General features: G+C 40.3%; 6 protein-coding genes and 1 pseudogene across 15 annotated transcripts; 3 read left to right on the top strand and 4 right to left on the bottom strand.

Annotated features, from left to right (window-relative positions):
* Positions 1-3,397: 3,397 nt before the first annotated feature.
* ptp4a1 (protein tyrosine phosphatase 4A1) lies at positions 3,398-8,016 on the bottom strand. The gene is made up of 5 exons (XM_026171921.2): positions 7,318-8,016; positions 6,560-6,652; positions 6,075-6,205; positions 5,379-5,453; positions 3,398-4,322 (listed from the first exon to the last, which is right to left on the bottom strand). The coding sequence occupies exons 1-5, from the start codon at positions 7,420-7,422 to the stop codon at positions 4,205-4,207; spliced, it is 522 nt and encodes a 173-aa protein (XP_026027706.1). The 5' UTR covers positions 7,423-8,016; the 3' UTR covers positions 3,398-4,204.
* A 7,114-nt stretch (positions 8,017-15,130) lies between these two features.
* lgsn (lengsin, lens protein with glutamine synthetase domain) lies at positions 15,131-21,682 on the top strand. Its single transcript, XM_026171922.2, has 4 exons — positions 15,131-15,489; positions 15,726-16,410; positions 17,057-17,223; positions 20,307-21,682. The coding sequence occupies exons 1-4, from the start codon at positions 15,448-15,450 to the stop codon at positions 21,498-21,500; spliced, it is 2,088 nt and encodes a 695-aa protein (XP_026027707.1). The 5' UTR covers positions 15,131-15,447; the 3' UTR covers positions 21,501-21,682.
* Positions 21,683-26,052: 4,370 nt separating this feature from the next.
* LOC113024671 (uncharacterized) lies at positions 26,053-37,007 on the bottom strand. The gene is made up of 5 exons (XM_026171927.2): positions 36,871-37,007; positions 35,906-36,390; positions 32,813-32,977; positions 29,051-29,175; positions 26,053-28,257 (listed from the first exon to the last, which is right to left on the bottom strand). The coding sequence occupies exons 2-5, from the start codon at positions 36,338-36,340 to the stop codon at positions 26,196-26,198; spliced, it is 2,787 nt and encodes a 928-aa protein (XP_026027712.2). The 5' UTR covers positions 36,341-36,390; positions 36,871-37,007; the 3' UTR covers positions 26,053-26,195.
* Positions 37,008-37,276: 269 nt separating this feature from the next.
* Positions 37,277-85,584, bottom strand: myom2a (myomesin 2a). Of its 9 annotated transcripts, none has more exons than XM_080303243.1 (38): positions 85,434-85,584; positions 72,750-72,888; positions 62,644-62,736; positions 62,130-62,265; positions 61,430-61,584; positions 61,181-61,273; positions 58,651-58,739; positions 58,534-58,572; positions 57,521-57,685; positions 57,255-57,416; positions 55,809-55,950; positions 54,850-55,049; positions 54,714-54,767; positions 52,898-53,025; positions 51,703-51,886; positions 51,400-51,417; positions 48,801-48,975; positions 47,947-48,068; positions 47,146-47,333; positions 46,869-46,995; positions 46,373-46,551; positions 46,156-46,270; positions 45,380-45,539; positions 44,663-44,769; positions 44,478-44,522; positions 44,255-44,391; positions 42,443-42,587; positions 42,231-42,290; positions 42,040-42,107; positions 41,779-41,892; positions 41,626-41,713; positions 41,483-41,521; positions 40,748-40,853; positions 40,068-40,231; positions 39,875-39,911; positions 39,764-39,786; positions 39,311-39,366; positions 37,277-38,616 (listed from the first exon to the last, which is right to left on the bottom strand). In XM_080303243.1, exons 2-38 carry the CDS (start codon positions 72,884-72,886, stop codon positions 38,110-38,112), a joined length of 4,557 nt encoding a protein of 1,518 aa, XP_080159369.1. In that variant the 5' UTR covers positions 72,887-72,888; positions 85,434-85,584; the 3' UTR covers positions 37,277-38,109. The 9 variants fall into 9 exon arrangements, with proteins under 9 accessions (XP_080159369.1, XP_026027711.1, XP_080159371.1 ...); XM_026171926.2 differs by lacking the exons at positions 72,750-72,888; positions 85,434-85,584 and adding exons at positions 63,945-64,073; positions 64,945-65,057; XM_080303245.1 differs by lacking the exon at positions 72,750-72,888 and having other exon boundaries at positions 85,434-85,573.
* LOC113024672 (hexokinase-1-like) lies at positions 75,691-87,781 on the top strand (annotated as a pseudogene). The gene is made up of 16 exons (XR_013909565.1): positions 75,691-75,867; positions 76,805-76,924; positions 77,253-77,348; positions 77,455-77,554; positions 78,000-78,183; positions 78,562-78,717; positions 78,809-79,042; positions 79,395-79,699; positions 80,724-80,872; positions 81,177-81,296; positions 81,527-81,622; positions 83,369-83,468; positions 83,764-83,882; positions 84,109-84,264; positions 85,524-85,757; positions 86,549-87,781. The product of XR_013909565.1 is annotated as a hexokinase-1-like (transcript).
* Positions 87,782-90,711: 2,930 nt separating this feature from the next.
* On the top strand, positions 90,712-99,262 carry zbtb45 (zinc finger and BTB domain containing 45). Its single transcript, XM_026171932.2, has 6 exons — positions 90,712-90,965; positions 92,101-93,450; positions 93,823-93,957; positions 96,282-96,422; positions 98,104-98,377; positions 98,718-99,262. The coding sequence occupies exons 2-6, from the start codon at positions 92,392-92,394 to the stop codon at positions 99,134-99,136; spliced, it is 2,028 nt and encodes a 675-aa protein (XP_026027717.1). The 5' UTR covers positions 90,712-90,965; positions 92,101-92,391; the 3' UTR covers positions 99,137-99,262.
* An 8,194-nt stretch (positions 99,263-107,456) lies between these two features.
* dla (deltaA) lies at positions 107,457-113,739 on the bottom strand. Its single transcript, XM_026171934.2, has 11 exons — positions 113,202-113,739; positions 112,754-113,056; positions 112,419-112,479; positions 112,068-112,325; positions 111,086-111,146; positions 110,851-110,981; positions 110,096-110,265; positions 109,625-109,841; positions 108,763-109,531; positions 108,565-108,673; positions 107,457-108,456 (listed from the first exon to the last, which is right to left on the bottom strand). The coding sequence occupies exons 1-11, from the start codon at positions 113,268-113,270 to the stop codon at positions 108,451-108,453; spliced, it is 2,154 nt and encodes a 717-aa protein (XP_026027719.1). The 5' UTR covers positions 113,271-113,739; the 3' UTR covers positions 107,457-108,450.
* Positions 113,740-122,600: the final 8,861 nt, after the last annotated feature.

Consider the following 122,600-nt stretch of genomic DNA (forward strand, 5'->3'; position numbering starts at 1 on the left):
AACAAGCAGAAGAGATTTGTTTGGGACGAAAAACACAAGGAGTGGACATTAGACCAGTGGAAATTTGTGCTTTGGTCTGATGAGTCCAATTTGAGATCTTTGGTCGACCTGCCATGTCTTTGTGCGATGCAGAAAAGGTGAATGGATGGTCTCTACATGCATGGTTCTCACTGTGAAGCATGGCTGAGGAGGTGTGATGGTGACACTGTTGGGGATTTATTCAAACTGAAGGCACAATGAACCAGGGGCCTGTTCTTCGTACCTCGCTAAGTAAGTTAGCTGGATTAGATTGTTGACGATTTCGCGTGATCCTGGATCGTTCGGTTCCCCGAAGCCCATCCGGGACTTGCTGTCATAGCAACAGAGCCGTAAGCGTAAACCTGCTGGGGAGCAGGTTTACTTTATGTAAACAGGATTAGATCGCGGCCACGCAGGTATGCCCGCGTCATTCATACGAAAGCAACAGCGATATTCCACCACTGTTTCACCATAAATAAATAACATCAATGTAACTAAAGACAATGCAGCACCTGATCCATTTATTGATTTCACACAGGTCATTTCCTAAAAAAGGGAAATGTACTATTAACATTCTATTACATGTATGTGATTATTACAGATTTAATTCATATTTCAGAGTAGTAATTGTAAATTACTTCGTGTAATCAAGATGAGAGACCACGGCTATAAAAGCGAAGGTGGATTTGGGAAGTCTGTCGCAGCCATGTCCTGTCCGTATACGCGAGCCACCCATTGCGGAAGGTGCAAGATTGATAAGGAGAGTCCTCAGAATTCAGCGTATATTGCGGGACAGACAGGATCCTTTAGCTCAGCGCGACAGTGTGCTCATAGAGAGATATCGATTTTCCCGTGAGGGTATTATTTACTTAACCAACTTGTTGACGAGGGGGTGCAGGACCACCACCTGTCTTTTGTTGCTCTGCCCTTTTCTTGGTTGCTGTTATAAACAAACAGATTATTCCAGGGTCTCTTTCCGAGAGACTAAAAGCAATATAAGTGATAAATATTACCATTCTGTAGAATATTCTTATATTTCACTTTTACCTGTTCCCATGTTCTAGTGGGTCCTGTCGTGGCTCTAATGTGACAGAGGATAAAATATAACATATTATAATATAATGTAATATAATATTGGATAATATAGTGTAATATAATAAATCTACCCTACCGCCTACTGGTGTTGGCCAGAGGGGCCGATGGCGCGATATGGCAGCCTGGCTTCTGTCAGTCTGCCCCAGGGCAGCTGTGGCTACAACTGTAGCTGCCTCCACCAGTGTGTGAATGTGAGAGTGACTGAATAGTGGCATTGTAAAGCGCTTTGGGTGCCTTGAAAAGCGCTATATCAATCCACTCCATTATTATTGTTATTATTAAATTACTTACGAGTTTAATTTGTCAGCAACTTCCTGCCAGCCCTCGCTCCTTGCTTTTGCAGCCTTTGCAGTGTTCCCTTGCGTTCTGATTAAACTCTGAAACTCCTGAAATCCCTCACTCAAGAGTTCTTGCTCTGCTGCCGAAAAATACCGAGCCGAGCGCGCTCCGTCGACATTTTCGCCGACCAATCAGAGGGTTGCCGATCAATGTTTCTACTATCGATGCGTAGCCCCTTTTACGACACCCAGTGATGTCACATTACTGCGTCCAGCTGTACTAATCGTCAACAGCAGGTGTGTTCGGGGAACCGGATTAGCGCGTTCACGGTTAGCGCGATGGTTTGGTCTTGGATGTTTCATTTGATCTTGGATGTAGTAAGCGACGTACGAAGCACAGGGCCCAGCATGGCTACCACAACATCCTGCAGCGACATCCCATCCAATCCTGTTTGTGTTTAGTTTGACCATCATTTATTTTTCATCAGGACAATGACCCCAAACACACCGCCAGGCTGTGTAAGGGAGGGAGAAGGAGAGTGATGGTGTGCTGTGTCAGATGGCCTGGTCTCCACAGTCACCTGACCTAAACCCAATCCAGATGATTTTGGAAGAAATGGACGCAGAGTGAAGGCAAAAGGGCCAACAAATGCTCAGCATCTCTGGGAACTCCTTCAAGACTGTTGGAAAACCATTTCAGGTGATGACCTCATGAAGCTCATCGAGAGAATGCCAAGAGTGTGCAAAGCAGTAATCAAAGCAAAAGGTGGCTATTTTGAAGACTCTATAATATAAAGATGTTCATCACACCAATATGAATCAAAGTTTCCACTGAATGTTTTTAGCATCTTGTTTGACCTGTGTCAGAATTAGGGCAGGTAAGGTCTAACCTGGTAATAGTAAGGTATAATTAACAAAGTGGCCAGTGTAAATAGTTTCCACGGATCTTTGGCAGATATTTCTACAACTTGACTGGAATCCACCTGTGGTAAATTCAGTTGATTGGATATGAGGTCTGATTTGACAAATACGGTCCCATTGTTGGCAGTGCATGTCAGAGCCTAAACCAAGACATAAAGTCCAAAGCATTGTCTGTAAATCTGAGAGACAGGATTGCATTGTGGTTCAGATATTGGGAAGGATACCGAAAAATTCCTGAAGCACTGAAGGTCCAAATGAGCACGATGGCCTCCATCGACAGTAAATGGAAGAAGTTTGAACCAACAGGACTCATCTTGGAGCCAGTCACCCAGTGTTACGGCCCTAGCAGGGCGTTGAATTAATCATGGGACTGAATGTTTTATTTCAAAGACTATAGAAACTGAAACAAATGTAACTGTCAACTCATATTGGGCCACAAATTAGCTCAATTTTAGTCTTTGCAATGATTAAAATGTAAACTGGTTTACTGGACTATTGGTGATGTAAATGCTAAAAATACAGGTATTTTACGATGAAAGGTTTGAGAAAAAGCCGCTATTCAACCAAACAGCTAAATCTACCAGTGTGTGAATGCGAGTGAATGAATAGTGGAATTGTAAAGCGCTTTGGGTGCCTTGAAAAGCGCTATATAAATCCAATCCATTATTATTATCATTTTTCAAGAAAGTCTTTTAGCGCTACATCTGCAACATTTTTTTTTATTAAGAAGTATTTATCAGTCCTATTTTGCTCAAACCCCTCCTGCATTTTTCTTCTCTTGAGAAAATGGGGAGAAAAGACCAACATCTTTTTTCAGTGTATCATTTAATGTACTCTCAAGTTGGTGAACAGGTAAAACTTTTTTGCTCACTGTACTAAATCACACATCCATTGATAGTATAAATAGCCAACCTAATAATAATAGTACACATTTTCAAATACATAAAATCATCAAGTATCCAAGTCTTAAGTTATGGACATCAAATAAAAAGGCATACAAAATATTGCAGATGTTGGAAGTCCAGTTTGAAGCGCACACACACACACAAACAAAACTAAACAAAAATAAACCAAAAAAGGAAAAATGAAAAAGATCACATTTTTATTTTAACATGGCAGTTAATAAGTAAACAGAAGGTCTGATAAAGACTAAAAAGTTCCTAGACTTTCAATTGACAAATATTGCAACAGTTAAGCATTTATAATAAAAAATAGTTACTGAAAGGGCATAAGTGTGTGTAAGACTTCCTGCACAAGACAAAGGCAACAGTTTAGGGTTTTTTTTGTTCCAAGTAGAAAAATGAAACACCTTTTCCAAATGCCAACAGGAGCCGACTCCTGTTCGATTGCCTTTGTTCCACTTCCGATTGTAAGGCATTTATGGATGATCCATCTGATTTGAAGAAAGGCATACCTCTTTCTAGTCAGTCTTGAAACTGAATCCTAAAATTGAACAGGGTACACATAATTGTTCACATCAAGAAAACATTTCTTTAACCTATTTTCTTTTCTTTTCTTTTTTTTTAACACATTTTCAGGCAATGTGAATGCACGGGCCAATCAAAATCTTTGGGATGCATTTTCAGAAAACAGTTAATCCAACATCTTACAATGATACACGACTCTTCCTATTTTTTTTTCTGGGCACATGAAGAAAAAACTCTGTTCACACAACTCTTGTTTTTCATTTTTTTTTACATTTAATTTTGAAACTAGAAAGGGAGGGGGAATTTCATTTACCAAGCATGGTTTTCCAAATTAAAATACAACACAATGAAGAAAAAGAAAAAAAAAAAAAAGGAAGCCTGCCAGGTTATAAGCTAGCAAGGTTTAATGAAACTCTGTGTTGGAGGGTAGGTTGGGGAGAGGTTGGTGTGGCTCAATGTTTGGCTCTATTGGATGCAGCAGTTATTGCGATGGCCGTTAGAATCTTTGAAACGCAGGCGCATCTTTGGACGATATTTCTCCAGGTAGATCAGCTGCTTGCTGTTGAATGCTCCTCTGCGCTTCCTGAAAGCAAGTGTAGAAATTAATTAGCTCATGACTGCCGATTTTTTTGTAAATCCATAATATATATTGCTACCATGGATATTGTAATATATTAAACATGCCCAAAGTTTAAATAATTCATGTCAGTGTGCATATAAGCAGTCTAACCCCTGTGAGTCAAACGCTCAGCTTTTGTGAACCCTACTTACAGGCTTTTCTATGATGGCTTTGTCTGATGTTAGAGAGGAAAGCTCAGCCACAGATCTGTGACTGTAAGAAAAGAAGCTCCACCCACTAACTGTTCTAACCTTCTGGGTGTGAGGGGCAACCAATCAGATGATTGGTTAAAGGGAAACGGAAAGGAATTAAAATGCTGTATTAAGGACCAGTACTCTGAATAACAAGGTACTGTGATAGAGTGCAAGAATATAAATGCTGGGTTGGAAAAGAGCAAAGTGGTTGTACTATTACATTTACAGAAATAGTCAACTAACTCTGTTCTATATGAAGATTCATGGCAATATGTATGATTTTTACATTCAGCATGATAACGATTCTTTGGCTTGTTGAGGATTTTAAAAGAAACTTTAAAAAATTCAAGTCCTATTATTAACTGTTAATTTAAAAAGAAAAAAATGGATTTTATCCGTATTAATAATATTTAATCAATAATATAACACCACTTTCTATGACAGCCTCAAATTGCTGAGCTTGCCCTCATTTTATTGATTAGTCTTTGGAAAAAAAAGCTGACTGCCAAGTGCTCTATAAATATTTCAAGGGATGACACATACTTTAAAGCACACCTACTGAATCATCCTTTATCTCACTCTCTGACATCTCTGCTATTTATAGATATGACTCAGGCCTCCCTGCTTTACGTATCAAAGTATCAGGTTACTGCAAGACAAAAATCAAGGATTTTCTCAAAGTTAATGCCAAAGTCTGTCCACCAGAGAGCCTTACAAATGTAATTAACTATCAGATATTTTAATGGTTTTATAATAAAAAACCTCAACTCATCCAAAAAAAAAAGTAGCTTCTTTAATCATTTCCTGCCAAATGATTTTTACTTACTGTCGAATGAACTGGACAGCATCTTCATACTTCATCCCACATTCAATCAAAGCGAGTGCCACCAGAACAGGAGCTCTGTGAAAAAGAAAGGGAACAGACAGTACCAGGAATGTTAGTTAAAACTAACATGCAAAATAGTGTTTTGCTCCAATTACAAAAACAAAACAAACAAACATTGCTTCCTCATAGATCAGATTAAAGCAAACAGGACAGAGACAGGACCTGGCAGGTTGTCTGTACTAAGGAAGCACACACTTGGGACAAAATGTGGGTGATACTGTGAGTCACGTACAGCAGGATCAAAGAAAATGCAAATGACTGCGTCTTTGCTTAAGATCTTCTTGGTTTGTTTTTCAAACCACAACTGATAACAAGGATGTTATTCCTATATGATAGTTTTCACTATGATAGCTCAGGTTGTAGTTCTGCAGTTATCCTTTGGATTGGTGGATTAATCATTTAAAAGTCAGATAATGGGGGAAACGTTATTTAATGGATTCAAACAGTTTTGTTAGAGAAAATCCCCTAAAATAAAAGCTTATGTACAATATAAAAACAATATGAAAACAGGGATCATCAAATAACTGTTTTAGCACCGACTGCTTCTGTATCAGAATACAAACAGAAGCAAGAGCCACATTTCACTATCATACGTAAAATATAACAACTTGAATCTTTGTGTCAGTGACTGCTTACCTCCCCAGCCCTGCTACACAGTGCACAGCAATGCAGCAGCCGGGCTCCTCCCTGAACTTCAGCTTCAGCAGGTTCAGCCAATCATCCACGATCTGATTGGAGGGAGGAGCTCCATCGTCGAATGGCCAATCCTGCAGAAAGAAGAGAGAAGAAAAAAGGAAATGATGTCAGTGGCCTCCGTTCCTTGGAAACCAAAACAAAAGAAGCGAGAAGGCTGAGCTGCGGGGAAAGAAAAATGTTGTTGCAGCAGCAAGGACACCCGTGGAGCTTGTCTTCCTGCACAATCTGAACCTTCGCTTGGAGGGAACCCCCCCCCCCAAACCTAAATCTGTTACACAATAAAAACCAGAATAAAAAAAAAACAAAACAATAGCCTGGTATACTGGGGGGGAAAACCCAGAGCAATGTAAAAAAAAAAAAAAAAACTACATTTGTTTTGGTTTGAAACATTAGGAGTCATGATGAAGTCAGAAGTGTGAACTCACCAGAACCTGGATTCCCTCTTTCACCACCAGGGTGGCATCATAGGTGGCCTCACAGACTCTCACAACCGTGGTGACTCCATATTTTTTCAACTCCTGTAATCACATGTCACAGGATTTATGAGCGAAAGAGGCAAACAAGACTGTTAAAGCTACCTCAGGATACTAAGGTTGGACGACACGTTAAAATTCCAACAAAAAGAAGTGAAAATGAATTTGCTGATGTATGCAAACACTAGCTCATGTCAGTTAGTGATATTCTTCATATCATCAGTTTTTAGATCATTCGCTTGACTAAAGAGTTGATAAGTTAAGCTAGATAGCTTCGCCCATGACTATTTTAGTGACATCCCACTGCCTTTGGTTGACATAAGCGGCTAATCTGTTCTTGTGTGTATTTCCCTTTTAAAGGAAAGAGGTACTGTCTGGTAGCTCTTTTGTAATGTGCAATTTCTTGAAGTCTGTGAAAAAAAGCCAACTGTTAAAGGAATCAATTGATTTTAGTCACCAATTTTGTCCGATTGCCCAACCCTCTAAAGCACACTGACAGTAATACACCTACATACGTCAATTCCTGTAATCTAAAACGATTCTGTAGTCATTGCGTTCATTGGCTGAAACATTTCCAGGAAAGATTTTAAACTGCGGTCGTTTCCAAAATATTTCTCAACATGTAATCACCGGTTACATGCTTCTCCAATGTGGGCTTAGAGTAATATACACTCTGTAATATGTAAACACTTGACCACAATTTGGCTCACCTCTATGAACTTGTTCAGGGTGGCGTTGGTGGGATTGTGGGTAATGAGGAACCGCATGTTTTTGTAGGTAATCTCCACAGGGGCTGGTCTGTTCATTCGAGCCATCGTGACAATGCGGGAAAAAAATGTATAACAAAACTAAAATGTCTTCCACAGAGTAAACACTAATGTAAACAGTTAAACTCGGAGGGAATGTCAAACAAATGTCCAACAAGTTTTGAGGAACTCCGAAAGAAAAAAATCCTCCAGTCTTCTTCGAGGTTGGCAAGGCTAAGTGTCAAAATAAAATAAAAATAATCCCGCCAAAAAGAACAGTAACAGGCAAATTTGGGAAGTTGGCAGCTGGGAAGGGCGGACAATTGGAGAAGTAACTCAAACCCTCTCCTTTGGAATAAAACAAAAGAAAAGGAAGAAAAAAAAAAACCAAGGTTGGTTCCACCTTGATTCTGGCCAGGCGGAAGCCGACGAGGGCAGTGTGCAGCAGGTGGAGTTACCCCATCCAGGCCGAGTTATCGCTGGTTCTGGGAGGAGTCCCGGTCCTGCCAACTTTCCGGGGTCCCTCCTGTGGCTCAAGTGCGTCGGATCGATGGCGAGTTTGGCTGTTCACTCATCTGCATAGGCAGCGTGCTGAGCCTGGCAGTAGTCCCCACTGCCCTTCAGAAACTCCATAAATGTGTGACCCAGAACACCACAGAACTGCTGCAGGACACAGAGGGGGGCAGGAGGGAAGAAAAGCTTAATTTTTTTATTTTTTTTAAACACCTTTAAAGAACACAAAAAGCACAGGCAACTGTTCTCAGTGTAGTTCAATTCATTTGCCAAAAAGAAACTTTTACTGAGAAACTGTTTTTATTCACATTCTATATGGAAACTGTGCCTCTTTTCTTTTTTCCTAAGCACAATAATCATGAAATGGAAAATCTGATATTGTGACAACTCTAATCCCAAACACATATCCATAAGCCCCTAGTCAAACATACCACTCCATCAGAGTAAAAGACAAAGGGATTAGATCATAGAGGAAGCACAGGGCCAAAGTATAGACAAAGCAGCCGTGAAACAAGTGAGGGATTTTCAGTAAAGTCATGAGCCATTCATTTTTAAAAGAATAAAACAAATTTCCTCATTTGAATTTTAGAATTACCTTCAGACAACAGCACAGAGTCTGGCTAGAAACACAGATTTAGGGTGTAATGACAGTAATCGAATCCCACAGTATAATTTTCTTTATATTAGCTACCCTGAAACAGGCAGTTAAACCGCAGCCTTTCTGAGCTACTCTTTTTTATTTTTTTTTAATTATGCCAAGTTTCACACTCAAGTATGTCAACAGCCACATTAACATTGTTTGGAGACTAAATACACTAGAGTGTCTGGGGTTTGATTCCCATGCAGAGAAAGTGGTGTTTCAGATAACGCAATGATTAACACAGCAGAGCAGACTGTACCTCCCAGTACATAAAATCACAGTGCAGTGCTGCCGCTGTACAGCAGAAATAAATATATAACGTGTCATTTCTGACATCCAGGTCGTATCTGTGTGCGCAGGCTGAGCTCACCGTGGGGCCTTCAGCGGGGCTTTAACATACACGCTGTTATGATCGTCAGAAATGTGACTCACAAATGCTTTCTCTGCCATTTCCTCCCTAATGCTTCTGCCCTTTACTCCTCACAGAAGCTCGATACCCGAGCGCTGGCTTACTGGAAAGGTTTTCTTCATCTTATTGTCGAAATAGTAAAATCTAAGCCGGTCAAGCATGCTTTGTTAATCTGCTATTTTCCGGCCGAAAAGCAGCATTTACTTAGAAATATTACCAAGCACTTAAAAGCCACTGCCTGACTGAAAGGACAGTGATTTGTAAATATAAGAGAGACGTGAAGCAAAGCAGAAGTGGCTTAAATAGCAGACATGTCTCTGCATTGCATTACAAGGCTGTAAAGTGTCCTTTGTGTGAGGATAGACCGGGCGCCATCATATAACATTAGAGGCCTATAGGCGCCGTCGGGAGCTGTGACAGACTGCACAGTGCTCTGAGGTGACAAAAAGACGCCCGACCCAGACACCGTGCACGTAGCCAGTCTCGCAAACCACTAACAACACGTCATTTACGTGTTTCGTTTATTTCAAATAAATATGCGTCGATTTTAGACGGCAAAAACTCCGAGAGCCGGGACCAGCCCGAGCTGCGCATCCGTCAGCCGCTTCCTAATCGTGACGATCATCATGCAGCTCTAAGATTGCACTCAAATAACATGGCCAAATCCATGTTCTGTGAATTTTCGTTACAGTTAAATGAGAAAGGCAACGCTAGGCAATAGCACTGTGGAAATATTGAACTGGGTTTTTATCGAGCAGGCCGTGATTTCATCGAAGCAACGTGAAGGCCAGCTGGTAACAGTTCACCGTAACGTACTGATTTACCAGAGGAGCCTAGGAGACGAAACCGAGAAACAAAATGGCAGCCACGAAAAACAGGTTACTTACTGGGATATGCTTACTCATTGAAGATTGTAGCTTAATCATACAGCCGGTCCCTAGAAAAAGGTAAAACTATGAAACGGTTTTCCACCATAAAGTCCTGTGCTGTTTCTCCGAGCGGAGCCGAAGTCTCCTGATCTGCCGGGAAAGAGTTAGAGAGAGAGAGCGCGCGAGAGCCCGAGATACTAACGTCATTTCCTGTCAGGACTTTCACTATAAAACACTGTTCAGTATTAAATATACACCTTTAGTTGTAAGTTATGTACCTTTAGTTTTTACTAAAGGTTTCTGGTAGCTGAATTAAATGTATAATTTTGTAGAACTATACACTATGTGAGCATACAACAAAAATATTCAAAATCTTAAATAATGAAATGTTTAAAACGTCCCAATGTGTAAATGTCTTGATGAATGCTCACGCATCATGTCCCATTCACTTGTTTACAGAGCTTTATTTCGAAGCTAAACCGAACTTCCTTAACCCTTTGTCTTTCTTTCCTTTTGCCTTTAGCTTGACTGGTCTCGTGAAACCCCACCCTGAAAATGTGTAGTGTTATGTCCAGACATCTCTCTGTCTTCAGGCTGCAAAGGTCAGTTGGTGACTGTGGCCTAATTCGTCCTTCACTTCCAGAAAATACACAAGGACAGAGGAGGCCAGAAATCACGACACCATAGAATTATACATGTGTGGTTCTTTTCACTTCATGTGAACAGACCTTTGTGTAGATACATTTCATAACTTGAAATGGAAAGGAAAATTCCCAAATAATTTCTGAGTTTTAAAGCTTTTTTACTGTGCTTTGAATCACAAATGGGATAACACCATGGTGCAGTGGTTAGCTCTTCTGGCTCACAATAAGAAGGTCCTGGGTTCAAATCAACCATCATATTTACAGGGTGGTAGAACAGGTCATCTACTAATTGGAAGGTTGTTGGTTTGATCTCTGGCTGCTCCAGTCTGCTACTATTCCAGATACTAGGCAAGATATCGAACCCTGAGTAGCTCACTATGTGTGACTGTGTATAAATCTTAGATAGAAAAGGGGCAGCAAGGTGGGACCGTGGATAGCACAGTTTCTTCACAGCAAAGAAATTCTTGGTTTTCAATCCAACATCTGGCCAGGGCCTTTTTCTGTGGAGTTTGCATGTTCTCCCCGTGTCCGTGTAGGTTCTCATTGGGTACTCTGCCTTCCTCCCACAATCTCGAGACATGCAGTCAGAGGGGTTAGGTTAACTGTGGATTCTAAATTGTCCGTAAAAATTAATATGAGTGCTGATGGATGTCTGTCTCTCTGTGTTATCCCTGCATCGGTGCACCCTGCCTCTTGCCTTATGGCAGCTGTATTAAATGTTCTGTTAAGTTAAATCTATGTGATAGTCTACAGGAACATCTATTACAAGCATGGGTTAAAAGTTCCAAAATCAAATGGAACACTCAGCAAGGATGCACAAAAAAAACCCCAAAACACAATAGCTCAGATCCTGTGGGAGTTCAACGTGCAAAGAAACAGCCACTGCTGACAACAACATAACCAATACGTTATAATGGCCTACACGGAGAAGGTATTTGACTACATCCCTCAAAGTGCCCTGGTGGGAAGTCCTTCTGGAGCATGGGATACTACTTATTCAATATAATTATATTATTGCTTTAAAAATGGTTTAAAATATGAAGGACTTTTTTTTAAATTTTTTTAATAAAATGATCAAGGAAAAATAAATTGAGAATTAAATGTATTGTAGATTCACCACCGTCCAACCTTGTCATATTGATCAAATATGCTTTGTATTCACATGTCTTCACATGCCTATTAAAATTCAAATGCCTGTATTCACATGCAAAGTTTGATCTGTCTACATAGATGTAAACCACATGATTTTCTTCTCTTTTTTCTTTACTCTTGATTTGCATGCATCTGTACAAAAGCTTTGATCAAAGTAGTTATTTCTTAATCTTTTATAAATTCCCTGTTTAAGAACAAAAGCCAGATCATTAACATGTGCATTAAACTTAATGCTGAGAGGATGTGAAGCTGATCTCTAGAGCCACTGAGTCATACTATTTGATGAGTAATTCTTAAGTCATCAGGATCTAATTCTGAGTCATCAGAATCGAGTAAGAGGAGCACCAGAATGACTGAATAACTACAACAGGTACAATAATCCCGACTAAACATATACTGAACAAACCTTCTTTTAAGATGGTTTATGAAATTGGTTAAAAAGTAATTTATTATTGATTTACCGTTATAGTATATATCTTATTTTAGGTAACTTTAGTTTTGACTTATTTTTCAGCAAGTAAATTAAAAGACTGATTAACTATACATGATATGGATTCCCGTTAATTACTTGAATAAACTGGAAGCTGCCAGCAATATGTCAGTATTTAGCATGTTCTGAAAACAAAACACATAATGTACATGAAGGATCAAACTGTTAGTAATAAGCAAATAATAATATTTAAATGGGAAAGAAAATGCATATTTTCTCTTTAGTTAGTACCAAATTACATATTTTTGTCCTTTGAAATTGTCGAGAAGTTCCTTGTAAAAAATGGAACCTTTCTAGCCTTTAAGCCATTGAATAGGGTCATTCATGACTCCAGCAGTATACGTGCTGCTGTGTCATTTTAATTGTAAAAATATTTTCCATCATACATTTTTCAATCCACTTATACAACCTTTCAGACTTTAAAAAGAAATTGGCTTATTAGTATAGTAAGAATAATAGAAGGTTCTACCCCTGGAAATATGTGTGTCTGTTTGTGTTTAATATTATAAGCTTTGCTTTGATTGCAAATTTCCACTTCTAATCATTATACTACATTGTGATGTGTCACAGTGAACCATGGCTAACATTGTTTTAAACAGAAGTGTGCAGGTAACAAAAAATAGAAAAACAGTTGAAAAAATCCTGATCATGATGACTTCATCGTAGCCCAGCATTGATTAAGGTATCATCGAGTCACTCGTTCATCAATATTTTGTGGTAAAATACATACTGCACTCAAACATACCTTAAGTTTTAAAATGAATTCTTATAAAGATTATTGAAAAAAGTAACATACATGAATTATCAAAATTAATGTAGATTTTTTAAATCAAATTTGTGATTTTCAATTAACAAATTTTAGCATAATTAATGATAACAATAGCCTCTGACAGTAAACACATGTCTATGCTTGTACTACCACTAGACCTCAGTGCAGCGTTCGATACTGTTGAGCACAATAACCTATTACAGCGATCAGAGCATGCTGTAGGTATTACAAGTACTGCTCTACAGTGGTTTGTATCATATCTATCTAAGTTGTTGATGTAAATGGAGAGTCCTCTTCACACAGAAGATTAATTATGGGGTTCCACAGGGTTCTGTGCAGCATAAAGAAACAAACAAACAGACAGAAAAAAAACAAAAACAAAAAAACACCCCCCCCCCTCCCCCCCCAAAAAAAAGCCACATATGTGGGAAGAGTTCCAGAAAGGAAGAAACAAAGAATAGGGTATATATGACATATATGAATATGTCATGGGTCTAGACAGGACCGGATCTGTGATGTACCCCATTTTTAGATAACCGCACTGAAGTACAGTTTTTCAGCAACGCTGAGCTGCCCGACTCTGAGCTTAGGCAGTATCATCAGAAGACATAGCATACATTTTCACTGCTATGTAAATAACACCCAACTTTATTTATCAATGAAGCTAGACAATACACACCAATTACTTAAACTGCAGGAATGTCTTAAAGACATAAAGACCTGGATGACCGCTAACTTTCTGCTCCTTAATTCAGATAAAACTGAGGTTATTGTACTCGGCCCTGAAAATCTTAGAAATATCGTATCTAAGCAGATTCTTACTCTGGATGGCATTACCTTGGCCTCCAGTAATGCTGTGAGGAACCTTGGAGTCATGTTTGACCAGGATATGTCCTTCAATGCACATATTAAACAAATATGTAAGACTGCGTTCTTCCATTTTCGCAACATCTCTAAAGTTAGAAATATCCTGTCTCTTAGTGACGCTGAAAAACTAGTTCATGCATTTATTACTTCCAGGCTGGACGACTGTAATTCATTATTATCAGGATGTCCAAAAAACTCACTGAAAAGACAGGGACTAGAAAGAGAGAGCAGATTTCTCCTGTTTTGGCTTCCCTTCATTGGCTTCCTGTTAAATCCAGAATTGAATTCATAATCCTGCTCCTCACATACAAGGTCTTAAATAATTATATCCCATCTTATCTTAATGTCCTTGTAGTACCGTATCACCCTATTAGAGCACTTCGCTCTCGCTCTGCGGGCCTACTTGTTGTTGCTAGAGTATTTAAAAGTAGAATGGGAGGCAGAGCCTTCAGTTTTCAGGCCCCTCTTCTGTGGAACCAGCTTCCAGTTTGGATTCAGGAGACAGACACTATCTCTACTTTCAAGATTAGGCTTAAAACTTTCCTTTTTGCTAAAGCATATAGTTAGGGCAGGACCAGGTGACCCTGAATCCTCCCTTAGTTATGCTGCAATAGACGTAGGCTGCTGGGGATTCCCATGATGCATTGAGTTTTTCCTTTCCAGTCACCTTTCTCACTCACTGTGTGTTAATAGATCTCTCTACATTGAATCATACTTGTTATTAATCTCTGTCTCTCTTCCACAGCCTGTCTTTTGTCCTGTCTTCCTTCTCTCTCCCAACCGGTCACAGCAGATGGCCCCGCCCCTTCCTGAGCCTGGTTTCTTCCTGTTAAAAGGGAGTTTTTCCTTCCTGCTGTTGCCAAAGAGCTAAAAAATATGTTGCTATTTTTTTGTTTCAGACTCCACATGAACTTTTTACTGTTATAAAAATAATAATAATGTAAATGTAAATGACAAAAAATAAAAATACTTAATATAGGCGCAGTTTTGACTACCCGCTGTTTGGAATGATAGGTTAACTTATATTGAAAGGATAAAAAACAGCTGTTTAAAGACAAGATTTTTGTCATAAAAGGTGGAATGGAAAATAAGAAGGATTGTTTTGTGATTCACTGAAAACCCCCAGAATGCATAGTAGCCAACTGATTCACATGTTTTTATCTGCTTTAGTAAGCTGAAATTAATGGCTGTAATGATTTAGGCTTATGGTTTATTTTTAAATTATAATTTAGTACCACTTTTACAATTGTTTTAATAGTACACTTAGATATTGTGGCACCGCATTTAAATATAAAACACATTAGAAAGTGGCACCATTTATTATTGAGTAATTAAGAAAATTATGTTGCTGGTGTCACGCTGCCCTGTAGCAGTTCTTAAATGCTTAGACTGTCAGTATCAGCTGCTATTGTCTGCTCTTTATAATTGTGTGGAATAAATACTTTTGCTCCCATATCTTTCTGGAAACACACACAGAACTGCTGAGCTCTGCAGTTTTACTGTGCGGTGACACAAAAGCGCCACTGAATTGGTCTCGGAAACAACCAATGAGCTCAAAGCAGCAGTGCTTCAGTGTCCACCAGTGGCCGGCTGATGTCAGTTTCCAGCTGGATTCTCGTGGCTGTTTTGTGGGGCAGAAAGAATTTTCTAATCCGTCATCATTGTACCAATTGTCTATAAAAATTAATGTGCGAGTGAAGCTCTTTCACAGGGGGGGCTATCAATATCCAAATCCCAGTACATGAGTACAAAAAACGAAATGAATGACTCTGAAGATTTCAAGGTAACAACTTGACATTTACATTTTGGATTTGAATTTAATTGAGCAATGTCCATTGGTAGGGTTTTCATATGTATTACTTCACTTTTTTTAAAAATACCTGGAGGATTGTATTTTTAATTTAGAAGTCTTTCAATATGATTTCAGATTTGATTGCTTACACTTCTTGGTAATCATTTTCATGCATAACTTGACCTTCTCTTACCATTATTCTGACAGAGCCATTGTTTGTTTTCCAGGAAGGCCAAAATAGAAGCAACGACCAAATAGATGGCACCGGGATGAGTCTAGGCAGCAAGAAAGGAGTCAGGGTGACTGGGAAGTATGTGCCTCCGATGGATTGGAATAGCAGAGGAGGTGGCCCATCCATCATCCATGGTCCCGTCGGTACACCAGTAACTCCCAACACTCCCACAGTTATCTCCATTGGCCCTCTGCCTCACCAGCCCCCAGAGCAAGTTAATGATCCCTCTGTGGATGAAGCTGACGCTGGGGACGACTGGACCACAGAGGCATCATGTCAAACCAGGTTGTCCTATGATAAAATGGGTGTTCCAAGGCAGACCATGGAAGAGCTGAAGACCATCCTGAGGGTCAGTCCCCTGCTCAGTATCCGGGAAAGACATGAGGGGAAACCAGGGAGTCCCTACACGTATCTCCACGGAAGCAGCACTAGTGGTGGAGGGACGGATGGACGGCAGGATGATGGAAACTCTCACAGGGTGTTCAGCACCTTCAAACCACACTCTGATGCTTCCAGAAGGGGGCCCAGATCCAGAGATAGCACATCTATTCAGCTGCCTTCCACCATGGATTCATCCAGCTCGTTCAGGTTCAGTGCCAACACAAATAGGCAGCCTGAAGTCAGGACCCACACATATGTGAGTGGTGGCTCCTGGGGAGAGACTGGCGGTTCTCATACAGGTTGGTGAAGTTTGATTAGATTTAGTTACACTGTTCATGATAGAAAGGAAGAAATATTTTATGTTGAAAAAGTATATATTTGGCAAATAATTAGACTTGGAATGATACCTTTCTGCTCACGGAAAACGATTAGAAATTACTGGCTCATAAAAGCTGAATACTGAATATTTCTCATTGTCTTGAATATAAAAAATGGACACATTTTTGTTTTTGGAAAATTCATATGATTTAAAACCTTCTTAAAGGTAATTTAATCAAAATAAACAAATTAGTGTTGTAATAAACTCTCATTATTCTACATTTAAAAGAATCTGGGACAACAATATATGAGGTCTAGCTTAAGGATTTTTTTGGTGGGATTTGGCTTTCTCTGCTCATAGTATTACATTCAGTGACTAACAGTGAGGTGTTTTAAGCTGTAATATCCACTTGACTGTGCTGCCTGTGGACAAACTGTTTGAAACTTATCTTAAACCAGATAATTGTTTCTTGTCTAGGGTGGTCCTGATGATGCTACTTGAACTTGATTATGAAATCTCTGACTTAAAAAACAACATGTTTTTTTTCTTTCAAAAGTGTGACACTTTATATTTAAAATGAAAGATTCTCAAATGTTTTCGCAAATATTTCAAACTGTTTCCCACAGATAACGGAAAAGACACTATTGAGATCTCTGGGAACCAGAGGTTCATTGCAGCCATGGAGCAAATTAAACAACAAATAGCACGTGACAATATCAACTTCGTCCGCTTTGAAGCCACTGACCTCCATGGGGTGTCAAGGTCCAAGACAGTACCTGTCCGCTTCTTCCATGTAATGCACATCTATCTATCTATCTATCTATCTATCTATCTATCTATCTATTAGGGGTGCAACGATACACAAAATTCACGGTTCGGTTTGGTTCGATACTTTGGTGTCACGGTTCGATATTTTTTCGATACAAAAAAATGTTCATGCCTTTTTAATTTGTCATTTATTAAAATTATAAATATATATTTTAACTCAAAAGTACAGTTTTTAAATTTAACCCTAACCCTTGTGCGCGTTTTTTATTTTGACAGTGAATGCACACTTGCGGACCACTTATGTGCAGCCCTGGTTATTTAGCTCGTCATATTGCAGCCACAGAAATTCTTTTGTCCATGAAACCATAAAGCTGCACTTTCTTTTTGCCTTATAGTCTCATTTGTCATAACTTCTCCGTTTTGTGGTAAGCTTTTCTTTGGCTGTCACTTCTTCACCCCGACCTGTCTTATTTGGCTCAGCAGAACTAAAATATATATATACTGCTACTTTTACACACGGACTCACATAAGCTCAGCGATTCTCTGTGCGATCAACCTCTCACATGTTTAAGCTGTGGGAGATTTCACTTGTCATGTTTGCATAGTAAGCTAACGATTAATAAGACGATGTCAGAGGAATTGGTGCACAAATTATCATCACTCACAGATCAGTGCTGTCATTGCAAAGTGAAAGCAAAAAAACAAGCGCAAATTCAAACGCGATTTCAATATGTCACATATTGACAGTGGCTCACCGATGCCAATGACATAATTACCCAGCTACATTTCTGAAAGAATGCAAAAGCATTGACATATATTTTTCCTACAATAGCCCGACGGGCAGGGCAGAGAGATTTTTGTAGCCCGACTGGAAAGATCGCTAGCTCTGGGACGTCGGGCTAGCGATTTTGCAAGCCCTGTATCTGATTGAGGAATCACTCATCTTGGAAAAGAGAGTTTATTACAGAGAAATGTCTCTTTCCAAAATAAAAGCTATACTATCCGCTTCTTCTGGGCTATATTCTCAGCAGCATAAGGAGAATCATGTGCTAACAGCTGTCTAAATGACTCGGCTAAAGTTAGTAGCATGCTTGTTGTTTTTGTCTTTGCACTAGGATGATGTCAGCGTAAATGTGCAGTCATATTCGTTGTGTTCCCACTAGTGCTTTCAGGTTAATCTCGTTGAAATGACCTTAACGCCACAACAGGCAAATCTCCGTTAACGAGCTACCGCCGATCGCCCCGTGCATGGGGCTAGACAGCCAACACGTTAACGAGCTAACTGCGCTAACACACTAGTTCACACCAATGTAATTGAGCATTGCATGGCACATCCAACATACTGTTTTACTTTAGTCCATGACTCGCTTACCTTCAGGGTCATACGTCACATGAAAACCAAAATAATTCCAAACGCCAGATCTGAATGAGGGTGGGGGAGGTCCATCTTGCAAGGAGAGCTTAACTTCTGTCTCGCTAGCTTGCCCTGCGCTCTTCCTCCTGACCAGTGTTGGTCAAGTTACTTAAAAAAAGTAATCGGTAACTAATTACTGATTACTCCCCCAAAAAAGTAATCCTGTTACTTTACTGATTACTTATTTTCAAAAGTAATTAATTACTTAGTTACTTAGTTACTTAGTTACTTTTTAAAAACACGATTTACAACCTGAAGAGGTGATAAAGTGATAGATCTTTCAGCCCAATTCTACTTTTTCTACATAATCCATCATACAAAATGTAATCAAATGGAAAAGTCTCTTTTTTTAACTTGTTTTATCAGTTTTAATCTTTTAACTTTATGCATCAAGCAAAACATTTAATTATATGCAACATTCTCTGACTTGAATAAATTAGTTTAACATTTAAACCTATTTTCTACACATTCCAGCACATAAAATAAAATATTTTTTGTGTTTACACTCAGTCTTTCAAATAGATGCAAGTAAAACACAGCAGAAAATAAATACAGTCAAAGACTCAGCGGTCCTTTTGCTCTATTTTCACCTGTAAAGCAGGAGCAGGGTAGGCGGAGGGTTACCCTGGTGCAGGTGTGCTGCGGTCAGTTGAAGAATCCGCGCGAGTGTCTCTGTGAGTTTCCCATCACGTCGTAGCTACTCGGTGCTTGCTCGGAAGTTTAGGGGTTTTTTTCGCTGTAAAAAGAAGTTTTCTTCCCACGCACGATGAACGCTAATGTTTTTGTCACTTTTTATGGAATCAAACTCAAAGTAAGGTCAGTACTTCCACACTTTAAACGCTGCACGCTCATACTCTCTCCCGCACTCGATATATTATCCATTGTTGATCTGCACACAGCTGCTGTCACCAACGTCGCACTTGCTTACGTCACTGTCATGAGACATTCTCGCAAAAAAAATCACGGTTTTAGTAACGCAGTAACGCAGCGTTCCTACGGGAAAGTAACGGTAATCTAATTACTGATTTTGCAATAGTAATCCCTTACTTTACTCGTTACTTGAAAAAAGTAATCAGATTACAGTAACGCGTTACAAGTAACGCGTTACAAGTAACGCGTTACTGCCCATCTCTGCTCCTGACTATGCTGTCTGTGTTGAGCGCTCAGTGGATCTGCGCTCGACAGTGCAGCCTAGGCGGAGTAGTCGAACGCAGATTCACTGAGCGCTCAACACAGACAGCATCGTCAGAAGGAAAGTTGATAAAATAAATTACAAATGTTGTATTGTTCGATACATATGCGTACCGAACCGAAAGCACTGTATCGAAAGGTTCAATATCGATACGAATATCGTTGCACCCCTACTATCTATCTATCTATCTATCTATCTATAAGGGCAGGGATAGCTCAGTAGGTAAAGTGGTCGCCCCATGATCGGAAGGTCGGCGGTTCGAATCCACTTAACAGCTACCCTGAGGTACCCCTGAGCAAGGTACCGTCCCTACACACTGCTCCCCGGGCGCCTGCTTAGTGGGCTGCCCACTGCTTCACTGAGTGAATGGGTCAAATGCAGAGAAAAACAAGTAATTTCCCCATGGGGATCAATAAAGTATCCATTATTATTATTATTATTATCTATCTATCCCTTCTAACGAAAGGTGAGAAGTGCTTTAATGCATATGTTTCACTCACAGGAGAAAGCAGTATATGGGGTACCAATGCCAAGAAGCTATTTGGAGCTAACCCTGAGCCCACAAAGCAATGAAGTGGACCATGCAAACACTGCCAATTTCAGTAGTGATGTCCTTCTGATCCCTGACCTTTCGACTTTTAGGGTCCTACCCTGGGCTGAACAAACAGCACGGGTCATATGCGACCCATGCACCGTGACCGGAAGCCCCCTTCGCACTTCGCCTCGCCTCATTGCCAAGCAGCTTCTCGGTCAGCTCCAAAGCCTGGGTTTCTCCCTGCACTCATCCTTCACCTATGAATGTTGTGTACTAGGAGCGCCGGACCGGATTGGACCAAAGACACTCCTGTTTCCTGCCACAACCCTGCTCAGCAACCATGACCTGCCTTTCTTCCAGCAGCTAGTGGACAGCATGTACTGCATGGGGGCTGACATAGACAGCATTGCTTCTGCAAGTGGCCCTGGGCAGATGGAGATCAACCTGAGGCCAGAGTTTGGTATTGCTGCCGCTGATAGCGCCTTCACCTTCCGCACCGGCATCAAAGAAATGGCTCGCAAACACAGCTACATTGCCAGCTTTTTTACTGACGATGGTCTATACAATGCTGGGGTGCTCTCTCATAGCCTGTGGGATGCTAATGGGCGACGGAGTCTTTTCCACAGTGGAGAGAAAGCAGGCGAGATGTCTGAGATTGGTAGAAAATGGTTGGCAGGCCTCCTGACCCACTCTGCTGCCCTGAGCTGTTTGATGTCACCTGGCCTGGGTTGCAGAAGTCACATTGCCAAAACCATCAAAGACCCCAAGCGGTTGCTGTATGCCACTTGTGGCAGCAATGATAACAGCAGCTCCTTCAACATCAAGTGTCACGGCGGGAGGGAGACGCACATTGACAACAAGCTGGGCTCAGCCATGGCCAACCCTTACATTGTTCTTGCAGCTACAGTGGCTGCAGGACTGGATGGTATCAGAAGAAACCTGAATGTTGAAAGCAGTCTTAACAAAGCCCCTATCCAACAGAAAGAGTTCACCATTCCAGTAAAGCTTGACGAAGCTCTGGAGGCGCTGGGGGAGGATCATGTCATCCGCAGTGCCCTTGGGGAGCCGTTTATTCAGTATTTCATTGCCATGAAGAAGTTTGAGATTGAGACCCAGGAAATGGATGATGAGAGGAACAAGTGCTTTGAGTATTTCATATAGAAACCCTGAATTTACTTTATACAAAACACACCTCCTCCTGCCAAACAACTAAAAGCATGTGAATCAGCTGCTTGAATATACACGATTTTATTTTATACAATGTTATACATTATTATTAGACACACTCTAGATATTTTAGAAGATATTACTTCAAAATAAAGGCATTAAACCCCCCAAATAAACAGCAGTATTGTGCTATTTTTTTGTTGAGTTATTTTGTTGTTGTATGCACACAGCAAAACACTGTTCTGGTTGTTAATGCCAAGAACAATGCAGTCTGCTCTTACTCTGAATGGTGTGAATATAATGGCATAGTAGCACTAAACCTTGGTAATCATTCCAAACCTAAACTCCAGACCTAGGGATAGGTTTAGGGTTTAGTAATAATGTCAATTGTTTTTAGTGCATATTAGTTAGAAGGATTTGATCTTGAACACAGGGTCAAGTATAGGGTCATTGCCAAAACATTGCCATGTTCACTGTAGAAAGCTAAAGTTCTCTCCATTGTGCATCCATTTATATTTATGCCTCACTTACTTTGGCACATTATTTTTGAAGCTCTTAGCACTGAAGTTGCAGTTCTTTAAACTGCTCATACATGTAGCAGTAGACCATCGGTTAAATGCAAAGGTTGCTCACCCCAGTGTGTGTGTCAGAAACATTGTGTAAATGAAAGTCAACAAAGTCAAAAGTTGTCTTAACATTGTGTAAAACCAAACTATTTTGTCTGGCTGACAGTAGGTGTAGAAATGCTTTAATGACAGCGAAGTGGTGGTGAAGACAACTGACTACTACTGTCTGTCAAAGTAACTAATTATAGATCATCTGACATATAACAGGTAGGTATTGGTTAATTGGTTAAGTCACGCCCAAGTAAATACTGGACTAGATCATTAATGATGAGGATGGGGGGGAGGAGACATAATCCCCACCTGTCTCAAAATAACACATGCGTGATTGGTTAATTTGAATTTTTTTTCTGTTTCCTGTCTTGTATTTATGCAATTTTCTACAATGTTTTACTATGACCCTGATGAAGGCCACAAGCCGAAGCGCGTTGGTCAATTATTAAAGTTGTTCATCTTCCCTTAAGTGTTGCTGGAGTTCCTGCATTGTGAATTCTATCATCCTCTCCATGCACCTTGGAAGTAGGTGAAGTTGTGTCAGACATTTTTGCTGAAAGTAACTAATTATCAAATGCTGATTTCAAGGGCAGAAAGTTTTACATTCTAATCTGTAAAGCAAAAGTGGGATTTAATTTACATGAATTGAAAGGAAAAATGCACGTTTCCTTCAGTGGTCACACAGTCAAGCACAGTAACCAGAAAACTAACAAATTACTTCAATGTGCATGCACATTATCCATACCCGAAGTATCAAACCAAAACAGTCCTATTATCTGCAATATAATGCTACAGTGCTAGCAATAGCACAGAAGGGCTGAGTCATTGTCTATTTGGTCACAGATTTTCTCTGACCTCCCACCTGATGTCCTCTTACAAGGTAACATAAGAAAAGCTACCGTGCATGCTACATCCATCCTTTGCACTTTTATGCACCTTCATGCATTCTGTTGTCTTCCCTTTATTTACTGCCACACATCCTCTCTGCCCTGCATATTTCACAGGCTACAAAATGTTTGTATGAGCAGTTCCTCCGTGTTAATGTTGTGTTATAGATTTATTTTTGATCCACCAGTGCTCAGGCTTTAAAAATATGCTTTACAACATACATATTCAAAGTTTATTGTGCATAGAAAGATTAGAGAGATTTTGAATTTCTAAAGATTTTCTTTGACATGTGACAAATATTACACATGAAATTAAAGTATATTTTAGAGAATTAAACTATTTAACTGATAATGTGTTTTAATGACAAAGACATGTGCAGCAAGCAGAGTCCTTTGCCCATCTGTGCTAAAACATTTGCAAAACAAGAATTAGAAATGCTTTATTTTGTGCAGAAGAACCAAAAAGTAATGAAGAATTTCAGATTATTTTGACAAATTCAGCTATTATTTAGGAGTGCAGCCCAAGCAGTTGAGAAAATTGCAACAATTTAGTTTTCTGGTGTGTAATAAGCATGTTACCGTCTTGGGGTCCCTAGCTTGGCTGCAATTTGATATTCTTATTTTTTCTGTGGCCTCAGTGTGAATCAGCTGCTCAGCTAAATCTTTGACTTAATAAAAGCCACCACTCATTATTGTCTTGCAAAGTTATGACATCATCATTATCATCAAACATAGCTACCCATAGCTACAGTTATGGTCTTATTTCATGGCATGTAAGATATGCAGGCTGAATGTTGTGCACAGGACCAAAATGTAGACTCTCAGGTAGACAGCGGTGAATTTGAAGTGAACTGTTTATTGTTTTTTGCAATAATACAAAAGGTAAATCATAAATCCAGAAGGGAAACACTGAAAACTATAAACTGCTGAAACCTAAACAAATACACTAGAGCTACTATCACTGGGGTTGAAGCGAATAGGCACACTGACAAAGGACGCACAGAGACAGCAGAAGATGAGGCAAGGAAGCAAAAGTAAAAGCAAAGCATAAGGAACAAGCAGCTCACAAAATAAAGCAGGAAGCAAAAACCTAACACGTTATAAAGAACAACACCAAGATGGTGATCTGTAGAGGGAGCTTATAAAGTAGGCATGTAACTGTGTCTCTGCTTAACCTAAAAAGCTTTGTAGAACTGATGTGAAGAAGAGTAACACTGATGACTATGCAGCAGATATCTTCCACAGAGACTTAGAAAGCAGTTTAGTGTTCACAGACACTTTATGATAAAATATCTGATAGAAGTCCAGTGTGAATGCTTTCATATTTGGAACATAGTTGCTAAATTCATCAAAATACACTGAGAAAATGTACAGCATCGTCCATATTTAAAAAAAAATTATATATCAATATGCTTCATGAATGATACATTATATGATACATTAAATGATAAGGCATATGACATATTTTTGGTGTTTTTTTGTGACACATTGCACAAAAAAACCACCAAATCCACCAACGCTTTGCTCCACAATTTCAGTCTTCATACACCATATGGACAAAAGTAGCTAGTGAGCTATCTACACATTACACCTACAGGAGCTGGTTATCAATAGAAACCCACACCATAGAGCTCCTGGCATGCAGTTTTAGTACTGATGTTAATCAACTGTAGAGTAGAGAGTCAGCAGAACATTAGCGCTGTGGGTATGGCTGACAATGACTTCCACTTTGCCATAATAACACTTACAGTTCATCGCAGAATATCTAGGAGGGGATACAGTTCACAGACATGTTGTTTGTGAAGGCAGACTGTATGACAGTGTGTTTGATTTTATACACCTGTAACAATGGGACTGAAAACACATAGATTCAAGACTTTTGTCTATATAAGAAGTATCCATCCATTCACTTCCGCTTATCCTTTTTCAGGGTCGCGGGGGGCGCTGGAGCCTATCCCAGCTGTCATAGGGCGAGAGGCGGGGTACATCCTGGACAGGTCGCCAGTCTGTCGCAGGGCCAACACACAGAGACAGACAACCATTCGCACTCACAGTCACACCTAGTGGCAATTTGGATTATCCAGTTAACCTATCCCCACAAGTTGCATGTCTTTAGACGGTGGGAGGAAACTAGAGTACCCGGAGGGAACCCACGCAAACACGGGGAGAACATGCAAACTCCACACGGAAAGACCCCGGTCTGATGTTGGAATTGAACTCAGGACCTTCTTGCTGTGCTGCAACAGTGCTAACCACCGTGCTGCCTATATAAGAAGCAAAAAAACCAAATATGTTTATTAATTGAACACTTTTCAGTAATTTCCAGCAGCTCTGAACATTTTCAGAGAATGAACTGGTTCTTATATAGCACTTTTTTACACTACTGAAGATCTCAAAGTGCTTTTATACAACACGTCTCATTCACACAAGCACTTTTTTCTACTGTAATTCACACACATTCATCCTCCCGTGAATCCATCGTAGAGCAACTTAGGGGTGAGTATTTTGCCTAAGGATACTTTGACACACGGCTCAAACCACCACCCTTTCAGCTAGTGGATGACCTGCTCTGCCTCCTGAGCTACATCCACCCTTTGTTTCAGTACTGTTTCTGAAACAAGAAGAAATATATTCAGTGGCAGATGAATGTATGCATTACTGTATTAGAGTAAACCAGTGTATGTTTGTTTAGAAAACCTCAGGTACAGGTTATAACAGTGGGCCTTACTGGTGTGGGTTTTTTTAAACGTAGATATTTCACAACAATACTGAACAACAACAGAGGTGTTGGTGTTGTCATAGCATAAAAGATGCTCTCATCAGTCTGATCCTTTAGGTAAACTAAAAGAATAAACATATTTTGCATAAGACATACCGTATCATTATAATTTAGCTTACTGAATCAAACATTGCTGAATGTCCTGAAGTGCTACTGTCAGATTCTCCCTGGTTGCCTTAACTCCTCCTCCCCAGTAAGATCCATCTCAGACTTTAACTGCAAATACCGATTTATCAAGCCTTGTTACTGGCATCAGTGGCGATTTAAAAAAAAAATGTGGAGCATACTGCTGCGGTGTAAAGAAACCGTTTGTCTAGGCATGGAAAACAGCTGCATAAACAAAACATGTAATATGCTTAAACTTTGCCTTCATTTCTGACCATGTTGGCCTTCTTCTGTGCCTTCGCTACTTGTTCTTGTTTATTAGATTTCCAACTCGCTGCATGAATCGCTCCAGTTTGTTATCAGTGCTGCTCTGTGTCTGATTCACTGAACGGGCAGACTCGCGCCTTTGCAAAGAAGAGATTCTCTCTTTGTCTGACGAATATGAATTTGCCTTCTTCTTTGACTTATCCAGACGTAGATTTTCGTTGCTAAGCAAAAACTCATACCGACTGTAGGCTTTGTCTTTTGGTCTCTGATATAAAGTCTCTCTTTCGTCACCCACAGTGCCCTTTGAGTCTTGCTCTGCTGCAAGGGCCATCTTCTTTTTGCTCAAACGCTGAGGAGAAAATCTTGACAGTGGAGATTTAGTCTTTTCTATCTCTGATGGACTAGTAAGGGAGCTCTGCAAACTGGGCATGCTCAGTGACTGGCTTTTTGTTGTGTGCACTGCATCAGGTGCCAGGGAATGGGCAGCCTTCAGTGGCTGGCTTACTCCTGAGGTCCTTCTTTGGAGAGACTTATTTTCATTTTTGGAAGTTTTCTTTTCATCTGATGTAGGCACTTTCATTTTCATAGAATGTTTTCTCTGTAGCGCTGCATCTTCTGGCTGTGCTTCCCCTTTTTCTGTGTGACTGCCCTTATCTTCCACTCCCCGCTGAGGTCCTGTAGATGGATTGAAGACTTCCAGAGAAGTTTCAACTTCATTAGAAATGGATTTCTTTCCTTGCCTTGAATCACCTGAGCCTGTGCTTTTGGCCACCCTATAATGCTTTCCTGTGGCTTGATCCTGAATTTCTTTTTCTGGAGATTTTACAGAGTTCTTAGGAACAACCTCCTCATCTTTGCAAATCTCACGTCTGACTTTAAGTGCTGGGTCTAAGTGAGTGTGGGAACTGTCTTTTTCTTCAGGGACCTCGGTCAAAGATTCCATTGCTCTCGGATGCTGAATGCTAACACTGCTGGACTGTAAATGAGAAGGCTTGAGTGGTGCATCACTCATTTTCTGGTCTAAATCAGCAGCTGATCTTGTCTTGGATAGAGGCTCACGCCAATCATATGTCTGCATTGTTTTTCCATCTGAAACCACATCATGGTGAGAGGCAGAACGATGTCCATCAGTGAGCACTGGCTCTCTTTTGTTACCTCGCTTCTTGAGCTCCCTGTTTTCCTGGCTGCAGCTTTCTTGTGCTGCTAGCTCCGATTCTGTGATACTCTGCCTTACATCCAGGCCTCTTAATGAAGACATCAGTTTGGATGTTTCTGCATTCAGATACATGGACCTCAAAGACTCGTGGCTTTGCCTGAAATTGTTATAGTCCTGCAAACTGAACCTTTTTTGCCGTGTTTCTTCCATTCTGGACTTAATATCTCTCGACCTGCTGTGAATGAGCTGTGACTGATAATCATTTAAGCCTGTGTGACTGCTATATGGAGATGTCACAGGTGAGATCGCATCACATGACGCACCTGGATGCATCTCATTCTCATTAAGATAAGAATCAATCTTCCAGCGGTGGAGTGATGTTTCTGAGTTGAATGGTATTAGGTACTGGTCCGCACCGTAACGTGTCTGGTGCCGGAGGTGATGGTGCGACATCCGGTTTGGTAGAAGCACCTCCCCACCTCCCCTCGGTTTAGATCCACTTCTCCCAGGGACTCCAATGTCTTTAGTTCCCATCCTTAGCCGAGTCATGGAGTTTACCTTTTGCAGCTCGCCTCCATAACTGTGTCCTTTCACTAGGTTCCCCATTTTAGTATAGTCATACTGATGGAGCCTATCCTGGACACTCAAGCCTCTGGTCATTGTGCCAGAATTGTTGAACCTGTTGTCCTGAACACTTCTCACCACGTGCATCACCCTGGATCTCCTGTGAATCATATTAAGAGAAAGCTGGCTGGAGTTTGGGCTCTCCAGAGCCAAAGTATCTTTAAGGTACAGAACAGGTGGCCTCCCGTTAAGCAAGACTGAAGAAGTTGTGGAGCAAGCATAGAGTCTTCTGAACTCTTCATCATAAGTGGAAACCAGTTGGCCTGTGACAACCAGGACCATACTGAGGTTGATTTTCTCAAAAGTCCATGTGTAGCTGAAAAAGAAATTGAAGAACCAGTACAAATCATAATGATGCACAAATTTTTAAACAGTATTAATAATAAAGTCATGCATATCTTCATTATCTAAATTTTAATGTGCTTAATCCACAACTGAAACATAACAGTGGAAATAAGGGCCAACCAGGAAACACATCCAACACAACAAAAGCTATAGTAGCAGAGCATAGGACTAAAGTTTAAATCATATGATGTTTGAACTTGGCAAATTCAGCAGAAAGTTTATGTGTTTCTGGTGCCTGCAACTGCCCACAGGCCACTGCATTTATTAAGTGTTCTTCTTACCTCAGCTCTGTGTGTTCTCAAACAGATAAACTAGTTTTGCTGACTTGGAAGATTTGTTAAGTTTGTCTTAGAACTTGCTCTGGGGTTTGTCTTTTTTTAAAACTTTTTTTTCTCTCTTATTTTTACTGTTTCAGTAGTGAAAGTTTCAAATAATGTAACTAATCTCCGTGAGCCACGAGCTCAGGCTGCAGACTGCTCTAAACACATACTTGCTCGATATGATAAAAGTGAGACAGAATCTTCCTAATATGGCTATTTGACCCGCCAGAAGAAAGCCGGTCTAAGTGGTGAAGGAAGGCAGCTAATCATATTTTTTTCTTCCTAATTCACCAATTTTTATTTTTAAAAATACCAGAGTAGCACAGTGAGTTTACATGAAATTGCTTTAAGGTTTACTTAAAGTTAGCAAAGCTGCCAAGTAGAGCTAGGCCAGGCCTCTATTTCAATTTAATCACAGAATACTTTTGAACAGCACTGACTCACCTGTATGTTCCATACATAACTGTCCTGCAGTCCACAAGTATAAACTTCTGTTCCAAACCTCCATGAAACTTAAACCCCGAGCGACACTGATACTCTGGCCCCTGAACCGTCCGAACACAAAGATTCTGATGGAAAAATAAAAATGAGAATTAAGGCCAAAAATAAATCAATTTCATTTCACCTACAAGTAATATATGTAATGCTTATTTGAGAATGCATTAAGCAATCTCTATTTGTAAAATGCATTATCATGCAATGATAGAAGAACCTACTTCTGGCTTATTCACAACAGATCAAAACAGTGGGAAGCTCCATGTGTTTAATTTCAGAGTTTTTATACCAGATGCTCATCGTAATGCAATACCAAAGGGATTTATGTCTTCATCTTTGATAAAACCAGTGATCTTTTCCTTTTTTGGTGAATGTGTAAACATCATGATACAGTAAAAAGAAGAACAAATGGAACTCTGCTGACCTCCAGTGACATCCTCACTGGCTGCAAAACTAGCCAAGGAGGCTTAATCAGGTCAAACGATACAGTGACAAAACATTTCCTTGTTCCTGATTTCTTATTTATTTATTTAGTTTTGCAAAGACAAAAGGAAATACAAAACACAGCTTTTAAATCATGATTTCACTTATTAGTGCACAAAAGGCTACCCAAATCTGGAAAAGTAATTCCCCCCTAAATCTTATCTGCAAGAATGAAAGCTACTGTGGATACTGCCTGTGGCTACAAGTTGCAGAAAGTCACTTTCCCACCAAAGATTACTCCAAGTATTCTCAGGCCAGACATCATCTGGTGGTCCACCGTGCAGAAGTGCCTGTACACTGTGGAGATAATGGTACTATGGGAGGCAGCATATACAATTCAAAAGGCTCAATTATGCAGACATAGTTGCCAAAACAAAATGATGTAGCTGATGCAACCAGGTTTCTCAAAAGCATGAGCATCCAAGTACATGCGTGGGTCTATCAGTGACCAGTGAACAAGGGTGGCTACCTGATGACCCTGACAACAATAAGAATAAGAATAAATTTACTGATCCTTCTGTTGCTGCCTCCCCAGTGTTCAGAGATGTTCAGCATGAGGTAGGTTTTGTGACACCAGTGGCTGAAGGTTTTTACGAGATCCCTGTGTTCGGATTCCTGTCTGCAGTTTTAAGCAAGTTTGTCTTGGTGTAGAATCAGCTGTTCCAAGGTTTTCATGATGTGCATTATAAGGGCCACTGGTCTAAAGTCATTTAGTTCAGCAAGACGTTTTATTTTTGGTACCGGAAAAATAAAGGATGTTTTCCACAGTCCTGGCAGTAGACTCAGATTAAAAATCCTGTGGAGAGGTTGACACAGTTGGGCAACACAATTCTTGAGCAGCCTTGGACACACACCATCTGGGCTATCATAGTCTTCCTAACTCCAATCTCACCCCTGTCTGTGACAGACGAGCATGAAGGCACAGGTGTGAGAGGGGAAGTAGCTGCTGTATTAGAAATGAAAGGAGAAGGGGGAGCTTGTGCAGGAGCAGACGGAGTTACAGTGAAGGAGAAGCAGTGGGAGTGAGTGTGACCATAAAGTTGAAGGACTAAAGAACTGCTTGAGTGCATCAGCTCTTTCCACATCACCCATAAGTGGCTGTCTTTTCTTTTTGTTTTTGTTTCTTTTTAGTATTCATTCCTTTTCACACCTCACAGATGTTGCTGTATTCTAGCTTCCTTTCTATCTTCTTTATCTACTACATTTCTGCTGTGTTCAGTCACTTCTTCAGCTCATGTTGCATCTGTTTGAGCCATTCTTTGTCACCACCTCTAAAAGCTACCTTTTTCTGGTTGATGATTGCTTTTATGTCATTTGTAATCCAGGGTTTGTTAACGGGGCACAGTCTCTGTAAGTCATGACTGATGTCTGTCAATATTTCTTCAACTGTTCTCATCTGCTTCCAGCAGAACATTCAAATCTGTGCATTCAAAGCAGATAAAGGTTGTACCCCTCCCTCCTGACCACAGGACACCAGTGCTGATTATCAGGGATTCTAACATCAAGTCTTACGAGCTTAACTGCAAGGAGATTTTCAGGTTAACACTGTTTTATAGTTGATAGTACAATCTTTGAACATGCATTGTTTTTCAAAGACATTACACAAGAAACAGGAATGTGATTTTGCCAGTTTAAAAATAATTCATGCATGTGCTGGACATACTTCCTTCTAAAAGAATTACATAGAAGTAATTCAGCTTTTGTGTTATTGATTGTGTTAGTTTTGTTTTGGGCTAACAAGTTTGGCAACTTACATTAGCTAGTTTGTTAACAGGAATATGATGCAAGCCTGTTTCCAAAAAAGGAGTGCTTTGATTATCATTTCAGTAAGAAGTACATAATTTGAACTCTTTACTTAAATGAAAAGTGCACAAAGGCACCACATTAAATGTTGCAAGTAAATCTAATATTCGTTCATTTTGATTTATCTGAATGTAACTTCTTTACCGTGTGAAAGAACTATGTGCCACATCTTTTAAAAACTAAATGATTCCCAGGTCTCACTGCTCAACACATCAGGGCCTTCAACACTCAAAAATGAAATTTAAAAACTCAAACCGAGAGCATGAAACATGAGTTCAGGGTTGTTTCAGTCATCAGGTGCAAACAGCCTAAATCTTAACTTAATTGAAACACTCCCCCCCCCCCCCAGTTTCCATTACTACTACCTTTACACAAACACATGAAAGCACGCACACCCTTTGTCAAACTCTACATGATCAAACCTGTGTGAGTTTTCCTCAGGCTGTTTTTTTGATGTTGCTAATGGCTAGGCACGCTGCAAAGAGGTCGTGAAGCCATCACTGCGTTCAGAGCTGATGACTCTTTGTTTAGACTGTGGAAACATCATCTAATGCTGTTTAACAGGAAAATCCAGCCACACTGACAGATCTGTCCTGCGGTTGCTGCAGTTGTGTGAAAATGGCAGGTAGAGACACAGCAGGGAAATGTTGGTAAATGACTGTATTTCCATCAGGGTGCGGAGAAAATGTCAAACGTAATATTTTAAATGCTCTTTTGCCAACAGAAGAAAGGTTGTGAAGCCTCATGGGAAGCTCTGGGGGAATGCAAATGTTAGACTATGTCAGATGATGTTTAACAGGTCAACAGGCATGTGTGGGCCCAATTATGGCTTTGAGTAGCAAATGTCTCCATACATGTCTACATATCTGTGTACCCCCCACCCCTCACACACACACACACACCCATCCCCCCCCACACACACACATACACACACTCACTGCCGAACTGACTATGACTTAGAGCGCCAAGGGTTAAATAAATGCCCAGCTCTAAGATGACTCTACCTGTCTTAGTTTGGTATGTGGCTGTTGTTCACTATCAGCCACTGTGCTACTAAAGCCACCACACAATGGAGTTGACAGTTTTCAAATATTTTGCAAGATAAACATTGTTTAAAATGCTAACGTGTATACTATGCACGGGAACAGGAAAATTACATTTGGCAAGAAGTGCAGAAGAGCATGTTTACCAGAAGCCCCTTTTTATATCAGGAAAAGTGGAAAACATAAGAATAGGCCTGTTGTGTCTCCACTGTGAAATCCAGATAATCACATAGGTCTAGTGGAAGATAATACATTTTTTTTTCCTGATGATTTTTATTTTTTGCAGTTCATGGCCTCAACAAGTACAATAATGGTGATAAAACATACTCATCTGATACTGTCGCCCTTTAAACCTTGTATTTCAAGGTGCCGTGTTTCTCACCTTGAGCTCTTGAATATTAATCTCCATGTCGTGTGCCATTTTGAGGAAGCTCTTGACATGGGAATCATCCAGAAGGATGTAGACCACCACTCCCCTCTGTGTCGCATTGATGAGTTCTTTGAAAATGTCGCCATCAGTGAAGACATCCATTACAATGGCAATAAGCTGGAAGCACATTAGACGTGGAAATGTTTTCAATTTTGAGAAAATACAAATTAAGTCAAAAAATGTATGAGTAGTCAACATCAGGACTTGTATAGTAGAGATGACTTTCCACACAAAATTAACTGTATCATTGTGCAAAACACCTTCTTAACTTGAAATAATCTTTTATGCAACACAAATAATGTCATTACTTCTGATGCATGCAAAGAGAAGTAACTGCCAACTGTATATATGCAGTTATGTGAAAAAAAAAATCTTTTATTTTTAGAGTTTATGTACTGGGCCATAATAAAAAAAAAATCATCTGGTCCTTAGCAGGTCTTAGAATTAGGCAAATGCAACCTCGTGTTGGTTAATCTGTGACATTTTGCACAGTTTCATTATTTATTTAACAAAAATTAAGCTACAATGCAGAAGCAGTATCTAAAGTATAAGAATGCGGACTAATTTGTTTTACATCCTTTTTGCTTCCATAGAAATGTGGAGGATAATTAACAGGTTTTGTTACTATAAGGTCATCAGCAAATGTGAGTACCTCTATAACAGCAGATGTTTTAACAGTTTGCTGTTTTGGCGCATTGAGGGGGTGAGAACACAATCCCGGGGAGGAAAGACATCAGCAATGATCTTACAAAAACAACTGTTGCTCCCCATCAATCTGGGTGGGTTATGAAGCATTTCTAAACAACTGGAATTTCATCACTATACAGTCAGAAACAGTATTCAAGTGGAAAAAAGTCGCCAGTGTTGTAGTGCACATCCTAGCAAATTTAATTTAAGTAAGACTGTTTAATGCTCAGAGAAACTTCAAACTTCATAATAGTACAGTTAGAAAAAGACTAAATAAACACAAAATGTTTGAGAGGATCCAGGAGGAAACCTCTTCTCTCCAATAAGCACATGGCAGCATAGTTTAAGTTTGCAAGGTTGCATCTGAACAAACCAAAAGACTTCGGGAACAATGTCCGCTGGACAGACAAGACCAAAGTGAAGATGTTTGGACATAATACACAGGACCACACATTTGGTGAAAACCAGACACCTCATACCAGCTGTCAAGCAGGAAAGGTGATGATTTTGTGGCAAAAGGGGAAACTACATAGTTTGTATCTCACTGACATGACCAAATGTTTAACAGTAAGAAGACAACAAGCCCAAAGAATTAGAATTAAAAGCAAGTGTACTTTCTTTGTCAGGTGACCGTGAATGAGTAAAGCTTCGTGAGCAGACTCACTTTTTAGATTGTGATTTACTGAGCACCTTTGCTTGTGATATTTTTTGTTGTTATGAATTCTGTAAATTAGACAAGTGGTTTGCTAAAGAGGAAAGACAGATTTTTTTTTAATCAAATATCAGACAAAGTTTTACCTGTTTCAACATAACTGTTGCCTACGTCATTTCATGATATATATTTATGTATAGGTACTTTTATTTTGAAATTAGTTAGATTTCACCTTTAATGTGTAGCATCTAAATTTGTTCTGCCAGTTATTATGTGGTAGAACAAAAAAGGTCACTTTCACAGTTACGGCAAGTAGAATGATTTATTTTTTGTGTCAGCATTTTATATATCAGTGCTTTCATATGAATTTAAACAAGTATTTAAACATGTACTTGATCACAGGAAAACTATTTTTTAAAGAGTGGTCTGTTCAATTGTTGGTTTGCAGTTGGTTTAATTAGTTTTTCTGTAATCAGTTTAAGGCCAACCAATCCAGCCATAGCTATCTGATCCTACTGTGGTATTTTGCTACAATGTTGACTACAAGAATTAATGTTAATGTTTCACAGTGATACTTTTTCCATCTCATTTGACTGATCTTTTAACTAATTTGAAAGCAACAGTATCCTTACTGTTGTATCTCATCATTTTTTTTTGTAGATCCTGTGATTCAGTAAAATCTTCAGATGTTTGCAGTCTTTATTGGAGCAGTTTTTCCTACACTGCATACATGTGCACAGAAAAAAGCTCTTCTCTTTACTCATTACTATATTTACTTATTTCTAAATTATAATAAGCACTTTTTAAATGACTTAAAGGTAATCCTTAAGTTTAATATTATAGGTTTAAATAAAAAGGAAAATTCCAGGAAGTGTGAGGTAAAAAAGCAAAAAACAGCGTGTCTGTTTGTGACCTCCACGGGATCCTACAAGATCATCTCATTAAAAGACAGCGATGTGAAGACTAGATTAAACATACAGCAACAAATTGCGAAAGCAGTGCAACAGCACTCATTTTCTACTCTTTCTACAGGAGATAACTGCACAGGAAGTACAAGATGAATTTGCTTCATGAAGCAGGTTCCTGGGGAAAAAATAGGAAATGGAAAACTGCAGTGACTTGCTGCTCTAATATAATATTACTAATATTTCTAGTCATGAAATGCATTTTAAGCATAAATACAAATTTCTACCAGGTTGACATCACTGTTACCGCTTCATGATAGCTACAGCTTTAAAGAACATTGCTGCAACAATGTTTCTGTGAATGTTGAATTGCTAAATACTTTTTCTCTGAAACCTGCCAAAGTTAGTGCAGCCTACATGAATTCAGACTGGCCACTCGCCTGCCTCACACGTCACAAAGCAAAAAGCTGCACAGTAATGAGTGACTTCCATCGTGTACATTTTCATGATAACAAAAGTTCAGTTGCCATAGTAGTTAACTGCTTCAAACATTTGAACTGGTGTAGTCAGCTGATTGTGTGGGTTAATGTATGTTTAGCCCTTCCCTGCAGTCTCCTGTGTATGCAGAGAACTATGCAGAGGTGTTTATATGCCTACGCAAAACTACACCTTTCACTAGGAATTTGTACTATTGATAAACTATTGTCCTTGTTGATTCCTCCACCTGATAGATGAGGCGTTATTTTCTGGCACTGGCCCAGGAGCATTTCTTTTGTTTATATCGCAGTGCTGAGGCCTCACCTTCTGCGCAGCCTGAATCTGCTTCCGAACCACCTCTTTAATTGTTGGTGTGTTCTGTCTGGGTGGGTGAAACAGCAGGCTAATGCTGGTCTCTACACCCTCCAGCGCAACCCCTGGCCAGCCCAAATCCAAGTCTGGCACCTCCTCTTCCGACTCAATTGGGAAATAGGTGGAGGGTCTGACCTCGTCTGTGCTGCGTCTTCCCTCTGAATCATCTTCCACAACCGGTAACTCTGCATTTTCCAAAATGAACACAGTCTCTTCCTCTGAAAGGAAGTGGTTGATCTGCTCAGCTCGAAGGAACTCTTCATAGGCTTCTTTGCCGCCACATAGTAGGGCATAAATGGCTAGACGATAGGATTCTTTATAGTGCGGCTGAATGTAATCTGAACAGTCCTCTTCAAGTGAAGACAGGCATGACAGATTGGACTCCATGGATGCGAGAACCCCTCTGAGTCTCTGTGTGCAGCAGACTTCTTCTTTACCTTAAATGTGACACACACTATGCTGTTACAGGGTTCACTGAGTTAAACTTGCATTTTGGAGCTGAATGTCAAAAAAGAGATAATTAGGAAAAAAAATATTATGTGTATGACTTTAACATTTTTATCTGCATTGCTGAGTTGTAATATGTAATCTTTAACTAATCATTAAACATGAACAGGACAAACATGAGACAACTGTCAACATACAATTTTTACATAACACTACAGAGCTTTGGAACAAACATTTTATTTTCAGTGCATTTAGTTGTTGTCTTAAAGAAACTTAGACATGCAGATAATTTTATTACCATGGTGTCATACGAGAAATGTTTCTCCTCTAAGCTCTTAGGAAACCAAAAAGGTACATGTGGTTCAGCACAAACACATAAACAATATGAGGCATGTGCTTACTTCTTCAGTAACTACTGTAAATTGTCAGGAATTCAACACACTTTCAGCAACATATACAAAGAGACTTACTTCATAACTGGCCAAAAAGAATCCTGGTCTTCCTGATTAATCAGAGGCGAGAAACTTTAAACCAGCTTAAAAAGTTAAAACCTTCTGTCGGTCCTGGTGTCGGTACTCTCTCCAGCATAAGCCGGTAAGTGCTAAAGGTGTGGATTCGCGAACTCTGTACAAACGAATAGCCTGTTGTACCTGCTCTGTTTGCTCGGCTGACAGCTACAGTAACAAACCCCACCCACCTCAGCTCACCTGGCTTTCAGAGGCAGGTTGGCTTGTCTCCCAAGTTGTCATGCAGTCCCTTGGAGTCTGGCTGCAAGTGCACATTTTTACTTTTGGCTTCATTAACTGTAGCCGAAGGATTTGAGTTACGTCTTCTAGGGTGAGGTGTAGCAGTGACTACTGACAAAGACAACAAAAGTAGGTTGAGAAGTAAAGTTTATTGCCATCACAAAGCACTGGGGAGGAAGACATAATGTGTCACAGACAGAAGAGCCTCTCAGGTACAGAGACAAGGGCTGTGAATGTTTTTGTTCACAGACAAACTAACCCTGGGAGAAGAATGGCTGGAGCACAAACACAGTAACCTGGTATTTGCATTTTCACCCAGGTACTAACATTACCCCACATCTGTACCTGCTGACTCCCAGCTCATCCACTTTGATACTGGTGTATTACAACTTGGATCTTATTTTTGTAGGTTTTGATATTATTTGCTTTGTTTTGTATAATATCACACTCTTTGACATAAGTGCTAAATGTAGGGAAACACAGTAACAGAGAAGATTAAGATTAAAGCACTGAAACTGGAGCTTAAACCTAAAATATTTACTAATTTCTTTAATTTTGTCCTCTAAAACTCTGCTTATCTCTTTGTAAGACAGTTCACTGACTTACTTTTTTGTGTCACTAATACCCAAGTTGTAATAGAGCATAAATATCCTTTGACATCCACAATTTGTTGCAGGCATTTCACTGACATTGCATAGTGGAAGGTGCAGCCTTTAAAACTTTGTAATGAATATACACGGACATTTTATGTTTCTCAGTGTTTTTCTTGTGTTAAAAGGAACCACTTTAAAGACATATGATGGCCCATACATGACTGTGAGGTGTAGTCCAGAGTAAGCAGCAGTTTTTGAAGTGGGACTTTGACGTTATCTAAATCTAAATAAACTTTAAAGTAAGAGCTCATTGTTTCACACTAATGCTTATAAATCAGTGTTGCTAACAGCGAACATTAACCCCCACATTCTACTTCCTGGGTGGAGTTGGAGACTTCATGAATCTGGGTGGGGTTGGAGACTTAACACTGCGTGGTGGAGTAGGAGACTTCGGGGTAGGGGTTGGAGACTTGGAGATTGGGGTGGAGGCTGGAGTTGGGCTCTTCATGGATGGCGCTGGGGTCTGGGTTTTAGAAGGGGTGGGGGTTGGGGTCTTGGAAGGGGGAGCTGGGGACTTTGGCAGCACAGGCGTGGTGGCGGCTGCTTTGGCCTGCCCCAGTTTGGGCTCAGGGATCTTCTCTCCGTGCCTGTAGACGCTGACAGTGATTTCCACAAACTCACCACCATACTTGTTCCGTACATTGATGCTGTACTTTCCGGAGTCTTCGGGGGTGACTTTGTTAATGACGAGGCTGGCAAACTTGCCACCGTCAAACATGACCCTGGTGTGCTCAGTGGAAGCGACTTCCTGCTCGTTCTTGAACCAGGTGACCTCAGGAGTAGGCTCGCCCCACACGGTGCAGGTGAGGCTCAGGGACTAGAAAGGACCAACAGTCAACTCAAATCAAAATATATTCACAGAATACGATTCATATTTTAGGTTTGTTACATTCTTACACAAAGATTTATTTATTCATGTGTTTATTAAACTAATGAAAATTGTTGTAATCACTTGACATAATGAGGTCAGACATTATAGTATTTATTTATTATTAACTCTGACCCACAATTTGAAGTTGAAGTTGGCATTTCTTTTTAAACATTTTTAGAATGAACCTTAAACTGCAGACTAAATATGAATTGAGGCATGACATCTGAACAAAAGCCATCCAAAGAAGTGTTTTGTCAATACTGTTATCAATACTGTACGCAGCAGTACATCTCAGACTATGGTGTAACACAGGGGTGGGCAACTCCAGGCTTCCTGGGCTGGTGTCCCTGCAGGTTTTAGATGTGTCATTGAACCAACACAGCTGATTCAAATGGCTAAATTAGCTCCTCAACATGTCCTGAAGTTCTCCAGGTAAAGAACTAATCATGTGATTCAGGTGTGAGATCTAAAACCTGCAGGACACCGGCCCTCGAGGCCTGAACTTGCCCACCCCTCTTTTCACTCTCTGTGTTTATCCACCACTCTGCATTTAATCATTACTCAAGCATCATCTTCCACAACGTGTCTTTTCTCCCTCTGTGAAAAGAGACGTTGATTGCCGAGTTTGGAAAATGTTTACCTTCTCCTCCATAATGGTGACCACATCAGGTAGACCACCAACCACTCTACCACGGTCTGAACAGAAAAAGAAAAAGTCACTTTTCACTCCCAGACTTAGAAATCAAAGATCTTAAAACTACAGCAATCTGTCTTTTTACATTTATTGTGTAGTGTTGTTATTGTGCACTAGTAGATCAAGTCTGAGATGTTCAGGGGGAGGAAGAGGAAGAATGAGTAAGACATTCATTTCTACTTTGCCTTTAAAATAAAATACCTTGCCCACAAATTCCTGTGAAAATTTTCAGAATGCTTAAAGAGCTGTCGAGGGCACTTGTGATTATCAATTTTTTGTCCTTGTAAGATGTGCGCATAGTATAAACAGCTTAAAAAATAATTAACCAATGTACCTTTATTGAAAGATACATGAGGAATCTCTCTCAAACTGTCTCAATACAAGTTGTGAAATACTCACTCTTCTCAGCGAAGGCAGCCGCCCTAAAAGACGAAGAGGAAATTCGATTTGATTAAAATTTGACATGATTAAAACCGCATGTCTACAAACTTGTAACATCAAAACACTTACTTAAGTCTTAGGTACTCCTCATAGGCATCTGTATATGCTACAAAACAAATGATTACAATGGAGTCAATTTTTCAAAGACAAAAGGTTTCACATCTTAGAAACTCCAAAATAAATAGACAAATAAATAAGACAATCACAGCAAAAGAGAAAAACTGTAATGAAAACAAATGGTGGCACAGATGGAGGTTTTTACCTTGTCCAGAGAGGTCAAAAGTCCGGGTGTGGGTCTTGACGCCATCTGAGATCTCCATGGAGTAATGACCCTTCTCCTTATCGGACGGATCGCAGATCTGCATCCAGGCCATCTCAGCTGTACCGCCAATCCTCATCTTCTCAGAGGAGGCAATCTTATTCTCCCTGCGGGTTTACATCATGGATCTCAAAACTTCGTTATTAATTCATACAGAGTGAAAAAACAAACACAGACATTTCGTAGGCTGCTTTCAAATGTGAGATATAGTGACTCTAAGGCATAATGTCTGTGTGCTTTTACACCCCTTTAAAAACTAGCAGTGCTTCTCTACAATATTAAACACTCCTGATCAAAGTTGGACACAAACAAACCCCACAAGTGACACATTTGCATGACATCTCCTTTTGCTAACTGAGCCACCCACAGAACTACTCAAAACATCTGTGTTTGAAGTGTTTCATAGAAAATTTGTTTCAAAAGATGTTATGATTCAATGCTGTCTCACATGCAGCAGCCTGGGTAAGCTCACAGACTGCCTATAAGTGTCTGTGAATAATGAACTTTTGTTCCATATAAACAGTAAAACAAAATATCTCAAAAAGTAAAATAGCTAAACCTTAAAATGATAAACTAAAAAGAGATATTTGAATAATCTAAAATATTTAAATTCACGACTGTACTTGTGCTTCCAGATGGTTTTCATCTCCTCTGTATAGTAGTTCATGTAGCACTGCAGTCTGATGCCCTCTGGAGTACACTGCAACACCAGCTCAGAAGCAGATGCACCTAAAGACAACCACCATGAAACGCACAGGCACCAACAATAGGGAAATGACTTCAGAATGTCATCACAGCCTCGTCTCTTAGCCAAAGCAGACTTAATGTAAATTTGTGTATTTAGAGAAAAGCTGGGGTTCTCAGAATTGTTTCCAGGTTAACATGTACACGTACTTTATCCTTCTGAACCAGTTTCCAGCTCTGTCAGCATCAAACTGCAGCAGTACTGTTGCAGCTGACTTTGGTGCAGCTTTTCCACTGGACTTTTCTTAAGAAAGGCACTTCTAGTATATGTATATATATATATATATATATATATATATATATATATATATATATATATATATATATATATATATATATGTATATATATATATACATATATACATACATATATACATACATATATATACACATATACATACATATATATACACATATACATACATATATATACACATATACATACATATATATATGTATGTATATGTATATATATATATATATATATATATATATATATATATATATATATATATATATATATATACATACACATATACATACATACACTGGCCTATGCAGCAAAGATATTTTAACAGTTTGAGATGCTGTGTAAGTTAGCTGATCCAACCTACCAGCGATCTGGGCGATGGCATTGATGATGTCATCAAACACTGGAAATCAAAGTGGGAAAAACGACACAATGAATACGGTACAGAAACCTAATATGACAATACCAAGAGCTAATAGCTGACCCATCACAACACTAAAAATTTACCTTTGCCTGAAATGTCAAACACAGATGTGTCCTTTCCTCTGTCGTCACTGAGTACTGCCTTGTAAACACCATGATCTTTTCTGGAGAACTGAATAAAAACAAGGTTATTTTATATTACATTATATTTTTCAGTGTGGATTGTGCAGATGTTACCAGTGGGAGGGGAAGAGCACAGGATCCAGACATGACATTGGGGGGAGTATCTGGAACAATCTCCTCATCGTCTTTGTACCAGTGTAAAGTTGACTCCTTCTTCACATTAGCCACCTGACAAGTACAAAGATTAAAGGATTTTGTTTTTACAAGAAAGCAAAGCAATAAGAAGTGAAACAGAATCAATGAACATGTGGAAAGCACATCTGACATGTGGTTCAGAGTTACAGGAAATCCTACATAATTACGTGGTTTTGTTACCTTGCAGACGAGCATAACAGTACAATCCTCGGTGACAGTAAAATATAGATACTCAGAGAAATGTGGGCCTACAAGGACAAGAACAAAGAACCACATGAATGACATAAATTAAGGCCGCACACATCTCTAAATCCATTATTTTACTCAAACTTGCTTACTACTTGTGCCAAAGTCATCAAAAATATTCATACCTTGCTTCCTAATGTGCTCTTTCCTCTGAAACTCAGCCTCCTTCAGAGCAGCCTTGAACACTGAATGAGTAAAAAACAGACACAGATGAAATGCTCGCTGTGCTGCCCTTTTGGTTGGTGCAATCAGAGAAACAGAGGTTTTTATAAGTTTCCAAAGTAGTATTCCAACACGAGTTATATGGACTTCTATGTGAGAGATGGAAAACTCTCACCATCTCCGACCAGGACCAGGGAGCTCTGGGTTTTGGCCTTGCCATCATGGATCTGAACAGTATATGTGCCCTCATTGGCTCTGGTGAAATGATCCACTGTCATCTGGATGATTCCAGTGGCCACATCGTGACTGATCTTCTGTCCCTAAGAGGAATAAAATGATGAAAATATTAAACTATGAGAATTTCAATGTGTTTAAATACTTTTGCCACTCATTTGTAAAAAAGAAAAGACTACTTTACAGTATCTGTTCTGCTTTTAAGAAACTAGAATAATATAATAAAAGATTTGTAAAGTTTCCTTGTCTTTGTTCAAGTTACATATGGGTTCCTTTACATATTTAGCTAAACTTTACTTTTCTTAGTAGTCATATTATCATGTGGAAACATTTTATTTTGAATGAAACTAAAGAATAAAAATGAAGTGAGCCTGAGCTGACTGCTTGGCAAGAATGATGTTTGTGTGTTTGTCTGGTTGGGTTTTTCTGACTGAATGCTGTTTGAGATCATATCAGTTCAAGAATGATGTGAACCAAAGCTGGGAAAAAGGAGAACAAGAAATGCAGGAAGTTTTACTCTTAAGTCCTCAACTTCATATTTATGTCATGTAATGGAATGTGTAGAATGAAAGTCCAAAAGGCAAACTTCAGATGTAGACTCGATGAAACAAAAGGCCAGCTGCTGATTTAGCTGATGAAATCCAACTTAGATGCAAACTGAAGTTAAATAATACAAGATGCAAAGTAACTAAATCCAGGAAACCAGAAGAAACATTCCAGGAAACAGAAAGGGAAATATGACATGACAAGTAAACACACCCAAACTAAGGCTTTAAATACACACAGGGCGGCTGTAGCTCATGAACAGGTCATCCACTAATCGATCCGTGGCCGTTCTAGTCTTCATGCCAAAGATGTGGAACCTTGAGCTGCTCTCGATGCGTGAATTGTGAATGTCAGAGAAAAAGCACTTAGATGTAGTGCGTGTTTAAATGTGTGTGTGTGAATAGGTGAATTAGACATGCTGTAGAAAGCGTTTCGAGTCCTCGGGTACAATAGAAATGCCCTATATAAGAACCATTTACCAGTTACATGCAGACACAGAGGGCAATCAGGGATGAGTGAAAACACCTGGGTAACAGAAAACAGCTGAAACCAATCAAAGACAATAATACAGGGGAAGTGAAACAAAATACAACACGAGACATAAATGACTATCAAAATAAAACAAAATAAAACACCCAAACAGAGAACACCTAACAGAGGAGACAACTTGACCAGATACACACAGACACTGGGAAGGCTAAAGGCTACACAAAGTGTCAGAAACATAAAAAATATTAAAGATTAACAGAAACCATATTACAAAGATAGTAAGAACTTAAGACTAAACATGGAGACATTACTAAAAGAATAAAATCATGAAAGTGATAAACTAAACTCTAAATAATCAAACTCAAACAACTAAAATCAAAATAGAGGATGCTTAATGACTAATAAGAATTCAATGTCCTAAAAGCAAGAGTTCAAAATATCTCGATGCGTGGGAATGTTCAATCATTCAGGTAAGAAAATCCCCAAAAGTTGATTCTGTTCATCTGCATGTAGCATTTTTGATGGGAGAAAGGACAGTGGGATGACTGACGAAACGCTTCTCCCACTGAGAACGCTACGTCCAGATGAACAGAATCAAGAATTCAAAATGTGTGATTGTATTTTTCTATTAGGACTGAAGAGACACAGAAGAGAAGACATACAACTCACTCATAATTAGATTTCACACTCACTCATTTCTGAAAGGTCGACACCTTACCTCCCCACTCGTGACTTCTTTGTCATTGACAATGAATCTATAGGACACAGATGGTGAAAGTTTGACTGCCTGCAACCAGAATCGCACGTGTCCTTTCTCCAGAACCTCATAGTTCAGACCATGTTTCAGAGGAACAACTGAAAAAGAAAAAGACATTTAAAAATTAAATTAGTAAGAAACAAACTGGATGTAAATGGGTTTGATGGGGAGGCACAACACTCACTCGGATGTCTGATGGCATAGCTGAGCTCCAACATAGTGTTCAGGGCTGCGGGAAAGATTCAAGAAAACAAATATACTCATAAAGAAACAATTCGGAGCGAGAAGAACTAAGGGGCTCTGAATTATGAAATCTGATGTTTTTATGACTGCTTTTGACATATAGAGCAACTTGTAGACATGACTGACCATCCTCAGTGAGAGTATGGCTGGCAGAGACTCCATCTGTGTCAGTGACGATGACAGAGTATTTGCCCAAATCATCTTTATCAGGGTTAGTGAAAGTAAGTCTGGACCTGTGAAATAAAGGTAAGATCCATTACAGTCAGGACATTTAAAGCAGTTTTCAACTGGGATTCAACAGGGTGTCAAACAAAAATTCTTTCACAAGTCACTTAATTCTTACTATAAATTTAATTTCCATTCAAATTTGCTGTTATTTAAAACAGTGGGTTTGTTACAGTGTCATGTTACATATCCTAATGGTATAGTCCTCACTATTTCCTCATACTCTTATTAAAAATATTCTGGTACATTTTGGTCAGTCAAACTTTTTTTTACTTTAAACTTAAATCAGTAAATTCCCATTAAATGCTAAGGCAATACAATCACCTGTGACTTTTTGGCCAGAAAAAAATGCAAAAAAGTGGCCAATAATGAGCTTTTTTAGAAAACACTTGAATGAACTATTAGCTTTTTGAATGGAAACATAAAAACTTGATCCGGCTGTGTTTCATGTTTTCATTTTGAGTTCACCGAAGCAAGATGACAAAGCAAACTAGTTCAGGCCCCGAGGGAGAAGCTCATTGTTTGCGCTGGTGTATTTACTGAATGATTCATTAGATTCGTCCCGCTGTCACAAACGAAGGACACAGAACAAAGTCAAAGCTCAAAGATCAAGCTTACGTTCTGCCTTTAGTTGTGACAGCCACTCTGGGACAGTCACTGATGAGTTTGTAGTTCTTCGACCACACAAACTTGGACGTCTCGCAGATTTCACAGGCCTCAAGAGACAGGAAGACATCTCCAGTCTCCTCATCCACACCAGCCACAATCTCCTTTGTGCCTGCAAATTACACGTGAAACTCTCCAGTGAGTAATAACAAAAATAAAATACTCGCTGTCATAAATAATCAGATAATAGTCAGATAATCTGTGTGGTTTTAATTCTAAACTTAGTGTCATAAATTAAACTGATAATCATGATATGAACAAATTCAATTTGCATTGCAGTAATTTGCATGTGTTTGCAGGGAGAAGTGATCAAAGATATTCACCTTCCAAAGTGTGTACACATCTTTTCAATGATATGTCAAATATTACAAAGTAAGGAAGAAAGCATTACTATGTGTCTGTAGAAATGAAAAAAGTAAACTACATGAAAGCACTACAGCCTCTATGTTTAGACTGTGTGAGAGAAATTCCCAAAATACTGTGATACCACACATAAGTTTTCATTTGTATATGAAATTTGATATCTCTAGTGAATGCTAAAGTTCTCTACTTAAAAATGCTTAACTGTAATTATCAGTGATTTTGTGTTTTATGTCTGCTCATACGATGTCTAAGTATTTTAATAAAAGACAATTATCATGCTGTCGTCTCACATGTCTCTGAATGTTTTGCCAATATAAAGGATAAAGTGCAGAGCTGGCTGCACACGTTCAGTTTGTTTTCATCACCTGGAATAGCTTTAGCACAGACCGGCTCTGACAACTGGGAAGGTTTTCCAACACCGTGTGCATTGACAGCACGGACTCTGAACACATAGCTTTCACCTTCCTCCAGTCCAGTCACCTACGAAAACCAGGGAAATATCATCACATGGAGAGTGTGACTTGGGTGTGGAAAGAGGGTTGGCCATTTGTTGGAATATGCATGATGCACCAGATTTGCTACCTGCAGGTAACGGTGGCTCACAGCTTCCTGATTCACAGTGACGAACTCTGATGAGCCCTTCTTAGCCATGTCCACAAAGTATCCAGTGACAGCACTTGCTCCAGTATAAATGGGAGCCCTCCACAGGATGACCAGAGAGTGGCTTCTGACCTCACTGAAGCTCAAGTCATAGGCTGGGCCTTGAATTTACAGAAACATCATCAGTTCCAGAAAGAACACACGACGCACGAGCTGTAGTTGAACTGGAGTCAACGCAACTTAACTGACATTTTTATCAGTTAAGTTTTTTATTTTTATTTTTTGGGCTGGAATTCAAATGTTTTTTTTTTAACCTTTAATACATTTTAAAAGCCTTGGATGCTCATTTTATTGATACATTTGCAGGAGTTCAACAGGCATTTTGGTGAATTTGCCTCTGTCAAAACAACAGCTGCCATACTCACTGTGAGATGCAGAGATAACTCTACAGAATAAAGTCACATGGACAATCCTGTACCTGGCTCTTCCATGGTCCAAGCTTCACATTTCATTGGAACGCTGGCAGCAGATGGTAGACCAACACCAGCCATGTTACCAGCAGTGACCCTGAACTCGTAAAAAGTTCCCTCCTTCAGATTTTCCACCTAAAATAACGTGTGGCACAATCATCAAATGAATGAATAAAGTAGTAATAATAAAGTGAGTAAATGTAAATTAATCAAATTTAGCTTTATCAAGTACAAGAAAAGAAAACTTTAAGAAAGAAAATCTTAATCTTGTGTCTGATTACTCACAGTGCACATTCTTTCTGTGACAGCGTTTAGGTTGACCTCCTTCCAGACTAAAGTGTCAGCGTCCCGCTTATCAATGTAGTAAGCGTTAACCTTGGAGCCACCACAGTGTTTGGGACTCTTCCAGGCCACAGTTATGGAGGAACCATCAGAACTCAGCATGGTGATCCCAAAGGGAGAGCTGGGAGTTGCTAAATTACAAAGTTTCACATTTAATGAAGCTTCATATTTAAACTTTGTATGACATCATCTTACATAACGTCTTTCAAAGTTCAACATTTTTTAATCAATCTAGGAAACGATGACTGTGATCGGCTGCATGTGAGCCTGTCATGCACTTTCTCACACTTCACTGAGCAGCCTGCAAAGTTTTATCGTAAAGTTTTCAACTCTTGTGCTGAGTAACTGTCAGACTTTGAAGTGTGAAGTGTTTTGTAGAGTCCTGTTAAAAATACGTCTCTGTGTGATCAAAACACAATAATGTAAAGTGAAAGGTGGATAAAGAGAAAGCTGTGGGTAAGTAAGGGGGGGACAAAAGTAAACACAGCTATTGAATACATACCATACTCAGCCCCCTTGCCTGCACAGAATAATGAAATGAATCACACTGAGCATCACGTTGGTTCAAGGACTCTGGTAATCTTAAGAAACACCATTTCTCTTAAATTATACATTCTCCAATGTATTCCTCTATTTTTTCAAAGAAATGTACATTTCTTTGAAAAAAATGACAGTTTCAAAGAGCGTTTTAACTTTTCAGAGGCAGCATATAAATCGCAATCATGAACTTGATAATACTCTTACCGAGTGCAGGCTCCACAGCAATGGGAGAGGACTCCTGTGACTCCTCACTGAGGCCAAAGAGGTTGACAGCTTGGACACGGAACACATAGGTCTCCCCTGGGATCAGGCCGTGCACCACAAACCTGAGGCACGCACACACTCATTTTTTAAATCAAATACATATAAAACCTCTTGAAGTCTTTCCTCTTGTTTCTATATATTTCTTTTTTTAAATATTATTTTGGGGGGGGGGGGGGGGGGCATTTGTCTTTATTGAACAGTGACAGTGAAAGATGGACAGGAAAGTGGGGAGAGAGTGAGAGAGGGGAAGACACACGGCAAAGGGCCACAGCTCGGACTCAAAGCTCGCTCGCTTCTTCTGGTCACAGGGCGTGTGGTCACCTGCTCACCTATTGAGCTAAACCAGTGCCCACATCGGATATTTCTATGTACATATTGTTATTCTGGCTAAACTATTTTTTGTGAGCTCCACTCACAAAAGCCATCGTGAGTTTATCTTCAGATTTGAGAAAGTCAGCTGATATTGGGAATACTGCAGAATAAAGTATAAAACAAGCTAGAAAATTGTTGAAATCATCATCATTTATCCATGACTCCACAACCTGCCTTTGCCTTATATTAAACCTGACACATTGCTCAGGGACTCTCAGACTGAGCTCTCTGTGTGCTGTGGAGTTACTGCACTCCTGTGTAACACTCCTCTAGAGGAGACACTTTATTTATATTCATTAAATTCTTTTTTTCCTTCTTGTTCAAAAGGCTGAGAAGCAAAAACTCGTGTTTTGCCAAACTGGTGTCATTTGAAACATCTGAATCACAGTAAGACCATCGTGTAACATTTTTGTCCCTCTTACCTGGTATGTTTGAAGGGTTTATGGTTGCATGCAAACCACTCCTTGGCTCCAACGACACGGCCGTCGATGTAATATCCCATGAGGTGTTTCAGGTGTTTGGGGGCCTCCCACTGCACAAACACAGATGACTTGGTGTTCCTAGTAGCAACAACATGGCCAGGAGCAGAGGGGACGCCTGTGCGGCAAAGAAAAAACATATATCAGAATCAGAATCAGAATACTTTATTGATCCCTGGGGGAAATTATTTTTTGTTACAGTGCTCCATTATAAACCAACATTAAGACAAGACAGACAATACGCTAACTAAGAATAGTACAATATATACATATATATACATACATACATAAGTCACTCATAAATAAATAGCTGGAAAAGAAACATGTGTAGTTGTAGCAGCAAACTGTGTTAAGTGGATGCGTTGTACAGGGAGATGGCCACAGGCAGGAAAGATTTCCTGTGTCGTTCAGTGGTGCTTTTCGGTAATCTCAGTCTCTCACTGAACGTGCTCCTGTGACTGACCAGCATGTCATGGAGTGGGTGGGAGGTGTTATCCAACATTGTCTTTATCTTGGACAGCATTCGCCTCTCCGACACCACCTTGAGGGAGTCCAGCTCCATCCCCACAAGATTGCTGGCCTTACGGATTAGTTTATAGAGTCTGTTGGCATCTGCGACCCTCAGCCTGCTCCCCCAGCATGCAACAGCATAGAGGATCGCACTGGCCACAACAGACTCGTAGAAAATCCTCAGCATTTTCTGGCAGATGTTGAAGGACCTCAGTCGCCTCAAAAAATAGAGACGACTCTGGCCCTTCCTGCAAAGTGCTGTGGTGTTTTTAGCCCAGTCCAGTTTATTGTCAATGTGTACTCCAAGGTATTTATAGTCCTCCACAATGTCAACACTGACCCCCTGGATTGAAACAGGGGTCAAGTGTTTCCTGGTCTTCCTGAAGTCCACGATCAGTTCCTTGGTCTTTGCCACATTGAGCTGCAGATGATTCTGCTCACACCATGTGACAAAGGAGTCGACCACAGCCCGGTACTCTGTCTCATCATCCCTGCTGATGCATCCAACCACCGCAGAGTCATCAGAAAACTTCTGAAGATGGCAGGTCTCTGTGCAGTGGCTGAAGTCTGTGGTGTAGAGGGTGAAGAGGAAGGGGGAGAGGACAGTCCCCTGTGGTGCCCCTGTGTTGCTGATCACCTTGTCAGACACACACTGTGGGAGACGTACATATTGTGGTCTTCCTGTCAGGTAATCAACAATCCAGGACACCAGAGAAGCATCCACCTGCATCACTGCTAACTTATCACCCAGGAGGGTCGGCCTGATGGTGTTGAAAGCACTGGAAAAGTCAAAAAACATGACCCTCACAGTGCTCGCCGGCTGGTCCAGATGGGTGTAGACACGATTGAGCAGGTAGATGATGGCGTCCTCAGTTCCGAGACGAGGCTGATAAGCGAACTGAAGGGGATCCAGATGTGGTCTTACTATGGGTCGCAGCTGGTCCAGGATGAGCCTTTCCAGGGTCTTCATGATGTGGGAGGTCAATGCCACGGGCCTATAATCCTGGGGGCCACTGGGACGTGGCGTCTTTGGTACAGGGACGAGGCATGATGTCTTCCACATCACTGGGACCCTCTGCAGACTCAGACTCAGCATAAACAGTTTATGAAAGACTCCACACAGCTGGGGGGCACAGGTCTTGAGGACGAGGGGACTCACTCCGTCTGGTCCAGCAGACTTGCCTGAGTGAAGTCTCCTCATTTGCATCTCAACCTGGTATTGAGTGAAGGTGATGGGTGGGGGAGGGGTGTCAGGAATCTCACAGGAGGCAACAGCGCCATGTGAAGAGAGAGGCTGGCACAGTGGTGTGGCTCTAGATTCCAGGCTATATACATGTAATATTAATTAATTACCAAAAGTATACAAAGCTGAAAGTGTTAAAGTGGAAAAAAGGACAAGGACAGAATGATTCCACAACTGATGACCTCAGACATCAAACCAGTTGTAAATATTTTTTTCTGTATTAAAGAACATTTTATTCAAATGACTAATTAATGTATCAGTTACTAACAATTTACTTTCTTACAGAACAGAAATCATGACAATTAGCTGTAAATAATACTCACTGAAGCTTTGACTTCCACCTACTTGTCTGCAGGTTACAGCTACAGCACGTTACTGCTACTCAAAAAACATGCATGCATTCGATATTTGTGCTGTGTTCTGTGTTCCTGTATATTGTGTGCACAAACACAGTGATTAAACACAGCACAGAGGACTTGTTTTTCAGTTCCCATGGAATGGCTTTGCCATGCCTTTTTGCAGAACAGGATGTTTAAGCAGAACACTGTGACAGAGGAGCGTTTCTGGGATTTAATTTGAATTTAGGCACGAGAGCCCAGAATAATCCCATTTTGCTTTATCAACTTCTCGTTACCCTGTAATATAACAGCTTACTAAGCCATCCCCAAGTGCTCCAGTTCATCACTTATAGTGAGAACAAACACACACAGAGCAGAGAGTGAAAGAGTGAACTTACAGCAGTGTGAAAAAAGTGCTTTTAAAGTGTGTTTGATATTTTTCTGTACATACCAATTGGAAGTTCAGTACCTGCAAAACACAGTCAATCACTTTTGAAATAAACTGTATTTGGGCTTTTCATGCATTTGTTTTTGTGGACACATTTACATGTATGCACTAAAACACTTTGCTTAAGGTAGACAAACACAAAAAAAGTTGTTTTAGTGACCTTCCCATCTGGACCTTTAATATCTATAATTCTAATAAATTACAAAATTTGACGATTCAGCATTTCTTCACAGGTTTTTGTGTGCATTGTGCTTTGCTGGATATATAATCATGTGTCTTTAAGTCTGCACTGATCCTGGCTCTTACCATCTTCATCAACCTTTTGGATGGGCTCAGAGGGCGCAGAGGCCTCGCTGGAGCCATACATGTTGACCGAATACACTCGGAACTGGTACTTTTGCCCGTCTTGCAAATCAAAAACTGGGTAACGAGGGGAGTGCAGTTTGACTGTTGTGTTGATCCGCTGCCAGTCTCCAGTGCCTGCTAAGCACTGTGTGGGAAAGTCAGGGAGGGGGGCAAATGAGAAGGTATAGCCATATGTGTTGTGGCACAGACAAAAAGAGCAGCTTTTATACTGTGTTTTACAAAGTTAAATCTCACTTTTGTTAAATTAATTAAATAATTTAAGATATAAGAATCATAAATAACAAAGTGTATGTTTGTGTGTGCCAAAAGGGTTAAAAATAAAATCAATCTTTGTGTGAATTCTGCTATTGACATGTAACTGAACCGGGGGCAATGCTAACACTGTTATTCAAGCTAAACCTGATGAAAACATTCTCTCACTTTTTCGGGAAATATAATAAACATATTGTGTAAATGTCAACATTTTTAGCAAGACTGTTTACAACTTGACTGGCTTGCTTAATGTGTGGCATTAAAAATACTATAAAAAGCACAATACATCAGATACAATATGTAATAAACAAGATTTCAGACTATCATCAACTTGAAATCTAGCATCTCAATATATAGCTACTATCACACAAATTTATATTACATTTGAACTTCTTGTATAAGCATTCACTATGGCTACTATATGAATTTGTTTGCAATATATTATAAGCTCACAGCTATGTTTACATCCTTGCGATTATATGCATTAAAACATGTCATGTGACTCTACACTGGTTGCAGTAAATCCATTGTTCCATATTTACACTGGGTAGCAAAACCCTGTTTAAACCCACGGAAGCTTCTCTAAAGATGAGATCAAAAGTTCAAAAATGTATCAAACTGAAATCTGGAGATATGCTAGTGTAGAGTTCTCTGTGTGAAATAAAAAAAAAACAAAGAAAAGAAAAAAAACATGTAGTTTGGGGTATTGAAGTTTCACGCAACCCAAACGTAATACAGCTTCGTTTGTGTGTAGTGCTGCCATTTAAGTAAAACTTGAGAGGACATTTAAATGTGACTGTCTTGTTTATCCCTCAGCTACAGTACCAAGGTTAAATCGGCTAAACTGAGAGCAACTGATGGGCAAAAGTGAAGCAGCACACACCTTCTCGATGACGTACCACAGTGGAGCTCGTCCACGGGGGCTAGGAGGCTTCCAGCTCAGCACAACATATGATTTGAAAATTTCGGATGCATGCACATCTGTGGGTTCACCTGGAATAGTTACGTAGCCTAGATTGGGAGTGAACAGTGTTGAGGCATAACATACACAGAACAGCAGCCACTGCAGAAGTCCCACATTATTCACTTTTTGTACTCAGGTTTTTATCTGTGGCTACAATGTAGCTTGCCATGTGTGTGAATGTACACACATGGGTGGATGACTGAATGTAGTGTAAAGCTGGGCGATCGTGGCTCAAGAGTTGGGAGTTCGCCTTGTAATCGGAAGGTTGCTAGTTCGAGCCCCGGCTTGGACAGTCTTGGTCGTTGTGTCCTTGGGCAAGACACTTCACCCGTTGCCTACTGGTGGTGGTCAGAGGTGGTGGCGCCAGTGTCTGGCAGCCTCGCCTCTGTCAGTGCGCTACAGGGTGGTTGTGGCTATAATGTAGCTTGAAATCACCAGTGTGTGTGGATGACTGGATGTGTAAAGTGCTTTGGGGTCCTTAGGGACTAGTAAAGCGCTATATAAATACAGGCCATTTACCATTTAAAGTGACTTTTACAATGCTTCTAATGTTACTGTTGAGCTTGCTTTCAAAGGCAGAGAGGAGATTAAATATTCACCACTATATGGACTTCAATAACGCATTTTCATAGAATTGTACTTATAAGTGATGAAAACAAACACAACTAAGTCCTGCCTTTTTCTCGCTTGTTAAATTCTAAAAGTGCTGATCAGCAGGACAATAACATTGGTGGAATTTTATTAAAGATTAAATAATTATTTTTGGTAGCATTCAACAATAATTACATATCCAAATGCTACACTAGAGCTGCCACAGCCTCGTATGTGGTTTGGTGGCTCAATGCTCACAAAACACACAATATTTTAGTTTTGTTTAACTACAAGTTTCATATACAGCAGTTAGCCATTAGATAAACCAGAACATGGATAAAAACCCCTGATATCATATTTCAGATTTTAAAAAAATAGAAATATGAACTAAAAGGACGTATCAAAGTTAAAGTTAACAGTGAAATGTGGGACTTCTACAATAGCCTTGATTGTGATATTATACAAATATGTAATATTTTTGATATTTTCTATTAGTTTCTAAAATTAGTTTTCATCTGTTATAAGTTTTTGTTAAAGTAGTATATTATATTAAGTGGACACAATTTAAAGAGAAAACTGTTTCAGTTAAAGTGTGAATGGAAAAAGTTCGATTAGATCAAAGACAGCACCACAAAAGTTAAGCTGGGAAGGCTCTGGAAAACAGTTTTCCCTGTGTTGTTTAAAAAAAACCTTATGAGAAAATGACAGATTAGTTCTAAGATCCGCATTAAAATGTTTTTCCTTCTCATGTTTCCTTCGTTGAAAAAGATACGAATGTAAAGGTCAGAATTCAAACGCCACACCTTAAGATGAAAACATATTCCTGTAATAGTGACTAATTTAATCATGCAGCACTCATTTGTTACTGGAATAATGATCATGTCCAATAAACAGGTATAAATGGAAAGAAAATTCACTGATAGTGGAACAGAAAACAGAACAGAACAGCAAACAAACATCAGTGAGAGTTTGATCAGGGAAGATGCCTTTTTAAGCAAACATCCCCATAAAATGTAAAATGTTCTCATGATGGTGCTGCTGGGGTTGAGTGACAGATGTTAGTATTTAGTGAGATTGTGAGGTGGTGGCTTAAAGATAGGGGAAACAAAAACTGTGAAACCAGACGAGTGTGTAACCACTATACCTTCCAGGTCATCATCCTTTATCACTATGTCGTATTTTCCTTCAATTTTAATCACTGTTGCAGGAAATGACAACAGATCGGTCAGAAAACGCTGGCATCCTGCTGTCCTGTATTTTGTATTTACCTTCATCTGTACCTTGCAGTCTCTCACTCTCTGCAGCGTCCAGGGCCGTCACTTTGTCTGACTTGCGTGAGGGCCTGCTGATGCCACTGCTGTTCACGGCTCTGACCCGGAAGTAGTAGGAGTGGCCAACCCTTAAGCCATGTACTGGGTATTTGCAGATCTTCACTGGGGCGTCGTTGCACTGCACCCAAGTGTCAGTGCCAGCTTCACACCTTTACAGCAAATAAACTCTCCATTATCATGAAATTAATATCTTTTTATAAGAAAGTACTTCACATGACATTTTATATTTGTTATGAGGCAATTTTGACAAGCTGAGAAGTTAAAGTATCCTAATAAACTGGTGAGAAGGGCTGCACTTGCAAGTATTTTTGTTTAAAGAAAACTGCAGTCCAGACCTTTCACCAGTTGAAAACATTTGGTGCATCATGAAATGAAAAAGATGACATAGAAGATCATACAGCAGGCAAAAATAGGGCAAAACTGATCTCCCAACCCTCCGCTGTAACCATCTGGTTGTTAAAAGAAGAGGGGATGTAGTCAGCTGTAAACATGGCTCTGCACCAACGTTTTTTTCAAAGATGTGTTGCTGCCATCAAATCGAAAATAAGGTATATTGTTTTTCTTAAAATGGTTCATTTTCCCACTTTAAACATCTGTTTAAAATATAAACATATGTTATTAAATACATTTTCAATGTTCCACTGTTAATAAAATACGCGTTCATGAGATTTGCAAATCCCACAAGTCTTATATGCACTTTATGTAACCATGAAAATAAGCAAATCATATCTGGCATTTGGTGTGAAAAGATACATTTAATTTAGAAAATCTTCTAAGGAGTGCAGCTCTAATAACTATGACTCACTTCCTTGGCATTAAGTGCAGTATAATTCCACTGTATTCATGTCAGTGTGCCAACTGTGGTCTATTTAAAGAGAGCTGGAAGCCTTCTCAAGATTAAAACTGACCGATCCACAAAGTATCCAGTGATGGGTGCCTCGTTGACAGTGTTTGGGGGTTTCCAGGCAACTAGGACATAGTCCGAATTGATGTCATAGGCCTTTACGCTCATTGGTGCGCCGGGGGCTCCGGGTGCAGAGGGAGCAGCATCTAGGGAATAAAGAAACACGGGTATGTTGGGGAGGAAGAATGGAAGACGAATGGTGATAGACACAACTATTATGGCTCCACCGCTTATTTGCATACTATGCCTAATGTGTGGTAACAGGAAATAAGGAGTCAATAACACCTGTTTTAAATCTATGTACTGCTGTGAGTATAGAAAAGATTAGGAACTCTTAATTTAATTGCTAACTAATAAAACATTTCATTTTGCCAACCAAGCTTTCACTTGCTCAAGATACAAGACACATCATTTACCACATTTACCACCATTTGCATAGTGTAGTTATTTTTCTTTGTTAGGGGCATATAAACCTGCGTCTCATCTGCATAGCAACGGAGAGGCTTCTAAAAGTACAGCCAAGGGGCAGAAGATAAAAGCAGAGGTCCAAGTATTGATCTCTGTGGTACCCCACATGAGACCAGAGCTGAGGACTTACACAAAATGTTCTCTCAGCCAGGTAAGACCTAAACCATGCAGAGCATTCCCCTAAAAATCTTTAGCCAGGAGGATGGCATTAACAACCCTAGGCAAAACAGATTCTGTGCCAAGCAGAGATTTAAAACCAGACTGAAAAGTCTCAAGGTCACTATTTTCATCTAAAAAGGTTTTTTAGCTGACTATAAGCAATTTTCTCCAGAACTTCAGAGAAAAAGAAAAGCTTGTAAATAGCCCTAAAATTTGATAAAATACTGTAGCATGCTTAAAAGGTTTGGGAAAAATACCAGATGAGAAACTGGTATCGAGGACAGATGGAGAGATGGAAGAGTAGAAATGACCTCTTTAAATAATCAAGGTGGAACAACATCAGCAGGGAAACCTGTGGGCTTCAGATGACCAACAACCTCATACAATAAAAAGAAAGTTACAGGCTCAAACTGGCCAAAAGCAGCAGAGCAAGGAACAGTGACTGAGGTGTCAAGAGCAGACGTGGTGATATCTGAGCCCTGGCATTATTCACCTGTTCCACAAAGAAATTCTCACCTCAGAGGAAGGTTCAACAGTGTTACGTATTTTCATTTTTAACCAACTTATCTTCATTTTTTTCTTTTATCTATTATTACACTACACATAATCAGACTATCATATATATTAACCAGATTATAGTTGGGTATTTTAAGTAAGGTAAGTTATAAGTGGTAAGTTTAAAGTTTCTAAGGTTTGTGCTATTCTATCTCTTTTGCTCATTCATGGCTTTTTAAAATTTTTTCCATTGCTCTATTTATTCTAAACAGCGATTTCTGATTTGTTCTTTCAAAGTCGATCACGTGGTGTTAGGACTGTGTCCTACCTGAGACAAACAGGTAGGCGCTATGCTCAGCAGTGCCGTCCTTTGTGAAGATCCGAAGCGTGTAGAGGCCCTCATCATCCTTGGCCAGGTGAGGCAGCGTGAGAGAGGCAGCACCTCCACCCACTGACATCTCCACCAGTTTACTTGGTTTCAGCAGTTTATCTTTTAGAATACAAGATAGAGGACATAATGAGAAGTGACCAAACTCCACAGTCAACCGACAGTGCCACACACAAACATAATGAAAGAATGAAAGAAGGTCTGACCATCTCTGTACCACTGGGCAATGGGTGGTATGTTGGGGAGATCGGGGACCACCACCATTGTACACACCAGTCTGATGGAGTTGCCCTCCACACCAAAAGACACTGGGAACCGGTCAAGCAGGCTGACATCCAGCTTACTGGCATGGATCTCAGTCAGATGAGGCACTGGAGGACAAGATTTGCAACATTATTAGCAATCAGATAATAATCGTATTTTGTGGATATGTGGAGAGAACATGTTTGCAATATCAGAATGATAATGTAGAACCACAATGGATTTATGAACATAAATCTGACATTTTTTCAATATAACTATATGGTCTTGTCATTCAAAAGCATCAAAATTCAGTATACGTGTCCAGGAGCCAAAATGAGGTCTGAGATTTGCTATCTTAGACGTCAATGATTTTAAGGAAATTTTGTGACACTGTCCCTTGCTTTGGCAACCACAGGCTGTGATTTCCACAAAGTGATGTGTGATGAGTGTTTCACTTTAAACGTGGACTTGGTTTAAGAGCTTTCAAGTACAATCAGCACATCCAGTAACATTAAGAAAGTAGAAACAATTTGTAGTCACAGTTATTTCTCTGGAACTTTTAAAAAATGTGTCCATAAGGAGTGAACAGCATGAGTTTTTTCATTTCAACAATGTATACAATAAATCTTAAATAAGGTAATCCAGCTTAATTAGTTTTGACAAAGGAGATGTCTGGTGTTTTTAGTCTAAATGAAATCTTGTGGAGGTTAGTATTTTCTGGACTGCTCATTATTTAAATCCCAACATGTACATAAATGTTTCGATCGCTTGCTGCTCATCTAAAGACAGATCTGTGTTTTGTTTTTCTTCAGAGGGAGTCACGGGACAGGAACAGCTTGCTATCAGTTTCCACTTCTTATCAGGCCTCTCATTGCTTGCTGCTATTTGAAGTGTCATGATTCCATGAGCTTGTGTCTGGGCGTGACACCTCAATCCCCACACTCCCCAGTCTTACTAACTCCCTTTATGCTCTCACCTAAACCAAGATGGCAGGACTCTCCGGCTCCAGCTGGTCCTGTGAAGAAAAGACGTTTATGTTTACAGAGAAAGACATGGGAGGTGAGCAATGTCTTTAAGAAAGAGGGAGACTTACTCTTCACAATAATTTTAGCTTTGCTGGTAGCTGTGCCATGCTGGTTGGTTGCCACAGCACTGTACTCAGCAGTATCACTCACAACACACCTACAAGGTCAGCCAGAGTAGGAAGAAGTCACTGATTGCAGTATATCAACATTTATATTTGATTTGATGCCATTTGGTTTGAAGAACATGTATTATTTAGGTTAATAGAAGGTAAAATGCAAGCAATTGTGTTGAGACTCAAGAAGAGTCTGAGGTTTAGAATAGAAGGAAGAAATTTGACCTTCAGCCTGAGCTGAACTATTTTAAAAGATCCATTTTCCCAGCTGTGTTGGACATAGATGCATCCTTCTTGTCACTTGGTGCTTTTTGCATAAAGAATGTGAAAATGACTGATTCTGAAGAAGTTTGGCAAATAAACTACGATGTTCTCAGTGACCTTCAATGCTACGACGGTCCAGAGATATTCCAATTCTCAGAGAGAGGGAGGGACAGAGAGAAGCGGAGCGCAGTCAGAGGAATTCATGGCTCGAATGACGCAAAGGTCAGCACTCCAACATGAACAGCTGAGGGGTCTTGAAGATGACGAAAAGAAGCAGGCTGCAGCCTCACCCTCAATTTAGCAATCTCCCCTCTAACTCTCCAGCTGACTGTCAGATAATGTCAAGATATCGATATAATGTGCTAACAAAATAAAAGTCCTGTAAGTGTAAACATCTACGCTGAGCATGAGTGACAGACGTTCAGTCTTTCCAAGTTTGTTTCTATGCTGCTTTCCTTTCAGTTTGAAGGCTGGTTATAATACAACAACTAGAAAAATTGCTTGACTATATAAAAATATTGTCTTTTCAACAAACCTCATAAAACATATTTACACTAAACCTTTAATGGGACATTTTTTTAATTTAAAATGAAAAAAAGTTTACAAAACCCCCAAAACATATATAGTCCATGCAGGGAGCAATTTCAGTTTGCGCTGTTGGAAGAAAAACTAATACACAATCCAGAAGAAATCCTGAAAGCTGGAGCTGGAAGCCTTTTTGTTGCTTAAATGCTAGAAATTTTCACTCAGCTGATAAATTCATTAAAGTCTTAAACAACCCTCACTTCTTTATATTTTGGTGGGAGAATCGGAAGCAGATGCAGAGATTTATAGAAACATGTAAACATACAGGGAAATACCGCACACGAGGCAAAATGGTTGAACTGCAGCCTCAAACGATAACAGAGCCTCCATCATGCTTTATAGACAGCTATAGACTCTCACTGATGATCATTTGAACCAAAAATGTCCTATTCGGATTCATTGGCCAATCAGAGCAGGTTATACTGATTTTCGTTCCAGTTCTTGTGCAGTTTAGTACACCACCTCAGCCTTTTCTCCCTATTTCACTTCCTTTCGAATGGCTTCTTGGCAGCCACCATTCATCTTAGACCATTTAGGCTGAGGCTTTGTTGAATAGTAGAGCCAGATCTCTCAGGTCCTGTGTCACATTTTTAATTGATTTTTACTGAGCGTCACTTTCAGATAATCTTCAACTGCTGTAGATGTTTTGTAATGTCAGCCATTTCTTTTGTCCTCCACTTGTCTACTTTTCCCAGATTTTTTAAGGACATATTGCCAACCATGCAGCAATATGACAACAGTTAATAGCTCTTTGGGCATCTTGTTGGTGCAATTTATCTGTTATGTGTAGACACATAGTGTTAGGTGTTAGGTGATGCTTTTTTGTGCTTGAATGATTTGTAGGTCAGTGTTAAGCAGAACAACAAACAAACAAAAAATTGTGAGCTTAAAGTCACGTATGACTGAAAATGAGTGAGAGCTTGGAGAAGAAAGAAAGTCTGACTCTGTAAACTATAAAGAATATAAAGTGGCTGAAGACATTTGCACAGTACTGTATAATATATTCAAGACTGTATTATATCACTTCCTGTTGCCCTAACATTAGTTTAGGCATCTTAGTCTGAGGAAACAATATATTGGCTTTTACCTTATTACTGTACATTTACAGTCTTATTCTATAGTCTACAGAATAACTACATTTTAACAATTTTACATTTTTTATTTAAATCATTTTTATATGTTATTGATGATACACTTCACTGTTACAGTTTAATGCTGACCGCCACATGCACAAAAAGATGACAATGACGACAGTAACTAGTAACTAGCACGCTTGGTTACTACCACACTGTGGCTCAAAACAGTGTCGGAGGATTCTGAGATATAAAACGGACAATCGACCTCCACCTGGAAAAAGTTAGCTCACTGATACTGGAAGTCTTTACTAAATTTGTATGAATATTTCAGAGATGCTAATGCATTACCAACACATATCAGTAATTAATAACTTCATTTTAATTCATAACTTAATTTTACTAAAACATTTTACTTCTCTAATTTACTGAACAACATGACTTTTTTCTTTTTACCTCATTTCAGGTAAAAAGAAAATCAAAGGCTGCAGCATCCATGTTATAAAACTCAGTTTAATGAAATCATTTATGTCTAACTGCTGAGAGTTGTAGATAATACATACCTGCTAACAATCAAACTATGGACTCCATATTTATTCTCAATCTTGTACTTTCCTGGGGTACTCAGTGGATCTACTGGCACTCCATCTTTATACCTGCCAATGAATCTGAATCAGTTTCACACTACAGTGATATTCTACAGTCCTAAAATATTTCAATAGTGTAATAAATCAGAAAAGCTTATAATGGTATTACCATAAAGCTTGAGTCAAATTTAAAAACCCGCTTGTGTGTGATGGCAGTATACTGACCATTTGACGATGGGCCTCGGATTTCCTTCGACGGTGCAGAACAGCTTGACAGGAGTCTTCTCCCACACAGTATGCGGCCGTAAGGCCACCAAGAAGTCTGGCAATTTGGGGATTTCCTCCAACAGATCCACTCTCTTTCTCATCATCCCCTTAACCTGGAGAGAGTCAACTGCATCAAGTTAATCTATTTATGAAAATGACATTTTTATGCATTATCTCTATAGGGCAGAGATTACATAAGCACTTTAGTGCAACATGTTATCTTTGTCAACAATTCTTAGCTAACAGCAAATCTGAAACCTGACAAAACCAATGAAGGAACATGAGGCCAGCAGATGTTAGTGATCATATTGTTAAAACTCCTAAAAAGTTGGTTTATTCCTGAGACTGATTTGACCAACAGTTCACTGATGCAATGTCAATAAGACCATTGGGCTCAGATTTCATAGAAATGTACAGCTGAGTATCTACAGTGAATGATTTAGATTACATTTAGAGACTCTAGATCTGCTGTTTTGCTGTACTCATGATTACAAATTGATATAATTTTAATAGTGATTGTAACAGAGACAGATACATTAAAGCGTACACACAACATTTCCACAGACTTTTAAACTTGGTCCACATATATGCGATAAAACACCAGAAAAACAAAGGAACTATAGTGTCACCTTGATTTGTTTAGCGGATGGTTACTAACCTCTTTCTGAATTTCAAGACTTTCCACTTGGGCCTTAGTAGCGATCCTCATCCTATGAAGCTCCTCCTGAATAACAGCCAGTCCTTTCCCAACATTTTTGCTTACTCTCTGGTACTCCTCAGTCTCCTCAGCAGTCCTAACAATGCATACATCAGATTAATCTTTGACTAAGATTGACTTTAGCATCATTGTTAGCTATACGCTTGTTACATATTTACCTACAAGCTGAACTGTTACCCTAAAATAATTGTATGATACAACCTGAAACCGTTGCATTGAGCATATCAAGCATAACACAGGATAAAACTAACCTTGAGGGCAGGGAGTCAGTGTTATGAGTCTATAGGATTGTAGCAGTAAGACTGTGCAATTGTTTCATAATTTAAACGGTAATCATTGAATAATTAACAAGTTATACTAAAGAAATGTGCTGTGGTTACAGGGGTCAGCCAGTAGAAAATGTAGTTGCATGTTACCTTGCGACTGAAATAGCTGTGAGCCAGAGCAGACTCACCTCTGCCGGAACACCGGCACGGTATAGGCTTGTTCTGCCATAGCCTCCGTGGCCTGGGCCTGTGCCTGGCTCACCGATTTAGAGCTTGATTTGCTGTTGAGGAAAACACATCATTAAAAATCAGAAAGCAAGTTCTCTGCATAAAAAAAATTCTCAGGTTTTAATTTAGCAGCTAAGCTGAGTTTGTCTTCTGAACATATACATACATAAAAACACAAACACTCGCAGTAAAAAATAACTAACAGTTACAAACATGCGGTTACAAGATTTCCCAGCATATCTGCCTGATGTATTGTATACGCCACAGAGGGATTAAATCTGTTTATGTACTTTGTCTTTTTCTCAAAATTAGCTGGGGTTAAGAAAATTGATTGATGGATATTATTCTCTACATGCATACCACAACCACTATTGTGAAAAATCTGACAGTGGCTAGTGTCATTTGCACAACAAACTATGATTTTATCCAGAAAATTATTTTTACAAAATAACCAGAAAATTGACATTCTGTGTATAAAGACTAACCACCACTTTGAGAGAAACTTCTTCAGTACTAACACAACTGTGTATAGTTAGTAGCCTCAGATGTAGGTCAGGTTCAAGTGGTGACATTAGTCATCTGCCATTAGACAGCTGCAGTTTCCAGATCCCTGGGAGATCAGAACTTGGCTCGTAGGGGCTCAGTTTATTACCTCACCACTAGTGACGAAAAAGCCAATCTTCAGCATGTATAATATCATGTTAAGTATGACTATACTGCACAGCACAGCTGTAAGGGCCAGAAAACCTTTTTAAAAAGCATGCTATAGCAACAAAGACAAATGCATACATGTCTTTCATTGGCCTGAACTATAAGATCTGTTGGCAGAAGCTGCAGAGCAACAGAAGCAATAGCACTTCCTGAAATACCGACTTGGGTTCTGCTCTCAGAGATTCTGGAGCTCACATAGACAAAGAGCTTTAGAATCACTGGTGATACATTGAGGTTTTACAAAGAAACGAACTGAAGCTATAATAAAGAGGCATGAAAATATATTCCTGTGGAAAACGATAAACAGAACTAACATCTGGGTATTCAGTCAGTTAGCATGTACCACTCTGTGACTGACTGATTTGTTCATGAAAATCAGAATTTGCAGAACTTTGAATTTGAATTGACAATTAAACTGCCAGCTAGGAAGCAGACACACCCACTACCGCAGCTGCTCCTCAGCAACACCCCTGTGTGTGTTTTTTGTTCTACGTCGCAAAGCAGCAAGAGCTGTGCTACTCAAAGCAGCAGGTAAATGTCACTGTCATACCTTTCTGTGTGCTGCTTGGAAACATGTTTAGTGTGATGATAAGCATAATCAGTTTTGACTTGGCTCACATGCTTCTTCTTATACCAAGGTATGACTTTGGAAGCCATGACTGGAACACTTCAAGGAGTCCTGGCCAAGAGTACCAGTGGGAGGGGGAGACCAAACATGTGTTAGCCATGTTAGAAATGTCAATACAAGTATTTACTTTACCACCACTGTTACTGCAATCATTCTGTGATGTAAGTTTAAAGTATTAGATGCGCTGTCATCTCTGAAATCAACCGTGTGCAAAGGTTAACAGGTGCAGTTTCTGCTGTTCTGTTGTAGAATTTATACAACACATGAGAAAAATACCCACACCCGAATCTCTAATAGACCTAAACAATGTTTAAAGGCAAACATTTATGAGACAGCATGGCAGTTCCAACTTTTTACTCGAGCTCAGCACTTCAACTGCTTCCTCTAACAGCCTCACACAGCTCAGCTATGAATAGCTTTCACCAGTCTGCCTATTCCATTAACGGAGAAATGAAGGAAACAGTGTCATTACCAGAAGAGCACAGTCCTCACACTATTTAATTAAAACGATTGCGCAGGAAATCAGAGTGATCAGACTGTACAGGAACAAGACTTAGATCTAAGCCAGCTGTCATATCCACACTCTGCTGCAGGCTAATTGTGCTTCCGTTCTGTATAAATAATTATTTCAGCACAATATCGTCCTTTTTTGGCTGACGCAAATTAAGAAAAGAGGGTCAGCAACCTCTTAATACCCTGATATGAAAGGAAGTACAGCTCAGGGAGATTACAGACTGCTGCTTCATTTTCCCCCACACAGGAGACAGATTATCTGCTGCCATTTATTTATGCAACACATTTCACCTGCCCCAGGATTGGCAGCAGATAAGTCCTCTTCCTAATGTGAAGCTCATTTTGAAAAAAGTTATTTCTAAAATAAAATTAGCACACCAGCTAGCGAATATTAACAAAAGAGACTTACCCCAAGAAATTTAAACAGCGCAAAGAGGTGGCAGACCAGCCTGATGCCGCTTGGGAAGCACTCGCTGATGGCAACAAAAATATTACCCTCTCACTGGAGGAATGCTGTTCCCCTTCCACCCCATGTATGGATGCACTTAAAACTATATATAGCATTTACCCCCAAATTTCCTTCTCATTCTGCACTTTGTAGATGAAGAGTGTGCACCTGTACCACAAGGTTTAATGAATTATTCTGGAGGCAAGTTTTATCCCCTTTCTTTATAATATGGGAAACGTTTTTTATATTTATATATATATATATATATATATATATATATTTTTTTTTTTTTTTTTTTTTTTTTAATGGAATATTAAAGATGAGAAAGAGTTGGAACAGTGAAACAGTAAATGGTGACAGAGTTTAGAAATTGTTCCACACAAAGTTTCATTTTTGAAAATCAGAAAAATAAATCTGAAATACCAGAGTGCCTCTCTTCTTATTATTGTCGGTAAGTCTAACATTTTTTCTAAAAGTATGAGGTATGAAGGATCTCCCCTTTAACCATCAAAAATATTGATCTGTGCAAGAGTCAGGAAGAAGTTTTCAGTCATTTCTGGCAGATCCTGACACTCAAAGCATTATGAGACCTTTTTAGGTTTCTCGAGACAGCTTGTCCTCCTTGGCTCAACACTTGCAGGCAACAGTCAAGCTATTTTTAACAGCAAGTCCTCGGTTACAGTGATACCTCTACTTCTTACTGTACACGAGCCACTGCAGCTATTTTTATTCAAACAAGTCTATTATAAATAACAGAATATACATGGAAATATCTTATAAAACAGACTTAATGGCAGTCGAGATCACAGTGAACTAAAAAGAGATATAAAGTCTTTAATTTTTCCCCTTTGACCTGTAGTTGTTAAAATGTTACTGATTTTATGTTTAAAATATTTTCACTGACATCTTTGCTCACTTTTACAATACAGTATATAGCAGTATATTCTTTAAAAAAAGACATTGTAACAGACATCATCTCATTTAATTAAAACCCGCAGATAAGAAATCAGAACAATGCAGAGAAAAAAGATGTAACTTCTAGAAACAATGACTATATAGGAAATACTGAGCTTAGCAATTGTCCTGAAGAACTGACTCAAAAAAGTCACCCATCTCCCACCTTTACTCAAAGACAACAGTTACGCTACGATCAATTCATACATGCAAACCGAAACAAAGGCTGTGTGATTGATCATTCTTGATGTTACACGGGAAAAAAGGTCAAACACCAACAAAGGAGAAGGTTTGCATAAGGTTCCTCAGAGAAACTCATTCAGAACTTTCTCCAAGCATGACATCTGAGCGCACTACACCCTTAGACAAAAAACGGCTCATACAGATGCTGTACAACTGCTCCTAAAGGACACTCTTTTGAGGATGTTCACATTTTGGACTGAGAAGACGGATGGTTTGAAAGAAAAGTAAAGGAGACCATCTCTGTCCGCTGTGAACAACCATCTTTGGACAGAGGTGATGGCTTACAACACCAGCTATCAACTGCCTACAATGTAGTCTTGAGATCCCTTCCCAGTACCTCAATAGGTCACATGATGGGTTGGGAAAAGGTTTCACAGAGGTTTCACCCTTAACCCCCCGGTTACAATAAAGACCTCAATAATCATGTCCACACTTTAGCTCATGCAATGACTCATATGATCAATAGTAGGTCAGTGACTCTCAGGACCACCTCCTATGCCTGCGTCTCTCCACAAGTCCCGTTGCCTTTCTTTTTCTTAAGACTACCATTATCTGGATGACTGAGACCCTCCACAGAACAGAGTGCGATCAAATCATTAGACTGTACCTCTCTTAACAAGTACCAGTCATGTTAAGAGAGGTGAGTGATCCATAATTTACAAAACAATCCATACATCTAAATTGGCTTTCAGATGCTATGATTTTCATTGGGTGTGACCAGGAGGGACAGAATTAGATAGAGTACATCTTTCCCAAACCGGTCATGGCAGATGGCCCCGCCCCTCCCTGAGCCTGGTTCTGCCTGAGGTTTCTTCCTGTTAAAAGGGAGTTTTTCCTTCCCACTGTCACCAAAGACCTTGCTCATAGGGGGTCATTGCTGGGTTTTTCCTTGTATGTATTATTGTAGGGTCCACCTTTACAATATAAAGCACCTTGAGGCAACTGTTGTTGTGTTTTGGCGCTGTATAAATAAAACTGAATTGAATTGTGCAGAAGAAGGACAGTAAAATTACTGGACAAAGGATGTTGAACATAGAGCACAGGGGAAGTTCATGGATTTAGTGAAGGAGGGCATGCTTGTCCTACTTTGTTGATGTGACCAAGGAGGATGCTGGGATCTAGTGAGATGGAGCCAGAAATCCACAACGGTGAAGACATGGGCTCAGTTTGGTGTGACTCTCTGTTCAATGCTGCCACCTGATGTCCATCTGCAACAATATCTTTTCACACTCATACTTTCAGCCTTCAAAACAGTATTACAATGTGATTTGAGGCAGCACACCAAAACTTTCAGCCTTAAGAACTGAATAAAGTGCAAAAGACTAAAGATAAAGCTGATGAAAATATGATGAGTTCAGGAATTACAGTTTTCAGGGTTTTCTTTACTATATACTGTAATGTATATAGACTATATTTTTATATATTATATATTTTTTGCAGGTACTTCTCCTCAGCTCTTTTTTGCCACCTTTAAATTCCTAGGAACACATCTCTGAAGATCTTTAGTGGTCAGTTAACAACATCTGTGGTGAAAAAGGCTCGGCAGTGCCTCTACTTTTGGAGGGTTTTAAAGATGAATAAACTGGAGGACAAGCTGCTGGTGACCTTCTACTGCTCTACACTCGAGTCTGGACTGTCATGCACCATTAGTGTGTGATAGTGTGTGGCCCGCCGGCTTTACAGTGGCTGACAAAGAAAGACTGCAGAGGGTGATAAGGTCAGCTGAAAAGACCACAGGATGTTCTTTACCCTCTCTGGATGAGATTGAAAGTACTTCATGTCTCACCAGAGCAAAACTCATTTTCAGAGGCCACTTACCCTCCTGCCCAGTATAACCGCCAGCCTGTACAGTATGACTTAGTATAAGTAATGCCCTAACTTATTATCCCTGTGACCTGGAAGGAGAAGCAGAAGAAAATGGATAGATGGATGGATCTCCATCTGAACTAGTGAAAGTTACATGCAGAATGATAGTGTGCTTTCAACCAAAGTGTAGTTTAGTTCAAGTTTAACCTTTTGTAATAAAGATTAAGGCTACAAAGATCATCATCATCAAGTAAAACCTAACTAACACTGACTATATGCACTAAATGTGAGAGACATTTTTGTGTGTTTGTTTTCTTTTGCACAATTGCAGTAACAGTTCTCTTTATCTGTTTCATTGTCTTTGACTTTAGGTCTCCTGTTGGATTCCAGTCTCGTTCCCCTCTCTGGCCCCACTACATAGCATGTTTGTACTGGGAGTAAAAGAGATTATTGGAGCATGATAATGTGACAAGCATGAAGTTCAGACATTTGAGATGCCTCATGTCTGCAGAATATTTAGACTACATAAGTGCCAATAGATTCAATGACTTTATGATGCATGAAGGCTGCAGAGATTTTATTTATTTATTTTGCTTTTATTTGATGAGAATTTATAATAAACTAAACACCTCTAGAAATTTCAGTATATGTGGTCTTGGTCCCAGTAGATGTTCGAACTTGGTTCCAAGCAGGACATCTTACCAAGAAAAAAAGAGGACAATTGCAAATACCTTGGATTACATCAAGTCTCTTCTATTTATATCTCTTTTTAAACATGCCAACGTGAAAAACATGCTAACCTTCACTGTAACACCACAATCTGGCCAGTTTGCTCCTTGATATGCAGGGAATAGTCAAATCTATTTCTATAACAGATTTACTGAGGACATTTAAGCTTCCCAAAGGATATTCCTCTGACAGACAGGAATCTTGTGTGCCTTTACAAACAACAAGCACATATATACTGCAGCAGATTGAAAATGGATTCGTGGATGAATGATGAACTCTCAACTTCAGTAACAGCAAAGTTTAAGTATACCGATAAACATATCAAGCATAACATATTAAAAGGGTCGCGTGTTGAGGAAAATACTTAAATGAGAAAAAATGAGTCCTTAATATTCAAATAAACATGTGGTTACATAAAGAAACTGTAAACAATTTAAAAAAAAGAAGTCCTGCTTAAGCATGCGTTACTTCATTATAAAGAGCACAACATTTAGGTCACCAGGAAAGGTCACCCTGAAGCAGCCATGACACCAGCCGGATAGTCTTCCTCAGAGGGGAGTGAATGAATATTAAGCCCTCCCCCTTTTTCCTCTCTCCTTTCTGAGCTTCTGTTTCACAGTGGGGAAAGGCGGCACCGGGAAACCATTCTTTAGGTTGCAGGCTGCTAAAGATGGAACACAAGAGGAGGGGGACTGTGTGTAGACTAGAGGAAAATCAAAGAGGGAAGTCCTAAATCACAATGGTTAAGGGGGGGGGGGGGGGGGGGATATAATAAAGACGTCACAAGCTTTAGGCGTCACTGAGTCAGGAGACATGGTTCATTTTACGCAGAGCGTGGTGACGTAATAGAGCCACAGGGGGCAGAGGAGCTGTCCCTGACTATGTATAGCAATGCTGAAGCCTCATCAGCAGTCAAAGAGGGGTGGGGGCTCGAAACATGTGCTGGCTATAGCTAAAGACACATTTTAAGCCCATGTAAGAATAGATTTAAAAAAAATATATAAAACACATTTTAAAAATATCAATTAATGTGACTGCAACCTGGAAACAAATGTTTTTACTTCTTGTCTTTGGATGAGTCGTCCTGACTTTTTATATTCTTTGTTACTTTTTGTTTTTAGTTGTTGTTTTTTAATTAAAAACGCTGATTCGTGGATTTATAGGTACATAATGTGTGCAGGTTGCCTTCCATTAAGAAATGTCCTCTCAAGGTCAGGAATGACACTTAGCTTTAAAGCTATATCTCTAGCTTCTGTGTTGCAGTGGGTGGGGTGTGTGCTGCAGAGATAAGAAGCCATCAGTCACAAGTCTGACTCTCCAATGGTGCTGCTGCATGTGTGGAGCTATGAGAAGATGCTTGGATGTTGCAGCATGAATGTGATGTACTTCAGGCTGCAGTTGGTGCTCAGTGTATTGCAGTAGTGACATCATCATGTGGCTGCCCTGCCTCTCTGCACGTCCACCTCCTGTAGCCGTGGAAACATGGAGACGTGCAAACTCGGGGAAGTCTATGGAGGAGAGTGGCCAGTTATCGTGCGTAAGCCGCTTCCTCATTCAGCTCACAACTCCCGTGCCCCCACTCCCATTTGCACTCCCCTGTTGCCCCCTCCTCCAATTTGCTCCCCACTCTTTCCTTTGCTTCCATGTCCTGGGTTCAGCCAATGGGAGTGCTCAGTGGGGGCAGGGCAAAACAGAACCACCATTCCTGTGCCGAGCTGTTACATCTCCTCAGAGCTAACAGGGAGCTAGCAGCTCAGAGGGAGGAGGCACGGCCAAACCCAGCCTGTGTGTGTGTTTGTGTGTGTATGTGTGTGTGCCTGTCGCAGACTAGCAGGCAGGGCCGCTGCTGCACATTTGTTTCACCAGACTTTTTCCTTTTAACCTTGCCTTGACACAGTGCTCAGGCAAGGCCTGCTTTTGCTTCTACTTCAGGATAAAGCGGGATCAGCGTGAGGGGAAACTGAACAATCTTCTTTTCCCTTCTTCTTCACTGTCAAACCACCTCGTAGTAAGTGACAGCTCCCGAAGGACACGCAGACAGGATGATAGCGGCTCAGCTTCTGGCCTACTACTTCACCGAGTTGAAGGATGATCAACTCAAAAAGGTGAGCGACAGCAGCTTTAAACTGTTATGGTGGTCCTTTTATATTAGACTTCAGAGCTTTGTTATATCACAGCAGCCTAGCGTGTACCCACAGACACCGGCGAACAGTGGCTGCATGCTGGGATCGAATCTTTGGGGTTTATCGTGTTGGGAGAAGAGGATGCACCATTTGGGAGTTACGGGAGGAGAAAGCCAGCATGGTGTTTAATATTGATATGGTGCATTTTCAGTTTGTTAGCAGTATTTGACACAGATGTCCTTGAGCAGGGCTGTGGTCATTGATCGTGGTGAAAGCTCCATCACTGAGCTTTTACGGAGCACTGGTTGCTATGGCATCTGAAGCAGACAGGTGTCTATGAGGGGTTGTTGGCAAAAGTCAAGATCTCCAAGATCCACGATTTTGTCCCCGACTGTCAGTGTCTTTCTTTTCCCAGTCATTCATTTTTACTGTTTCACAGATGTTCTATCCCATTGCACTGTTGCCTTCTTAATTTCATTCCTCTTTTAGTCCATCGTGAAAACACATTTCAATTTTTTAGCAGCTCATAGACGTTGCCATCAGTGAAATCTGAGCCTGATTACAGCTTCTAGCTGCCCATATAAACGGACTCTGTGTTCACAGCGAATTCGTGACTGAACAAACTGGTAAGATATCCCCAGGGAATAGGGGATACGGGTGAGGGCAGTCAGTGTAAGTGGGGGTGGGGTCAAATACTCATGACGTCATGTGTGATATCACAGTGCAGTAGCAACACGTGCCACTGCTGAAGTAGGTTACTGGAACTACTGGGGTAAAAACAATCCTTGAAAGGATGAAAGCTCTTAAACCATGCACATCCTGCAGGGGACACCGACACTGTAACCATATCAAGATAAGGAGTCAAATTTAGTGGCAGCTAGATTTACTATCTGTTATCCAAGTGTTGTAGTAGCGGGGTAGCCTTAGTGTGTAGACCTTTGGTCTTACTAGTATTCTTTGATTAAGCATCAAAGGATCAGGCAAACAAACAAAATTTAATTTAAATCCGTAAGAATTCTGAAAAAGTTTGATACAAAAACATGACAAAAGAAGGCATCACACAGATGCAGTTAAATAACATAAGAAAGAGACTGATAATAGATGCCATATTATAAGTGTCAGGAAAACTAAGAGTGAATAACTATACGAATTAACTGCATTTACATACAACATTAAGAAGATTGGCCATGAAAAAAATCAATATGTTATTTTATAAAGTATATATAGACAAACATTAAAGTTACTGTATTTTAAAAAAAGTTACAGACATGTTTCATTACTCTTGTAGACAAACTCTACAAATCAGGTGACATTTTGGAGAGGCTAATATTAATAATGTGACAGAGTAGCTTGATGGGTAACAAATGTGTGGACTGTCTCGTGGCACAGAGCAGGTTTCAGGCGTGTGGGGTGCCCCATGGCATGCACTGTGATTATATAACAATAACAAAAACTGTCCTCTGTAAATCCTCCCAACAAACATTTCATTCATTAGATGTGTTAACTGTGATGTAACCATATAATGTAGCTATTATTAAAAAATGTTTTGTTGATAATTTAATTGTATCAAAATGTTATGCTGACTAGTACATGGATTCAAGTGTCCAACTTCAGGCTCTTTGCCACAATTAGAGGTACTCCCTGTTTATTGATTTTTGCCCATGTCCTAGAACTCCTGCCATGCCGTTAACTAATTCAAATGACACAAACCCATTATAAAATCCATCCCAGGAAACCCCCATTGTTGTGTTTAAACCACGACAATACTAGTAGGCAGTGTTTACATGTGTTTAATTCATGTTAATTGATATGTGCTCAGGTTGCAAAATATTAGTGTCTCACAGATGTTTAGCAAGCATAAAACGTCCCTAACAACTTCTCTGTGCACCTATTCTTCAGATCGATAAGTACCTGTACTCCATGCGGTTCTCCGATGAGACGCTTAAGGACATCATGAACAGGTTCCGCAGGGAAATGGAGAATGGGCTTGAACGTGACACCAACCCCACTGCCACCGTGAAGATGCTGCCCACGTTCGTCAGGTCCATTCCTGATGGATCAGGTAGAGTGTGTATTAAGAGTCTCACAGAAATCACAGATTATTGAGAAAAGTGCTCTGATCAGCTCAAAAATATTCTCCTTAATTGTGTAAGTGCCCAACAGTGCCCCCAAATGCCCAAAGTCATTGGCAGTTCACTTAATGAGGTCAAACACATGGGTTTAAGCCTTTAAAGCTTAAAAATGCTTAAAAATTTGTAAAAATATTTTAACAATATAAAAAATATCACAAAGCTCAAAAATAATTCTGCATTTTAGAAGTCAAAATGGTTCAAATATAAAGGAGCATTTCCACTATTATGCAGAAGAAGCAGCATCATTAATACCTCCTATTCACACACTGATGACAAAATTTCATCCATACTCGTTGAAGGATGTATTTGTTTCTGTCTGACTGTAAAGAATGTGCTGATGTTAAAATTGTCACATAAGCCTCTTTGTGTTTGTGCTCTGGGTTCAAGCTAAATAGATTACTATTGTTTTAGGCCTGAGGCCAAACAGTCCACACAGCCTCATCACTCAGTGTAACGTACAAGCAGAAGAAAACCTCATAATGTTACATTTAACTTACCTGAAACAGAATCCTCATAGGCTCGTCTAATCCAATCATATCTTTGTGTCAAATATTTTTCTTTACTAGTCTGAGGACTGGCCTGTAACCAGCAAAAGGCCTTTAGTAAGACCATGCAACTAGTTTAAGATGTTACTTTTCTTATATTTTGGGGCTATACTGATAAAATAATAGAGGAACAGAATGTATATTCAGGATACTTTGACAGTCAGATTATTACAGATGATAAAAGATCATTTACTGGGAAACAAACCTCAAAAAGTAGAATTGATGACTAAATATTTGAATGTCTTTCTGCTGTTTTTGGTTTTATTCTTGTATTCAAGTCGAAAAATGAGAAACAAAAATGCAGAAATATACTTCAAGTATATCTTAGTTTTCCTGCAGACTGATGTCCGAACAAGGCAGCCGGACATTCCTGCCTTCTCGCACTATATATAGCCTAGGGTTTCAACATGAGGTGACAGGGATGAAGCAAAGTGCGAAGTTGAAGCTATGGTGATGGCAAAAAAAAAAAATAAATAAACATTTTAAATCCATATAATGACAGTAGTGACAAACATGTTGGCAAGGTTGGTTGTCATGATAAGAGGGATAAGTGAAAATTAATCCCATTCCTCTGTCTTGACTTTTTTCTCTGGAAAGAAAATTCACAAATGAACAGCTCAGACTGTAAGTTTTACTGTGTAATAAGATTATACTTGGTGTAAAAGCTAATGAGAGATACAAATGTAGACAGACCAGCTTAGGGTCTTCATCCTAAATCTCACGGATTCTGTTTTCACTATCTTTTATTACTAAAACACATTTATGGAAATGGAATAATTAAAAGGTATTTTAGAATCAAATGGCAGATAGAATCAAATAGAATCAAATCTCTCGAAAATAATAATAATTTAAAAACTGTAAACCATATTATGTTTCTTTTTTTTTGCCAGTACTACAGACACCAGCCATGCCACAGATAAAGCCTTCTTTTATCAGTGATTAGATTACAACACTAGTTTTGACGAGCTTAGTTAAGAATTTTTGCATTAATTAAACGAAACAGCATCAGGACATTTGCATGCTAGCACTGAGAATATACAACGACATGGGTTATAAAACAGCAAATGCTCTGCGGCAAATCACTAACACTTGTATGTCCAGCCCAGACACACATCTCATTCCAGTCAGGTCAAGAGGATTAATAGCTCAAGGCAGCAAACATTACAGTCATGGCACGACTGAACAGTGTTTTGTTGGAGGGCAGCTGAACTTCTTTACTTAAAGGTTACAACTCTGATTCCAGCAATAGTAAATTTACATCCACATGTTCTGTTCTTATCCAGTGTCAGATTTCAAGAAGAATAAATTTATGTAATTACCTGTAATATTGCACATATAGGTCTGTGTATTCATTTCAGAACAAACTTCACATTTTTTAATCAGAGGGGCTATTTGTTGACATTATGCTTTTCTTTTCTTTTCTTTTCTTTTCTTTCCTTTCTTTTTTTTATTTTATTCGGTGGGTTTCTTTATATATTTGATTCTAAGGACAGGCAGCATTCCAACCATAAGTAGGGAGTAAGGAAAATAAACCTGAGGATATGTTCCTCGTGTCTTTGTTGAGAAATGTTGATATAGATCTTTGTACTTTTGGCCAAGAGGGGAGTATTATTCCAAACATTGTCTTTTGTTGATGCTACTACTAACAGCATGTGCTTTGTGGTGGATGCCTGTAAAGCTCCTTTTCTCTTTTAGTGACATGCCAAGCTTGGGAATACTGATGGCCTTAGAGAGAATTAGCAGTGACAGCTTTAATAAAGTATCAAACATTCATTAATTTCTAATCTGCCCTAAATTAAAATTAGGATATTATATTACATTTCTTAAAAAAGAAACACATTTTCACTCCCTTTGCTTGTAAAAACTGTCAAAAAACAAAATGCAAAACATAAATCTACCCAAAACGCACATTTGACCCTGGTAGCCCTAAGTGCAGTCTTTGGGCCACCTATGAGTTGACTTCTGGTATTCAGGTATGATCCAAAATATACATAATATGGGGAAAATCTTCTGTTTTTTGTTGTGTGTGTGTGTGTGTGTGTGTGTGTGTGTGTGTGTGTGTGTGTGTGTGTGTGTGTGTGTGTGTGTGGGTTGGAATACACCAGGGGGAGGACTAGTTGCAACTGTCTGTCATGAATTGCAATTGAAAAAAAATCACAAAACTCAAAAAGATTAATGTGTGACCACACTCTCAACCTGACAGAAAAGGGGGACTTCATAGCTCTGGACCTTGGAGGGTCGAACTTTCGGATCCTGCGTGTCAAAGTGACACAAGACAAGAAGCAACCAGTTCAGATGGAGAGCCAGATCTATGAGACCCCTGATGACATTACCCATGGGAGTGGGGCACAGGTAACCAAAAATATATTTCTACCATTTTTAAATGTACTAAACATTCTTGTTGTATTCTTCTTATTGAGCCATTCCTCTGTGAAAACATAGCTAAGAAGCAATCAGACATGTTGTTCTCATGCTGTAATCCTTGTCACACCGATGTATCGTAATCACACTTAATTAAGAATATTCAACATTACTGTCTACACACCACACAAAGCAGTTATATGAAGGCCGACTCAACATTCAGTTTGTGTAAAATGATCTTTGTGACACTTGGGAATAATAAGAGCAACGTCAGAACCTACACTGGCCTACACAGGACAGACAGCTGGCGGCCGTGTTGTAACATGATAACCAAAACATGAATGACTGTCTGCGGCGGTGTGATTGGTTTAGGCCATGACTTACACAGACAGAACAAGACAGATGCTGTTTAGTGAAATGCTGAACGGACAGCTGGTCAGAAGAAATGTAATGTGATATATCACAGGTTTGTTAACAAAGACGTACATTTAGATTGTGACTTATTGTATAATATACAACTCTGTAAACAGTCTTCATTGGTGTGATTTTTTTTAAAAACAATTTCATGCAAGTATACAATTAATCCAATGACTAAAAAGAAAAAAGAAAAAAAAATAGTTTAAAAACATGCTAAGTCACAAGTCATGTCAATATGGGTAGATATCAGCTATCTTTCCAGGATCTCATGATGATTTCTAAAATATGCATGGTTTACAGAAAGGCTTTTAACTGTCTGCAGAATCCTTTATGTTCTTTACATATTTGTTGAAGCATTTTCTAAGTAAAGTTTCAGGGATATTTATGTAAACTGGAAATTGTACTTTAAGGATGCATTAACTTAAAATGATAAAGAAAATGTTACATTTGCGCCAAAATGTAGTTACATCACCTTGAAATTCTTAAAAATGTCTTTTTTGTGTGTCTGCAGCTCTTTGACCATGTTGCAGATTGCCTCGGTGACTTCATGGAGAAACAAAAAATCAAGGATAAAAAACTTCCTGTGGGATTCACGTTCTCTTTCCCATGTGCCCAAACCAAACTAGATGAGGTAAACACTTCCAGTTTAAAGGATAACTGTACCACTCACTGTGCTCATTAAACACGTCATCACTACAATCTCAACATGTGTGGCTTGTTTCTTTTGTTAATAGTTTTAGATCAATAGCTCAATAAAGCCCATAGAATGTAACAGTGTAAATTCAGCAATGCATTATATTTTATTGTATGTATTGTATTTATATTAAAGTATCATATTATTGTGTTAATATATTATAGATAATGTGTTTGGCGATACCGTGACTGAAATAGCGATGGACATATATTTGAGATTGTCTTTGCCCGTCTTATAGTAAATTAAAGTTAGTCTTGTTTTTCAGGCTGTCTTACTAACATGGACAAAGAAGTTTAAAGCCAGTGGTGTAGAAGGCATGGACGTTGTGAAGCTTCTAAACAAAGCTATCAAGAAACGAGGGGTAGGTTTTTGTCTGTGGATTTCATTTGCAAACATGGATAAGACATCTGCCAGGTGGCTCTTTTTTTCCATTTTGTTTTGAGTTAAACATAACCTTGTTTTCCCAGGACTACCAAGCAGACATCATGGCAGTGGTGAATGACACCACTGGCACTATGATGACTTGTGGATTTGACGATCAGCGCTGTGAAGTGGGAATCATTATAGGTAAAAACGGATTTTTACCACTGCATTAGGCAAATACAAATGCCTGAGCCAATGACACTTTTAAAGTAGGGGGAAAAATATCTTGCATTTCACATGATTTGATATGCCCCTTTTAAACAAATAGATCCTTTCCCCAGGCTTTGGAAAAGGTATTTAGCACCTTAAAGCCAACAGGTTTTAGTAACCAAGTGTACTTTATCAGTACTTCAAACCATCCCAGGATGTTGAGAATACATTTTTATATTAAAGTTCTAACCCAGAAGGGCAAAAATCAAGCAAAAATAATGTCTCTCGTCCAAGCTTGGGCAAAAATCACACGAGGTCCTGAGCACTGTACAGAAGCGTGTACACAGTTCTACATGTGGGGGCGCCAAATAAGCTAAATAGCACACTGCATTCTGCTTTGAAGTGAAATAAGAGTTATGTCAGTTGTGCATCCTTTCAGGAACGGGAACAAATGCCTGCTACATGGAGGAACTGCGTCACATTGACCTGGTGGAAGGAGATGAAGGCCGGATGTGCATCAACACTGAATGGGGTGCTTTTGGGGATAATGGGTCCCTAGAGGACATCCGCACAGAGTTTGACCGTGAGATTGACAGAGGATCGATCAACCCAGGAAAACAGTTGTAAGATTCCTTTCTTCTTTTTTTTAAACTAAAGAAGGTTTTGAAAGTTTAAATATCTTTCAGTAAGTTTACTTACTGTAGACTACGATAAGTACAATGCAAGTTAGTTTTTTAAGTTGTGCAGCCAAACAGTAAACGAACTGCATATAATACACAAAAGTATACCAGTATGCTTAACTTCTTTGGGACTAGTTCTCTTTGTTGTTACACATTGTGAAGTTACTGTACACACACCACTATAGATAAAATATAGCTTTGTCCCTTAAGATTACAGTTGAAAAAAAGCATTCTAGTCTGCAGTGGACTGTAATTTAGATGAATAGAAATTGTAGCTGTGATACCTTATATGAAAACACTGTTGTGTTTCTTTCTGATTAGGTTTGAAAAGATGGCCAGTGGCATGTACATGGGAGAACTGGTACGTCTCATCCTGGTCAAGATGGCCAAAGAGGGGCTGCTGTTTGAGGGACGAATAACCCCCGAGCTCCTGACGAGAGGAAAGATTGAGACGAAACATGTATCTGCAATTGAAAAGTGAGACATGAAGGAATAAAATAGTTTTTCCACTTCCATTTTTCAACAGAAGAGTTAAGACCTTTTTAATGTACAATACTTGTAATTTTAGGACTAAGGAAGGACTGAAGAAGTGCATGGAAATCCTGACAAGGCTTGGAGTGGAGCCCTCAGATGAAGACTGTCTGGCTGTGCAGCACGTGTGCACCATCGTATCCTTCCGCTCAGCTAATCTAATATCTGCAACTCTGGGAGCCATTCTTTGTCGCCTAAAAGAGAATAAAGGAGTTGTGCGGCTTCGTACCACTGTCGGCATTGATGGATCCCTGTACAAGATGCACCCTCAGTGAGTAGGCCATAAAATGGGGACTAAAGGGCGCTTTCCAGAGACGCACATTTAGTTTGGATATTATGCACTCCAAAAAGACCTATGCAGCATAGAAAGGATGTACGCCAGATAATTCTTTGAGTGGCTTCAGATTCAGTCCTAAATGAAAAACTCCAGGTTTTGGTCTGTGTGGAAGTTCAGATCTGCTGCATTGTGAATTCCTAAAATCCTAAGTCACAGTTATCCTGTAATTGTGTAGTGTTTTATATATTTCTGCAGCCTGAATACATAATTCTGATGAAAAATAGATTTTGACACATTCTAATACTCACTTGAAGACTCACGAGGAATTCTTTTGCTCTCTGAACAGATATGCCCGTCGTCTGCACAAAACTGTGCGTCGCTTAGTCCCAGACTCAGATGTCCGTTTCCTGCTGTCCGAAAGCGGGAGTGGGAAAGGAGCGGCCATGGTGACAGCAGTGGCATACCGTTTAACTGAGCAGGCGCGCCACATTCAGCAGACTTTGGCAGAATTCCGGTTGAGCAAAAATCAGTTGTTAGAGGTAAAGAAAAGGATGAAGGTGGAGATTGAAAGAGGCCTGAAGAAGGACAGCCACAAGGACGCTACAGTCAAAATGTTGCCCACCTTTGTTCGAAGCACACCGGACGGAACAGGTAATTAAAATGAGACATACATAGATTCGTTTTTTTGTTAGCTCAGGTCCAAGTCAATCATTCACGCCTGTCTATGTCATATATGAAGGCCAAAGGAAAGTAATGCAGATGGAAATATCAATATCCTTTGATACTAAAGTGTTTCGTGTGGTCTATAGTGAAACCATGTGTTATACTCAGGAGTGTATTACCTGTAATAAGGCCACCATTGCATCAGGTAAAATTATTACGTGCTTATAAAATACAATATCAGTGTTTGGTGAAACAAACAGTTGCATTATTTACCACAATAAAAACAGCATTATCAATAATTAAAGCGAGTCTTTATGTCATCTCAAAGTAACTACTAAACTACATAATGTATCATGAAACAATCAGTCACTATATGTTTGGTTTTTGGTAATAATGAAAGCAGCGCTTGTGCTAACACAAAAAGCTTGAGTAAAGTTCATGGCACAAGGAGTCAAACAACAGGCTTCAGATATTTAAAAACCCAACAGCTGGACATGTTTACCCAGCACAAGCACTGCTTTTAGTGTATGAGGTGGACTTTATGGATCTGCATGAAAGGATTTTCACAATCCAATAACCAGTAACAGTACAAATGGTCAGTTTATGCTGACTGAAGACACAGCTGACGTTTCCTAGATCTATGTGTTTCTTTCAAAAGGTTTTCTGAAAATAGGTGAATTACCAGACACAGAAGCACACACGAGTAAACGTTGGCCTCACCTTGATAAACTAGCACTACTTATCTGTGATGCCTAATGGCAATTAATACATGAAGGTTAACATTTAGACAAATACTTTAAGATTTAAAAGCCAATAATTCTGTGCCTTATATTTTGTCCCTAATTCTCTGTACCTGGCAGTCAAATATAATTGCTATTTTCAAGTTTTTTAACCATAGAGAGAACAATATTTATTCTAAATTATAACCAGTACAACAGATAAAACTTATTCAGTGGTTGTAGAAATATGTTTTGTGCCTTCTCATGCTCATTTCTTTGGCTTTTTTTAACAGAAAATGGTGATTTCCTTGCTCTGGACCTTGGCGGAACGAACTTCCGCGTGCTTCTGGTCAAGATTCGCAGTGGGAAAAGACGATCAGTGGAGATGCATAACAAAATCTATGCCATTCCCATAGAAGTCATGCAGGGCACAGGGGAAGAGGTACCGATCAGTTTTGCGTATTTGTTGCAGGAAACAGGAACAATAATCATGTTTAAATAATTCTCAGTCTTTAAAAACTGCTTATTCCATGAAAACAGATTAAACATTTATAGACATTTATAGCAATTTCTTCTCTTTTCCATCTTAATTTCTAGCTACAACAAAATCCATTTGAAACATGCAACTATCCAAATCCAAACCTGCATTGGTGCCATAAAGAATCTTTGTAACTCACATGAAAAAAAAAACACCAAAAGCCATTAGCAGTCCTGACCTTTTCTTTCTATATGATGTCTCTTTCCAGCTTTTTGATCACATTGTGCACTGCATCTCTGATTTCCTGGACTACATGGGAATGAAAAGTGCTCGACTCCCACTGGGTTTCACTTTTTCGTTCCCCTGCCATCAGACCAGCCTGGATGCAGTATGTTCCCTTTTTCCTCAAAGCAAAAACTTTACGTTGCTTTCAATCCAGCTACAACCAAATTACCAAGAAGGCAAAGCATAATGTACAATGTAACGTACACATGTAATGGACACATACTTGGTTAATAAGTCGTTTTTCTGTCATGTTTAGAGAATTGTGAAATGTTATTCAGTCAAATTAAACATTATTATAATTTAAATCATTACTTATTGTTTTGTTATCTTCAGGGCATCCTTGTAACATGGACCAAAGGCTTCAAGGCCACAGACTGTGAGGGTGAAGATGTAGTGGAGCTTCTTCGGGAAGCAATCAAAAGGAAAGAGGTAATCACAGACCAGTTTGGTCACAACAACACGAACACTAGTTAATCCACTGGATTTGACAGAAAGCCCAAAGATGCCATTATTGTGAAAAGTTTGCTACTAAAAAATATGCATCATTTAGTCAAAATATACCCTAAAAGACATAAAACCTAAAATACCCTAAAACCAGTAAAATGGTTTCATTCAGTATTGTTAAAATGATCCCAAATTTAATAGACATAAGTGTATATTTTATACCTCTGACTGCTGCTTGGTTATTGTTACAAAGAACAGCAAAACAATAAGATAAGATAAGATAAGATAACCTTTATTAGTCCCACACGTGGGAAATTTGTTTTGTCACAGCAGTCTTTGCATGGGATATTTGGTGAGATAAAAAAGGCTTTGTGTAAGCTGCACCTTTGCATCCTGTATAATGTAGGCACAGTTTGTCCCTCATATTGTTGCTTCTTTAACCCTCGGATGGTCATAGTCAAAAAAGGGTCCCTTTTTTGACTATGACCATCCGAGGGTTAAAAGTGCTGTCCAGGTTCTGACTGACAGCACTCTGAGCAAATAAATGCTTGCCTTCAATGAGCCCCTCAAAGCAGTGTCTTTTAAATAATGAAATTCAGCTATTTTAGAGCTTAACTGTTTTTTTTTTATATTCACTTATCTACCCACTATTTAGAGAACTTTTGTTATTTTGGTCGTTTAAAATCTCATAATTTAAACTTTGTTTCATAAAAACATTACAGAATAAGGAAGGGAAAGAATCTGGATATGTAACCTAACAGACCACCTCATTAAAAACCTTATAGTAAATCCTTAGTAGTAAAGAAGATTGCACATCATATATTCACTCACCATCCACGTCACATGACCACATAGCTGCTAATCCCAGCATACAGGCATCTTTGCTGTGAACTGCAATTTTGCAGTTTCAGCATAAACGCACTTAACCCCACCTCGTACTGTATAAACCTACAACAGAACAACAAATATGACTAATTACTCTCTCTAATAAATTACATTTTTATGAATACAGTTGAGTGTCACTGTTATATCTAGAAAATTCCTAATATCCACATGTTGCCACTTTTCGGTTTCACATATTAATTTTATTTTTTTAGATGGAGAATCCAGTAAGTATTAACCAAAGGTAAATCATTAACTAACAGGTAAAGCGGTACGAGCCTGGACCTGTTTACTGTCCTTATAGCATGCAATAACACCCAGAAGACATGCAGCTAAGAGCAGAGGTCTGGCAGAGCTCCTGAACCTTACAGCTCTTTGAAACTGCTTGTGTAGTTTGTTGTTTCGCCTGTCTAGGAGTGTGGGTTAACCGCATTGTGCTCAGTGTGGCATTTAAGATGTTGCCAGGTGTGATATTGATTCATCTGTCAAAACAACCATCCAGCAATGTTTAGTGAAAAACATGGACTTAACGCTGCTTTAACATCATCTTGGAAAAGTCTTAAGCAACAGCAGCTACCTGCTTTTCTTTAGACTGCAGGGAAAAAAATCTATATGGCTATTAATATAAGTAACCGGATGTAAACACTTCAGTATCATGAGTATGTGAATTAAAAATGTAATGAATATATTCTGGGCATTCTGGACACAACTGATTTTTTGCACGACAGATTTTTTTAATTGAAATTTGTCTATAACATGGAAAGCATACACAAGTTCTTACTGCATTATGCGTGCATGTAATATTGTTGTACTTTGATGTGTAAACAATAATTCTTGTGATGTTTGTAGGAGTTTGAGCTGGATGTGGTAGCCATAGTGAATGACACAGTGGGGACGATGATGACCTGTGCATATGAGGAGCCCACATGTGAGGTGGGACTGATCGCAGGTGAGTGACACACAACCTATAACAAAAATATTTTTTCTACAATTATCTTGCAAGGTATGAAAGATGTAAGTAAATATTCATACAACAAAATGATATGTTTATGTATTTATTTTATTAAGCAAAACTACTTTTGTGTTATTTTGCACCTTAGCCCAATACTAATCTACAGTTAGAAAAGAAATTTGGTAGTTCTTTTTAGATGTAACAGCCCTGGCTGTGTATACACTCAGGAACGGGCAGCAATGCTTGTTATATGGAAGAAATGAAGAACATTGAGATAGTGCCGGGTACCGAGGGTCGGATGTGTGTCAATATGGAGTGGGGGGCATTTGGAGACAATGGCTGTCTGGATGACATCAGGACAACATACGACCAGGCAGTGGATGAGAACTCACTCAACGAAGGCAAACAAAGGTTAGGATGCAGCTAGTACCCAACTATTTCACAAATAACAAAATAGCAACACCTGCCACAGTGCTATACTCTCCCCTCAACATCTTGGCCTGTTCAGCAATACTGGATCAAAGAGCAAACAGAAAAATATATTTAAAGGGAAAAAAAGAAAACAAATGGTATCTCTAGTTAAGAGAGCATCTTTACAGCTTACTGACACAGCTGTGTTAATTCTTTTGCATCACAGATATGAGAAGATGTGCAGTGGAATGTATCTTGGTGAGATTGTACGGCAGATTTTGATTGATCTGACCAAGCGTGGCTTCCTGTTCCGGGGACAAATCTCAGAGACACTTAAGACCAGGGGCATCTTTGAGACAAAGTTTCTGTCACAGATAGAAAGGTGGGTGAATCATTTCACACTAACATTATTTTTTTTTGCAATTATTGGTTAGGGCTGTTTTAATGCTATCAAACAATCATTATATACAAACTGTTTATCCAGGAGCAGACATTACAGAATTGTGGTGTCTAAAAAATAGTCTGTCCTATTTAAAGGTAAAATTCACCCCAACTATGTTTTTGAGCATTCAATTCAAACACAACATTCAATTTCTTCAATTAGAAGATAAAGAGCACATAAGTTGTGGTTACAGTCTTCAACCACTGCCGGTTTGGACTGATTTTCAACATTAGAGGGATCAGTTGCTTAAATAAAAAAAGATCAGTTTCTTCTCTCATAGAACTGTTACTGAATGCAGCCACCTGTTATGCTCTAGGTGATCTATGCTATGACATGGATATTCTGACAAATGTGTAAAGTTTACAAAGTTGCGCACAGATGTCAAGCCAGGAGACAGAAAAGTGAGTTCGGTACATTTACATTTACCACTCTTATCAAACATCACAAGTTAATTCAAATAAAAGTTTAGCACCAGAAGTATTTTGCATTTAATAACTACAAAAGTATAAAATGTAATTATATAACTTATATAACTTTACACAGAACACTGTTTGCTTTATACACCTCCTAGCAGGCATAGGCTCCACTGACTTTTACAGAATATTATATATTATCTATCTTGTGAATTTAGAAGATCAGAATATCAGATAAAGCTAATAGCACATAAGAAGTAGTCTATAATACACCTCAGACAAAAAATGCACTTAGTTTGTACTTAGTTTTTTAGCTACAATATTATTGTGTGGGACAGTTTTTAATGTTCTGCCCCTACAGAATACCTGCATAACCATACAGAGGTTAAAAAAGTAATTTGTCTGATGCAGACTAATTTTCATACTGTAGCGAAATAAATGAAAACGGAAGTTAAGAAGAAAATGGTGAATACCAGAAAGCTAGAAAGAGTTAATAGTACTGTGAAGTATCTGTGTTTATATAAAGCCTGCGGCTTAAACATGCAAAATGCTGGGAAATTAATAGTATACCAGCATGAAAACATGGGATTAAGCTGAAGTATTCAGCAAAAAGCAGTTTTTAATGAGTCACCACACCTAGGAATGATGAAGGAAGGGGGATGTGAGCACTTGAGCTTATGTGCTGTTTAAGCCTACCTTAGTCTCTGGGAACAGCTGTGAGGTATCCAATGACTCTCCTGCTGTTGGCTGACCTCTGACTCTCCCCCCTCCCACCTCTCTCCACAGCGATCGTCTGGCCTTGCTGCAGGTCAGAGCGATCCTGCAGCAGCTGGGGCTCGACAGCACCTGTGATGACAGTATTATCGTCAAGGAGGTGTGCGGCACAGTGTCCCGCCGAGCAGCTCAACTGTGCGGAGCTGGAATGGCTGCAGTGGTGGACAAGATCCGTGAGAACAGAAGACTGGACCACCTGGATGTTACAGTGGGTGTGGATGGCACACTCTACAAGCTGCACCCACAGTAAGAGCTGGGATAGGAACACAATAGAGGGCATGTTTGTGTGAAAGGAGACCCGTTCATTTTAAAATGTTACTGTATTTCATCAGTCTGCAAAGAATTACCCAAGATTACCAAACTCACTGGCCTTACAGTAGCACTGAATTATTTATTCAGTCACTAGGATGGAAAAACATTCAAAAAGTGCTGAAGGACCTATAGTCAACAAATATACTGGTCTTTTTTGACATTAAATAATGCATGTTAGACATTGAAAAGATAAAGCAAATTGTACGTTTGCAGATGTCCAGAATAAAAACAGCAGAAACTGTAATAAACATATTACAACCCATAAATAGCCAAGTATTAGTATGTTATAAATCAACTAAATGTACAATCTGTCTACATCTCTTAGCCTTAAAACACTTTGATCTGCTACCACTTGTGATCCTTTGTGAGGACAAATTACAACTATACCAGTTTTTTATATAAAAGATAATTTTCTGAAAAAGTACCTCAAGGCTAACATCTTCATTTGGTTGTTTGTCGAGGGGACTACTGATGGACTCTTGTAACTGGGGTTACAAATTAGGAGATAACTGCACCAATAAAAATCCAGAGGACCTCTTTTACCTCCAAGTCCACACCCTCTCGATAGGCCCGAATGAACCTCCTCACACAACTCTGTGCTGCTTCTAGTTGTAAAGTTTGAATAATATGTATGTCTGTCACCTATGCTGGAAAGCAACTGTCATTTCAAGTTCAGTAGCAAGCTGCCTCATAACCACAGTTTCCTCTTGCTCTCTTTTCTTCAGTTTTTCTCGGATCTTCCAACAAACTGTGAAGGAACTCGCCCCCAAATGTGATGTCAACTTCCTGCTGTCTGAGGACGGCAGCGGTAAGGGAGCTGCCCTCATCACTGCTGTGGGCTGCCGCCAGAGGGAGCTGGATGCCCAGCAACACTGAGCAGCTCTGTCCCAATTGTCCACAAGAACTACCTGCTGCTCCACCATGACCTTCACGCACCGCACAGCCTACATCCATTTCCCCTTGGCAGCCGTGACTCCACCTGTGCCCAACTTGGTCCACCTACAGCCAGAGAGATATACTGCATGCAGAGAATTAAAACTCAGTATCTAAATATTTATTTATACTGCACCAGATGGTTTATTATTTCCGTGTTTGTACATTTTCCTCAATAGCTTGTCAATAACCTGACAAATCTAAACTCCCTTAGGTGTGCAATATTTGTGTACTACTAGTTTTATTTTTATATGAAGCCAGATATATAATTGTATTTATATAGCTCGGGCCAATTTGAATCCCAGAGGTCATCAAGATTTTTGCACCATAGACACAAGTAAATGTCTGCACTTTTTATATGAAAGTTACAGCAGCAACACGTCAATGTAACTTCCCATATGAAGGACCTTCTTGAAGCTGAATGAAGCCGATTGTTTTTACAGGCTCCTTTGGTTGAGAAAAACCAGTTCCAAAAGGGCTCGTTGCAAAGGTTTGAATGCAAGAGTCACGGCTGTTAAAATCTCCCTCATTTTGTGTGCTACATGCTCACACAACGTGTTTGTCTACTAACCCCTTTCTGTGTAACTGTCAGTGTAATTCACATATTCAAATATTCCTGCATCACCATACCATTATTCCTCAAGAGTGGACAAGGTAGAAAAATCCCCAGAGAAGTATTAGCCCATCCTATTGCTATTCGTAAACTATTAAACTTTTGGTGTTGTGATTTATACCACTTCTACTCATTGTATGTGCAAACAATAAATGTTTATTGGGCCCCAAGAAGAGTGGACATAATGAGCGCTTTTGTGTGTATTTGTAGCTGAGTGTCAGTGTGTCTCACTGTATGACCTGTAGCTTCAATGTCCAAAGCTCTATGGAGACTGCATGCCTTACATCAACACAAAGGAGGGTACCGGATCATTTTCTTTCTTTTGCTCTATTTTTTTTTAACATCATTATAGATTTGTGATTGACACAGTAAAAAGCTAATTCATTAAATTATATTTTGTTGTGGAGTAAAACCTGTGTCTCATTCTTTAGCTGTCAAGCGGGGCAGAACTGGAAATGCAGATGGTGAAGTTGGTAACAAGCTGACACATAAAAAGTGCATTAAGTTCACCATTCATCTGATACAAAGGAAGGGCTGTGCCTGTGCCATAGCTTGGTAATTATCAACTATCTTGACTAGATAGTTGACTAGACACTTCAAATCCTGTCTCCCCCCCCCCCCCCCCACCCTGGACCCCCACCAATTCGCATACCGCCAGAACAGGAGCACAGAGGATGCAGTCTCCATCGCACTGCACTCTGTCCTCTCACAATTGGACAACAACAACACCTACGCCAGAATGCTGTTTATAGACTTCAGTTCAGCATTCAATACAATCCACCCCTCACAACTCATCAGGAAACTGACAGACCTGGGCATCAGTTCCCTCATGTGCAAATGGTTATTGGACTTCCTGACCAACCGCCCCCAACATGTCCGGCTGGATAACCACTGCTCATGTACAATCACAATGAACACTGGTGTACCACAAGGCTGTGTGATGAGCCCTTTCCTCTACTCCCTCTTCACCCATGCCTGCAGACCTGCCGGTGGTTCTAACACCATCATTAAGTTTGCAGATGACACCACGGTGATTGGCCTCATCAGTGACAACGATGAGGCCGCCTACGGGGAGTAGGTGGATCGTCTGGCTGAGTGGTGCGACACAAACAACCTGCTGCTTAACACCGAGAAGACCAAGGAGCTCATCGTGGACTACAGGAGAAATGCTGACCCACATCCACCCATCTACATTAACGGGACGGCTGTGGAGCGTGTGAGCAGCTTCAAGTTCCTGGGAGTCCACATCTCCGAGGATCTCACCTGGACAACCAACTGCTCCAAGCTGGTCAAGAAGGCTCACCAGCGCCTCTTCTTCTTGAGGACTCTGAGGAAGAACCACCTGTCCTCAGACATCCTGGTGAACTTCTATTGTTGCACCATCGAGAGCATCCTGACCAACTGTATAACAGTCTGGTACAGGAACTGCTCTGCCTCGGACCGGAAGGCGTTGCAGAGGGTTGTGAAAACTGCCCAGCGCATCGCCGGAGCACCACTTCCTGCCATAAAGGACATCTACAGGAAGCGGTGTCTGAAAAGGGCTGGGAAAATCATCAAAGACCCCAGTCACCCATCACATGGACTCTTCACCCTCATGCCCTCTGGGAGGCGCTACAGGAGCCTCCGGACTAAGACCACCAGGTACCGGAACAGCTTCTTCCCCACAGCTGTCAGACTCCTGAACTCTGCCTCCTGACATCTGACCCACGTTAACACATGGACTGGACATACACACACCCACAACCACCTACACACACAATGGACAACTGTACCCTCAAACACACAATAATAACATGGACTGAACCACCACTCAAAACCACTAGCACTTTATATAGCCTCTGTAGAAATTATCCACATCTTAACTGCACTACTGTATAATTCTGTGTAAATAATCATTCTGTACAATACGATAAATTTTAAAACTACAACTGTTTATTATCTGCATAGTTCACATTTCTGTATAACTGTATATCTCAGATTTCTGTAAAGTTATTTATTTCATATTCTGTATAGTTTTTCATATTTATATCCTGTTCATAGCCTGTACATAGCTTGTACTCACTACAGCCTGTACATACTTATAGTAATAGCATATTTATAACATACTTCATACCGTGTACATTATAACATACCATAATAGACCCATTTCTGTAATATACTCACATATCTATATTATTGCTAATATATATTTGTAATATATCTATATCATGGCTAAAGCACTTCTGGATGGATGCAAACTGCATTTCGTTGCCTTGTACCTGTGACATGTGCAATGACAATGAAGTTGAATTCTATTCTATTCTATTCTAGATATTTAATAATACCACCACTTTCTCATGAAATTCTATAGTTTGCTTTTCAGAATCATGGTTTGTTTATTTTAAAAAGGCACAAAGAGTTCCTTTACATCAGATAACTTGTGATGGTTTATAGATATCATGGGCAAAAATCAGGAAGGGTACAGACAAGTTCAAAACAATGCGCTACATGGAGACAATCTATCGCTGACCTTTTATCTGTCATCTATAGCATTTTTAAGGTGTCTCACAACCTATGAGTATTTGTGAATGGTTTTTTTTCACACCACAATTTTTGGATTATATGTCTAATATATAGCACATATTTATTACATTATATCATCATTTTGTATTCAAGTTTGCCACTCATGATTAGGTGGTGGTGGGGGCTGAACTATTGTCCCACTGGCTGTTCTGTTTTATATAAACTCTCCTTTACACCTTTCCTTGACCTCATTGTCATCAAGGCCAATGTAATGTGATTGGGAAGGGTTAGGACTTTTCAACTGGAACCTGGTACCCACATGGCTTTTAAACCCAGAGAAAAGTTCAGATACTGACCTTTTTTTCTCCCATTTCATGCAAGCATTTACTGCATGACGAACATTCTTGAGCATGCAGCACTGCATTAAGGCTGATCTAAGAATCTTGCCCCACCAACTTCAACAAGCATGTTGCCTTTCTTACTGGGATTAAGTCAGGTAAGTGGAATTCTTGTTGTACAAATGCCCTCAGATACATGCTCATAGAAACCGTAAGAAATCGCAATATTTAAACAACTTACTATAAAAGTTAACTTGAAAATCTATGCTCCTGTGATTTGTATATTTGTCTGTATTATATTGTTGCTATTGTTGTGCTTGCCGAATATAATTCATTTAAAATTTTGCATTAGTTTCCTCTTTTGCCATATGACAAGCTTGGGAAGAATTAAAGAGTTTAAACAATTGAGTGTTTGCATTTCCTCGAAGCTATTTAGGCGTGTACAGGTATGTTGAAGATCCTCTTGTATCTAGACTTTGTCTGCAGGTATTTGTCCTACGTTTTTAGATGCACAAGCCTATAATTAATACCATAGAAGTGGTGCATGTACATTAGCAGTTGCCGCTCGTGTAGCTTGCGTTATACAAGAGAAACTCCATATCCCTTTCTGTATGTGTGTATATGCGTGTGTGTGCAACTGCGTGCATGTGTGTTTGTTACCAGCTCTCATCAGGTTGGGTACGTTATTTGAGGGCTTCCTGCTGCATCCATCTGCCTGAAACTACCAAGAACCGAACTGTCACTGTATTTTTCATTGTAAGTAGTCGTGATTAAATAGCATGCAATGACAGTGTCACAGTAAAACACGTAGGTATAGCCTTAAGAAGCTTTGTGCAGAAAAGGGTGGTAGCCCGTTAGCTGCTGACATGCTAACTTTACTAATTTTTCGCTAGCTAACGCAAGCTAGTAAACTAGCCAGGTTAGCATTCTATTTGCGCGTGGGGGCGAGATTTGATTGCTGCTTATATGTTATGCTAGAAACGTTGCCAGTTGCTGTTATATTCAGTGCTCCACTTTTGTGTTTTATTGGGCGTCGAAGCTTTTTTTGCATGTATAAAATAGTGCAGATTTCCGTGTGAGACTCGAGCGGCTAATATCAACAGCTAACGGTAGTTAACGTTAGCTCGCCGCTCTTAACCTGCTCGCTTGTAGCTGGAGGGAACGTTAGCTGGTCAGTCATCAATTTAATCGAGCTATTAGTTACACATTTAGGTAACAAGTGCTATTAATTATCCACCCATTTTGCCTCGCTATTCCTGCGCCTGTTTAGCTCAATCAACGGTGTAATTAACTCTGATGTTGCATTACCGGCCACCTACTGTGCAAGATAACCACATATACTGACCCGGGGAACCATTGGACTCGCGCACGGCACGTGCTGTCGGTTGACCAAAACAGGTGTGCCAGATGATGCACGCGACTAATTTGATGATGGATTATTAGCTGCTCAATTGTTACTCAGCCACCTTTCGTTACGGCTGGATTAACTAGTTCCAACACGAAACGAGTCACTGAGAACAATATAATTAAGGGGTAGAGTTGAGGATTAATAGTATAATTTGTGAATGATTTATTTTAAATCATGAAATTCTTATTACTATCTGCAAAGGTTTTAGAAAATAAGAAAAAGGGGCATTCCATTCAACGACTTTTAGGAAAACAATTCAGGTTCCTCTTTGTTCAACCCCCAAACAAAGAATGTTAATTTTGATTAATCTAATGTAAAGACAAGTTCTGTATTTTTTATATTTGAGTTGCAATTGAATAAATTAACATTTTTGACATACATATATTATGTATATATGTATATATAAACACAGTAGTGTTTTTGCACTACTGAAAACTTTATAAGTGCTTAGTGTATAATTGTTTTTGTTATGGTTTATTTCAGCAGGTTTTAACAGAGGTTAACGTTCTGGTGGAAACAGCCACTTGACATTGCCCACACTCAGGACATCGAAGGCAGCTCCTCATACCTTTAGGCATATCAGAGAAGCAGTTTGTAAACATTCATCAGACTCATGACTGTTTGAGAGGACACGGCCCCACCGTGGCCCATGCACTGTATCCATTTCCCTCCCTGTCCTCCTTATCCCTCAAGCTGACGCAAAACCCCAGACACCTACCCCCCCTCCCCCACCCCCACTCCCATCCGGTTCCCAGTGACTCGCCTCCTCCTGCCATGGTGTCCGGCACAGAGACCGTGCACTACATCCACCTCCACAACTCCAGCCAATCAGTGCTGGAAGCCCTTCGCACACAACGGCGTGAGGGCCTCTTCTGCGATGTGACCGTGCGAATACATGATGCCTCCCTGCGTGCTCACGCCTGCGTTCTGGCAGCCGGTAGCCCCTTCTTCCAGGACAAGTTGCTGCTCGGTCATTCTGAAATCTCTGTTCCGCCGCTGGTGCCCGCTGAAACCGTGAAGCAGCTTGTAGACTTCATGTACAGTGGCTCGCTGGTAGTGCTGCAGTCACAGGCCCTGTGCATCCTCACTGCTGCCAGCATCCTGCAAATTAAGACGGTCATTGATGAGTGCACTCAGATCATCTCTCAGAGGAAGGCAGCGGCAGGGGCAGCAAGTGCAGCAGCAGCGGCCGCCGCAGCTGCTGCTGCTGGAGGAGGAATGCTTGGAGGGGTCCTCCCTAAACAAGAGGAGCGTGGCGGGGGGAAAGGGAGAGAGAGTGGCAGCAGTGGAAGCTGTTCTGTTAGTGGGGGTGGGGGTTACGCCAACTTCTCTAATTTCATGGCTGAATGTGGAGGTGGTAACATGGCCGGTGGGTTAGGGGGTGCCAACGTTAGCGTCAGTGATAGCGGCCCAGGCCCAATGGATCAAGCTAACACTGTAAGCCTGATGGCACTTGGAGACATGGGCCCCGGTGCCATGTGTGGTGGTGACGCGATGGGCACCGGGGGAGGTGCAGTCCTCATGAAGCAGAGCTCAAGCTGTACTCAGGACGTAAGGTACAAGCTCCGAGACCTGTTGGCACAGACAGCCAATGGAGCCAGCACAAGTAGCACAGGGAACCTCTCAGCGGGCTGCAGCTCCGGTGTGGCCAGTGTGGACAGCATTGGCAGGGACAGCCTCCGCGGCAACACAACTGACCTCTCTGATGACCTTGTGGGGATAGACCGATACAGCGAAGAGGAGGACTTGGATGGGAGAGACAGGGGAAGAGATGGAGATAGAGACAGGGGGGCGAGCCACAGCCGCAAGCAGAGGCAGCCGCTAAGACTCCAGGTAGGGGGATAAGGGGAATGGTTGCTATGGTTACAGTTTTCAGGCATGCAGAGCTGCAACGTTTTCGTTTTCTTTCTTTTTATGCTTTTCCCTCTTCTCACACTGCATTGGCGTATATCGCTGAGATGTTTCTGCACTTTTCACAGTTGGATCTCTCGCCTAAACTTCAGCAGTAATTGCCTTGTTGATAATCTATGGACTTCTGCATATTGACTGTAGGTTATTCAACTTATCAGAACCTGCTTGAAGGGGCTGTAGCTGGGGCATTGGTTGCTCTTATAGACTTTTTGTTGCTTTTTAGCTCCAATACTGATCTAAAGGTATTTCTTTACTACTTGAAATTGAAATGGACCTGTCTTTTTTTCTCCCTAGGTGCTGGGAGGAGAGGGAGTAGTGGTGAAGGATGAAAGTGTACAGGATGCAGATGGGACTGTCTATGCCTTGGAGGATGGGAGACGAGATCAAGAGCAGGAGGGCTCCCAGGAATCCATGGCAAGCTTTGGACAGGTATGTTAACTCAGAAGTGAATAAAAAAAACTAAAATGAAGAAAAAAAAAACAACCCAGCTCACCTGCGCTGAATGTTTCAATAATTTATCTACTATGCAAGGAGAAGCATGGCATTCAGAGTATTACACATATTGCAGTTGTGAAGTGATGGTCTTTGATTTTTTTAGAGAAATATTTAGGTACATTATCTTCCGTTTTGGCTTAGAAAGGCCTTATTGTAGTACATTCAAACTCAGCATTTGTGCCAGAAGTCCTGAAATAAGTAGACGGGAAAACGTGGTGGAGCAGATTTATGCCGCAGCCTGCTGTACCCTGCAGTCTACACAAGGAACATCTGCCACACAGTCAGAAAGATTCAGCCCTGCTTGTCAGTTTTGCTGCAGATTGTCACGTTTGGAGATAAAATCATCTACTCAGTTTAGTCAAAGTCACAGCATGTGATCGTCACTTAACCCAACATTGCTTGAATAATATAATCTTGTCTTTGAGCAATGTGTGAAACGGGCTCTTGCTTTCATCCCTGCAGACATTATTTTTCTTATTTGTCCTCCTCATGTCTATGACTGTTAAAAGGCAATTGCTCTGCTGTGATTGTAGCCATGTTTACATGTAAGATGAGCGTTCAGAGAGAAAGTTTGAATCTGGAGAAGCTCTCCTACTTTTTTCCTCTTGCACAGTGCACCGCTGCTCCCTGCCACTCTGAACGCTCCCTGCTTGCTCACCCAGTGAACAGAGCAGAGCGAGAGAGCTGTTCCTGTTCCATTCGAGCAAGATGTTGTTGCAAAGCAGGAGGATAAAAATATGAGTATGGAAAGTGCTTAAATTTCTGCAACAATAGCGGGAACCAAAGCATGACGATAACTGCAGTGAGTGTGATAGATGTGGTTAGCAAGCTGAGATATACATGCATACCCAATGAACAAATATCTGAATAGTAGAATATTTGGCCACAGCCCTAGAATGCGTGCAAAAATGCTTCAGTCGGCCACACGCCACCTGGAGGTGTTATTGCTAGTCATCAGTTGTAAATGATGTCTGATCCCACATTTTTAAGAAAAATCAACTATATATCCAATATATTCAAAGGTCATCTTGGTCCGATATCTCAAATTCAGTGATAAAAATCTGCAGATGGGCCTGTTCTCTGCAAGGACGTAAATAAAGCCTGTGCAGTGGAGTTTCTTGAAGAACTTCCAGTATGTGTAAGACTGTCTGTTTTAAGTAGGTTAGCAGTACTAGTGCTAGTGCAGTTCTTCACTTCCTTTTACTAGAAGTAGTGTTAATGTTTGACTTCTCTGTCTACCGTGTTACCCTCACTGTGTGTGCTATGGTACCGTTACAGGATGCACCCAGGTTGTTAACAGCTCTGGATGCTCTTCTGTTCAGTCTACCCCAAATCCATACACATGTCTGACTCTCGTAAAATCAAAACATATATTCCACTATGTTATTTCTATTATTATTACTCAGATTTAGTAACAACAGTTTGGGTATTTTCCACTTTAAGAAAATCATGGCCGGGACAAACAGACTAGAATAGTACTCACATGTACAATGAAATTATGGGCTGCAAGTGCAAATTATTGAAATCCCAGCATTGACATTACTGGTTTAAACATTTGGCACTAGTTACTGGAAACTGTAATGCATGACACTATTGCATCATCACACAACATGTATCAACACAGATAAGAAGATACCAGACCACCTAAGTAGCATGTGAACCTCGATCAGCCTCTCAGACAAACAGAAAGTTACTACTGGTATGACTCATGTTGGCATTTCGTGCTTCTTTACATTGAGGTGGATCATCTTCCCAGCCAGGTCTAACTACTTTCAGTGAAACTGCTGCTGACAGTCATTCTATGACTGGTTGGACTGTAATGTACGATATCGTGTCAGCATCTGCTCGCCTGCAGCTGTAACATGGTAGACTTATAAACAATATAAAGAAAACTGGCTGTATATTTAGGTAATGAGGGATGTAGTTTGCCTACACAGAAAGTCTTTTTTAGTTGCATAATGTGTGTTACATGAAAAAGATAATCTTGTTTCCTTCAAACCAATGGCATAAAGGAATGTCTTTTAGTTGAGCTATATGCCCGTATAGATGACCAAAAGTCTAATTTTAGGTTTGCTTTTACATTCCTTTGATGATATGTGCTGTCTGCAGAGCTGCAGAGATGTGAACCATCCGACCCTTGAACTGATGGCAAAACAAGCAAAATTTCTCATGTTAAATAGTCTTTTTTTTAGCTTGTTCTTTTGTTTGTTTTAGTTTTGTTTTGTTTTTTTAAATCTATGTTTGTTTTTGTGTTTCAGGATTTCTATGATGAGCAGGGCGTGTTTTCAGAGAGTTTTTGGCCCCAGAGTGAGCCCCCTCAAGCCATGGCTTTTAACCCCAGAGGAAGGGTCAATAAACCACTGACTCCACCTCCAACCACCCAGGCCATCAACAACCAGGTCAGTGCTTCAGTCAAATTCACGAGGGGTGTACTGGGAAGTAAGATTAATGGATTAGTGAGCTCTGTCGAGCTCAAAGTCAGAGCTTTCTGTATCACCAAAGTGGCTTTTTTTATGGCAACTTATGCTGAACTCATAACCTGGTCAAGAGCAGGTTGTGGTCAGAGTTTCAGCTTAAAATTGGCTGGACATGCACTAATTGTTTTATTTACAGCATTTTTAAAAACTGTGTTATACTCTCTAGTGGGGAACATGTTTTATATGTGCAAGTTGTTAAGCCTTACCTTACTAACATCACGAATTAAGCCCTGAGTGCACCTTTCATTTTCACTGGAATGTGCATGTATTCAGAAAAAATGTATAAATGTTTTTATTCTTGATTCTAATGAAACACCTTTTGTATGTATGTTAGAACTAAAAACAAAATGAATGCAAACCTAGAATGAATCTGTTCACCGTTTTCTGAGTAAACAATTATGCAGTTAAATGAGGAAATAATGAGCAACTTAATTGTTAATGAAAATAATAATTGCTCCTCCACATTTCGTATATAAATACATGATTGCAATTGCAAAAGTTACAAAATAATTGAATTGTGAAAATTGAAGCGCCTTAAATGTGAAGCACTAATCTTATTAAATGATGTTTGCATTGAGGCAGGAAGTGAGATGATTGACGGAGAGTACATTTTAACGCAATGCAGCACTAAGAAAAAACACACACACATACTCAACCAACACAGAACAACAGAAACACAAATAAAAGCTTCAATTTAGTGTGATGGGCTGTATATCTTTTTCAAGCTTCAGCCTACACACTTTGATTGACGGGTGTGCTGACTTTGAAAATGAAAATGCAGAAATGGCCTGCATAGACAATGATTTTTTTATTATTTTTTTTCAAGAATGCAACAAAAAAAGTAAAAAAGAAAATGAAACAGCATAACATACCAGACTGTAACATACCATTTCTACATATATATGCTCAAATCAGGCCTTCTCAAAATTCTGATGATGATGGGTTCAGTCACATGTCAGCTCCTTAAATTGGCAAATGGAAACGCACACCTGTCAAACGATTTGTACCATATTTACTGATGGTCTGTGTTAGCACAACGCTCTCTTTAGGCATTTAAAAAATGACTGTGTGTTTTCCAAAGAGGCATGGTGTGTTTTGTGGCTGGAAGGCGTGGACACGGATATTTTTGAAGATGGATTTATTGCATATGTGTATAGGAGTGGAGCTTCCAAGGTGCAATATCTGGGGAGGAGTAGTTTCAAATGAGTCGTGCAAACGTGACTTACAGAGGTTTTAAAAAGGAGAAATAAACAAATAAGAAAAAAATGCGCATTCACACTATCTAACCTTTTTGTGGGTTAGATAGTAGTCAGATCCTGTGCTTTACCTGAGTTCTGCTGGGCAAATCAACACTGATTCTGTTTCAGCTGACTATTCCTCTCTCGTGCACGGTGTCCAGAGAGAAGCACGTGTGTAAAACCTGCTGTTATTTTGTTTAGATCTGCTTTTGTCCTGCCACACTTGGTAGGATGGTGGTCATTACTGAAATGCACCAGCTATTGTTTTTATTAGGGGTATATGTAGTTAATTAGTTCTAAATATTATCGATTGTGTTCGGAAATGTTCATCCAGAGCAAATTGTCTGTATCATGTTCCTTCACAGCTTCTGTTCCAGTACCCAGTGAGCCAGTCGCAGCCAGCTCCGTTCTATGTGGGCGGGCCCATGGGTGGGATTGACACCATGGCGGGGACAGAGCCCAGTCAGCAGGCTCCACCCCCAGCACCGATGACCCCAGCTCCGCCACCCTCCACCTCTTCCTGCTCCGCAGGGCCCTCACCTTCCTCCCAGGGATCTGAGACCTCGTTCGACTGCACGCACTGTGGCAAATCTTTACGTTCCAGGAAGAACTACAGCAAGCACATGTTCATCCACTCCGGTACGTTCATGTCACAGTAATTGATCAGCTGCATGTATGTTACACAAGTGTGAAGAGGACAAAGATTAATTGCATAGTTACGTATGCAGTATTCCAGCATTCACCTCATTATCACCTGCCATTGAGGTCAGCATAAAGGTAGAGACTTGTATTTCAGGATAATCTCTCGAATGAATAGACATGTTTCTATCCCAGAATTCTTTGTATCGTATTAAAAGAACTGTAAAATAAGTATTTTTATATGAACAAAAGGCAAACAGAAAATGATTCACTTGTATTGGCAAGACTGTTCTTGGGGATGGTTTTATAAGCGTGCTTCTGCACATGCCTGGCTCCACAGGTCAGAAACCTCATCAGTGCTCCATCTGCTGGCGCTCCTTCTCCCTGCGGGACTACCTCCTCAAACACATGGTGGTGCACACTGGTGTCAGGGCCTTCCAGTGCACCATGTGCGGCAAGCGTTTCACCCAGAAAAGCTCGCTAAATGTGCACATGCGCACCCACCGTGCCGAGCGCACCTTCCAGTGCAACGTGTGCCACCGGGCCTTTACTCACCGTACCTTGCTGGAGCGCCATGCCCTGCAGCACGCCCACCACGCCCCGCAGACCCCAGGTCAAGGCCAGGGGCGTGGAGCCGACATGACCTCACCTACCAAGCACAGCCCTCCAGCTATGGGAGGGCACTCAGGTATGGCTGGCGCGGCTGGCATGGTTGGCAGTATGGCCAACATGCAGAGCCACGGAGCTTCCTCCACCTAGAGAGAGGGGGGAAGGAAGGGGGGGGGGTTATGATCCCATTCCTTGAATCAACAATTTGCTCCTAACAGCCTTGTTGATCTTTTGTTCTGATGGAAAGAGCGCCATTTTAGCTTAATACCATTTTCAGTCAGGGCTCCTACACAGGACTGGAACGCCTTTTAAGAAAAAAAAAAAAAAAAGTACTCTTACGGGTATTTTTGAATAGCACAGATATTATGGGAAAATCTGGCTGGAAAAAAAGTCATTTTCTAGAAACCTGTTTGACCTAGTCGTAGCTGTAATTCGTGTTGTCACATCAGTTCCTGTGAGGACTAACCATAAGCTTATAGAGCAATGTCACGATAATCATGCCTTGTTGAATAGCCATGTTTCTTCTTTTGTGTAATAACTGAGACTTGTGTAGGAGCCCTGTTTTGAAAAGACCAGAGAGTCACCAAAGAGGTTAGGAAAACTGAACAGGGTTTGGGAGTGGGTGAGGCTAAGGAAAGTTGTAGCGTTTCTTTTTTTTTTTCTAAGTGGAGGTGAGGGTGGGAGTGGACTAACATTTGGAGTTTTAAGGAGATGCAAGTTAGGGAAACAGGGAAGGATAGGTCGGTCGGTGAGTTTACCAGGTTTCATTCACTTTCAATTCATTTAAATGAAGTTTGTGTCAGTTCATGCAAATTACCAAAACATAAGCATGTAACCATAACCCAATGTGGTTGTCCAATGAGGATGATTCTATACGTAGAATCTTTGAAGCAGCAGATTGGAAAAGTGCTTGAGGGTTTTTTTTTAATTTAGTATTTAAATGTGTCACTATAAAGTCAATATTACAGAAAAGGGAAAATTTGAGTAGTAAATTGTTAGAAAACAGTGAATGTGCTACATGTGAGCACAGAGTAGGAGAAGCTAACCCAATGCAGACGGCTAGTAGAGGTTTAGCTAGCACTTTAGCATAGAAGCTAACAGATAAATACAGTCTCAGTTTCGTCTTTTTTTCTTATTTGTTTTAAATGATCATTTAAAAGTTTTCACAATTCCATTAGCTATTTTTAGCTATTAGCTATTGTTTAATATTAAAAGCTAATGATAGCATTAGCCACATTTAGCTATGCTAGCATGTATAACAGTTCTTGCAAGGAACAGTTAAAGTTATTTGCAAGCAATATTCAGAGAATTATCACTTCTTTCTCTACTGTTTAACTACCTTTTGTGGTGGTAAAGTTTTTGTTTTGTTTTTTTTCATCAAAGCCAACACTGACTTTCTATATAGTTTTATATAGAATAATTTTTTACCTGTAACTTCTACATTTATGGTTTGGTTTAGTGCATTACTTTAGATCAAGTTGGACAATAATAGAAAAAATAATAATTTAAACAATTTAAGAGCACTGATGTTGATTTAAATATAAAGAATTAAGTGTTGATTACGTGTTGTTCAGCAGCTGAAGTTTATGGTTCTCACATCAGTTCTCAGGAGTAACACATGGGCGCATTCTCTTTAGCAAAACATTTTGCTTGCCTTTTACTTTCAAAACACCCTCAGCGCCTCTTTTTTTCACCCGGTTTTGAGTTTTGCGTATTTAAACTTGAAAAAAAAGAATACACTTACTGAGTTAATTGAATTGAATGTGAATGGAGCCCGGCACTATTCAGGAGCAACCTTTGATGACAAAGAAGCGTGCTGATGAATGAATCGAGGAAGAAGGAAAATAGTCCGAGAAGAGTGAGAATACAGCAGGGAATGGGGGAGGGAGGAAGAGGCGGGTTGTATGATGCACAGCAGTGTGAATGAAATTCACCATCATCCATCAGACCGCTTTGTAACATTTTCCACAGGCGCCACCGGTCGGCACCAGGATCATATACCTCGAACCAGAACGAGCCCCCGATGGCTCAGAGGGACACTAGTTACTCATTTGAAATGTTTGCTAAACATTTCAGCATGTTTTACACACAGACACGCACACACACACACACACCTACAATTACCTCGGTGGTCCAAAGACAGGCATTATGCTTCACATCTTTTAAGCTACATCAAACGAAGAAACAGTGAAAACTAAAGCTAAGATAGATCCATATACTTTTTAAAAGCTTGCTAAAGTACTTATGTGTAAAATTCCTGTACATCACTATAACGCTCAGTTTGTTATTTGTCGCTCATGTGATTCTTTGATGCAAAAATAAGGCAGAAAAAAAACAACCTAAAAGCGAAAGAGCCATTCAGAGGAAGTTAAACTTGGATGAATATCAATGACAAATCAGTGACCATTATCAGGATTTTTATTAAGTGTTTGGTTTTGTTTGTCTTTTGGGGCTCTGGTTGATAATAAATGGGAAGTGTTTGTTGCTTAAAAAAATAAAAGCTTTTCTTACAGCACTATAAAAAAAACAAAAAAAAACAAACAACTTTTGATGTTTTAGTAAGACTAAATTAATCATAAAACTGTACAATCACCCCTTCAAGTTTTGACCAAGTCGAACTAGTGATAATATTAATTATCACATTAATATTTATTAGGATTTGATCTCTATGCACAGTTAAGTTTGCACATCATGTTACTTAGACCTAATGTTGCTGTCCCCTAAAATATTTGGCCCGAGATTGTTTTTGTTTTCTTTTTCAGTACCTTAAAGGTACATAAAAAGACCTTATGTGTTCCTGCTTTTTGCTCATTTTCCTCAATGTTTGTTAGCTGAAGCATTATATGATATTCAGTAGTTTACTTAAGCTTTGTAAGAGCCTTCTAATTGACATGATTTTATAAGTGAACCTCTCAAAAGTGAGACATTTTGAGCTTGAGAACTTTGCAAGTGATTAGATAATTTGACATTTAAAAAAATCTCTTTAATGTAGACGTCTTTTAAAAAAGTGAATCCAGGAAAGATACAGATTTGGATCCTTTCTGCCTAGGCTTCACTATAAATATTGACATGAAATGTCCCACATAAATGTGTAAAACGACTGCTTATTTACACAGAACAGTCCTGGCAGCATGTGTTCATTGGCTTCTGAACATTGCAAGTGAATTTGCAGACTCAGTACATAGTTTCTCCAGTGTTGTGGATAGAAGAAGAGATGCTGGACTGAAACTCCTCCAACTGCCTGTTGGTTATAAGCTATATACATTTATATATATATATATATATATATATATATATATATATATATATATATATATATATATATATATATATATATATATATATATATATATATATATATATATATATATATTAATTAGTGTGTATAAATGTTAACGCCAAAACATTGGTGCTTTTTTGGAAATCTTTACCTCATTTGATAGATGCCAACACCACGCTGTGGTCTGGGTTTGGTAAATAAGCAGTATTCAGTATTGAGCTGTTTCTGAGGTTTGATCAATCCTCAGCAGTGAAAGTGGTTTTGGTGCATTTTGTCTGAGGCGGACCCTTGTACAGTACTGTATTATGTGTGCTTTGAAGCCATGTCAGCGCATTGTATCGTACTGTGTTATGCCTTTTTTGTTTTCTGTACTTTCGTTTTATTGAGAGGGATGATAATTGTTTTTTCTACATTATTTCTTTAACAGAAGCTAAATATGTCAGAAGAAGAAAAAGTCATTTTATAAAAAAAAAAGTTACTTGTCATTGTAAAACTACATCTTTTATGTATAAAAAGACTAAAGGCATGATTTTAACTTTTTCTGAGAACTTAGATGTCGTACTCGATGAATTAATTGAATTTTAAAAATGAGTGATTTCAAAGATTTCTTTCTCCAAATAAAGTCTTCTATGGCTCTGGGCCAGCTGCTCTTTGTGGATCTCAATTTCTTAAAAATAACTTTTTTTTAGCTCCTTCTTTTTTTTAACCCTAAATGCGTGTTTGTATCTGCGCATGTCTTGTGGGCAAATATAGATATACAATTCTTATTTTGCACACGCCCTCAGTTCTCTTTTAAACACTAGGCATCAAAGCTGCCGTTTGATGTTGGTATTTTTACCCATCCAGCACTGCTCATCACACAGTGTAAATCATACAACCCGTAGATGCAAAACTCTTCTTCCATTCAAATCTCCAATTAATTCAATTCAATTTTATTTATATAGCGCCAAATCACAACAAAAGTCACCTCAAGGCGCTTCATAGATACAGAGAAAAACCCAACAATCATGTGAAATTAAAAATCAGTTTGTGATAAACTATTAACGTTAAAGAATATATAAAGACATATATTTAATATATTTATAAACTGTCCCTGATCAGACATTGTACATTCAGGTGCTGAGATCATTAGAGGCCATTATTGTGAAAGCAGTTATCTCTTGGTATTTTGTGTGACCCCCCTCGATGGTGGAATGGGACGATGGTGTCCTGGCTCTTCATTGAGTATCACTCTGTATCTTCAGTTTTAGCCTAATTTAGCAACTGTGAATTGCTTGCTTGCTTTATTCATTGTGATGTATTTTTATGCACTTACTGCTGCTTCGAAGAATACATGGAGCTTAAGCCCTGGACAAAACTTTGAAATCTTTTGTCCTTAACAAGTAAATAACTAAACGTCATGTCAGCCAGCTCCTCGTCAACACGTTTGTCTGGGGTCATTTGTTTTGGAATAAATGTACATGTCTTGGTTTGATTTTTCAGAAGTTTTTTGAAAGAAGGTGGATGCTGCAGAGTTGAACAGGACACTTTTCCAGGGCCAGTGGATGGCAGCTGGAGGAGAGAGGGTAAACTCTCCTCAGGCTGCACAGACTGGTGAATGGTTCTTAAACATCTGTGCAAGTTTCTTCTTGTTGACCCCGCTCTGAAGCATATTTTCATTTTACAAATTTACACTCATCTTTAGTTTCTAATATCACTAAAATGGAGCCAGTTGGTGCTCCTTTTCTGTTTTCGCTCATTTCTTCCCTTTCACCCGACATGCTTGGACTTAAATCCGGCTCCTTGTTTCTCTATCGCTCGGTGTACTTGGCCTGTACCGCTTGCTTTCTTTGATTCGTGATTGGCCACATGGTGTACCCATCAAAAAACAACGTCCCACCCCTCCCTGCATGGATTTTATCGGAGCTGAACAGAAGTGGCTGAAGAGTCAATTTTCCCTGTCGGGACATCCTTCATATATATTTCAATATAAATATATTTCAAATTTGTTCCATAAGATAACGCAAAGTTCTCTAAAAATGATCAGGTGCATAATCAGCCAATGTCCAAAGAAGAACATTTTGAAAGATCTCCACAAGGTCTAGTGAACTTCTGCTCAACGCAAATTTAAAACTGCAAGAAAGTCTGACTCGTTGGAAGCAAAATATAGAATTTTGCTTAAATAAACCCACCCTCATAGCATGAAAAAAATCCTACAACTGTTACACTTGACAGATTATGTTTTATCAGTTGGTATTTATTTGGTGTTTATGAACTTTGAAACACCACAGCCGAGTGTTCCAACAGGAACAAAAACACATGAATGAAGCAGGCAAATGGTAACTGGTCTTGTTCTATTAGTGCTTTTCTATTCTATCTGAGCACTCAAAGAACTTCATACAGTTGAATCCTTTTCAGTGAAATGACATTTTACTAAATATTAGTTGGGGTGTCTGTACATATTTGAGCTTGTATGGATACTTTTGACCCTACCTTTAGAGAAAATCCCAAATAAATTCAAACTTCTGCACTGAATTATTCTTTATTAAAGTCATTAAAGATGTGTGCTGTACAGTAATTTCAGGAAAAACAACAGTTCTAAGAAATCATTAAAAATCTTAAACTACCATGACTTTCATTCCCATGGTGTGTGTATATAAACCTCTGATCACAACTATATATTTATTGTCATTATGTCGCACAGCTCAACTCCAGAAGCGCTGGAAATGAGGTGAAAAGCCTGTTTTTAGGGATACAAAAAGGTTGTGAAGGGATGCCAAATTGCTATAATTTTTCTGTAAAGCAAATTTACCTTTGCGTATAAATAAAGCAACCGTGAACCTTTTATCAAATGTAAGTATATCAGCTAATAACAGTGCATTCACTGATGGCCATATCGGTTTTTGTCCTCAAATCTGAGATTCGTTTTCAGAGTTTGTAATTTTGTAAGTCTTTAATTCTTAAGGTCATTTTATTTTAATGGAGAGAGACTGAATATCAACCAAAAATTTAGGGGAGAAAACACATTACAGAAAAGATATTCACTGATTTGCATGTTATCGAGTGAAAAAAGTATTTGATTCCTTACAACCAAGCCGGAATAATGGGTCCCACAGATTGCCTGTGTGCAGGGATTGCAATTAAACCATTAATTATAGGCACCCCTGTTTTCAGCTCTTTATGTGTATAAAACACACCTGTCTACAGAGTCAGTTTCTTCCAGTCCACCACCATGGGCAAGACCAAAAAGCTGTCAGATGATGTCAGGGACAAGACTGTAGACCTGTACAGGGCTAAATGAGCGTCAGCATGCTTTGTGCGAAGGTGAAAATTGTTGAAGCAATGATTTGGGAAGGAAAAAAATGACTGTTAGTTGCTTTCAGTTCCATGCTACGTGAGAATGATCATGGCAAAGGTGGTGGATCAGCCCAAAACCACATGGCGTGGTTTGGCTTGTTAGTGATCTGACAACAGGACCACAGTCTAACAACACCACTGGTAACACACTGCACCATAAAAGATTTAAATCTTGCAGCACTCACAAGGTCTGCTGCTCAAGAAGTGACCATGGCTGTCTTAAGACTGTGAAAACGTAAATGATTCAGAGAAGACTTGGGAGAAAGTGTTCTGGTCCACTAAAACCAAGATCATGCTCTTTAGTGTTAACTGGACCAGCTGTGTTTGTGGTGGAGAGGAATGCTGAGTATGATCCAAAAAAACACCATCCCCACCATTAAGCATGAAACTGGAAGAAGTGGGGCTATTTTTCTGCTAAGGACACAGGATGACTTCACAGTATCAAAGAGCCAATGGATGGGGCCATGTGCCATAAGGTCTTGGATGAGAAGCTCCTTCTCTCAGTCAGAACACTGAAGGTGGGTTGTGGATGAGTCTTCAACCATAACAATGACCCAAAGCAACAAAGGAGTGGCTAAAGAAGAATCACATTAAGACTATGGAGCTGCCAATCTCAAGACGTCAGTTTATAGAAAATCAATTTAAAGCTTTTATGTAATGCGTTTTGGGGGGTTGTGGTCGATATTCTGTCTCTCTCCATTAAAATGAAACTGTCATAAAAGTTAGAGACTTTTCATGTCTTTGGAAGTGGGCAAATTTACATATTCAGCAGGGGATAAAATAATAATAAGTATGTCTTCAGAAAGACACTGGTGTATCACTGTGGTTGCTCAGTTTAAAAACGTGTTTTTAGTTTAAATTGTTTCTTTTTTATAAGGCTTTATCACTCTTGCTCTGTGAGTTTTACATAGCTGAAGCTAAATATGAAAACATTGAATTTCTCAGGCTGCTGATTGAGTGCTGTAGTGTCTTTGTATTCCTCACTGTGCACAAAAGTCCTCTTAGGTTCTCTCTTGTGTTGCCCATTTCTCAAAAATCCCAACAAATTTATCAGAAAGGAAGACAATGCAAAAGCTGTTGTTTCTTGAAGGCCCATAGATAATCGTTTTTTTTTTTCCTTTTACTGCTGCTCCTTTGAAGGTCTGGCTGGTTGTGGCTGAACTCTGGCCAGAAGGCATCTGTTACTCAACAACATCTGTTCCTGTTACTCTCTTTCTCCCAGCATGCCGAGGGACACGCAGGTTCTCCCAAGGGTGGCCTTTTGTGTGCCCCATTGTCAATTCCATCATTGTCTGCTGAAGTCTGTTCCCATAAGGCCGTGGGTTTATAAACCCCTCCAAAGGACAAACTCTACCGCCCTGATGATTTACAGTTATTTGTGTCCAAACACAATCTGTATCTTTGTGGGGCAATTAAGAAAGAGAACTCCGAGGAACTGATTTTATACTGTATGACTTTTATGTTCAGATGTGACCGAACTTTGCTGTTTGTTTGTTTTTTAATAGCTTTTTCTCTGGCAACAGGAAGTCAAGGTTTGAAAACCAAACCTAAAGTGGTCCAGTAGGTGAATTTCAGAGCCGTGAATTACCTGACTTGGTCTTTAGGAGGAGAAACAGGAGTGGTAAATCTAGCGTAGGGGTATTGTTTTTTATGAATAGGGCCCCCTCTCTCATCTCCAGGGAGACACTTTCAACTTCTGGCAGTAGCCAACAGTGTCGGCATAGAAAAGCCCACTATGGGGTCGCAAGGGGAAGACAACAGATGTTACTGATTAACTTTGCTCACAGACCCCTAAAGAAGTGTTTTTCAGAGTGCTTGCAGATGGACAAAACAAAAGTTGGACGCAATCAAATGTTCACATTTAGCAATATTTATTTGGAAAAATAGTCTTGGCTAATTCCTTCATTCAAATACGGTAAAGGAAAGGGTAACATAACAATTTGTACAGTACAATCCCTCTTAAATAACATTTTCTTAAAAAAACAAAACAAAGAAAAACCATCCCATTGACCTGAAGTGCCTTTGCAAATATCATTAAAAAAAGCAACTTAAATAATCATAACAAACATCACAAGTATATAATACAAAATAAAAATAACACAAAATCATTAAATTAACTTAAATTAAATCATAATTTTAAATCATAACTTGTTTTTTTTCTTTATTTATTTTACAAAATCAGTATCAAAAAGCAACTTTCTTTTTCTTTTAATCGACACAAAGTTTTCATATCCCAAAGAAGAAAAGAACTGAACAATACTATGTCATAAAATGGTTTGGAGGGCTTAGGGAAGAAAATGCACTTCAGTTAACACAGTGATCAAGTATACATACAGTCTTCACAGGTGCAGTGATGGGCGCACAGCCCACGAGAACAGCCTTGTGAAGAACAGGCCAGTATGGCCAAACATCCACCGTTTGATGCAGTTCCTGCGCTCAGCAACGGCGTGTGGGTTAGAGAAAAGGCCTGGGTGCAAATGTTGCAAAACAAAACTCGTATATCATCGCTACGGGACAGCGTTCATTTATATTTTCTTTTTTTTCTTCTTCTTTTTTTCTTATTTTTTACAAAAACCCCACTCCCTGTTAACAGGCAGAACAGAAAGCTAAGAAGCAGTTTACTTTGAACTGTAAACTTTTTTTTTTACCCTGCCAGTTCTAATCCCACAGGCCGCCACTGCCTGCGCTTAGTTTCCAGTAGAGAACCAGCTCACTCTGAATATCAGTTAAACGTATCAGCAGCAGTCTCAAGGCGGGACACCTCCCCCTAGGTTTAGAGCAGCATCTGAAGGAGCATAAAAACTCTCCTATAGAGTAAATGAACAACGGGCAGCCCATTGGTGGCTTCTTACACCTGGGGAAACACACCAAAAAGACAGAAAATTTTAGTTTTTGTTCTTTTAAATTCCAAATGACCGCAGAAATCGTATCTCTGGCTAAGGGTCAACAAAGTAGAACTCACCTCAGTTGCAATTATACATTCGTCCTTCTCCTCTGACATCACAAACACAGATTTGTACTTGGTGTCCGCACATGCAGACATTTCTGGGGCTTTCTTTTCTGATGCATCGCTGTAGGAAGGTGAGAAAACACGTTAGATTTGTGGACATCCACAGTCTGATTTTGTGTTTGACAGACGTTTATAGCGTCAGTTATTTACCTTTTTAAACGTTTGCTGCGCTTCTCCTCAAACTCAAATGAGTCCTTGTCCTCGCAGGCCGCCTCCAGCATGGCCTCCTTGGCCGCCTGCTCGTAGTTGACCTCGTGTACGAGCTTGTAATCTGCAGGCAGATGGCGGCTCTTGTAGCTGCTCCTCCCTGGTGGAGATCCTTCATCAGGGTCCCCGCTGCAGAAGTCCATCTTCTTGTTGATGTTTTTGACACCTGGCATCGGCATCACACTGATGGCCAGGTCCCTGTCACTACGGTGACAGTTGTTAGTAAGGTTATTTATTGTCTCTGCTTCGCCTACAGTTTCTACTTGGCCGACATGCTGGACTTTTGATTGCAAAAAGCCAACCAGAACAGCAGAGCCTGCCAACAGCAGCAGCACCAGCACCACCCCGGAACCAATGGCCATCCAGGGAACTTCTGACCCCCGGATGGCAGCGTGCTCTGGAAGCAAGAACTGACAGTTTCTGCCACCGTATCCATGAGCACAGGCACAGACATAACGGTTGTTTCTCTCGTGGCAGGTGGCACCGTTGTGGCAGGGGTTGTGCTCGCAGCGGCTGATCGGGGAGCTGCAGTTGCGACCCGTGTATCCCGGGGGACAAGTGCAGGTGTAGCCATCAGGACCTTCCTGGCACGTGCCACCATTCTGGCAAGGATACGAAGAACACTCATCACCAGTGTGGTCACAGTTCTGGCCGGTGAAGCCGTCTGGACACTGACACAAGTAGGAGTTCACGAGATCCACACAGCGTGCACCTGAGAATAGAGATGAAGTCATGAATGAATGAGTGTTCAGTTCGTGCAGACTGAGCATCTCAAAGACCAAACCCTTATTCTGTTTGTACTTACCATTGGAGCAGGGGCTGGAGGTGCAGTGGTCAATCTTCTTCTCACAGTTGAACCCTGCATACCCCGTGGGGCACTGGCAGAAGTAGCCTCCGTCAGGGTTGTCAGTACAGCGGCCTCCATTGGAGCAAGGCCCATCAGCACACGTCATGGCGCTTAGCTCGCAGTTGTTGCCATAGAAACCGTGAGGGCAAGTGCAGGTATATGTGTTTTCCAAATCCTGTGGGAAAAAATAGAACAGACTTGACATCAAGATCTGTGTGGTGCTGCATCTGCAGCATTTCCAGCTTGCTGCATGCTGTATGTCTTGATTTTTTTTAGGTTTAATATAATTGAAGAATGATCGAAAACAGAAAAGATAGATGAGAAGGAATGAAGGCTGATGCATTCAGGCATCACTGGTGCTGAGCCGCAGTTAACAAGATGTCTCTATTCTTATTCCAAGTTCATTTAAGAAGACCCACGAGCACTCACAGTGCAACTTCCTCCATTGCGGCAGGGGTTTCCAGCACATTCGTTGACCCGAATCTCACAGCTGGCCCCAGTGAAGCCAGGCCTGCAGGAACAGGTGTAGCTGCCCTGGCCAGTGTTGCTACAAGTGGCTCCATTCATGCAGGGCTTGTGGTGAGTGCAGTAGTTGAGATCTGGAAAAAACACAGCAGCACATGTGGATTAGCCAGAGCATAACACATGGCGGGACAGCAGCAGCGGCGACAGTATGCGCTTTTGTCCTCAGGCACACTTGACTGTTTCTCTTCTGCCAGTGGTTTTTTGTTTCCTTGCCTCCTGTCTTTGCTGAAACAACTGCTGCTCTGTTACTGGAGTGTTGATGCTCTTTCGCTTCAGTCTACCTTTTTACTGGCTTGTTTGAAACCAAGTTTGTGGTTTGAATAAATGACAAACCAGTGATGGAAAACTTGCCTTCAAGAACAAGTTGTCCACATTTTGTCACCTTTCCACCAAATAAGCAGGGCATTTGTAAGTTGTTTAAGCATTAATTTGTTATCTTCCTGTTCATGAAATCTAAGTCTAAGCTGCACATAACCAGATTTTTGTTTCAAATACATTTCAAATAGTTTTTTTTATTTGTTTGTTTTTTAAAATTGTGATGCAGCCTAGATATCTGGAAAACGTCTAAGCAATCGTTGCTGTACCCTACGTGTTGTGGCTTCCTTCATCCAACAAAACCACTTCTCTCTCTGTCCCTACTTCCCAGACTCTTTCCTTACCTTGGTTGCAGAAGAGTCCACCCCAGCCCTCCTGGCAGTTGCACTGCCAGGGCTGCTGGCAGGTCCCATGGAGGCAGCCCGGATAACGAATGCACTCATCGCAGTAGCGCCCTTTGAATCCCACTCTGCACCTGTTGTTGTCCAATTAGGAGGGAACACCGGTCACTCCACTCACATTACTTCACGCAATCCACTAATTAATTAATGCCCCAGTGAACTTGTGGAGAAAACTTACTTGCACTCCCCGGGTTTCTCGCAGAACCCATGCTCTTCATCACATCCTGGCAGACAAATCGCTGTACAGGAAAACAAGAGTATGCTTTTTAGAAACATTGAGGCAACTTGTTTTTAAGATTTGCTTTTAAAGATTAAAAAATCCAAAGAAAGTAATTAAAATGAAGTAAAGCAGTGGATTCTGAACCCATTAGCTTGTCATCATGGAAGATTTTTCTGCTTAACATAGTGCAGAGACAAAGGAGGGAGTGTGTGCATGCGTGTGTGCCCCAGAGTGCACACACGCACTCACACACACAGAGGCCCTCAGCCCACCACCCTCTTTTTTTTCTTCTTCACTGCGGGTCAGAACTCTTTTATTCATTCTGTGTGTGTACACACACACATACACACACATACTCCCCTTAATGTCTCGGATTGGGGTAGATAAGAGTGGACAGCTGGCGAGTGTGTTGCCAGTGCGCGACAGCTGCTCCATTGTCTCCTCTCTGCCGGCAGCTGCCCACTTCAAACAATACCTCCCCCAACTCAGCCAATCACCGACCGGCCCACTTCGAGAGTAACGAATCGGAAGGTAGCATGTAAATTTATGGCACGCGTGAGATTATTCTCAAAAACTTTCCTTAGAATAAATCAAGTGGTCGTGTGTGTGTGTATGTGTATGTATGTGTGTGTGTGTGTGGGGTGGAGTGGGGTGGGGGGTGGGGGGGTAGGAGAGAGGAGGGGGTGCGCGTGGTGTTTACGCCCTAAATTGCCTTCTAACGGCACTCAGAGAACTTGACTATAGATACATGGAAATAAAAACTTTTTGAACTTTACCTTCACTAAAAAAACATTCAAATTGGTTTTAAATCTATCCTTTTTAAACGATTTCCTTTTAAACGGATTTCTTTACCTCTAACTTCTTTTCCTTTCTGTGTTTTTTTGTCTCTCGTCTAATCTAAATATTTTATTCTATAACGGGAAAAATCTCTGCAGCTCACGTTCAGTGCAGTACTGCCCCTTCCACCCGGCGTCGCACACAATCTCCCCGCGCTCTCCACAGGTGAAGTGGCCGAAGGCGTCATCTCTCGGCCGGCAGAACACTGAACAGCCGTCCCCGTAGTAGTGCTCATCGCACACGAATCGATAGGAGTACTTGAGTTCGGTCCTTCCCCCGGTGTGCAGGTCCTGGGACCATTCCTCTCCCACAGTCAGATGCCTCTGGGTGGTCATGGTGCTGATAACCCGGTCTGGGTTCTCTGAAATGTGCATGTAGAAGTACAAGATGAGGAGGAGAAAGTGTGTAAATGTGAAAACAACAACAACACTGAAATGTGAGATTTAGTTCCTACCCGTGGAGAGGTCGTCTTTGGAATCGGCGTGTAATGCTTCAATGATCAGCGAGAAGGTCCCCTGGGAACACAAATGGCTTCATGAGACAGGTGGCCAGCGGAGATGTGGCGATAACATCAAGTAAAGGCCCGAGGCGATTGTGCCATACACTCAATGTGCTGAATGCAAACTGCCTAACCTGATCCGATGAAACTAAATACCTGTAAACTTTGTGTGCTCTCTGAGCCTTCAAGTTGTGCGCAGGGGAAAAGGTGCTCTTTTCACGCACGCATTTACAAGAATTGGCGCGATTTCTCAGCCTTAACTCCTACTCTACATGAATGGTTGTATTTACCGGCCACGTGAAGCCGAAGTTAATCCTGATGGGGTTGGTGAACGAACTCTCCGGGATGGCATCTGGGACCTGGAATGAATTGGAGCCGAGGACGGGTGTCACAGCGCCGCCGTAGGTGCACGGGGGCTCTGGGGAAGCGTTGGGTTGATAGTGCTTGAGACAGATCCTGAAGAAGGTCTTACACTCGCACTGCTGCTGGAAAGACGAAGCCAGACCTCCTTTACAGCAGTTTTTGTTGCCTTGTACTCCCTTCTTGTTCAGAAACTCCTGCAACTTCAGCTCAAAAACTCCCGAGCAAAACCCCTGCGGAGGAAAGCGGCTTATTATCATCAAGTGCACACACAGTACCGCTTGTGTGAGAGTGCGTGTTGTGATGGGAGGGCAGGGGAGGCAGGGGGAGGGTGATGGTTCATTGTTTGGAGGGAAAATGTTTGATTTAGAAGCTTACCTGGCACAGCAACATGGACATGACGGCAAGAGTCAGCAGGATGACGCGCCCCATATTAAATAAATACATAATAAATAGTAAATAAATAGAGTAAAAAGTCTTGGGCTTGTCGTCAGGGTGCCTCCTCCTGTTCAGTCCGTCTGAGGAAGATACATTGAGCACGTTTCTGTCGCCTCACAGGGTTTTCTCATCAACTGCTGTGGATATCAGCCACGCCGTTTTCACTCATGTCCCGAGGCACAAAAAGACAAAGGATAAATCCCAAACCTTAAAAAATAAAATCACAAAACAAATGGAGTAAACTTCTGCGCTGTGTTGAAAAAGAAAAGCAGTCCTCGAAGTTCAGTTATAATCCAGTGCGTAAAGAGGAAAAAGCGAAGTGTTCCTTGTTTGTTACAGCAAGAATGTTAGGGCGAAGCTTTTTTTGTTTTGTGTGTGAAGGTCTTGGTCTAACGCAAGGACAGATTTGTCACTGGTCCAACATGCTTCTTTCTACTGCCTGATGTCTTTCCTCACTGTGAACTGTGCGTCTGTCTACAGCCAAGGCCGCCTGCAGCCTGTTATATACGGCCTGACACATGCTATGGTAATAGCATGCAAATGGACCCCCTCCTCCTGCTGCCCGACTACACCTCCCAATCTGGCTTGGCTCTCTACAATGGGATCCCATACAAGTACCCCACCACCATCCTCCTTATTCCTCCTGTAACCTCTCATACAGTGTTAATACCCGAGCTCAAATAAGGTTGTGTGGAAGTATTTAAGAAGTGAAAACTTCTGTAAGACTCCTACACAGGACAAGACAGGAGACAAGATTAATTAATACATGTTTTCTGCTAACACTAAACAGGAAAACTTAACATTCAAGCGGTTAAGAAGACATAAGAAGAAGAAAAAGAATTGGGCTGACTTTTGGTTGTTGGTCTTTTGACATCACAGACCCTCTCCTATATATGAAAAACAAACTAAAGGTGTTAAAGCGGTAATATGGATATGTTCTATACACCTTTTAAAAGTTTTCAGCATCGTACAGCTGCCAGATTTCCCCCTGCGCTGTGGACGACATGCGGCTGAATTGATCCATCCAGCTGTTGCATCACTGCACCAGCTCCTTTGTTGTGGGCGTCCTAAGATGTTTTGGATGCAGTGCCAATTAACAGTGTGAAGCTGATTCAAAAATCTCCCCCAAAAAGAAAGAAAAAGCGTTTCCTGGTCAAACTCTGACTCAGTTAATTGTTTTTCAGCCCACCTCCCCCCTTTTCTCTTCCTTCTCCCCTTCTTTCTCAGCATACACACACGCTCTAAATTTTGGTATTTGTATCTGTGGGAAGAATTTGATGCTTTGAATTGACTGAAAAGACTGAAGAAAACATTCCTTGGCAGAGCTGCGCAATGAGGTAAACGACATGAGGGGCTGGACTCCTGCTTTTCTACTTTGCTCTCGCCTTCTTCTCTTTCTTCACACTAGGATGAAAAAAAGAGACCGTGTTTGGGTGCTTATAGGTGGCAGTGTGTGTGCGTGCACAGAGGCGCGCGCGCACCGTAGTCGCTCGCGTGGCCAACATAAGGGGGAACTTTTGTTGTTGTGTGTGGTGGAGGAATAAGTTTGCTCTCTCTCTCTCCCCCCTCAGCTGTATGGTAATTCGACCAGCACCTGCTCTCTTCTCCTCAATAACAGCGCGTGTACGCCTCACTTGGCTGAGCGTGCGCGCACACATCTAACACACAATACTCTCCCTGGGCGCGTACACACGCTCACACACAGACTTCATTTGTCATTAAGTATATATATATATATATGTATATATATATATATATATATATATATATATATATATATATATATATATATATATATATATATATATATATATATATATATATATCTCCTAGTATGAAAAGGGAAAACTGTGCTTCGTCCAAAATCTTATGTGGTGCGCATATGAATAAGGAGTGGGAGGACGGGGGGTGTGGTGAGGGGTGTTGCTTAATTAGGTTGTTCATTAGATGTGTGATTTTTCTGCTGTATAATGGGGTCTACTGGAACTGCACGCGCGGGCTAGCGCACGTACATTGCGTCACTGTGTTGAGATATGTACGTCACGACTATTGTTTTCTGGCGCCTCTCTCCGACTTCGTTACCTGCTGCCACGGTCCGTCCTACACACCGGCTGTCAGAGGAGCCCTCCCCCATGAAAAAGTGTTACGTTCCCCCACAATTACCTTCACTTCATACGTCACATAACAGTGTTACGTATTATTTCATGGGCAACAATCAAACAAAAAGTCCTCCTCTATTGATAAACCTCAACTCTCGACTCTTTCTCAAAGTAAACTCCGGCTGAACCATGACCATCACAATTAAGCCGGTTGAGACAAGAAAATCAATTACACTCAGGGATAGGGGAGACTTCATCCGTCCTTGGGGGAGGGGATTGGAGGGTGCATCTGGGTGCAATACCTTTAACTTTTGGTACCGACATGGTAAAATTACACAGACACGTTTTCAGGCTATATTGAACCCCCATAATGTCCGTTATCAGAAACTTTAACTGAAGGGCTATTTACTGTTAATACCTTGGCCGCTGTGCTGCACTTCACCTGGAGTGAAGTGTTGAGTTTCTACACTCTACACTCAAAACCAGAAAAGTAGCCCCCCCCCCCCCCGCCCCAACAACCAAAAATAAAACAGAAAAAACAGAGAACACAATTAGGACACTGTCCATCGAAAAGATGGTGCTGGCTGTTTAACCAAAGTGCTACTGTAGGGGGCTGCTGTAGTTTAACTCCTGCCCACCAGTAGCTGCGTCAAACAAAAAAGGGTGACTCGGGGTCTGACTATTCATCCATTCTCTGCGCTTTAATTTCCATTGATTGTGAATGCAGGGGGGAAGGAGGAAGGGGGTCTTCAGTGAAGGACCACGACACGCCTTCAGACGCGGACAGACCCTTACAAGCCATCTGCCACTAACTTCCCCCTCCCCTGCATATCCAGAAAACGACGTTTATTTCCCTGCTTCCCTCCCTCCCTTCTCCGGCCTGAAGCGCACATCTCTATGTGCCTCTGTCCACTGGGCTCCATCTACACTCAACTGGAAGCATGTATAAGGACCTGTAACGGTATGGGCCCTCCGGGGCCATATGGCGAGGGGGAAGCAGGAGATTTTTTTCCCTTTCTTGGTCCCAGAAGAGGAGACACCACATGGTCACTCGTGGGAACGTAAACACAGCGAGCATCACACGATATCGATCATAAGAGGCGGTGATCGGGGAAGGGGAGAAGGGAGGGTAATGCTGTGTGATGATCAACTGATTATTTACAGTAATATCTCATCAGTGCAGAAAATATGACTGCAGACTTCACCTGGAGTCAAAGATGCACACATGATGCTGCTATGGTTGGTGGTTCAATCCCCCGAATGAAAAGGAAAAGGTGCAGAATCAATGTTCTCTTGCTGGAGGCAGCTGAGAGGAGAGGGGAGGGGGGCGCTAAGGAGGAGAAGGAGGAGGATGAGGGGATAGAGGCCACCCGTGTAAGCGCTGAAAGCCTAAAGGAAATGGCAGGTTTTGAATGGGCACGTTCGTGAGAGATGCTATTACGCATTCCTCCTCCAGGCGTAATAGCTTACGGGGAAAAAACACCTTAGCAACAATATGGAGAAATACAATTCCTTTGTGTGACTTTACCAGTGTTTTATATTCTATTTGGAAGACCATCCCATCAGAATTTAGTTTTGCTAAACAGTTCGGACCATTTTAAGGCTCTTTGGAGACTTGGGATTTCAGAGGAGACTTGGACTGCCTTCTCTCAGGTCCGCTTGTTCTACCTGCTCAGACGCAGAGATCAACAGGCTCCTTTGTGTCCAGATCAGATTACTGTGGCCAGCTGCTCGAAAAGGGGGCCACAGGCCAGACCCGCGTTTCCCCAGGGCCTGTCGGGGTTCCGCGAGGCTCCTCACGGCTTCCCACGGCGCTTCGAGGCTCCCTGTCCGGCCTGCTGTCTCATTTGCATACTTTGCTGTTGGTGGAGACGTGCTGAGTTTACGTTTATGGGAAGAGTGCGGCAGTAATTACGTGGGAGGCCCGGAGACGCGCCTGCAAGTGTGTTTGTGTAGGCATAGGGGACCTAAGGGGGAGGTAAAGAGCGAGCTGTACGTGGCCAGTCGCGTGCCAGTGTTTATAAAAACACATCTGCTGCGCACCCTGGGGTGACGCACAACAACACAGAATAAAATCGATAAATCCACAACTGATGCCGTGCGCCACACGTTTACCCAAAACATATACTCATGTTAATGCCCACACCCACGGTCCTACCGTAATGACGAGTAGGGGAAGGATTGAACAATCACAAACCTTTAATAAATATAAACTTATAGTTGTCAAAGGTTATTGATAAAATGATAAAATTTACATAGAAAAGTCAATTAAAGTTTAGCCTGTTTTTATAATATTTTCTGTGCAACAGCAACCAGAATAGTAGAATAGAGTAAAATTGGGCTTTGTTGTTATTGTACATGTACAACAAAATTATGGGTGCTCCACACCAACCGTGCAGGAATAAAATATAAATACCACCTGGACAGCAGGAATAAATAACAAACAGACAAAACATACACAGTCAAGAGGATACATACATGGATGTAGGGTTAAAAAATAAAATTAAAGGCACTTAATGGGTAAAAGCAAGTAAGACCTTTTTAAATAGATTATAACTCTGCTTTTGGTTTAATGTGGTTTGACATGGGAGTGTAGTGAATAAGAAAATAGGGTGAATTATATTTAAGTGGCTTCATGTGACTTTGTGACTTATATAGTGCAATTTCCCACCCAATTCTTCTGAATTTAGAGTGAGTAACAACTGGAAAATGCAAATTATACTCTAAGTGTTATGAAACAATACGCACTTTCAGAGTATCATAAAAGAAGGGAGATAGACAGTGTACTTAGTGGCCACTTCATCAGCTAGACCCTGTTGCTGCTGGGCTGCACCCCTTTGGCCTCCACAACTGCCTAAACTCTTTGAGGCCTAAAGTCAACAAGCTGCTTGAAATATTCCTCAGAGAATTTGGTCCATGCTGACATGATAACATCACACAGTTGCTGCAGATTCGTCAGCTGCACATCTGTCATGTAAATCTCCCGTTCCACCCAAATCCCAGTGTTGATCTGTTGGATTGAGACCTGGTGACTGCAGAGCCTGTTTGAATACTGTCAACTCATTTTCACGTTCAAGAAACCACTTTAAGATGATTTGAGCTTTGTGACATGGTGACATGGTTAACTGGCAACGTTTGCAGCCGTCAGAAGACATGTACACTGTAGTCATAAAGGGATGGACATGGTCTGGCAGTTTGGTAAGAAAATATCCACCACATGATAGACACCACTGCTCCCAGCAGCCTGAATCATTGATACAACGCAGGATGGAGCTATGCTTTCATGTTGTTTATGCCAAATTCTGACCGTACCATTTGAATGTCACAGCAGAAGTCAAGTCTCATTAGACCAGGAAAGATTTCTCCAGTCGTCTGTTGTCCTACAACTATTGTTGCACGCCTAGCATTTTATATACTACATCACGTGTTTGTTAATGATTGCCAAATGTTAATGCCATTTTTGGCTTTTGACCTGTTGTGTTGCCCTGAATTGAACCTTTGCCTCATTCCACCCGCTTTTATTTGTGATGCAGTGGAACAAGTCGACATGGACTGTTTTGTTCATGTTTGGAAAGAGAACTATTTACTGTTTGATAGAGTCATTAAACACTTAACAGCAGGGGTGAACCTATCATTTGAAATGACTGATAATCTGCTATTGCAAACATCATTTGCAACTTTATAATATCAAATCAAATGACACTTATAGACCATTTAAATTATTATTATTTTTTTACATCAGTTGCCGCTTTACAGTGATGCCAAGTGAAGGGTTTAGAAAGTTTACAAGCCAATTATTAACATATTAGTAAAGATGAACACATGTATTCTTTGCTGACAGTAACTAATTATTTTTCCCTTTATTAACAATGGTTATTAATATTAAAGTGTAAAATACTACATGCCCTTAAATTTCACCTAGATTTAAGATCACATGATCAGTTTCATTTGTCAGAATTCTTTTTTTTTTTTTTTTTTTTTACCAAATATCTGCAAAATCAATCAAGAGCTGCACTTGGTGTTCAGTGCTAGTTAGCAATCACATCATGCTATTTGTGAACTTTGTATATATTACCTGTTCAAATACATGCTAGCTTTGTTGGTAGCATTTTATACTAAGAAAGACCAGCCTCACAGAATTTATTGCATGGCCGTGGTCTTGTCTTCCTTTCATTTTTCACCTTTCTGATGGGATTAGGAGGCAACTGTTGCTGGTGGAATTGCTATTTTAAAGCAAAAAATGGCTGCCAGAAAGCTCAAAGCATGATCAAATACTGTTTTATGCTACAGCATTGAGTATTCCCTGAACTGGTGCCTGGGTCAAAACATAAAGACAGACCCAGAACAATCTGAGCAGCATTGTATATGAAATTCAAACATTGAAAGTTCTCTTTTTCCCCAAGAAGGGGTGCAACACATCATTTTTCATTCTTAGGTCTACTCTTATTTTGTTCCATTTAAGCTTAATCACCAGTGTGAATGATGAGAGAGTAAATGGAGGAAGTCCATCTCCCCTCCCTCTCTCACTCTCTCCCTCTCTATCTCTACAACCACGAGCATCTGCCCAGAAATGAACAGATGTAGGCACCTGCATTGTGGGCTCACATATGTGCACATGTCCCCCTCCTCAAACCCCCTTTCAACCTTCTATGGGACCCAGAGCCCACCACAATGGGGCAGAGATCAGGGATGCAGTAACCAAATACTGCCTATCCCCTCAGGACACTCGTTTTGTTAGAGGCATTGTCACCAGTTATATCAAGTGGGTGCACCAAACAATCTGCTATATGACTGCTCATTTGAGACATAACATAATTCAGAGGGATGTAGGAGGGAGGGAGCAGAGAGAGGGGGAGTTGGGTGGTGTACAGAGATGGCTGTCTGGACAATTTTTGCAGCTCCAGAGTGAAGTGGTAGATGTTTTAAACAAGTGAGCTTAGGTTTTTTTGCAGCTGGGGTTCGAGTGAACTGAATATGGTTAAGTGGCTGTTAGGCTTTTTTGGAGAGTGTCAGGGTGGCAGGTGCTAGCTGGGGTAGTAGGATGAAAGAGAGGCTTGTTGGAGCTGGGTGGGTACAAGACCAGGTTACACATAAAAAGCCTTGTTTTTGTTGGAGAAAAGAGCTCCGACAGCCCACCGGTAGAGCAGCAGTGGATAATGGTGCCATAATAGCCCCGTGTTCCTATCTCTCAGCTGCCGCTGGATGACAGAGGATCCACACGCACCTGTTGTCGTCCCCTATTGTGTCCAGTGAACATTAGTGTGCTACACCTCAGGAATGCTCCCTGTCCAGAGGCCTGCCTGTTCGTCCCAGGAGAGAGCTTAGCCATGGTGGGATGATGGGATTGTGTCAAGAGTGTATGTGTGTGTGTGTGTGTGTGTGGGGGGGGGGGGGGGGGGGGGTTGTACAGGAACCAGCAGGGAAGCTTTAGAGGACAAGGCACAAAAAAGGAGGGGAGGTAGAGGTGGAAAGAAAGAGAGAGAGGGCGAGTGTGTTTCTCCAAAGCCAGTGTCCTCTCTTCCCCTCTTCAGGGGCCTGTCCAGAGAGCCCTGTCCTAAATCACTGGCCCCCGAGGGAAGGCTCTCCATTGTGAAGAGATGGCCCCTGCAAGCTGGGCCGCCAGCTGCCACTGCTGCAGCGTCATGCCCCCCTCACCCTCCGCGCGCGACACACACACACACACACACACACACACACACACACACACACACACACACACACACACACACACACACACACACACACACACACACCGCCTCCCTATATCGCCTCCACCTTTAGCAAAATGACAATGCTCCCTGCAGTCGTGGCCAGAGGCCAGTGAAGAGCATTAAAAAGAATTTGAAGGAGACACTTGAGAAAGGCCACAGTGGAGCGACACATTTTTTGGACAAACATTAATGATGACAAATTCAAAAGTGGGCTACAGTGCATGACACGGTAACCTGGACAAATCTGACTGCCAGCCGCCCAGAGAGACTGAAACCAAGAAAAGAAACACCGAAAGATTTAGTGTGATCGTTTTTAACTTACTGCAGATGATGCAGGGATCGAAGCTCCTTCTGAGTCTTCAGCATGCTCCTTTTTTGTTTACTTTAAAGGTACAGTCCCAGCCTGGACTTTTTTCTCTCTGAAAGAGACACTTTGAGTATCATGTTGTATAAAATCAGATCCTTATTTAAACCTTTGGACGGGAATCATAAAATCAGCACAGTTTATCAGTCATTCGTCAGGTAATTACACTTATCTTATCAACTAAGACTTAGTCTCTTTACGTATTTGACGCCCACCCCCGTCAGTTCAGAGCTACAGTCTCTAGACTACACCGCGATTACGCTGTTAACCCCTTAACACCTAGTGTTTATCATATTGGATAGATATGGTTTTTGAGACTTCTACATCATCAGTGTGATTTTTTTCCATTGAAAAAAAAAAACTTAAATAACTTGCACAATACATAATACAAAAAACTAAACAATGATAGATATATCAAATATGGTACAAATTAAAGCTCATGTATGCAAATTAATATCTATTTTTTAAAATGTTTTAATAATTATCAGATCAAATTATCAATAAACACTTTATTTTAAAAAATCCTCTCATGATTGAGGCTTTAAAGGGTTAAACTACCATTTAGATGAAGTTCAGCTATATGGCTGCTAGTTAACTGTATGATACGGTATTATCAAAATAACGAACTGCACCTTGTATCTTAGTGTTATGTAATCTAGTTGTTATTACAATTTTCACTTTCAGTTTGTCTGAAAGCTCAGGCAGGTGCACCTTAGCACTTGAAAATGCAAAGTAAACCAGAATTGAGTGGGTATTTGGTTATTGACCATTCACAGTCTTTAAAGTATCAAAACACAAACTCCAAGAATCCTGTGACCATATATGTAATCACATGACCCAAATGTAAGTGTCATTTTATAGGGTAAACTGGAATTTCTTATTTTGCTTTTGCTCACAGGTTACTTCAGTAATCTGTGACTAGGATTCATCTGTAGCACGGGGGATTGGTGTCTCCCTGTGACAGCTGCCTGTCCCTCCCTGAGCCTGGTTCTGCTGGCGGTTTCTTCCTGTCAAAAGGGAGTTTTTCCTTTCCACTGTCACAAAGTGCTTATTCATAGGGGTTTATCTGATTGGTGAGGCTTTCTCTGCATTATTGTAGGGTTTTTACCTTATAATATAAAGCAGTTTAAGGGAACTGTTGCTATGATTTAGCACTATATTGATT

The sequence above is a fragment of the Astatotilapia calliptera genome, chromosome 6 (assembly GCF_964374335.1).
Source record: "Astatotilapia calliptera chromosome 6, fAstCal68.1, whole genome shotgun sequence".
Taxonomy (NCBI): domain Eukaryota; kingdom Metazoa; phylum Chordata; class Actinopteri; order Cichliformes; family Cichlidae; genus Astatotilapia; species Astatotilapia calliptera.

What these genes read in the sequence shown, in the direction of transcription:
- zbtb45 (XM_026171932.2), top strand. Translation starts at nt 92,392, where the DNA reads ATGGTGTCCGGCACAGAGACCGTGCACTACATCCACCTCCACAACTCC. An exon ending in CCCAGGCCATCAACAACCAG is followed by an intron (nt 96,423 to 98,103) that starts GTCAGTGCTTCA and finishes GTTCCTTCACAG; the next exon opens with CTTCTGTTCCAGTACCCAGT. An exon ending in GCACATGTTCATCCACTCCG is followed by an intron (nt 98,378 to 98,717) that starts GTACGTTCATGT and finishes CTGGCTCCACAG; the next exon opens with GTCAGAAACCTCATCAGTGC.
- lgsn (XM_026171922.2), top strand. Translation starts at nt 15,448, where the DNA reads ATGAGTACAAAAAACGAAATGAATGACTCTGAAGATTTCAAG. An exon ending in GACTGGCGGTTCTCATACAG is followed by an intron (nt 16,411 to 17,056) that starts GTTGGTGAAGTT and finishes TGTTTCCCACAG; the next exon opens with ATAACGGAAAAGACACTATT. An exon ending in TACCTGTCCGCTTCTTCCAT is followed by an intron (nt 17,224 to 20,306) that starts GTAATGCACATC and finishes TTTCACTCACAG; the next exon opens with GAGAAAGCAGTATATGGGGT.
- myom2a (XM_080303241.1), bottom strand. Translation starts at nt 65,099, where the DNA reads ATGCTATATATAGTTTTAAGTGCATCCATACATGGGGTGGAAGGGGAA. An exon ending in CGCTGTTTAAATTTCTTGGG is followed by an intron (nt 62,737 to 64,944) that starts GTAAGTCTCTTT and finishes TTTCCTCAACAG; the next exon opens with CAAATCAAGCTCTAAATCGG. An exon ending in CCGAGGCCCATCGTCAAATG is followed by an intron (nt 61,274 to 61,429) that starts GTCAGTATACTG and finishes ATTCATTGGCAG; the next exon opens with GTATAAAGATGGAGTGCCAG.
- dla (XM_026171934.2), bottom strand. Translation starts at nt 113,270, where the DNA reads ATGTATTTATTTAATATGGGGCGCGTCATCCTGCTGACTCTTGCCGTC. An exon ending in GAGAAACCCGGGGAGTGCAA is followed by an intron (nt 110,982 to 111,085) that starts GTAAGTTTTCTC and finishes GGACAACAACAG; the next exon opens with GTGCAGAGTGGGATTCAAAG. An exon ending in GCAATGGAGGAAGTTGCACT is followed by an intron (nt 109,842 to 110,095) that starts GTGAGTGCTCGT and finishes TTTTTCCCACAG; the next exon opens with GATTTGGAAAACACATATAC.
- LOC113024671 (XM_026171927.2), bottom strand. Translation starts at nt 36,340, where the DNA reads ATGGAGTCCAATCTGTCATGCCTGTCTTCACTTGAAGAGGACTGTTCA. An exon ending in AGATTCAGGCTGCGCAGAAG is followed by an intron (nt 32,978 to 35,905) that starts GTGAGGCCTCAG and finishes ATGTGCTTCCAG; the next exon opens with CTTATTGCCATTGTAATGGA. An exon ending in GTTATGTATGGAACATACAG is followed by an intron (nt 28,258 to 29,050) that starts GTGAGTCAGTGC and finishes TTTCTTTTTCAG; the next exon opens with CTACACATGGACTTTTGAGA.
- ptp4a1 (XM_026171921.2), bottom strand. Translation starts at nt 7,422, where the DNA reads ATGGCTCGAATGAACAGACCAGCCCCTGTGGAGATTACCTACAAAAAC. An exon ending in TGTGTAGCAGGGCTGGGGAG is followed by an intron (nt 5,454 to 6,074) that starts GTAAGCAGTCAC and finishes TCTTTTTCACAG; the next exon opens with AGCTCCTGTTCTGGTGGCAC. An exon ending in GCTGTCCAGTTCATTCGACA is followed by an intron (nt 4,323 to 5,378) that starts GTAAGTAAAAAT and finishes ACTTGCTTTCAG; the next exon opens with GAAGCGCAGAGGAGCATTCA.